We start from the raw sequence: 106,979 nt of genomic DNA, 5'->3' as shown, positions 1-106,979 counted from the left end.
AGGTGCGTCTTATGGTCAGGTGCGTCTTATAGAGCGAAAAATACGGTACATTAAATTTGTGAATGTGACAAAGCACATGCTCATGAACACATGCATTATATAAATGCACTTTTTTGGGGAAACATATTGGCTACAGTTTGTTATTAGTCAGTGTCAAAATTAGGTTTGCCTCTGTATCCCATGGAGGAATTGCTTGGAAGACTTCCCACATCTTTTTGCTGTTTGGTCTGTTAGTTGCTGTTCCGAGTTTTAGTTTGCTGCTTTGGCTTTTTTTTTTCTTTTTGGCTTAGTCCATGTGAAAACAATTCACATTTCTTGGCTCAGTTGCTACAAAGTGTATAGTTTCACAAAGACATTCTCTTAATAACTCTCCATTCCTTTCATTATGTGCTTTAGCAGTATCTTCCTATCAAATAATTTGTATAGGCTTCCCTTGGAATATACCTTTGTCTAAAATGGAATTTTTGGTCCCAAAAGCCAAATGTCAGTCAGTTACCATTGATACCACAGTGTTTTGTAGGGTATCAAACAGTAATAACTTTCATAATTAGCCCAACTTGTATGATTCTTGTTTCTACCTTAGTCCACTGAAAATATATGCCCAAACTAGTGGATGAAAGTAGGATAACGGGATGGATGTAAGATATTTTTTTTTAATTTGGAAATTATGGTTCCATTGGGCAAATGTGAGAATGTGATTCTTGTGAACAAATCATATAGCTAAATAGTTAGTTTAGAACATCTTGACCTTATTCATAGGGTAATGATAGGATTATGTTGTTCCAGTCATTGAATTCTTGTTAGTCCTGAATGCATTTTCTGTAAATTTGAGTAATACAATTCAGCTCTGGGGTCTGAAACAAAGACCCTCTTTCCCCCACATTTTATTTATTTACTTAAAGCATGTTTATACCCTTCCTTTAGTCAAATGACGCTCAGGATGGTTTATATCACATTAAAATAGTTTAAAATATAGCATACAACACAAAAATAAACTAAACAGAAGTTTGTATAAAAGAACATGTAGGAAGAGCTAAGTACGACTTACCATCGACCCATTCCAAGTCTTCTCTGGAATTACTTACCCCTCGCCCCCCCAAAAAGGGTCCTTGTCATATTGTTGAAATATCCTAGTATAAAGTACTAGTAAATGATTTGGTAGTGAGAGAGCATTGAAAAGACTAGATGATGAGACTAAACTTTTTAGTGTCAATCTTTTAAAAGATTGTGAGGCGCTACAAAAGGATCTCTCCAAGCTGGGAGAATGAACATCAAAATGGCAAATGCAGTTCAATATGAGTAAGTGTTCTTTTATTGTTTATATTTTGTTGTGAACTACCCAGGGTGGTACAGAAATGAAATAAATAGATAATGCACATTGGGGCAAAAAATTCCAGCTTCAGGTATACACTGATGGGATCTGATGGGATCTGAGTGGCTAAGCAAGAAAGAGATGGGGTAGTGGTGGACAGTTTGCTGAAAATGTTGGCTCAGTGCTCAGCTGCTGTGATGAAGACAGACTTCATGATAGGCATAATTAAGAACGGAATAGGAAATAGAACTGCCAAGATCTTACTTTCCTTATACAAATCTTTGGTGCAGCCACACTTGGAATATTGTGTTCAGTTCTGGTCACCTTACCTGGAGAAAGATTTGCCAACTGGGTGACTTTGAGCCAGTCACAGACTCTTAGCCCAACCTACCTCACAAGGTTTTTGTTGTGGGGATAAGATGGAGGAGGAGAATGATGTAAGCTGCCTTAAGCCCTTTGTAGGAAAAAGGCAGAATATAAATTGAAAAAAAATGTGTGAGGGAGACATGATAGAGATGTTTAAAATAATGCAGGGTGTAGAGAAGGTTAAAAGGCAGGCATTTTTATCCCCCTTCCATAATGCTTGAACCTGGGGTCATCCCATGAAGGTGAGAGTTTTAGGACAGATAAAAGGAAGTACTTCTTCACACAGCATGTAGTTAAACTGTGGAATTTGCTGCCTTGGGAAGTGGTAATGTCCACCAATCTGGATAGCTTTAAAAAGGGGTTGGACAGATTCATGAGAGAGAAGACTACCAGCAGCTATCTGCTGTCTCCTTTCCTAGAGGTGGCCTGCCTGCATACATCTCAGCAATGAAGAAGTTGCTGAGGAGTTTGGGCAGGAGGAGGTCCTGCACTCATCCTGCTTGAGAATTCCTGTGGGCACCTGGTTTTCCACTGTGTGTATGGAGTGCTGGACTAGATAGATCTTTGGTCTGATCCAGCATGGCTTTTCTTACATTCTTAAAATGAATGCATTTGATCTGCTGTACTTGAAGACTGTTTTTATTGTTTTGTTTCCACAACAACAGCAGAAGGGGAAAAGTAATTGCCTATCTTATCTATGTATTTAATTTCTATACTGCCTAATAGCTGAAGCTCTTACCTAAAATCATCTTGAAGATTTGCTGTTCCAAATGATCTATTTCCAGTGCTGACGGAGGAAAGGGATGCAGATAGTGAGAGTTTCAAAAGCGGAAGTGAGCCTAAGCTTTCATTTTTCTCACTATGAATTTGAATTAAGATTGCACAGCTTAAGGCAAACCTAACCAGTGGGGAAAATAAAACTGGCAAGGTAGCTTGTTTTGAGTAATGAAATCATAGAGAAGTTAAAGATATATTTGTGACTGAGATGAACAAGCAGTGCCCGCTAACGTACCATGGGGAGAGAGATGTTAGTGCAACATCTACCATATCCTACACACACTCTGTCTCCAACAGGAGGGGAGAGACACATTGCTCTGGGATATGCAAAATGTTGCAGCTGCAACAGCCCCACTTTACTTCTAACACACCCAGGGAGCCTTATGGCTAATGGGGAGGGTAAAAATCTAATAAATCTATGTCAAAATTACCAGTGCCCACCAATCACAGGCAGTGTGGTGATAATGCAGAGATGGCCCTTTGTCTACTCCTATTGACTGGGCAATAACACCTTCCCCCATTTATGTTAGGGTTACGGTTCTCCTTATACCACACATCATTCACTGGCGCTATTTTTGACCAGAACATGGTAGGGTAGGGTAGGGTAAGGGAAAGGGAAGGAGGGCTATTTAATACAGTACTCAGACAACTTAGTGAAGACCCTTAGGGGAAGCATGCACAGCCTCCCTCTGGTGAGGGGTCATGCAGCACTGAGGGAGGCAGTGTCTTTTTCCAAGCAGGGGAAGGGAAGGACTGGGATAAGCAACAGCTGCACGTGGGCATCTGCAGCATCCTCTGGTTGCTTACTGCATAGGGCACAGGTTTGAGAAGCTGGAGATAAGAGGTATGGCGGGAAGGACCCACTTGCCTTTTGCATGCCTGGGCAGCAAGGATCATGTCAAAGGCTAAAGAGAAGGGAGTACCTTGAGGACACCACAGAGTTCCCTATTCACTTGGCCACAGAGGCAGGTAAGAATGAGATGCATCATGAGGCATTTGTCTCTACTAGTCCTAATACTCTGGCATAGATACTGAGAGTACATGTCTGTGGGAGGTGTCCTAGCTTGGTGGAACAGCTTAGGTTTTACATGCAGGAGGTTTCAGTTTTGGATCCCTGCAAAAGGTGGGGATGCCCATGCTCAGGCATAGCACAGTCATTCAGGAGGAACCCTGCAGGGGATAATATTCTGGCTTAAGCCAACCAGCCTCTTTGGCCCGCTGCTTCTTTCCCTTTCATCTACTCCTGGCGCTCTGTCTCATACAGCATGGCAGCAGCATTCACCTTCTCAGCCTGACCTTCTCTAAATTCAGGGAGTTTGAAAGCACAGAGAGTGGAGGAGCTCATACCCCTTGGCCTTTTCCCATCCTATCTGAAGTCTGTTCCAGTTAGCATGCGGGGTAAGGGCCCCTCTGTGCAGTTTCCTTGCAACAAAGGAACAACACGTGTGTCCAGACTCTTAGCCTTTACTGAATAGCATCTAGGACAGAGGAAATTCTGAATGCACAAGGCACACATGGGTTTGTCATTCGGCCACCCTTGCAGGGCACCTTAGCCTTGGACAGTTTCTGGGCAGCTCAGCAAGCGCTGTGTCCCTCCTGGCTCCAGCTCCATGTTGGGGACACCATCACCTTTTGCAAAACTGGCATAGACCACCCTGATAGTATTAGGTGGGGGCGTGGCAGAAAACTATTTAAAATGCGTGAATAAACTACCCGTTCCATAATTAACTGTCACTGAGCTGGCAAGTGTGTGAGAGCTGCTTTGTGCAAAGTATTATTATTATTATTATTATTATTATTATTATTATTATTATTATTATTATAACATTTCTATGCCGCCCCTTGCCATGCTTCCCACTACCAGAGTCCTCCCTTCTGTGTGTATGGGGGGGAGGGGGCAAGGTTGTGCAGCCCCATGCCATGCACCTTAATATCTTGAGTTAAGGCCTCCTTGGAGTGGGGCTTACCTAGGTGAGGAGGTGCTGATTTGCAGCGTATACTTCACTCTGTCTTGGTGATATGGGCAGAATGTGAGGCAGGGCTGGGAGGAGTTGTTCTTTTGTTTTCCTCCTCTGAGTTGAATGAGAAGAATCTTCCTTACATGAAGTCTCTGAGTAGTGTAAAGTCTGGAAGATTATAAGATTTGCAGTGGGTCTGCTCTTCATGCCAGATCATCATGCCATGATCTGATATATCTCAGGTACCACCAGAAGTGGTAGTTTCCACATATCCTATAGCCTTTCAGTTGGTGGAAATGACGTACAGGATTGCACACTAAAGGAGGGATTCTTATAGGAAAATAAAAATGCAACAAGGCCTTCTTGGAGGTAGGTGGGAGTATATTTTCGTCTGAGTCCTTCATGTTAAGAAAGAAAATGATGCTAGGCTATATAATGGACAAACTGAGTACTCAACATTCCTTAATACAGGGTGGTGAAATAAACCCCTCACATGATTGACTCATCTGTTTTGGCTCTCTTTTTAAGGTTTTTAAAAAAGGAATGAGGAAGGGATTCCTGTTGACTTTTGGAGGTAACAGTTCAGAAAAACCACAATTATAAGTACTCTCCTGTGGACATCCCAAAGTGTGAGTGAAAATGTAGGAGCTTTTGCTTCTCTCTAATTCAAAATAATTCCTTTTTTAATGATACTTCGCAGTCAAAAATCTGGCATATTGAGCACTACCTCTCTTTACAATGTGGTATTTTTCTCCCGTTTTAAAAATGCTTTTGATGTTTTTAAACTGTAGAATATGTTGGGTGGCAGGGAGGGGAAGTTCACAAAAGAGTTTATTGGAATTCTTGACAAAATCTCAGTTAAATGTACAATCTTCTAAAAAAAATACTACGTCCAAGATGATATTCTTATATATCCAAGTCTTGGTGTTCTCAGCACTATTCTGTTACCTCTCACACAGTATTTCCCTTCCTGATCTGGTGAACCAACAGTGCTGGAAAAAAGGCAATGTGGCCCTGTTGATCGTCTTGGACCTCTCTGGTCCTTTAAGATCTGTGAGTTACCTTGACCACTCCCTCTTCTAATGTTTCCTAGCAGTGCATGTTCTTACAGTGCAGAATGTGCCGTTCTTGTTCACTAATGGTTTTGTTTTCCATGTAAGCTGTAATTACTGGGAAATTATCTGCATTCTTTAGCATCTCTAGCACTCTAATATTTAATTAGCTCAAGCAGCAGGGAGCCAGCATGCCATTTTGATTTATCAGACATTCATTTGTTGCCACCCATGTCAATCCCTTAGAGCCTGTTTTGCCATCAAGATTATTGTTTGAAGTTTATTGATCCTAGGTATCCTGAGACGATGATCCCTGTCTACTAGAACTAGGTATTCCACTGTGTTCTGGTCAGACAATTTTCCTTCACTCTACATAATTAATAATAGCACTATGAAACTCTGAAATTCATCCAGAAGAGATTAAAGAATCCTGCTATTGTATTAGTAGCTGAAGTCTCGGATTTGAAATCATGAGCAGAATGGTTTCCTATATCTTTTTCTGGAATGGAAAAGATACCCGTATCCATAGGAAACACATGGAACAGTTCCTTGCCATTGGTAACTATGAAATGTAATGTGAAAATCAGCTAAATATTGGATTTTGTAGTCCTTTTGATCTGAGGAATAACTACCATTGTCATAGGAATTGCTGTCAAACATTACATTTACTTTTTATGTAAAATGAGAGCCTCTGGAAACAACATATTGAACACTACATAGAATCATTACATCTATAAATAAGCATTATTTCTGCATGTTCTTTTTGTTCAAGAACTGTCAGGACTACTTGCACACAAAAAGTACAGTATGTCACTGCAGTTTGGTTGCTACTGTAGTACCTTACACATGCTGGCATGGAAGGTATTGGTCTAATGAAGAACATGGGTATTTCCTGAAAAACCACCAGTATTTGAAATATTGGGTGGATGTTTCTGATCTACTGGAATTTTTAAAGGTTTTGTTAATGTCTTTATTATAGCTATATATCCTTTTGGATACATCTGGAGTAGTGATCGTCTGCCCATAATAAACAGGGAAAAATCTGTAGTAATCTTAAGTCTCTAGCTGAAAAGAGATGATTGTTTGTCCATTGTAGAAATAACCTTGGTCTCTACCAGGACCTGCTTCTCCTGTCTCTGCTATCTTTAATTCCTGTTTGTCATACACCCTATTCATTATCTTCATTCTTGGTAGCCTGACTGCTCTTAAGAATAGTAAGGCAGTTGGACCAAGTTACTTGGAGACCAAGCTAGGAAGAGGAGATAAACTTTCCTGTGCAGTAGAAGGTTGTAAGAAGATGATGGGACTTGTAATAACAACAACTTGTATCACCCTATTTCAGTTGTATTGCATGTTCCTGCTGGTCAGATGCCTGCAGTACAAAGTGAAAAATTATAGTTGTTTATATTGCAGTATTCCAAGGCAGCATGACATGAATAATGTTCGAAATCCACAGCTGGGCAATATATTAAGACCAGAATTTCATAAAGATGTTCAAGCTTTTGAATTTCCCAGAACTCTTTCTCACCTAGCCTGATGAAGAATTTTGGAGAACCTGGTAACTTGCACAATTTTGAGAAATGTTGGTTGGTCCTAATTAAGATATTGTGCATCTGTGGATCTGGAAGATTTTTTTCTCCCGTGGACCAGTTAGCCTATCTTTTTTATATATTTATTATGATTCATGTGGCCACCCATGTGCTGATAGAACCTTTGTTCCCATCCATCTAGTACTTTTCAGGCTATTGAGCAACCAGCATCTGCTTTTTTTTCTGGGGAGAGTTCTAAAAATTGTTCTTGCTTCACATAACCTTTATGTGAAGCACATCTGTCTTTTTAATAAGTGAATAATATTGTCAGTTTTTTAGCGGGCTACTTACACATCTGCATGTGATGCTCCCAAATACAGTCATGTTTATGCAAGCTTAGTGCTGTGAAAATAGTTTTAAGACTTTACCTCGTAAGCCACCTTGTGAATAACCAGAAGACTCAAAGGAATGGTGTACAACTGAAAAACAGTGAAGTTGTTTCAGGTGTATTTGCTCTAAGCATTTTGCTTGTGAGTGGAATGTAACAAAGTATCTGTTGTTATCCTTTTTCATATTGTATTTATCACAAATTAGTTGACCAAATTTCAGGAGCAAAGCAATCATGAAATTATGTTTCAGGAGAAAGAATTTGATGGTATTTCTTAAATTAGACATCATGGAAGTGGAATTTTGTATCCATCAGCCTTAGAAGTGATATAAAGCTCTACCACCATGTTAAGCATGTTTGGCTATAAAATAACCAATCTCTTGAACCAGATGTTGTCTAGGGATTGTGAGAGTTGTAGAATAACTTATCTGGAAAGTGCTAGGTTGAGGGAAGACTAATGTAGAAGGTTGTCTCTAATAAGCGTGTCTTCTTCTGTGAATTATTTCTTGATTAATTCAGGTATTCTGCTATGCTGATTATTCCTGTTCCTCCTCATCAGACTAGAATTTTGGTGAGAAAAATTGGGACACTCTGCCAGGAACTTCTGTGTATGGAGACAAGGGAACATCCTTTTTTGTTTTGGTTTGTCATTGATTCTTGTCTCTTAAAAAGTCTCTTCTACTAAGGTTTCATCAGGAGCCAACCTATATTTGGGTATAACTCTGGGAAAGGCTTCTCTGTCATTCTGAAATATTTGAAGAAATTAGATGGTGGAAATGGCAGCAGCTTTTCTTACATTTCTATTCATACGTTGGAAACCACAATAGATAGAGATCAAGTGTGGTATTTCTTGGACTGCATTAATACAGATAAGATGCCCCATCCCCAGCTTATATAAAATGATAGGCATTAAATTTCAAAAAGTTCTATTTCTAAGAGAGCAATCCTATGCCAGGGTAGACTGAAAGAAGTCCTCAAATTCCCAGCATTTTCTAGCCAATCATCATACTCTATTCTGTCTAGACTTGCATAGGTTTTCACTGCAATAGTTTTTTTCCTAAGTGTATTTTGGAAAAAATACAGTATGGTAGTATTTTAACTTTTGGAAAAGAAAATATTTTTTGAAAGGACAACTTCTAATACTTGTATATATATATTTTTTAACTTTCCCACAGATATGCACTTATTTGGCCATTATCCTGCTCATGATGATTTCTATCTAGTAGTGTGCAATATCTGCAATCAGGTAGTCAAGCCACAGGTTTTCCAGTCACACTGCGGTAAGTGAAAACTTTTGTTCCTGGATTACGGCTTGGTGTACGTGTCCCATAAGAAATGGTGCGTCAGCAGTGATTTATTCTTTTTCAGTTGAATGTCTCATCATCTTAAATCCATTCAGATTACTTTAGCTGCTATGATTAGCCTCCTGAACACATGTGAAGCACCTCCAGGTGATTTTAAAGAAAGGGTGGTAGAGGGTTGTCTGTCTGTATGTAAGTTCCCTTCTTGAGCTATCCCAAAGACTGAAAATCTAAACGGCACCTTCCTTCTTATTAGTGAGGGTTGGATAATTTCACTTACCCTGCTTATCAGGGTGAAAGGCGAGCCAAGCTGTGGGAAGGGAGAACAGCCCAATCCAGCATCCTAAGGCAGAGGCCAGCTGTCAGCATCTGGGCAGCTTCAGGGCTCCTCTGATGGTCAAGTGCCAGAATAACAGTCCTGGTAGTTTCTGTACTAGTCCCAGACTCTACTGCAGCTGCTAGGGCCTTGGTGAGCACCACCTGGGAGCCCTGAGGGAAGAGCTGTTTAATAACTGGCTCCTCTCTCCAGAAGCTCCCTCAGCAATACCAGTATGTGGAGCCCATCCTTGTGCTTGCATCTTATTGTTCCTTCTCCTGGTGCTTGCTCCTGTTCCTGGTTCCTGCACCTGGTCCAAGGTACTCACTCCTGCTCACATTGACTTACCAGTTCCTGACCTCTGGCCTGGTCTGACTACATTCTTGCTTACTGGACTACACCTTGTATTGGTTCTCTGTTCACTCCTGGCTTTGACCTTGGCTTGCTTTGGACTACAACTTGGACTTGGTTCGGACTGGAGAATGAACTCTGGCCTTGTGTCATCTTGACTGAGTTGCCTGGGTCCTGGTGCTTCTGTCTAGCTTTCTGCCACCCACACCAGGGACTGTTACATGTGTCTCCATCTCCTTCCTTCAGCTCAGAGCTGGTAATGGTATTAAGAAGCACATGGGTGTCCTCCTGTTCTGAACTTGGAGTACTGATGAAGTGCAAAGCAACTTAACATGCCTCTACTTGCCCCCCGAATCTTCAAGTTGAAATGGGTGGCAGAGAATTGGCTCTGTGCCTCTTAGGTGCTTGGAGCACCCTTCAGTCACAGAAGACAGAGTGAATCTTGGCCATCTTCCCCATTTTGGATCTGTTAGGGAATGTGGACTTGTTTTTTGCTCTCCCTCCCCAGCTCCCAAGTTAAGAGATGGAAAGAGGAGCAGAGAGTCAGTGTGGTGTAGAGGCTGGAATGTAGGACTGGGTTCTAGGGACACCTGGATTCTAGTCTCCACTCAGCCATGAATTTCATTGGGTGTCATTGGGCCATTCACTAACTCTGAGCTTAACTTACCTTGCATGGTTGCTGTGAAGATCAAATGGAAAGGAGGAAGAGGGTCATGTAAGCCACCTTGGATTTCTTGCAAGAGGAAAAAAGGAGAATAATAACAACAACAACAACAACAACAATAATAATATTTAATATTATTTAATTATTTTTATCATTGTTGTTTTCCCCCAACATCATTCTGGATCAAGGATACCACTGTGCCCCTGGAGGAAGTGGAGGCCATGGTGACCACAAATGTTTGCTTGGCCAATAAGCCAAGCCAAAATTTGTCAGACCCTGCTGCCATTAGGAGACATGTATATAGTTCACTGGGATGTTAAGCATGGTGCAACCCCCCAGGTAAATTAATCTTGCACCCCGTTTTTCTGCTGTTCTGTCCTGAATGGCAGCCATGCTTGTATTACTTTTTCAGTGGGGAGAAGTTACAGTTGGTTACATGTTCATGTCATGGTTCTGGTATATCAGATGTCCATATGTGGAGGTAATGCTTTCATAGGGACTATCTGCATTTCATTAAATGCACATAGGCCCAAGCCATGTGATTTTATGCTACATACAAACTATGAATCTTATCAGGTGCAATGGGTATGAAAAATAATTTTCCTCCAGCTGGTCACCTGGAATGAAGCCCATGTGAAATGAGCTACAATCTACCTTGAATCCACCTTGAGTAGCATCACTGTAGGGCTGCCTCTATCCTATGCTTTCTGCAAGGGTCAGTGACTACTTCCTGTGCTGGCCAGCCCCCACTTCTTCATAAGAGGGAATGAATGCAGGAACGTAATGAGACAGCCAGTCCACACAGTAAGGTTTGAATTCAGCTGTCTTCCCAAAGAAAGCTGTTAGCTGTTTACAGCAATTGCTTAGACAACATATTTCTGCAATTTTGTACAAAGATCCAAACCAAGTTTATGGCAAGCTGTTATCTGGCTACACTCTTACTTATCAGTCAGTTCCCTTTCAAATCAGTGGGGTTTATGGCTACATCAATTACTTTGATGTGTCCTTGGTGACAAGTGTACTTATTTAAAAATAAACTTTTGCTATTTGTCAATTGGTAAAACTTTGCTGAGTCCTTTCTTGCTTGCTTTCTCTTGCTTTCATTTAAGCAGCATGAAAGGGTAGCCTGATGTAAGTTGCCCCAGCAAAGCAAAGTAGTCTAAATACTGGAGTTTATATGTCTGTAATAATATGTAGGTGAGCTACTTAACAATACATCTCATCTTAAAGTACTGGCTGTAAACACCAAGCTTGGGTGGATTGGATCTGTAGGTACACCCTGTTATTTTTCCTGCAGCAAGTCTCATCTGCTAAATTGAGGCATTGCCTATATGTTTGAAGGCGAAGCTTTGCTGTAGGATCCATTTAAGTGTGTGAATGCCATCTGTACTTTTTGGGCTGGGCTTGTCTGTCCTTCAGTTACAGATTATCAGATTTCTCCTTCCATAGTCCCTTCATTCCCATTATGGCAATTTCTAATTTTACTAATGAATATTTTTCATTTTTCTACTGTTTCTTCTAGTTTGTTATGAGTCCTTAGAGGTGGACAATCTGACGCCTTGCAAATGTTTTGGACTACTTCTATAATCTCTGTCCATTGGCCATGCTGGGGGGGCTGATGAGAGTTATAATAGAAAACATCTGGAGGGCACCAAATTGACTATCCCTGGATCTGGCAAGGAATTTTAATGTATACATCTTGTGAGCTTCTCCTTGTATTCCTTGAGTCCTTCAATGTAACAGAGTGAGCTGCTGTTGTTTTTAGGAGTTGACAAGACAGTAAAGGTAGTTACCTCTGAAGTACAGGTGTTCGTTTTTGCTGTATGCTTGGAAAAGGATCACTCTGATGCAGCATTTCTCTCAGTCCTGTGTACAACAAGAAATTTAAGAAAAATTTAGAGCAAAATATACCTCCACAACAAGAAGTAGTTGCCCATGTTGTGGGTGAACCGTGAAAAGTGATCTTTTAAAAGCAATTTGTCTGTGAGGCGAATAAGAGATCTCATTAGACTGCTACATGTCCCAGAGAAAAGCATGTCTGGCTTTTGTTTGAAAGGATTGTGAAAGTGTGCATAGTTCAGGACTCTAGTTCTTGTGTTGCCAAGAGGAAAGAGTTCAATAATGCAAATAGTCCAGAGTCAATGAATAAAGTGGCAATCCTTTTTTAGGGGCCATGAAGAGATGATCAGGCTCAGGCAAGATCTATTTGGGCAACTGCATTTCATTTTAAAAGTAGTTTGTCTCTTTTGGAACTTCTGCACTTGAAACGGTCAGTGAAACTCTTGTGGTATGCATAGGGCTGACTCTAGATTAATGCATGCTTAAGGGGACTGGGAGAAGCTGACTTTCCCACCCACTCCTTTCAGCAGTCCTCTGAAAAGTCTCCAAGTTTTACAGGACCTGCTAAATGAGCTTGGCTATGGTGCAGGGGTGAAACTTGCATCTCAAGAAAGCAAACTTGGGGTTGGTGTGCTGGCTAAATTGAAATAAATTTAAGATGAGTTGTCTGAATATGGTGATATGAAATGCTACTTTGAATACAGAAATGTGAGTTTCCTTTTCCAAGATTTAGTCCTAGTATCAAAACCATGGACCATAAAGTAAGGCATATTATAAATAAATAAAACTATTACAGTGTATATAGGAAACTGGTTTCTTTAGGGAATATCTTAGTTGGGTACATTTAGACAGTCTGTTTGGGCCAAAGAGGTACACCATCATATCTAGTCAAGTGGAAGTTATCCCTATTTAGGTGACCTCCTTCAGCTAGTCAGTTATAATGCACGTTTATTTGGAAACAAGTTCCATTGCAGTTTACTCCCAGTAAATGTGCTTAATTTCAGCCGAAGTAAATGGGAGTAGATCTTTAGTTTAGGAAGTTCATGTTCAGTGTTGATTATATTTTTGTACCATTACTCTGGACAAACCTTTTGCACAGCTCCCCACTGCTTTGGCCTACTTCTTCTATGGCAAATTAAGCTTAGTAGTTCTCCCCTTCAAGATTTTTTTGATGCAACTCTGCTCCTAACCTTCCACTGATGTTCTTGGTAAGAACAAGCCATGTATCTGTGCAAGTTCTCATCCAGAGAGCAGCTTTCATGGCTGGTTTTCCAAATACTTGTGATTCACTTTGTGGCCTCACTGTGGGATTAAACATCGTATGTGCATATTGCTTTTAACATGTGATCCCAGCAAGTATGCAATTGCTGCATTTAAACATGCAGGGAAGCCTTGGCCAGTAACAACTTTCTAGAATGTGATGTATAATATTCTGTATAAAGATGAAGACACACTCAGAGTTTTTCTACACATGTATAGTATAGTTAATTACTACATGCATGCGCCTTCTGTTTGAGAATTTTGCAATGTCTAAAGCATCCCATGCTTCTTTCTGGGGTGGCCCTCTGTTGCCCTGACAACCACGAAAGGCTTATGCTTCTGTCCTGGAAATATTCTCTCCTTTTAATAAAGTACAGAGGACTAAACCAATATGTGCTATCTGGGAGGGATTCTTCTTTTTCTGGTTTCTTTGGCACCATCTTCCTAATAGCAGATTGCTCAGTGAGGCTAACTCTTAGTTGTGTTACAAAAAATATCTTCTGCTTTTGTGTAAAGGAATAATACATAGCTATCATCTTAGGTATGTTGCTGCTGCTGTTTCATATGATGGTTAAAAGCTACTACATTGGGAGCCTCTTTATTTAGCAGAAGCAATACCATTAAAAATTGTTATCTCTAAAAAGAGTAACTCTGAAACATTGCATTGTTCATTTCTTGGTAATGGTCTTGTATATTTGCCTTGCATGTAATGTTTGTAGAATAAGGAGAGGATCCACTCCCTTGGTGCATCTAGTTCTTCCGGTGCATGCTGGTTTGCATTTGGAGTTCCTTACAGCATTTCTGTTTGATTTCCTGCTTCCAATAGAAACCAACTCCAATAGCAGCAGCTTGCTGCCCGAAGAAGTCAGGCGAGCTCTAGGTAACCTTTGTGGTATAGCATTTAAGGCTGCCCTTTCTTCGAAACTCTGAGTTAACTAATGCACAGTGAATTGACTGTCTTGTTTTATTTTCTGAAAGCTTTGTATACATTTATACACTTGCTAGGCTTGCATCCTTGGCTGCTTTAAATAGCAACCACCTCTTGCCTGAAAGCTACCATAGATGCGTATGCAGTGATGCTTGCTGGATGTGAGGTTAATCTGGCTGTGCCATCTGTCACCCCAATTCTTGCCAGGGTTGATTCATCCGATCTGTCTGTCTGGCTAGACGAGGGTCCCCTTCTTCTCTCTCATCTCCATGTGCATCCCTCCTGAAGCTGTGCAGCTTGGTGGAAGAGAATGACCATCCCAGGTAGAAGAAGTGCACCTTTCTTCACTCAGAGGTGCATGGTAGCCCACTTCTTACTACTCCTTGGCAAAGCACTGGGCCTTTTTTCCAACTGTGTAATACAGTTGGTCTGGTGTATGACTTCGTGGCCCTTCTGAGAAGAATGTCAATTATCATTTAAAACTGTATCAATCTCTGCTTCATTATTCAGTATATGGGCTGCAAAGTCAAAAGTGGCTCATCAAAGCTGGTTGTGTATCAGCAGGAAAATCTTTACAACTATTAATATACAACAGAGCAAGCTAACTGCTTGGAAAATATTTTGAAGAGTCGCTCTACTTTATGACTTGCTGTCAAGTAAACAGATTTGCGGGGGTATAGACAGTAGAACTAGAATATGTTAGGGCAGTCAGGTAGTGAGGTGCTTCTTCAAACCATAGGCACAGATACAGGCATCTGTTAGGGGCTGAATGTGTGCATTTGTATATTTTAGTATATACAGTCTAGTATATATACTAGAATATTTTATTCTAGTGGTCCATAAATTTTATTTTTGTGTTTTTCAAATGACTATAAGCTCCTGCAGGAGGCTTTGGATTGGGAAGTGTTACACAAATCTTAAAGATTATTTTTATAGGAGAAAAACATAATATATAAAACTCATTCTCCCCCTGTGGTCAGGAGAACATTCACATGTGGATGGGAAGGCAGGGCTGGGAGCTAGTCACCTATCTGTAGCCTTTGCTATCTAAGGCAGGGGGCTCTGTAGGGAATGTGGCCTAGGTCCCATCAGTCACATATCTGTCAACTGTGGACTTCCTCCCCATTCACCTGTCTTCTTTCTGAAGTGAATCAGGTACCAAGACTAGTTATGGCACAGAGGTACTCTTCTGCATGAGACATGTTGTCTCATGTTAGCGGCTATGGGGTTCAAGAAGCTCCTCACAGTTACCTTGGCTCCTGGCGGCATTTGTACTGCTTCTGAGAGGTTTGACAAGTTGATAAGCTGCTGTAGTTCTAGGTAAGCCCCATCTTGGAAGTGGAAACAATGCCTTCAGACGTTTAAGGTGGTATAAGGATACGTTGCCTTTTAAAAACACGTAATGCTGATTCCTGTAGCTGCTTCTGTAGCTGTGTGTAGCTGTATGTACATTCAGGGCATGCAGACACTATACTGCACAGTCTAGTTTTTGCAGCACAATGGAGAGGTATCACAGTAGTTGTAAATGCCCCCATTATTTTTCCCGGTCTAGGAAATATTGGTGGAACAGAGGCAGCTCTCTCCCCTTGACATGCTAGCAACAGACCCCATTCTAGGATAGATGTAGGAATTGCTCTATTTCCCATTCTTTCATGGAAACATTGAAGCAGAGCGAGTCAGACGGTACCTTCCGGGCTATCAAGTCTGACCTCCCACCCCCAGCTCCAGCTGGCTCCGTTCATGATATGCCAGTGAGGTGTAGTGGTTAAGAGCATGAGACTGGGACTCAAACGATCTGGGTTCTAGTCCCTGCTCAGCCATGGAGCCAACTGGGCGACTTTGGGCCAGTCACAGGCTCTCAGCCCAACCTACTTCACAGGGTTGTTGCTGTGGGGATAAGATGGAGGAGGAGATGTAAGCTGCCTTGAGCCCTTTGTAGGAAAAAGGCAGGATATAAATCAAAAACTAAATAAATTAAAAAAGTAAATATGCCTACCATGAACCATGTTTTTCCAAGGGCAATGTTAAGGACTATGGTCCTTCATTACCCAACATCACTGCAATCCTTTTTATTGCGCAGGGCATCTGGCTCCTTCAGATATACAGATCCATCCATCATAAAAGATCAACTCCTTCCCACTCCCCCAAGTTTTCCTTCCATTCCCTGAGGCACCCTTTTTAAGTCTCCCTATATTGCCTCTATGGGCTCAAACGTTTAATTGAAGGAAGAACAGGAATGGTATAAAGGGGATCTTTCTTGATTCACCAGGACAGATCTGCCTCTCCTGAAATTTGTCAGTTGTTTGTTTGTTTTGACTATAGCCTTGTATTGCTTTTGAGCCTTTTGAAGCTCTTGCGGGATCCACCAAATACTCAGAGCCAAAGGGCTAGAACTACCCTTCTCTATTGCTCCTTTTATGGGACCCCTTGTTCCATTCCTATGTACTTCAAATTTGTGATAAAAATGAATGTGGAACCTTCAGAGGAAAAAGTCTGGTTATACTCTATATGAGGGCATTTTGTCTAACCTTAAGGTCCCTAAAGCAAATTCTCTTAGGCTCTCTTGTCCATTTGTTCCAAGCAGTTGGAACAATCAGAGAGCAGAAAGTGCCTTGCATTGAGATGTTGAGCCTTCTGGATTAAACCTTTGGGCTTCTTCACTTCCTGGGCTGTTGCAGTTCCCAAATCAGGCAACAGTAGATTCAAGAAAATCTCCTCTATCAGCCTATCTTAGCAGATACCTCCTTAGATGCCAAGCAATAGATAGTTGTTTTGTGACCTCCAGTGCTGTAGCAAGATGTAGCATGTAGCCTTGTCGTTGACATGGTGACCTTCCTTTCCAACATTAGTGTTTCTGTTCTGTTAAAGAGGCCTTGGAGTTTCACTGAAGGCTGTTGTAGTTGAGATAAAGGATAAAAAAGGTTCTTTGTCTGCCCCCCACAAGAAGGTTGATGACAAGCTTTCTACTTCCATTTTGTTCTGCTTGTCTCCATCCTATTCTTCCCAGAATAGATGTGATGCTAAACCTAAGCAGCAGTCCTGTAAGCCAAAGGGTGTTCCAGCTAACATCAGTATCCAAGCAAACAGTTCTTCTTTTCTCTTATATCTTGACTAATTGCTGGGAACAAAGGCATTATCTTCTTCCAGTGGGTGGTAGGCTTCAGGCCATTCTGGATACCTTGAAGGTCATTATCTGAGACAAGTGGGTGATTCAGACTGTTTAAGATGCTCTTCTGTGGAATACTCTCCTACCTCCCCTGATCTTTACAGGCTTTCTCCTGTCTTCAGCAACCAAGAGAAATGCAACAGAGTTTCCGGAGTATTCTTCATCTCCTGGGGATGCAGGTAGTAGAACCGTTTCCAGGCAAGAGAATGTTACTGTGCATCTTCGTTGTTCCAAGAATGATTCTGGACCCGAAAAGACTAAACAGGTTCATCATAAAGAAGCTTTCCTGGGTAGAGATCATTTGTTGCAAATGATTTGTTGCATTCTTGTAGGTCTGATCAAAATAACTTGAAGAGTATCTAGGAATTGCATTTGGTGCAAATTGTGGCACATAGGCTAACTGGTGCATGGACCATATAACACCTGCCTTGCAGGCCCTGTTGTTCTTGTTATGTTCCGTCAAATCATCTCCAACATGGCAACTCTCCAAAATGTCCTGTCTTTAACAGCCCTGCTCAACTCTTACAGACTTAAGGCTATTCCTTCCTTTATTGGAGTTGATTCATTTCATAGTTGGTCTTCCTCTTCATCTTCCTCTCTGACTTTCCCTAGTACGATTATCTTCTCCAGTGAGTCCTGCCTTCTTATGCTGTGTCCAAAGTATTACAGCCTCAGTTTTGCCATTTTTGCTTTTAGGGAAAGGTCTGGTTTGATTTGATCTAGGACCCACTTGTTTGTCTTACTGTTGGTCCAGAGTATTTGCAAAACTCTCTTCCAGCACCATGTTTCCTGAAAATGTTGGTTTTAACTTTAAAACCCTAAGTAGCTTGGGACCAGACAATCTAGAGGAGCACCTGTCTCATTAGGAGCCAGTCTGAGTGTTAAGGTTTGTAGGAAAAGCCCTTTTGAGGGCACTGTTACCCATAGAGGCCTGTTTGTCAGGCACATGTGAAAGGACTGTCTCCTGTGTCACTCTCAAGTTATGGAATGTGCTTCCTCAGGAGATATGATTGATCCCTACTTTCTTGACTTTCAGAAACAGTATGAGGGTATCTGTTTTTCATCTAACATTTAAATAATGTAGTCATGTTAATGTTCGCTTGTTTTACTGCTTGTACTGTTCTTTTAAAAATTGTTTTAAAACAAGTGTATGCAAGAGTAAAGCAAAATAGATTCAATTAAACAAGGCTATCAATAATTATATGGTATCTCCAGAATTAGGGACAGTATGCCTGGGTCCAGCAGTTGCTGGGGAACATGGGGAAGAAGTACTGTTGTACCAGCTGCTTGTGGGAGCCTTGTGGCCAGCTGTTTGGCTACAGCAGCGGTCCTCAAACTTTTTGATCAGGGGGCCAGTTGAAAGCTGCCGGTGCTGGCCGCGGGCCGGAAAGATGGTGCCTGGTCGTGTGCGCAGGCCAGCGAGGGGACAGGTGCAGTGTGTGTGGGTGCGTGCACTGAGGTGGGGGTGGGCCGCACAGTGAAGCATGGGCAGGAGCGCATGGCGAGGGGAGGCAAGGCGTGGGCGCGCAAGGCAGCGGCTTGCTTTCTTGGAGATCGTTTTCTCTGAGCGAGCAAACTGCTGCCTCCCGTGCGTGGGGTGAGGTGGGCGGTGGTGGGCGCACTCGTGGGTGTGTGTGCGGCGGGTCCAAATGGGCATGGCAGGCCAGATTCAGTCCCTGGGCCATAATTTGAGGACCCATGGGCTACAGTATGAATAGAATGCTAGACTAGTGGACCCTTAGTCTGGCCCAGTGTGGCTTATTATGATCATTAGAGCATGCAGCTCAGCCCCGAGTAGCATACTCTGGATGCCGGTGATCTTAGCCATATTATTTCAGTTCCTCTCTTAGTTGCAAGTTTTCCTTTTTCTGAGTGACAGCTTAACCATCTTGAGTTAGGTGACTAGGTAGTTTCCACCTTACAAGTAGTGATTATTCAGCATTGCCTGCTCAGAATATTTCCCTTCCCTTTAGAAATAATTGTCAAATTAGAACAGATTAGATTCCAGAACTAGTTTCCAAGTTTGCAGGCCTGGTCTTGGAGACTGATAGCATGTACCTTTTTTATGTTGCTTCTGTGCGTATCTTCTGATGGATATGCATCCATATGACCAAGAACCCTTGTAAAGAAGTGTTGTTTGCTTAAACATGAATGCTTTTTAATCCTATGCATGCTTAGACAAAATCCTGCAACGTACCAGCATGCCCAGAAAAGTCTAAACAGAAGTACAGTTGTGTCCTTAATTTCCTAAAGCTGACCCTTGTGGTATAGCCTGGTAAGTACTAGAAAGTGTGGATAAGAAGTCTGTTACTATGGTGTAGAGTCTTCCAAAACTTTTATATTGAATGGTCCTCTAAAACAATTTTGGGCAACTTCCAGAGGCCATTTCCCCCCTGAAACCCACCGGAGGTCATACCCTCCCCTGCTAAAGATGGGCATATGCAGCCCACAAGCTGTGTGCTGCCCACCCATTTAAAAAAGTACATGATCCCAGATAGAAGGACCCAGTTCTTCTGTCAGACTTTTTCTGTCCATAGTAATTCAAGGTCCCATAGCCACAACAATTGCCAGTGTGAACATGTAATGTGTTAACAAGACATTATTCTGTCGGCTTTATTCTGCTGAATTTTTGATGGACAAAGGACAAAATTTGGGTTTGGGGAGCAAAACTGGGTTTTCTTCAACAGCACTGACACATCCTTTCTCACCAGGTGGAGGTTATCAGGAACCCTGGGATTGTTCATATGCTAATATGTGAAGATTAGATCCAGTTCTGATCTCCACTTCTGCAGTCTGATTTCTGAGTCTCTGAAGAAGTCAATAGGAGATTTCTTCAGGGCTCCGTTTCATGTCTCTCTCCTTACTTTTAGATGATAATGATGATATCTTTGTTATGGTCAAGAGACTAGACCAAAGTAAAACATTAAAAGACAATGCAGAAATATTGGGAGAATATCAGTAAATATTAGCCATTGGTTAGACAGTATGCATATTTATTCTTGAAAATGAGAGAATGTTGTAACTGTGATTAAAGTGTTCTGGATCCATAAGCACTGAAAATTGGTTTTGGAGGTTTGAAGACTGTTACCATGCAGCTTTTTCATGTAGTCAGAGAAACACCAAAGGTTGGGGCTGCTCATTGGCCAGCACCCGTGATGTCACCCATGATGTCACCAGATGTGACAGCCCTTTACACTTGTTGTGTGTGCTTTTCAATTGTTTATGACTTTTTTGGGGGGAGTGTATGATGAAATATTTAAAAAGTATATGTGCAGCTCTAATTTTAGTGTATACTTTTAGAAAGAAAGAAACATTGCACAGCACTTCAAAGCTCAAAGGTAGTCACAAGGATGTGGGGTACCTTGCAAGTTGTGTTTGCCTGCAAGACAATTTGCAAAACTGGTTTTATACCACAGGCCCCTTGTTGAGCTTTGTGTAAAAATCCATTCTTAGATTCATTTGGTAATTTCAGCCTTGAAACAAGAAGAATGCTATTTTCTCTCTCTATGCTTGAATTATGGGGAGGCAGGTTACTGCATTATTGGCAAGATTAGATGGATATTTTGAATAATTTGAAAAAGATTTATTTGTTTTGAATCACTCTCATTTTTGTCATTGTTAATAGCATTTAAAGTCAAGCATTTGCCATATGTCACCAGTAGGGGGAGTCAGTATCATGTTTGTCCTTCAGCAACCGGCCTTTTCTGGACCTCAAAGGTTACTTCTGCAATAGCACACTGAGATCAAATGTTTTCTTTCTTTCTGGCATGATTCTTGCCATCTCACTTTGACTGTCCATCCCACAGATTAATTAGGTATCTTAGGAAACAATTTTCAGTCCACACTGAATTGCCTTTCTTACTTTACAGTTGCAACTTTTAAGGAATATTGAGTGAAATTGTGAGCAGAACAAATGAGTGCTTCACAGAGCTGTGTTGCTGAGCCTTATTCAGTCTATATTGTGACTCGTTAAAAATAATCAAACTATATCTGCTGGTGAATCTATCTTCATTTTCCAAGAAAACCACATTTCTAATTTGTCATTGTCATCTTCTTTTTCTTCTTCAGTTTAAGGACTTGACTGTTCTAGGAAATCAAAGGATGGCTACAGCTTAGCATTTTGATCTTGTCTGGCAATAAGTGACTGTTGAGTGCTCTTTAATTTGTTTCCCTAGATTAGAGTTTTGTAAAAGTTCTTCTCTTTAAAGTTATTGAGCAGTAGACATTGGCAAGGTGCAGCCAGAGTTGTGTTTGGGATGAACCATGAGAGCTTTTCAGGCTGATGTGATGCTTGTATTTTTGTGGGATGGTATTATTAATTGAAAGAAGCCAAGGAAAGGGCGGTTCCATTGCCTTGGCAAACTCACTGGGGTGGGTGTGATGGTGACATGCGCAGAAGAGGACCTGTGGAAGGAGCTGATACATAATACCTGCCTGCCACTTCCTTCCATATCCTCCTTTTTTCCCCAGCTGTGCTCATTCCAGACTTTTTGAGCCTGGCTGTGAGGAAAAATAATTGGGAGAGGGGGTTGTTGTTGTAGTTAATTCAATTTCTATGCTGCCCCATAGCCAAAGCTCTTTGGGCAGTTTACAACAATCAGGTTAAGGGAGAAAAGGTATAAGGACTGCAATTAAAAATACTCTCCACCATCTATTAATTCTTTCTCATCACCAATTCTCACTCATCCCCGTTGTTACTACTTAGTAAATGCATGCTTTCTCCCCAGATTAGCATATAGTTCTGTCACAGTACTGGTCCCATATCAAATTGATTATGTCCTCTTTCTTTTCATCAAAGAGTTTTAACCACATTTGTATGGCCTCAGGGCAGGTTTGGTTATTCTAGGAATAGCGGGAAAGTAAATTTGGTCAGGAGTTCTTTTGATCTGGAAGAGTATATGGGGCCAATTTCCAACTGCACCCTCTATGAAATAAGCAGATACATACACTGGTTGTATTCCTGTTCTGAATACTTCCCTCTGAATACTCAGATGGCTACGTATAAAAATAATTTCTTTTATCAGTTGTGATTGATTTACTAGTTGTAGCTGCCATTTCTTCAGTTCACATTTTAATGTAATTAATTTCACATTTTCAAATCAATATGTGAACCAAAATACAGTTATGCTTTGAAATTCACAATTAACTGAATTTGCCTAGAGATTCCTCCATTCAAAACAAGCGTGCAACTATTCATGTACTGAGGAACTGTGTGCACAGAAATGGAAATATCCAAAACCACATTATAATAGGAAAATTGATGGCAAAATATGCATATTAGGCAATACTTCACACAAAGTAAGGCAGCCCTGGCATGAATTTTGCACACTTTAATTAGTGTCTGGATTGTCATTCTCTCTATACAGGGCTGCCTTTTAAAATAGCTTGGAAACTAACCAACCCAAAATGCACCAGCCTGACTTTTGTTGGTTATCCAGTGATTGGAACAGAGAATTTGGACTATTGAATGGTATAGACATGCAATAAATACTCTTGTTGATTGTTCATTTTAGATCTCAATTTAAAATGCTGTCCTTAACCCTTAAAACAGGCATGGAAAACTTTTTTTCAGTTGAAGGGCCAAATTCCAATCTAAGAAATGTTTGGAGGGCCACGTTTCGTTTGTTTAGTGTGGTCTAAGGCAAAGTGGGTATGGTTAAAGACAAAATGGGCAGGGCCAAAGTGTAATTTTGCCCATTTAAAGACTGCCCACAAGTAAACATGTCTACTCAGAAGTAAGCAGGAGTGAATCACTGAACAGAACTTTCAAAGAACACCCCAAATATCAATTTTCAGCCGGCCTTTTCAGAAGTAAGAAGCACATCATTTCAGTGGCTTTCTCCCCAACCCCTGTCCTTTCTCTCCAACAGAAAATCTTCCTTATTTCTTTGCTGAGAACTGAGAAAGGGAGGATCTTCCAGTGCTCATTAGGGAATTAGCAAGAAGACACATGCACATGGTAGGCATGTCACAAGCAGAGCCGGCTGGAGCCGGGGGTCAGACTAGATGGCCTGGGAGGTCCCTTCTGATTTACTTTGTTTCTGTATAACCCAGAGCTTTAGAACTATGGAGCATAATTTTATTGCAAAACTAAAAGTAAACCATGAATGTGTACTTGAGCAATTTTCATACAGAGTAAGTGCACAGCCAATACTTGAAGAGCACATTTTGTACCCATTTTTGCAGCTTTTTTAAAAGAGGTTTTTAAAGAGATTTTAAATTTTGAAGACCAGGCAAACTGGATTAAATGCTTGTGTAATTCAGTAATTGTATTACACCACAGTGCCACTTAGTGGTCTTTTAATACAACATATAGAAAGGCTGAGAAGCAGAACCCACAGAAAAAAAGAAAGAAGGAAAGAAAGAAGAGTACACTACTCTATCTTGCAAAGATCTTTGGGATCTTAATGAGGCCTTTTGATGCAGAACTTCAAGGGAGAACTTGCGGCCATGCATTCCTTTGGAGTTCAACTGGAGCAGCAAAGTAGCATACCAGGTGTGGGGGTAGGAGAACTAGAAAGGAAAGTTGGGAAGGTGGGGAGGATGAGTTCAAGCTGAGCTGGAGACTGATCTGTAACTCTTGTTTGAGGATGCTTTCTGAAAAGGGTTCGGTGCAGGTGGGAATGAGGTAGAATGGGATTGTGGTGGGTGGTGGGTGGGTACCAAGGCACATGGTGTGCAAACAGTGCATGGAGGTCTCCATCCTGAGTGCTAATGGGTTTACTACCAGCAGTGGTACTGCTTTTGATGCTTCCTTTGATAGGGCTTCGGACTGAACAATTCAAAGTCCAATTGTTCAGTCCAAAGCCCTATCAAAGGAAGCATCAAAAGAGAGCCAGTGTGGTGTCGTGGTTAAGAGCATGGGACTAGGACTCAGTCTGGGTTTTAGTCCCTGCTCAGCCATGGAGCCAACTGGGTGACTTTGGGCTAGTCACAGACTCTCAGCCCAACCGACCTCACAAGGTGAGGGATAAGATGGAGGAGGAGAAGGATGTAAGCTACCTTGAGCCCTTTGTAGGAAAAAGGCAGGATATAAAATCAGGGGGGGGGGAAAGGGGGGGGGAAGCAGCCGCAATGGCTTTACTGCAGTAGAGGCTAGGTAAAGAGAAGGCTTCTCCAGCATGGTGGCCTCTAGATCTGCTCTACTAAAGTCCCCACCATCCCTGACAATTGGCCATACTGGCTGGGGCTGCTGGGAGTTGTAGTATAAAACATCTTGATGGCCCCAGTTTGGGGAATGCTGGTGTAGAGTAAGGTGTCTCATACATCTTTATAAAATGAAGGCCTCTTTTCAGACAAGGTGTTTGTGGAATACTTCAAACAGCAGTAAGGCTGAGATAAATGTAACAACTCCCAGAGAGCTTTAATTCTTTTGCCCTGCTATTTGCTGTGCAATTCTTCAGTTGCAGGTGCACACACAGAATTCATATGCGGAAAATGCACACACACATACACACACATTCAAGGCAAAATGATGAAAATGGAGGGTGTGCTGTTTTGAACTGTGATATGTGAAATATAAATATCACAGTGTAAACTTTTTTTAAAAACCCAAACATCTTGCTGGGGCAAAGTCTCAAAGCCTCTGTGGTCCTTCTGTCGCAAGTCAGTCTGTAAAGTCCCTGCTGTTCAGTAATTTCAAAGTCAACTGCAAGGGTATTTCAGAAAGCAATGACTATCATACCACATGTTCAGAACTTTTTTTTCTAAAGTGGTGTTATATAGACCCATGGCATTCATCTGAAATGCAAATGGCACGTTTCTTGTGACATACTTAGGTTTTTGTTAAAATGGTTAATCTTGCATAAGAACATTCATCAGTTGTTCTCAACTGACAAAATACTTTATGTAGGAGTCAGGAATTCATAAATGGTAGTAAAGAGCAAATACAGCTGTTTTTTCAGATTGCATTACTAGTTGCTGCTACAGATTATTGCTAAGCTACAAAAGATGGCTTAGAGCATGGGTCCTCAAACTACGGCCTGGGGCCTGGATCCAGCCCGCCACGCTCATTTATCCGGCCCACCATGCCCTTTTGGACTCACTGCATGCATGCCTGTGCGCATGTCTGCTGCTGCCCACATCGCCCTGCACGCAGGAGGCAGCGGTTTGCTCACTCGGAGAAAGCGATCTCCAAGCGAGCAAACCACTGCCTCGTGCGCCCGCGGCTCTTCTCTCCTCTCCTCTCCTCTTCTCTCCTCTCCTCTCCTCTCCTTGATGCATGCATCCGCTTGCGCTTCACCACGCGCCCTGCCCCACTTCAGCCCCTGCACCTGCATGCACCACCCCCACCCCGCCCCCTTGCCAGCCCGCGCGCACCGCTGGTACCACCTTTCCGGCCCCCAGCACCAGCACCTTTCAACTGGCCCCCTGGTCAAAAAGTTTGAGGACCCCTGGGTTAGGGTCTCCTTGCATGCCACAAGGGAGAAGCTTCAGGAGGATCCCCCAGTGCAGTGAGAGGAGCGAAGCCTAAAAAGGAGAAGCTATGGAGGCACAGAACGCCTGTGGAAATATGAGGGTATGTAACCAGCCCTGTTTTCCTTCTTTGAAGCAGCCTTCCCGTCTTCATCCACAAACATAATAATTATGGTCTCATGCAGCTTTCTAACCTAATAGCAACTGTATGTTTTGGAGTAAAGCTGCCAGCATTTCTGACCTTTGATACCTGGCACCTAGTTTCTGGAAGGCACCAGGTTCAAAAAGGCTTATCTAATGTGTAGTGGGTTGGAGCTAGATTTGATAGTCAAGGCTCTAAATTCTGTCTCACCTACAACTTTCAATCTGTCTTACAGATTTGTAGAATGACAATGATCAAGCTGATAACACTGTTTTGAAGCACACTGCGGAAAACACATGCACATGCTAATAACCCTTATGCTTGTAAATGGCAGTGGTGGAAACAGTGATGATATAGATCTAACAGAACCAAGTTGTATCTGTACAGTCTCCTTGGGGTTTAATATGCTTTTCCAAATCTGTGACATTCTTGCTCCCTCCTTGTTTACACGGAATGGATGGACTTCTCTGGATTGTGCCCATATTATAAATGATCTGATGCTTTGGTGGTCAGTGAGCAGAGCACACATTTTACATGCAGAAAGATACAGGCTCCGTTCTGAGGCGCCCAAGTTTAGATACTGGGTGGTGGAGCCAGGAAAGATTTCTCCTTAAGATCTTTAGAACGCACTCCTCACTGGCACATGGTACTACTAAAGCTAAGAAGGTTTGCATTTGGTCAGTGCCTAGGACTGCTGAGGAACCCCATGTAGTTGCCCTGAGCTGCATGAGGCAAGAAAGACAAGATATAAATGTATGAAATAATAAAGAATAAAATAGAGCTGTCTTCCCCAGTTGAGGGCCATCCAGATATTTTAGATTGTAACTCACAGTACTCACTATTGTCTATGCTGGCTGGGACCGATGAGAATCGCACCCAAAATGTATGGAGGGCACCATGCTGGAGGTGGCTGCAGTAGAGGACTATCACTGGGCCAGTGACTTTATTCCATGTAAGAGAATTTGGTGTGGACAATGTAGGTCCTTACCTGTTAGCTGTATGCTGTGCAAGGTATATAAAGTGAAATAAGTCTTGGCATTGCTAGAGAGGAAACAACAGTCAATAGTTGAACAGCAGCCAAGAGAAATGACTTTTTTTAGTTGTATCCATGTAAACAGAGTTGCTGGCTAAGGCATTAAACGGTGTAGTTCACAGACGTCATTTAATTGTGTGCAACTCCAGAGCTGTGTTTTAAAGGATATATTGCTAGAAATGTTAGCAGTCAGATAACTGCTATCTCCAGTTAGTCATCTCCAGTCTGTCATTTTTCTTTAACTGTGTGATATTAATGTGCAAGCTATCTCTCTTGTAAAGAGCCACCTTTTTACATTAAGTTCTGCATTGTTCTTGCTAAAGCAATAGTTCTATGGTGTAACTGGTAGGGTGTGAAACCTGGCACTGGTGTTTCTGTTTGCAGACAGCACAGTAAGTGGCTGCAAGTGCGGATCTGTTTGCTGGAGCAGCCAATCTGCCGGCTCTTGTAGAATACCTAATCATTTTGCTGTCACTCTCTGACAGTGTCTGTAATGTGAATGATTTTGTGTTGTAGTAGTTCAAGTTGTTTACAGTCATCCTAGGCAGACTGAGCCTTGGTACAAGTCCTTTTAGTGTATGTTTCTTCTAGCAAGATGTGTTGTTTATTTTCTGGCTGATTTCTTCCTCTCTACCCTAGAGAGAAATGAAGGATTTTTAGCCATTTTATTTCAGAAGATGAGTGTTGTGAATACAGGGAAGTACAACATGATGGTGATTTCAGCACATCGCTGGAGTTAGTAAGTTTCTTACGAAGTCTTTTATCAGAAATGTTAAACGTTGTTCCATTTCCTTTTCAGCAGTGCAAATACAATCGGGGTGGGTATACTTTGAAGATTGTTTCCATCCAGACTTGAAACTGTTGTTTGTCCAATGCTGTTAATTCTTTTCCCTTTGGTTATTTTCTGCCATTCTTGTAGTATCCTCTACAGGAACTGGTTAGCACTTTTTTGTTTTGTTTTAATTTCATGGACAAGAGTGAGTGCTAGATTTTGTCACAGAGAAAGTGAAAGTGCCTAACAAGGTGTTTACAGCCATTCGTTAGGGAATAACGGCCTGTTGTTCATATTACTTCCAGTGACTTGAGTTCTCTGGCACTTTACAAAGGTTTTTTTTTCCTCTCTCAAAATATGCTTGGCATTTGATTTAACTTCTAAGTATTTTAAACTGGAAGTATGAGTCATATCGATTACTGAGATAGTAACCTACAAAATTGCTGACTCGTAATGAGAATGTCTGTATGATTAAGCCTTCACAATCTATAGAGAATTAATTCTTTGCATGTTAATGAAGTTCAATGAGCAACAAATGTGTCATTCTGTGAGCCTGGTTTTAACTGTAAGTGGATATGCTAACTCCACTGTAAATTAGCATCTATGTTGTTTTGAGCCTCTGTATTTGTTTTAAACTCAAATGCATAACTACCCTTCTGGCTGGGCCTGCTTTTTCTGTTTCGACTGGGGAGCTTGAGCTCTGTCTCCATGAAACTGCCCCAGACAAGGATAAAATACTGGTCTCCATTTGCATCTCCACCGATTCTTTCTACGACCTTCTTTCTGACCGCAGGATTATGTTCCGTTGTCCTGGCCCTGTTGGAAATTTCAGAATCTGGGAAATCCTTGCTGACCTGCATGCTGTTATGTCATACGGCTCCATTTGTGAGAATCTCCCAAGAAAAGGCACTATCGCTCTTGCTTCAGGCCTTTTTGCACTCATTCATGACCATTATTTTACAAAGTTGCTGTTGCTTCCATGCCAGTTGTTTAACTTTTGCATGGCTTCTTCTCTGTGTGATCCCAGGCTATCAGGGACCATGTAGCGAACAGAATGATATCATAACACTAACAGCTAAATATATTTGATGATATGATGAAAATTGGAGGAAGATTAAATCCTTCCATTGCCTTCTCTCTGAATTGGGAAAGAGGATGTGACTTCATTTCTTAGGCAACCAGGCTGTCATTCTGTTTTGTCATGCAGTACTGGTGTTTTGTTGCCCATCTTGGCGCAGGACTCTAGACCTGGTACAACCCCAGTTAATCATTGTTGTGCAAAGTTAATTGTGGCAAAATGTAGTTGGGTATGACAACACATCCTCATTCTCTTAAAGAATTCGTTAATAGGCATGGGCAAGGGTCTACTGGCCTAAGCATTTGGCAAAGGGGGCATAGTCCCTCCTTCCTTAGTCCAGTATTCCCTTTCTTGCAAAAAACAACAACAAACAAACTTGTATAGCCGTTCCCAGAGAAATGTAACCACTGGAAAAATGCATTTTACAGGAATGAAAATGTTCCCCAGACGTTCCAGCCCCCATTTCAGATCAGTATTGATTGGTCCCAGATCTCCTGAAATAGTAATTCCTTTATCCAATACCTGATGGATACCTCCAGTGAGTGATTGAATTCTTGAATGGTGACAAAATAACCTTCAGTGGTCCAGAAAGTTTTTTTAGCAGTACATTTGCTATGCTTGTAACAGTGCCGCAGGGTTACTTCACTTCATGCAGCTACACTGTATTTGTCATCGCTAGGGCTTTAATATCATTTATTAATCTGCGGTAGCAACCTTTTGCTTTGCTGCAGTTTTTGATTTTGTTTATGTAAATAAGTGATTCAGTCAGTGGCTAAAACTCTGGAAAAAAACAGTATTACTACTGTTGACACACCTTTTTATTTTCAGAGTAATAGGGACTTGTCTGATGTTGGCAAAATCAAAACTTTAGTACAGTAAGCTATGAACAACTTTGTATAGTAAATGGGGCATTTTTGTGTATTTAAACAGAAGTTATGGGATATCCAGATTATGCTGGTGAAGTATATGCTTGGCTGAATAAAAAGAAAAATATTCATTCAAGTAATTGTTCTTCTCCCTCCTACCCTTTTGAAAACAATATAAAACTGGCAGGGTCTGATTTTTAAAAACACTGTTTTACTTAATCCTTCTCTAATTTATGTTTCCAATATTTTGTGGTCGGTCGGTCGGTCGGTCGGTCGGTCTGTCTGTCTGTCTGTCTGTCTGTCTGTCTGTCTGTCTGTCTTTCTTTCTTTCTTTCTTTCTTTCTTTCTTTCTTTCTTTCTTTCTTTCTGGATAAGCACTGAGTATTTCTGAGAAGTTGAAATTGTGTTGCTTTTTCCTAGAGTTCAGTCAGATAATGATATTATCTAATTTTCTACTTTATTGACAGAAAGCTAGTCCACACAGCTTTATTAGTGAGCTCTATAATAATGACGGGGAATTATATGTACAAGAGTTTTACATGTTTTACCCCAGTCAGTGAGCTCATCTTAGACATTTGATATGTGCATGTCCTGGGAAGTTACAGAGAACACATTCTTAAAAGGAGAGTCTTGATGCTGGTGCTGCAAGTACCTTTTCCCTTCTTCCTCTTGCATTAGCTGGATAGAGATTGACCTTTAAGTTCCATTCCACAGACTTCTTCCTTTAATTTGGCTGAATGAGTAGAGAAGAATTAATTTGGTTCCTTTTCTTCTCTTTGTTGTTAATGGCTATGACGGTATTAAATATTTATGTATGGACCTGCATGCTCTCAAAGATTCAGTTATTTAAACTGAAGTCTATTTCCTTCTCTTTGTAAATGCAGAATGTAGCAGTTCCCCTAATGTGGTAATTAATGGTCTCTGATGAGAATTAGTGTGTGTAAACAGTATCTTGCCGATCAAATCAAGAGCAAATGATATATTGAGGGTTTCATTTGTAGTGCTGACATTTGAGGGTTTTGATCGTAGTGCATTATCCTATGAACTGGGAGAGTCATAGGAAATAGGGACAAAAAATTAGGCATGTTTCAAAGATTGTAATTGAGCTGTGAAACAGCTGCTTGTTTTCAACTTGAGAACCTTCTCAAGTATGGGATCACAGGATGAAACTCAGCATAAATGGCTGTGTACTTCTACATTGCCCACAGCAACAATTTCCACTACAGTCATCTCCATAACAGTTCTCTTTTCTTTTGGTGGTAGGGAAAACCCCTGCCATTATTCTCATGTGAATTGCTGCTGTATCTTCATGGGCTGGATTTCTCTGTTCTTAATTTTAAGTCTGCCAGTGAGACTTGGAGGGAAAAAATAATGTGGATAATGATTATGTTTTGGTGATGGAAATGTAGTTTTGTAAGTATGTTTTAAAAGCCCAACCATTCTGTAAAGCAGCTGACCAACATGGGGCAAAGAAGCATTGCATATTACATGTAAAGAGAACTTGTTTCTGCAGTCCATATTTTGGCCAAACATACTAATGGCTTGCTCCTGTAAGCTACCATTCTCTAGGATCAGGCTGAGGGGTTCCAACCTAGCTTCTCCATGTACCTGTGCCAGGTCCATATTCCAGGGCTGGCTCAACAGCAAGCATTGACACAGCTTCACCAGTCTCAGTGGTGTCACAGCTTCACTGCATCTACCTGTATCATTATTTGGCCATCTGTATAACATCTGTATTATATTTGCAGCAAATTAATGTGATATAGAACAAATACTTTGTGCTCATGAGTTCTACATTTCTTGGGTTTCTTTTCTGTTTCCTAGCCTTTAATTTCCCTATTTAGTGTCTTTGGTATTTTTTCCTATTATAGAACGAAGACACGGTTCAATATGTAAACCTTCCCCATCTCCAGCTTCTCCACCCTGCAATTCCAGGGCATCACTAATACAGATGAAACCGAAATCCTGTATCAGCGGCCATAACCCTGTCAACAACAACTCAAAGCCATTCAAAACGCCCAAAGACAATCTAATTACCTCCACTAGCAAACAGCACATGGTCTTTTCTTCAAAAGTATCAAGGGATAAACCCTGGTAAGTTGCTATTCTTGCCAATCATTGATTTTTCCTTGTTTCTCAATATTTCTTGTATTAAATTTCCCCATCTTTTGAATAATGGATCTCTTTGGAGCTTCGAGTAATGGGTAAATATGCTTTTAAAAATAACCTGTCTTACAAAGGAAATTACAAGATGGATATATTGTTTTTATGGTGTACCACAAAATGGTACCTCCTCTGGGGATAGTGGTTTTTACTGTGAAATTTGAAGATTATGGCTAAAGGCTAAGTAATGAATGATCCTGTCTTCAAATGTAATAAAAAGAAGCAAAACTTCTCTTTAACTTTGTACTAGCTTTCAAGTGAGCCTGGCTAGGTTCATTGGATTTGGGGTGATTTACTTCTGAATAGATAGTAAAGATTGCACTGGTAAGCTCTGAACACTTCTGCTGCTTGTCGTAGGAGTAAATTTCCTACAATTCAGGGAAACATTCTTCCAAGAAAGTAAGTGTCTGTGTCTGGACCTGCCCATGCTATTACTCATTGCTGCCTTGAATTTAGTTCAAAAAAAGTGTGTGGTGGGGGGATTACCCAGCCTCCCTATCTCGTTTTGTGCCATTTTATCTTCTCACCTCTTCCTAATTTTAGGAAGAAATAAGGTTGACAGGCTTACTAAAAGGTTGCAGGCTATCTCGAGCAGTTTTCAAATGGAAAGGTCTGATAAAAATATTTTTTAATAAAGACAGAATAAAAATTAATTATTCTTTTGCTTCAAATGATGAAACTGAAGCAGGACTGAAAAACAGTTTTTCCCCCTTATATGCAAACAAATCTGGAGTTCTGCATAATTGAACTCTCACTTATTAAAAATATTTATATCAGCTTTTCTGTGTAGTACAGTCATAGGAGCATCTGTGTCGCTCCTGTGATGGTAGAGACCAAGTTCTCCATTGACAATGGTTCTGTCTGCTCAGCAAAAAGAAGCAGGAATGCTACGATGCAGACTGTAAGGGTTTGATGTACGTTGGTGTATCTGCCCTGCTCACTTCCTGCAGTGTGGGCATATCCTCAAAGAAACAAAATTCATAGGAACGATAGCTATCAAGCAGTGTTAAAGTACAGCTGCATCAGTTTATGGATTAGAACAGTTTCCTTTTAAACCAAGAGTTTATTTATTCCCTTGTGCTGCTCTGTTGATATATCACAGTCCAATATGTGTTTACTTGGAAGTCTGTCCCACTGTATTAAATGGGGTTTTTACTCCCATGTCCATAGATTTGTAACCTAGTGTTCAAGGAAGGACACAGAAAGTGGGATAGGGATAGCCACAGGCATGGACCATGTTACTTATATTTGAAAAAGATGTCGGGGAAGGGCTACTTGTTTATGTCAACTTATTTTTTTTTATTTATACTTTTATTTATATGCCACCTACTACTATAGGCATTGTTCTACATGCATTCAGGCTATAAGATATATGAACTGATTAAAACAATGTTGTAATATTACGCTGTTGAATGGTCTTCAAGCTGATCACAAAGGAATTTTGATGATATAGCATCCTAAGTGTTTTCAAGATGGATATATGTATTCCCATCGTGCAGAATGGAGACAGAAGCTTCATTACTTAGAAGAAAGATAGCCTGTCTATCTTAGGAACTAAGATTGACAGAAATGTTTGTTTATAACTTTTTGATGCAAGCACTTATTTCCATGCAATAATTTACACAAACAACTTGCTTATGAAAAGCATACATCTACTTGAACAGACAGTAGCTCCACAAGGTCTCTCGTGGCTCTTACTGTGGAAAAACCCAGGTTGGCCGGTAGTTTTTACTATTTCATGTTTTCTATATTCAGATGGTTCTTTCTTTATTAATCATATTTATAACCTGGCTTTTTTTCTTCAAGGAATCCAAATTAGCTTACATAATCCTCCACTTCCTCTCTATTTTATTCACTTGGAAAAAATTAATCAGAAATAGTCAAGAAATGGAAAATATTGTTTCCATGCCAGATTGACTTTCTTTTCATTGTAGGCATTTGGAGATGTATCAGTCTTAGTTAATCTTATCCAATGCATAAGAAGCTAGTAATAATGATTACTAGGCATTCAGACAGAGAATAAAAGATGTTGCCAAATCTGTCTCAAAAACCAACTCCCCTTATTCCTGGGATACTTTAAAGAGATGAATCACATACATAGGTGACTATAGGAGTTTTAAAAGTCCATTTTCCAGAGCTAGGTTCTAACATACTGTGGTAAAGCAATCCATGTTAGGTCTGAACAGTTCTTAGCTAAGGATTGAAGACATTCTGTTACACTGCAGTGCAGTTCAAAAGAGTGCTCAAAACTGTATTTGAATCTGAAATCCTAAGCCTGGATCCTTTAAGAGAGGAAAGCTGCCTGTATATTTTAATTGGCTAGTTTCCTGTGATCTTGCATATAGGCAGTTTATTCATGATATAAAAACAGGAGCCTCCATTAACAGGCAGTCCCTGGGTTATGAACAAGTTCCATTTCTGAGAAAATGGGAATTTTCTTTTCAGCCAAATTTGTATGCATGTCGAATCATGTATAGTCAGTCCTCCACAGGGATGAGGGGCACAGGACCCCAGTAAAAATGGAAAAATCACAATTATCTCTAGCCTCCCCCCACCCATCCAAACTCACCAGTGCCTCCTCTTTGCAGCAAGGAAATGCTGGAGAGATTTCCCTCTCCAGATGGGTGCAGCAGGAAGGCATGTTTTGGAGGCCTTCCCTCTCTCCCCTTTCTCTTCCTCTGCCTCCATAGTGGCAACAGTTTTCCATAGTAATTTTTAAAATCCGTAAGCTTTAGGGCAGTTCGTTCATAAATACAGGTTGTTCATAACTCAGACTTTCGTAACTCAGGGACTGCTTGTATATCCTATATTTGTACCGTGTGGACTTGCACACATGCATGCAGAACTTGCCCCACTCCCTTTGCCCTAGCACAAAAGAAAGGCCACTACTTTTAGGCAATGTGGCATTGATACAAGCTACTTAGAGTTCCATAGCAGTGGAGAACACATGCTTACGGGCTGGTCCAGTCAACACAGCATGAGATGGCCCTCCCCATGTGATGACTTTCATGGCACCATTAAAAAGCAATGCATTGACTATAATTTGGTGTGCTCATTTGTTCATTAATTCATTCATACATTTCTATATTTCCCAATAGCCAAAGTGCTCTAGATAGTTTGTAAATTTTAAATTCATTTTAAATTAATTAAAATGCATTATAAATAGTATAAAAACAGTTTATATACAAACATCTGTACAGATAGCACATACATATCCAAACAATTTTATATTTTCAACAATAAGAAAAATCTAGGACCTGATTAAGACTTTATCATATGCCAAGGTTTAATCGTGAACTACCCAGGGAGCTTCAGCTATTGGAAAAGCATAGAACTCATCATCATCATCATCATCAGCTGCTGCTGCTGCTGACAATTGCTTGAGAGATGAGAGATCTTACCTTGGTGGCAAAAAGATAACAATGTTGGTGCCTGGCAGGCCTTGTTGGGGAAATAATTCCTAATCGGGGGCCACCACTGAAAAGGCGAGATACCTAGAGGAGGGCCTTAGATGATGAATGTAGTTTATGATAGGATAATTTTTTGTTTTCTTTTTATATTCATAGCGCCATATTCTGTCTCAGATATCAAAACATTTTGGGTCATCTCTGTTTAATAAGCTAAATTCATTTTAAACATTTATTCAGAGATAATATTTAGGAAAGGTTCTACAAGTTCATACATTCCCCTGATTTTATTATGTAACTTGGCAGGATTCAGGGTTTCTCCAGATGCATAAGATTTTATCCTTTGCTATTTCACATAATATTCTGAAACAAAATGCCTAAAAGTAAATGCAATATATATTGCCTTTATTTCATACTCATGCCAGCTAAAATTGCCCCATCAATCAATCAGCTAAATCGTCAACTTATACATCTACTGATCTAGACCTGTTACAGTTTATAGTCTGACTCAAAAGGTGTCATTTTAATCAAGCTTGCTTCACATTTTGCAGAAGGTTTGACTAAGGAATTGCAAAATCATCAAAGGAATGTAAGTTAAGCCAGCAATGTATTAGCCAAGGCTCTTGGGCCACATTTTCACATACCTTATTTAGTGGGTTGAATGTTCGTATCCTGTAGATTATTAATCTATTGACAGTATTGGCAGGACCAGTGGACATGAGGCCATTTTTATGCTGGTACTTTGAATGCCTACAGAAGGGGGAGGGGTTTTTTACACATGCAAAATAACCTCCCTAGGCCTAGGACATGAATATGGGCATACTAATATATAGCCATGCATATAGGAAACTACTTATATGAAGAATGGACTGCTTATTGGAGCCTGAAGATTAAGTAGATAAGCTGAGGACTGCTTGATCAGAACAAAGTTCTGCATCTTGAAGGGTCTAATGCAGCATCATCTGCCTTGAGTACTATTTTTGGTGAAAATGCAGAATATAAAATGTATTAATTGCTCCTTTTCTGGTACAAAAGTACATACCTGGCCATTGTGGGAAATGGGATGTTAGATTATACCGATTGTTCTGATCAAGTAGGGATCCCTGTTAAATTCTGAACATTTAATATCCTTTTATAGTGTCTCTCTGAATTTAGAAGTTCCATAGAGGTAGATAGACCGCTCTTCTGTGATTATGTTGAATTCCCTTTTAAATCCACCTTAGTCATTGACTATTGTAGATGCAGGCAACCTAGTCCTTTCCAGTTGTTTGTACAGCAACTCCCATAATTCTTGACCACTGTCCATGTTGGCTGGAGCTGATGGGAGGTGTCGTGCAATGCATGGGGGGGGGGCTATTGTCATACCTTGTGGCTGTGAGTGTCACAGGTTAATCAAAGAAGTATGTCCATCTTCTGTTCTGAATTTAATGCCAAGCATTTGTGCTGATAGAGTTCTAATGTTAAGAGGACAGCAATTTCCCCCTTTTCTCACTATCTGTAATATAATAAAACTTTCACATCCCTGCTTATATGTCCTTTTCCTAAATATGTGCCAAGCCACATTCATTTTCCTTACCCTTTTCTCTGTTTTTTTTTTCCAGTTCTATAATGTGGCCTTTTCAGATGGGTCTTTTATCAAAAGTACTCCTCCTCACCTTTCTCCTTCCCATTTCCACAACTGTTGTGTTGTAGAAGTGGTTAGAACAGGTAAAAAAGGAAAAATAGCTGCAACTTGTCTTCATATTCATTTATAATATTTTGGTCAGATAGTGCACTCATCAGATTTTGAAACAATAGAAACTCAGACATAAAATAAAATCATACTACTCAGTATTATTATTGTTTATTAAACTTGTATTCCTCGCTAATAGTCCTGTGGGATTCCTCAGTAAGAGTGTTAAAAAAGTAAATGTTTATCTAAAGCAGCCCAAGGGTTATGTCAGGGTTATTTAACCCTGACATAAGCCATTCTTGCCAGATTCACATGAGATAGAACCTGCCCATTTGAGCTTTAACATTTGAAAGGGCAGCTGGCACACACTCAAAGCCCATCATGGCTTAAGCAAGCTATGGTGGGCTGCAGCAGTTGTGAAAACCAGCCCAGACAGTTTTCACAACTCTCTCCTCCCACCTCCCCCCACTTCTGTTAGATAGTTGCTAATAAGAGTAGCTTCATCTTCTGTGTATATTCATTCCTTTACAATCTAGATGTTCCCTAAGAAGTTGGAGGTGTCTGTCAGTTCAGGCAAACCTGTTACATATAGACTTGTTGGTTTCTTTGAATTTCAAGGAAAAAAATAAGGCCACTGTGTGCACAGCCTTGTGTATATACTTGGGGCTAAACCCATTGAACAAAATGGCTCTCATGGATGATGTGGCTAGTTATATAATGACTGCTAGGTTAGGAGGAAAGGGGAAATGGAAAGATTTGCTTTCTGCCCTGCCCAGCCTTCTTTCACCATTCTTTACCCTTTGTGCTCTTACTCTTCCTATCCCCTAGCCTTGCTGTTTGTCTCCAACTCATCCCTTTGCTTTCTGTTCCTGTATGTTGAATGTCCGATCATCAGGAGATTCAGGAACAGAAAGGAGAGCCTGATGGCCTTAATGCTTTCTTTTAAATTATAAATTTGTTTTTGAAGGGTGAGGCAGTGAAAAACTTTGTGATGCCATGGGATGTGCCCACAGGTGCTGTGCTGGCCAGCTTGCTCAAGGGCATAAGAAGTGCTGTGCTGTCAAAGACCAAAGGCCTTCTTAGTCCAGCATTCTCTTCCCACAGTGGCCCAGCAGTTACCTCTGTTAGGTCCACATGTAGGACAAGGGCATTAGCACCCTTGCTGGATGTGATATACAGCCATCAAGACTAGTAGCCGTTCTTCATTAATTTCTCTAAGTTAGTGATCTCACTACACGGCATCTATGTTATTGTATTGTTGGCCTCCTCCAGCTTTACAGTGACACAGCTAATGGTTAATTCTTGCACTAACAAGGCAGCCCAGTCCTTTGTGTCATAGACGTTCTTGTACCCTATTGTAGTTTTAAATACAGTGTTTAAATATGACTTCTGTAAATGGACAACTTAGACTACCTCTTCTTAAGGGAAAAACTGAATGCATATTATAGTTACAACATGTAGGATAGATGAGGCAATTCCTTTAACTCTGGGTATCAGATTGTATATTCATGGCCCCATGACGGCCATGGGGCTGTCTCAACACGTCATAGGCCCGATCCATGAACGTGGACACACTCTGGACCTGGTTTTCTCAACGGGGCAGGAAGAGGGTGATCTGAGTTTGAGGAATTTAAGTTTGACACCCTTGTCATGGTCAGATCACTTCCTCATAAGGTTTGAGCTCGAGAGCAGCCTTTCCCTCTGCAAGGGTGTGGACCCGATTGTATTGGTCCGCCCCCGGAGCCGGATGGATCCTGATGGATTCCTGGAAGCTCTGGGGGATTTTCCGGTTGACAAGGCTGGTGATCCTGTTGATGCCCTGGTTGAACTGTGGAATGAGGAGATGACCAGGGCTATAGACACGATTGCTCCCAAGCGTCCTCTCCCACCTGGCAGAGCCCGTTCATCTCCTTGGTATATGCCTGAATTACGGGCGATGAAGCAGGTTGGGAGATATCTAGAGCGTAGGTGGAGGAGATCACAGGGTGATTGTGATCGAACACTCTTGAGAGCCCGTTTTCGGGCCTATGCTGTGGCGGGAGGATGGCGAAGAAGAAATTCTTCTCCGTTTCCATTGCCTCCTCACAATGCCGTCTGGCAGAGCTCTTTCAGGTGGTGCAGGGGCTGTTACATCCGGGCCCGAAGAGAGATCTGGTGCCACCCTCGAAGGCCCCCTGTGATGACTTTGCCAAGCATTTTAAGGAGAAAATCACTCAGATTTGCCACGAGCTTGACTCTGCTATTGAATCAGATTTCACTGGGGAGTTGCCTTCGATGCCGTCGAGTCCACAATTAATGGATGAATTTCAGTTGTTGCGGCCTGATGATGTGGACAAAGTGCTTGGACAAGAACGTCCTACCATTTGCTTACTAGACCCATGCCCATCTTGGCTACTTAAGAAAGCCAAGGACGGGATTGGGACCTGGATCCTGCAGGTGGTCAACGCCTCTTTAAGAGATGGCTGGGTACCTGCCCCTTTAAAGGAGGCGGTAGTCCGGCCAGTCCTAAAGAAGGCATCCCTGGATCCAGAGGTGCCCGCCAATTATAGACCTGTGGCCAACATCCCGTTCTTGGGCAAGGTGTTGGAACGGGTGGTGGCAGGACAACTCCAAGCACTCTTGGATGAAACTGATTATCTGGACCCATTTCAGTTCGGCTTCAGACCCAGGTATGGCACTGCCTTGGTCGCCCTGTATGATGACCTGTGCAGGGAGAGAGATGGGGAGTGCGTCCCTGTTAGTTCTCCTGGACCTCTCAGCGGCTTTCGATACTATTGACCATGGTATCCTTCTGAATAGGCTGGCGGGATTGGGAGTTGGAGGCACCGCATGGTGGTGGTTCTGCTCCTACCTCAGTGGCCGATTTCAGAAGGTGGTGCTGGGGGACTATGGCTCTGCGCCATGGCAGCTATGCCATGGAGATCCGCAGGGGTCCATTTTGTCCCCTTTGCTTTTTAACATCTACATGAAACCGCTGGGAGAGGTCATCAGGAGGTGTGGGCTGTGGAATCATCAGTATGCTGATGATACCCAGCTCTACCTCTCATTTTCTACCAATCCAGGTGAGGCAGTGGCTGTGCTGAACTGGTGCCTGGTCGAGGTAATGGACTGGATGAGGGCCAATAAACTGAAGCTCAATCCAGACAAGATGGAGGTCCTGTTGGTGGGCAGCTCGGATCATGGGATGGGGGACTTGGGGCTTGTCCTGAATGGGGTTGCACTCCCTCTGAGGGACAGGGTTCACAGCTTAGGAGTGCTTCTCGACCCGGAGCTGTCTCTAGAAGCCCAGGTGACGGCGGTGGCGAGGAGCACTTTCCTTCAGCTTCGGCTGATCCATCAGCTGCGTCCCTTCCTAGAGAATGACTGCCTGGCGACAGTGACACACACGCTGGTAACTTCCCGATTAGATTTCTGTAACATGCTCTACGTGGGACTTCCCTTGAAGACGGTCTGGATACTTCAATTGGTGCAGAATAGAGCTGCCAGGTTGCTGACGGGGACTGGGCGTTGTTCTCATATAACCCCAGTTCTCCGTCAGCTCCACTGGCTCCCAATTGAAGTCCAGGCCCGATTCAGGGTGTTGGTTATGACCTATAAAGCCCTAAACGGCTTGGGACCTGGATACTTAAAGGAACGCTTGCGTCCATATCTGCCCTCCCGCCCCTTGAGGTCAGCAGCAGATGCCCTTCTCCGGGAACCATCTGTGAATGACATCTGGAGGGTGAGTACCCGGAGGAGGGCTTTCTCGGCAGTGGTGCCCCATTTATGGAATGCGCTCCCCAGAGAGGCCCGCCTGGCGCCGTTGTTATTTGCTTTTCAGTGCCAGACTAAAGACCTTTTTATTTAAAACTTATTTTAATTGTTAATTTATTTATTTAGGGTTTTTTTTTTAAGCTGAGAATGCACTGAGGTTTTATTGAGGTTTTATGGTACTGGGGAGGTCTATTGTATGGGGGTTTTAATGTATGGTTGACTTTTTTTGATGTTGTGAGCCGCCCCGAGGCTTACTGCAATGGGGCGGCATAGAAATGTTTTAAATAAATAAATAAATAAATATTCAACTAATTTGTTTAAATTAAAAGTTATATTATCTTGGAGAGGCTTACTGTAGTTATTCTGGGTTGCAGACAAAGAGTCAGATTTAAGTGTGAAATACTACAGGAAGTGGAAGATACTGCTAACATTTTGTTAATTAGGATTGCTTCTTAAGTGTGTTTTGGGGGCATATGAGGAATCATCATTGAAACAGTGAAGTAGGATTGCAGAAGGCATTTTTGTTTTGTACACAGGAGGCATTCCATCAGAACCATTGAACCATTAAAGCCCCCAAAGAGACAACTGCTTTCAATACTTATTTCAGATAGCTGTGCAAATACCTGTTGCTTGTTGCTTTTGGATTTTAAAATCAGGAGAATGCATTCTGAATAGCTGAAATACAACTAGCCTGTCCAAAGTTGTATATAAGATAATGATAAGGCTGATAAACTAGCCAGTTTTGAAACTCGTAGAACAGGGAAGATTATTTCCATAGAGAGATGATATTCTTTAGGATCTGTTCTAAACCATAGAATTGTGCAGCTTGCTTTTGTAAAGAATAAAATAAGGATATTGTGTCTGGATGGTGATTTTTAACATGATTTTGCTTTGAAAATTTGTTGGAAGTATTAATGAAAACAAAATGAAACAAAACAGAATTGGTGTGCCATAAGGGATGAAGTGTTACATTTGAATCAGGAGAACAGAGTTCAGTTCCCTGCTCTGCCATGAAACACCTTATGTGAATTTTGGGACAGATTTCTCTTTGCTAGCCTATCTTCCTTCACAGGGTGGTGGCAAAGATAGACATGGGATACTCCATGTATGCCACCCTTAGTTCTGAAGGAAGAAGGGTGAAATGCAAAGGGGTGATTGTTATGTGACTAAAGTCTCTGTTGAGGTTTGTTCAAAAAAATATCTGTGCAGCAATTTTCAAATCTCTTTGGTTTTAATGAACGACATCAACTGAAATATTAACCAAACCTAAGCTTGGTACCTTTTCAGTTAGGCAAAGTATTAGCTAATCAGTTCAAATAATGTCTTAAATTCACATTTTCAGCTGTACTTTCTTAAAGTAGGATAGCTCTTACTGTCTAGATTCTGACTATTTTGATTAAATTTGCTGGAGTTTTTCATTTTTGTTTCAGGGTTTGTTTCGTTTCTTTGGTTTAAGGGAGCGAGAGAAGCTTCATGAATCATGCAGTAGCTTTACTTTGCAAGTCTTATGATTGCAGTCATATCTGGCCATTCATACAAAGCATTCTAAATCATGATTTAATCCATCGAGTACATACCAATGGGTACGGAATGGACTTGATTGATAAATATGTTACAGAATTGGACTACGAATGGAGAAATAAACTAAAAGCACTTCCATTAAGTTATCTAAACTGAGCTTCTTTAATTGTACACTGATTAGAATATGGTGAAAATTATTTGAAGCAACAACAGTCATATTTTCAACTGTAAAGTAATGTTCAAATGCCAATAATTGCTATTGTTGTTGTTGTTGCATTGTAGTTATAGTCTTTTTTTCCTCTTGTGAGGAGTACTTGATAATGCTGCATTTTCAAATTTGGAAAAGTTTAGGTGTGATAGTGATGTGGCATGGAAAAATAAATGTAAGCATAAGAAATGGAAACTGATTAATCTATGGGCCTCTATATATTATTTCTAGCTGTGACCACATCATTGTCTCATGTTAGAATTAGGCCAAAAAATGTCTGCCTATGGTTGAGGTGCTGAAATAAAGAAACCACTAATAGAGGAATAATTCAAACCATGAGTTGGTGAGGTATAGTGGTTTTTAAAATGTATAAAATTTTACATGCAACTTCAACCCATTGATGAAGCCATGCAACAGCCAGTCGAGTTGTACAGTGTCTTTAACCTTTAAAAAAGACAAAACTTAAAACTTTATGGAGAACATATAATTTTATATTATTCTGGCCAGTATTTTAGTTTTGAAATATTTAAGAACAGTTGAGACTTTTCTCATTAACCCAGTAATGTGAGGCCTTTTTTGCCTATAGACACATTTCACACATCACTAATGTGAATGTAAAACCTGTGTTGGCTAAATGTGCCTTTGGTTTTAAATCTATGTACATTTGCTTTTTATTTCTTTTAAAATATTTGTACTGTTCTTTTTACAGCCCTACTGACACCCTACAAGACAACTCACTCTGGAATATTTAAAGCACAATTTAATCAAAACAAAAGACATGAAATATCTAATAAGAGTTAAAAGCTCTTTTAAATAAATGGCTTTAATGTGGCACAGAACTCTAGCTCTGTGTCTGGTAGCTCTGTCCCTTTATGGCTGGCCCAGGGATGGTGAACTTCTTTCATCTAAGGACTGCATTCCATTTCAGAGAAGCAGTGTGAGGGAGGGGGCATGTTCTGGCAGTTGGGGCTTGAGATTAAAGGTGCAGGACCCCAAACTCCAGAAATACCAGAGTATTGTAGCTTAAAGCTCTTACAGGCAGCTGCTGAACTATGGGAAAGACATTTAACTTTAAAATATGGGGGGGGGGGAATGCATAAAAGCCAGGAAACTAACAAAACAGTGCTGGGGGGAATGGGGTGGAACTATCTAGGGAACACTGGGGAGCAGGTTGTTGTAGTGTTGCATATGAAAACTGAGTTTGTTTGAAGTGTGTGTGTGTGTGAGAGAGAGAGAGACAGAGAGAGACAGAAGAAAATAAATACAATAAAGCAGTAAGAATATGTAAAACCAAGATAATTTTAAGAAACAGGCTATGTTTCAAGAAACTTAAAAACAAAATAAAGCTATGCAAATTAAAACCAAATACCACAAGCACATGTGCTTATTTTGCATGCTTTTGCTCAACATGTTTAGTGATTAAATATGATGGAAAGTGCCTGGAACTCCCCAGCTCCCTTTAAGTGCTCATTTACACAAACTTCTGAATTTTCTTGTCATTACCTGCTACTTTTAAATCTCTTTAGCACTACAATATCTAGAAATTGAATCTATTTGTATCTGTCACAGCTACTGTATACATGGCACTCTACAGAGAAGAAGGGTTCAGTCAGTTAGGGATTTACATATATGAGATGCTGAATTCTGTGCCCAGTACTCACAGTTCTGTACTTGCATGGGACTGAAGTATACGCATCCCTGTTCTAAACCTTCTTGTATGTAAGTGTATCAAAAATGTTAAAGGGTTGTGAGAGTACTGTAGAACACCATGCCAAAAAGTAAATATTCCTCTCAAAAATCGTATATAACGATGAAAAGTTTTGGATAGGAGTCTTCCTGATTTGTTGACATTTGAAAGAGAAGTATTGCACATGCAAACTATACAATGTTATTACTTAGGTATTCACTTACTTAAGTAAATTTTATTCATTTTCCATGCAATAAACTGTGTTTTAGAGGTAAATGACTGTTGTTTTTTTGCTTTCAAAAAGTACATTAGAAAATTATGACTTAAAACCATATACTTCAGGAACAGCCAAGTTTATTAGATGCTGTAACAATAATGAAAGAGATGCTATCAGAATGTCTCTAGGACTTCTACCTGCAAAACTCTTTCATCTGGGTAATTCAGAAGATGTTGATGTCCTTCTATGATAGAAGCTTTCAGATGAGCAACCCTGATTTGGAGGAGAAAGGCTATAAAAGTTAAAATATTCCAACAAAAGGTATAATACATAAGCACCAAGAAGAAAACATCTCTGCAAAACAAAGTGAGGGATTTTTTTAAAGATCTATTTTCTTAATTCCTATACTTCCATACATTTTTATTTTCAAAATTGGCCAATTAAGGAAATAATTCATTGAAATGTGCATGCACAACATTACTTAGTCATTTTAGGTTAATTCTAGGGTCAGTGCTGAGTGTAATATGACACCAAACATAGAGAAAACATTAAAGAGACTGTATGAAGCATGGAATAGAATAGCATGGTACAGAAAACACAACTTGAAGACTTTTTCTTTGGTGTTTCAGTGTTCCTGTTCCTGTAGTCAGTCTAGAGAAAATTCCTAACCTAGTGAAGGCAGATGGTGCCAATGTTAAAATGAACTCTACAACCACTACCACCATCACCACCTCCTCAGCCTCTTCATCCACCATACCTGCTTCAATTAAATCTGCTTTGACATCTAAATCAGTGCCACCATCACCAGAAAAGATTCTGAACGGCAAAGGAGTTATAGCTCCATCCATAGACAAGAAGCACCAAAATGGCACTAAAAACAGTAACAAGTCTTACAAGAGAGTTTCAGGTAAGTAGCATTGTAGCATGACTTGATGAGATCCCATTGTTCTTCATTAGCAATGTTTGTTGCTGAGCGGTGAGCAGTTTATCATATGCCATAGCTGTTAAAATGCTGATTGTCTTCCTTCCTGCCCCTTGCTCATGTTTAGTCTATTTATGTATAAAATATGTAGTCAATAAAATGTAAGCTCAGCTTGCCTCAGTCTTCATGTTGGTGCATTGGCATTATTGCTTAATTTGGCAAAGAACTAAGGAAACAAATTATCTAAAACCAAAGGGAACAGTTCCCATTTTTTAAAATCTCTTAGCCATATTTTGAACCCTTTTGACTGCTCTCCCATTTATCAGTACTTAAACATATATGGATTAGATTCTGAGGTCTCTGCCTTCAGACAGAAGGGAGCAAGACCTAGGATTTAACTCAGTTTTGAATAAGTGATGTGGGGCACTCATGAATATAAAGCAAGAAGCACTTCTTCTTCTCGTGGCTAAGGTAGGTGCCCATTATGTGTTTCATCAATCAGCATTCCCTTCATGTGAACCCTCATGCCTTAATTGTAACTAAGGGCTCTCTTTATTTTTGTTTTAAATAAGCTGCTCTAAATTACATCACTATGCTCACTGCATTTCAGTTGGCCAACATGCAGTCTAGAAATTGTTAAGCCTTGAAATATTATTAAAGTGAGAACCCCCCACCTTGAAAAATAGACTTTTGGTATACCCTAAAGAAGGTTATTCAGCTGCTAATGAAAGAAGGAATGACTTGGTTCAGCATACTATGAAAAAATACCAGGAGACTTTCTTTTTAAGTATAATTGTTGTTATATTTTATTCATTTTCAAAATGCTTAATATCTGGGCATTGTACAATTTTTAAAATAACCATAATCCCACCTTTGGACATGTATTGTCTGAATAGATTGAAAATGTAAGGCAAGGATAGGAGAAACCAAAAGGATGGAGCATGGAGATGGAGAATTAATCACAGGAGGCTTAGGAAAGGAGATGGTTTTCAACAGGCTTTAAAAAACAAAAATAATAGATAATGTCGGTCAAATTTCCAAGGGGTAGAAGATGGGGCAAGTCTTTCAGAGGTAAGGGCATCCAGAGGAAGACATTGTGCAAGGGACAAAATAAAACAAGTAGGAGAATGGAAAACATGGGCTGGAAAAAGGGGAAAGAAAAGGAAAAATAAATACCGCCCCATAACCCACAGGGTTCTCTTACATTGAAACATATATACAAGCAATAAAATACCCAAGGTAACAATGATACAATAAAAGCAAGCACTAAAAATACTAAGCAGTGAATAACTCTAACAATGATAAAAGTTAAACCCTCCAATACAACAGCAACAATAAACAATATTAAAATATAAATATATAAAATTATCCATCTTATAGTTCTTAAAATACCTGGTCAATAAAAAGGTTTTCACCTGGTGCTGAAACGATAGCAAGGATGGCACCAGGCATACCTCTTTGGGGAGCATATTCCAAAGACAGGTGCTACTACCGAAAAGGCCCTTCTCCCATTTACCGCCCTCTTATTTCTTGTTGGGGGGGGGCATTCCCTGAGAAGAGCCTCTGTAGCTGATCATAATGACTGGGTAGGGACATTTGGGAGCAGATGATCTTTCAGATATCCTGGCCATAGGCTGTTTGGGCTTTAAATGCTAGAACAATCATTTTAAATTGGGCCTGGACTTCAGCTGGCAGCCAGTACAGCCAACAGAGGACTGGTGTGATATGACCTTGTGCTCATTAGTACACTGCCCTAGTCTGAATTAATTAAAAATTTTCAAGGCATCCCCATGTAGAGTGTATTACAGTAGTCCAAACAAGCATAGATAACTGTGACTAAGCTCTACCTGTTCAGATAACGCTGCAGCTGGTGAATCGGCCAAAGTTGATAAATGTGCTCCTGGCCACAGAGTCCATTTTTTACTTCAGTAATAATTCTGGGTCAAGAATCTCCCTCAAACTATGGACCTTGCCCATAGTGCGGTCCTCTCCGGGACAGGTTGATCCACTGGGCAGATGATGCACCCACCAACAGCACCTCTGTCTTGTCTGGATTGAGTCTCAGTTTGTTGGCCCTCATCTAGTCCATTACTGAGCTCAGTCACTGATTCAGAGTGGCCCCTGCCTCACCTTGGTTTGATGAGAAAGAGAGGTATAGCGGAGTTTCATCTGCTTATTGATGACATCTCAGCCCCTACTTCCAGATGACTTCTCCCAGTGGTGTCATGTAAAGTATGTGGGATAGAATTGAAAGCTGTGAAATTTCATGGCACGTCTGCCATGGCACAGAGCAAAAATTCCTCAGCACCACCTTCTGGAAACAGTGAAGCAGTGGAACCGTTGCAGAGCGGTGCCTCCTACTCCCAACCTAGCCAGCCTATCCAGAAGGACACATGGTTGATGGTATCAAAAGCCACTGAAAACTGTAGGAGAATCAACAACAAAATATAGAGTCAAGGGGATGAAGTCACTTGAAAGTAAGAATGAAAGGTTTCTTGTAAAGATGGAAAGGAAAGCAAGATACTGTAACGGGAGGGAGAATGCTTAGAGCAATTCAAGTGAGCAGAGGAATAGAGAGCAGAAGGGAGAGAATTAAGAACAGAAAAACAAAGACCAGGAAATAGGATGTTACTATTTTTTAAGTCTCTAGAGAAAAGAACATGAGTCTATACAGAATCAAGAAAATGAAATGATGAAATGAAGAAACATTCCCAGCAGGAAAAAGCAATGCTGAACAAGTCAATCTTCTTTTCTTTTCTCACATGTGGGGTAGAAATATGCAATATAGACTAGAGCATTATTGCTTCCTGTAATGTGAGAAACTGCAGTTTTGGGGAGGCTGCATGTGTGTGCATGTACATAAATTCTAGCTGATTTACCAAAGAAGGTGAAGAGCTGCTTAAGTGGATTCTTTGTACTCCATAGCTTTGCTCCTCTTCTGTCAGATCCAGTGTGGCTTTATGCATGTTCATAAGCCAAACTGATAGCAGCAAAGCAATAGCAGTTTAAATCTAGAAAATCTAAGATTCATTCTGGACCATATGATGCAAAATATTTTGGACCAAGTTTTTTCTACGAAGGGAATGAATGAAGATTGCCACAATATTAATTAATATCAATTAATTAATATTTGATTAATAGATATTAATCAGTTGGCAGTGTGGTTGAAACCTAAGCAGGAAACATTTTAAAATAGAACAGCGTAGCTTTCCATTGGCATTGATTCAGTACTGACTCTTCTTTCTGCATTTGGAAATATAATGTCACCTGATGAGAAATCAAACAGAAGATGTATAAATATGTATATGTTTTCATTAGCAAATGCAGATTTGTTTATATGTGACATTATCACATTTTAGTAGCTTAATTCAAGGGCAGTGACAAGTGTATTGGCCTAAGACTGCATGTGACAGAGTTGGCTGGCCTCCAGTACTAGGACTCTTCCATGAAAGGGCCTAAAAGCTGCTGCTTCAGAAAGGTTGTCATCTCAAGAAACAATCTGAGCAATGCTCTGCTATAAAATGATACTAAAAGTGTGTCTTGAGATATTTTAAGCATTTGGCACATCTTACTGATACCTAAGAAATATTAGGGAGTAATTGGTCTGGAGGAAAGTGTACAAAACTACTGGTAACTACATTTTAATAGGAGAAATGTTTAATGAGACTGTTTCCCTGTGTAGCATTAGTATAATAGTTACTTTCTGTCCTTCTTCTATAAGAGATTGACTGTATTATATATGTTACAAAATACAATTTTGCAGAGGTAGAATCTTTGTTTAGTCAAAACATGCATATTGGGACCCATGTATTTATGTTTCATAAGTATGATGGTGAGTTTAACAGTGCAACCCACTTTCTCTTACCTCATGATGCAGTTTTGGGCTTTGAGCCCTGGCTAGTTGAAGACCAACGATACACCATCTTCCAAAGTATAATAGTATGCTGGCTTGAACAGGAGTGTCTAAAGGTGCAACCCTATTAAAGTTTTGAGAGCAAAAAGGCCTACAACTCCCAAGTTGGAGCATGTTAGAGGTTGTGAGTCTTTTTGTGGTTTTCAGCCTTACCAGCTCAGATTTGGACAGACCTCTAGGAAGAATTTCACCATTGTGGGGCAGTTTTAACTGAGGACGTATCTTCGTTTGCCCTTTGTTGCTCTTTACATCCACCTCTACTTACAGGTGGTAGAGTGCAGAGGGACTTTGGATTTTTAAAGGTTGTGACTGAACAACCGAGAAGAGGTGATATTCTACATTAAGAGAGAGATGGGTGGTATCCTGTGTGAGGAAAATGAGTAGTATCCTCTTTCTCAGTTTGCAACTGGTTTGCAGTTGCGGCAGTGCTAAAAAGGTACTACAGTGCAAGTCATATATGGAAAGCTGAAGAAGGCCAAGGGAAGGCCCATATTTTGAAAGACAAAAGAAAAAGAACATATGCACTGACATATGTTATCTTATTTACTATGGTGATCTGGTTTATATGTAGTACCAAAAAATGTTTGGGCATTACACAAGAAAACCTTGGGCTTGTACAGTCTGTCCATCTGTCCGTCCATCTGTCTGTCTTGTATGCCACCCCATTAGCCATAGGCGCTCTGGGCAGCTCACAACGATTAAAATAATACAATTGGTGAATTACCCCCATGTGCTCCAGTATTTTTGTACTTGTGTCTGATGTAAAAATAACAAACCTGTCAGCAGAGAAACAGTGTGGCAAATAGAAGGAAATAAAAAATGGAAAAATCTTGTTAATTAGTGCATAACTATGTTCGGTCTAACAACGATGTTCTGCCTTAGCAAGAAGAGAATTCTAGATCTTCGACTCATATAGCAGAGCACACTCTGAATTTGGGTTTTTGTTTTTTTTTTCCAGTTGGGCAGGGCAATCATGATCTGAAGGTGAGGACTTTAAATTGGTCCCCTTGTCATGATCAGATCACTACCTGCTAAGATTTAGACTAATGGTGACTTTTTCCCTCTGCAGAGTGGGGCACCCATTAATATGGTCCACCCCAGAGGCTGATTGATCTGGGTAGCTTCCAGAGGGTTCTGGGGGATTTTCCAGCTGATATGGTGGAGGTCATGTCAAATCCCTGGTATATCTCTAGAATACAGAGATGACCTGGGCAGTTGACATGGTCACTCTTGAGCACCCTCTTTGCAGTAGAGTTGTATGGCTTTTGGTACACCATAGAGCTGAAACTGATGAAACAAATCAGGACACAGCTTAAGTGTAGGTGGAGGAAAACTCCTAGTGAATACAGTCAAGCCCTGGTATGTGCTTATAGTCAAATATATTTGGAGGCAGAGAGAATGTCAAAGAAAGAATATCTGACTACCTCCATAAAATTTTCCATTTGCTGCCCAGTGGAGCTCTCTAGGATTGTCCAGGCCCTATTACTTGTGAGCCCCAAGGACATTTTGGAGCCATCTGAGGGCCACTGCAATATGTTTGCTAGGCACTTCCAGGTCAAAATCTATTGTATCTTCCTGGACTTGGACTCCGGTGTTATAGCAGTGGAATCAGGTGAGATAATCAGAGCACAATCTGGTCTAGTTGTGTTAGATGAGTTCCAGTTAGTACAGCTTGAGGATGTTGACAAGGTGCTTGAAAAGGTTCATGTGACCATGTCTACTGGATTCTTGCCACTCTTAGCTAAGAAAAGCCAGTAGAGAGGGAACTGCTGCTGCCTGGACCAGGGACATGATTAAGGCTTCTCTATGAAAAGGTGTGGTCCTGGCCATCTGAAACAAGTGATGGTGAAACCATTGCTGAAGAAACCCTCCCTGCCACAATTTTAGGCTAGTGGCAAATGTCCTGGACAAGGGTGGTGACCAAACAGCTCCAGGCATTCTTGGATGAGACTGATTATCTGCTTCCACTTCTGATGGGGTTCAGGCATGGTTTTGGCATTGGTCACCCTGTACCATGACAGATAGGGGGAGTGTGACCCTGTTGGTTCTCCTGGATGTCTCAGCAGGTTTCAGTACCATTGACCATGGTATACTTCTGGCGTGATGGTCTGAGTAGGGTGTGAGAGGCACTGACTTGCAGTGGTTCCACTCCTGCTTGGATGGTAGGCGCCAGAAGATGGTGCTTGTGAGATATTGTTCTGCCACTTGGATTCTCCAGGGTTCCTCAATGGTCAATCTTGTCCTTCATGTTATTTAACATCTGCATGAAATTACTGAATGAGGTCATCCAGAGTTGAGGAATATGTTGTCATCAATATGCTGATGACAACACAACTCTACTTCTCCTTTTTATCTTGAGCAGGTAGGGCTGCAGATCTGCTGAACTGGTGCCTGGCCACTAACAAACTGAAGCTCAGTCAAGACAAGACTGATATGCTATTACTGATTGGTTCTTTGGACTGGATGGCAGGTGTTCTATAGGTTGCACTGCCCTTGAAGGAGCAGGTTCATAGCTTGGGGGTGCTTCTTGAGTCATCTTTGTTACCTGAGGCCAAGGTTGCTTCAATGGCTTGGACTTTGGACTGGTGGCCCAGCTGTGTTCTTATCTGAATGGAGAGTATGCATTCAGTGATCTATGCTCTTGTAATTTTTGAGCTATATTACTGTAATGCACTCTATGTAGGGCTGCCCTTGAAGACTGTTTGAAAGCTGAAGCTTGTGCAAAACGCAGCAGCCAGACTCATAACTGGGATCAGATGGTCTGATCACAAAACACCAATTCTGGTCCACTTGCACTGGCTGCCTATGTGCCCAATTCAGGGTGCTGATTTTAACCTATAAAACCCTATCTTGGGACCATGATATTGGACAGAATGCTTCTCCTGACCTTCATCTACCTGAACACTGCAATCAGGTTCTGAGGTCTACCTCAGACTTCTACCTCCAGTGAATGCTTGGATAGTGGCAATAAGAAGGGCCTTTTCAGGAGAGTCCCCCTGTTCTAGAAAAATCTCTGCCAACTTTACTCTCTTTTCAGGGCCAGGTAAAGACTGTTCTCTACTACAGGGCATTCAGGTAGACCACTGAGGCCTGTTAGCTTTAAACAGATATTATATTTTTCTTCAGGTTTTAAAGCTGATTTAAAATTTTGTATTGTAAACTTTTATGATGTATTAATATGTGTTTAACATGATGTATTTTACTGTATTTTAATATGCTGTTATGAACTGCCTAGAGAGCTCCAACTGTTAGTATAGAAATTCAATCAATCAATCAATCATATGCATATGCAATCTGACAAAAGTAGAAATAAATGTAATATGAAATTCTCATCTGAATCCATTCTGGAGTGTCCTGATCAGGTTCCTGGATCTACTATGTAGTTGTAATGATAGTGACACATTTTATTACTGGAATAAAGATGCCATGCTTTTCACCATTCATTCTTTGATCAGAGCTCCGAATTTTCCAACTTTTTGTATAATGAGTGTGTGTCCTGTTTGCTATGTTTCTGGGAAAGTGCATCTGGAGTGGAACATTCTTAAATTCCAAATTACGTTTTACTTGTAAGTTTCCTTGGCACAAATTAGTTGCTGTTTTGTACCAAAGAAACATTTTTCCTATATAATAAACTCTTTGTGAATGCAGTTTGTATCTAATGCTTTCACTGTAAAGCTTTTTCTTTGGGAAAGGGTTTTACCTGTCAGCTTTGCAGTGATTGCTCCTGATCTAATCCATACAATGTAAGTGTAAACAAACATAATGAGTGGTTATTGTCTTCATTCTATGAACATGCTCTTATCATCTCTAGTAGAGCAATTGGAACAGCAAATGTTCCTTTTCCAGACTGCAGGTCTTCTCCAGACTGCAGGAACTTAAGGGGACAAAAAGAGAAAATGCATGTGCCTTCTTTTAGATACACAAATACTTCTGTGCATCCACACCTATAAGAAGAAGCTTGGACTTGACCTCAGAAGCTAGTTTGTTCACTTTTGATAAATAACTTGCATAGATATATCTTCCTTTGGAAATCTCTCATTATATTTCTTATTCATCTTAGTAAACCCTGCACATAGATTCATCCTCATACAAGAATGGTACTGAAAACAGATTTGTATCAGTCATTCCTCTTGATACACTTATATTTTGCTAATATGGCGTAGGTCATTCTGACGGAGCCAGGTATAAAGAATAACTTAATAGCAGACCTTCAAACACCTTTGTTAGTTGAAGAAGTAGAATAGACTGGAAAAGTTGTACCCATGTCAATAGTCAAATAGGAATCCTTTCAGTTTCTCTGGAAGAATACACTCTTTGTACTTTCTTTTGTATCTGTTCCTGCTAATACATGTCTCAGTGTAATTCTGCTAATATGTAGAAGGAAATTGAACATTTTAAGGGAAAAGACAGTATTACTGGATATTTATTTTGACTTGTGATCTTACTTGGTTTTCGATTTCATTCATGTAACTTTAAAAATACTTATATTTTATACATTTTAAACAGAAAGAGAGTTTGACCCAAATAAACATTGTGGAGTTTTGGATCCTGAGACAAAGAAACCCTGCACAAGATCACTCACTTGCAAGGTAGGCTTTTTCCAATTGGAATACAGTGATGCTTTAGCAACTTGAACATTTTACTACTGGACGTTGAAGGTCATAATCATTATTTTTACATTAGCTAAGCATAGCTCCATATTAGATCAAACATGGGATTTTGGCTCAAAAGATATAACAAGGTTGAAATAACCACATGAAATTTACAACATTTTTGCACAAATGTCCAGTTTATTCTCACCTAGACATTTGGGACTTTAAGAAGACAGATGTATCCTTAATCACAATATTCTTTATAGCAGATTTAAAAAGTCCTTCCAAAGTACATTTAAGACAAGTATTACAATGGTTTTATTTAATGACACAAATACATCAGTGCAAGAACTCTGTAAAAAGAAAATATTTATACAGTGCTAAGTATTCAGTTAACCTTAATCCCATTAAGTCTAACACTTCCTGACCATATGACTGGAATCATTGTTATAATTTTTATCTACTATTTTAAAATCTGTTCTTATCAGTTTAATTTATTATTATGGTATATGGATAATTCAGGAGTTGGACATTAAATTGGTATTTGGAATAAGGAAGTGGTCTGCAAGTTTGTTCCATCTCTTTCATACATTATGCCAGTTTGGTATAGTTACTGATTTGGCATTCACTTCCAGGTGTGCATGAAAATTAATGAATACATAAAAACAACAGTGCTACAGAAATAGATAAAAGAGCTTAACTTAAAACTGGGAGTATGATATATCTAAGGCCACCCAATGACTTTATGATTGTGCTGAGACTTGTGCTGGATCCTTTTTCCTTGTAACTATTGTTTCAAGGATAAGCACAGCATGCTTTGAAGCCATAGGTGCTGGGTAGCTGAACTATAGCTAAAGTCAATTATGCTGACAAGGCAGGTGTAAAGGCATTGTAGTACAGATGGACAGCAAAAAGGTCCAAACAAAAATTCTGTTAAATGGAGGAAGCATTCCACTCTCTTTCTCTGAGAATGTAAGTTTTTCCATTGTAGGGGCTCCCAAACTCAGGAGCCTTCATGGCTCCCAAGCGCCCGCAAAATATGACTTACATATTTCTGGTCTGAAATATGACAGTGGACAAGAAATGCATCTTAGCACTCAACTGTCGCCTCTCTTCTTATTATTGTCACAAAGTTGGCTTTGATGTTGCTGTAGCATTTGGCTGATTGGTCTCCATTTCTGGAGAAGTCTGAAAGAGGCTTTATAGACAGTGAATATATTCCATGAAATACTGGGCACTCTCCAGTGTGAAATATATCCAGTTTCCAGTGGTTTCTAGTCAGAGGGCTGGGATGCACACCAACTGCCATGTAGGAGCCTAAATTAGGCAACTGAAATAATTGTCTTCCTTTAAAGGTGATGCTTTAGCTTAGCCAACCCTAAACTGGTGCCCCCTGCTGGCCTTGCTGATTGTGATGACAGGATTTGGTAGTCTAGCACATCTGTATGTCACCAGGTTGGAAAAGTTTGCTGTGGCTGATTACAGAGAAAGTGGTGGGCAGAATATGCTAATCTTTGCCTTCCCATTAAAGAGATACGGAAGAGCCAGGACACATCTAGCAACTACAACACCAAAGCTCCTTTTTTTTGTAAAGAAAACATCAGCAGTAGTTTCTGTTGTTATTTCTCCTCTCCAAAACTCAGCCTTCCCATTTTAAGGCAGGCTATGTTTTGTAATGATAAGAACAACTGTAGGGTTTTGGTCTTTTTTTAAAAAAGAAAAATCTTCCCTGCCAGTTACCAGTGAAATGTGATTAAACATTTATGTCGAAGGAACACAGAATGTTATTTCCATTTCTGGTTTGCAAGAAATTAATTTCATGGCATTTATTCTACTTGAATAAAACATTTCATTTGAAAAGGTCTCTCTTTATTTGAGATCTGGATGTTTGTTATAATAAAAACTGTCAATATCATGGTATTAAATACCTAAAACATATAAATCACTGAGACTTGTGAGCAAAACAATATCTTCCTTTGTATCAGTTACTGTAGATTACCAGTCCTCTCAAATTGTAAATTAAATGTTACAATTAGCATGTTCTAAATGGAATAGATGTAAATATATAGAATATTCTGTGTTTCCATAGAAAATACACTTGTCACTGAACTGCATGTTTTATAGGTCAGGTGAACTAATGTGTATGGAATAACTGTGTTCTTTCATAAGTAGAGATATATTTCAGTGGTTCTTCTGTGTTCCTTCTAGATTAATACTAGATTTTGCTAGACACTGTGTATCCTCTAGATTTTATATGCCCTCCCAAATGCCTTTAATCACCCTATTTTTAGACTCATTCACTTAATCACCGGCGAGCAGTTCCAGGACGTAAAAAACAGTTTGACATCCTTCTTGCTGAACACAAAGCTCGATCTCGGGAAAAAGAAGTGGCAAAAGACAAGGAACATCCACAATCTATAAGGGAAACACATCAGAGCCAACTTGTACCAGTACAAGATGCTTTGTTGGGAGCATCTGTGAACTCTGGGCAAGAACCTAAAGGGACATCACCTGCAAAATCTAGACCGTCCAATTCAGTATTTCCTAGGTGAGTGTCCTGCTTGGCTGTCAGATTCTAGAGTTCCAAGAGTTCTCCAGTATGTCTGCTTTGAGCAACACCAGACAAGGCTTTTACTGCGCAGTTGTCCTGAATTATTCATGGAATCTTACAAGAGGTCCAAACGTTGTTGCGTTCAATTTGTAACTCTCCTGTGTTTCCCCACTGCTGCTTCTGCAGTTTTTCTTAGCTGTAATTTTGAAAGAAAGTTTGGGGAAAATACTGAAGAATAAACAAATTATTACGTTAAAAGTCTGGTTAGAGAAAATGAATAATAAGGAAAAGATAAAGGCGGTATTAGAAGGGGAAAATAACTTGGTTTAATGTGACTCAATTAGAATTTTGGACTAAAGATTGGTTAAAGAAAAAAGGTAGGTGTAGAGATTACACTAAATTTGAAGAGATGATAGCAGAAAAGGAAAAACAAGCTAATATGTGGATGAAAGAGATAGTAAGCAATATTTATAAGCAATTATTAAAAGTATCCAGGGAAACAGACTTAAGAAGCAATATTAGTAATGAAGAGTGGGAAACTATGTGGGATAAAAGAATACTAAAATGTATGTCAGGAAACTGAAGGACATTTTTTATAAACTAGTATGAAACTGGTACCTAACCCCAGTAAATTTGAATAATAAATATTCTAATATATGTTGGAGATGTGGCTGGGGAGTAGGTACATATTTCCATATGTGGTGAAAATGTGATTAATGAAATTTTGTAAAAAATTTTTTTAAAGAAAGTAGTGAAATAATGAGTTTAAATATTGAAGTAAATCCTGGAATCTTCATTTTTTGCATTCTTGTCAATATTTGATCAGGAACAGCAGAGATGGAATATTAAAGATTCAATAACAAACTTACTAACTGCTGTGAAATTATAGCAAAGAATTGGAAAGTAAAATATGATTATTAATAAGTTAACGTGAGATATTACAGTGAAAAAGGGCTTCACAAATAGGAATGATTTTGGTGATACTTGGGGACCACTTATTGAGTATATATTAATACAAGGGAAAGGGTTTGAATCTTAGCAAGATTAATTGCACTTTTGGAAGGGAAACTCTCCCTAATGGTTCTAGTGGTGGTTACACCATTTTTGTTATGGCTTATTATAATTTAATTGTGCTTTTTATTTGTATTGTTTAATGAAAAAAGACTCTGTGTTGTATTGATCATATAATTTTTAAAACCCTTGTAGACCCTCCTCTACGAACAGCATAAATAATAGCACCAGTTCTTCAAACCACAGTGGGTATGCGCAGGAACTGCCTCTGCCTTCCATAGGAGATTTGCCTAGTAGGTTATCCAGTGATGAGGGAGAAGTAGATGGATCTGAAGAATCTGAGAAGTTAGACTGCCACTATTCTGGACACCATCCCCGGCCTCTTGGGGTACGTTTCCTTCTTTCCAGTAATCCTGTTTATTGTTGACATTTGTGACAGGCTATATTATGCAAGAAAACTTGTTAATAAAAGCGTGAACGTTCTGTAAAGGCACACCTCAATAAAAAGATGAAAATGGAAGGGGGAAGGAAACAGATAAATATGCTCACATGCCACCCTAAATAAGCTGTGCAGCATGGATAGTCTGTGGAACAACTATGATGTGGTTGACAGACAGTTGGGATCATTGAGGCTTGTTCGCCTCCTCTGTTCTTCTTTGCCCTCCAGCCAGATCACGGCATGCTTCATGACACAATCCATCTTGTCTTCCTGTCCCAGTTTGGAGCAGTACCCTTATTCATTTGCTATGCTTTTAATTTTGGGAACCTCAAAAAAAGGCAATTGAAGTTCTTTAAAAATGATCCAGAAACTTGCTCAATTGTGCTCATTGTTGTACGGGGGTGGGTTGTTCTTTTGCAACTGCATAGGAACATAATGACTGTCTGATCTAAGATATCTTGGCTGGTCAATTCTGTATTTGTTTGCTCAGGTTTTCTCTGAAAGTAATGGATGACCTTGGACATCCATAAGTGCATTACTTTGCACTTGAGAAAGACCAGCAAAGGCAAAGAATAAAAATAATGAACATGGCTGTGCAATTTTCTGGGGAAAAAAATAAGTAGGGGCAAACCATTGACTGTTGCTCCAAAGGACCGTTTAGGCATCACTAGGGTAGGCTGTCACTGGTGGCAGCACAGACAAGATCACAAAGAGTGGCAGAGTTTTTACTGTACTTGCCAAGTTTCAAACCCTGCAACCCATGAGAGAATTGGTCTCTTGGATCTGGATGAAATTAACTATCTATTGTGGGTCAGAGCATGCCTAGAACGGTAGTGGCGAATCTATGGCATGTGTGCTGCAGCAGCCGCACAGAGCCCTCTCTGTCGGCACGCGAGCCAAGTTGCCCCAGCAGCCAAGCATCAATAATAGTACACATACGGGCCATGCACATGCACGGAAAGGAGTAGTGGTACCAGGCGATGACGTCACAAACCGTGACTCATTAGCTGTGACTCGTCTTGAGCTTTTGCATGGCCACTCAATGCGCTGCCAAGGATATATATATGTTTGACTGGACTGTGAGTTTTAATACATCCGTTTTTATTAACACAAGATTTTAGCTTTGAGTTTTCTTATGAAAAATTGAAATGAAGTATGAGCCAAGGTTTGACAAATTATCAGCATACATACAGCAGCAAAGATCACATTGTGCAGAAGCATGCCAAATGCAAACTTTTACCTTTCAATAAAAAGCTGTTTGTATCATTGAAAGCTCAGTTTTTGTGTTTTTCGTTTAAGACAAAAGATGTTAATGTATGAGTTGTTTTTTCTAAACTAAAACTCAGTATTCAGGTTTGATTGCAGTGTTGGCACTTTGCAATAAATAAGTGGGTTTTGGGTTGCAGTTTGGGTACTTGGTCTCTAAAAGGTTCACCATCACTGGTCTAGAACAACCCATAGGTTGTCAGGTCAGTTTGTTCCTGAAATTAAACCACTCTGCAGAAAACCACTGCCTGGAGTCTCACTGTCAAGAGAGTCTCATTTGGGACTGTTGGTTGTGGTTTCATAAATCAGTCAATCAATCAGACAGTCAGTCAGTCAATCAATGATCTAAGTTTGGATGGTATGACAACCCACTGTAACTAGCTACTCATGATGAGTTGTCTTGTTGTGCAAACCAGGCCATGAAGTTTTGGGACATGTATGGCAATTTTAGATTTCTACTCTCTACCCTTCTTTACCATGGATTATGTTTTCCAATTAGAAATAAGTTATATTAGCATAATTTTAGCACACATCAGAGCTGATGTTGTAATAACTAATTCTGCATTTTCACAGGGTCGGATTTCAGAGATAGGCCTGGTCTACACATCCAGCAGGATGAGGTCGTGTCACTCCAGACTGCAGGTTGTGGGATGCCACTTTTGAATGCTCCACTACATAAAATATTGTGGGGAAGAGTCCAATCTACTCCATTTCCTTTGTACTAGTTTTCTATCTTTAGTGTTTTTTCAGATTTCTTCACTCCTAGACGCCTGCAGCCGTCAGTATATACACTCCATCCTCCACCTCAGAACACTATAACTTTATTGCCAACTTATTCTTCTGCATGTGTAGACCAAGACCTAAAAAAGAGAGCCCAGGGGTTGTGTCTAAATAGAGCAAGAGGTAGAACTTCGCAGATAAAAATGGATTTGTTGCCAGTAGCTGCCAGTATGCTTTATCAGGCAAGGTCCAAACGTTTTCTGTTGAAAGCTCTGAAACTAGTCAGCTGAACGGTAAAGATAATAAAATCCCCTAAAATTAAAGCTGTATAATACTGTAGAATATGCAAATACAAAAATAATTGTGAATTTTCTTTCCCATGCTGCTGTTTGAATAGTTAATAATGGGTGTGCAGTCACGGCAAGAAAAAAACCAGAACAATTTTTGCACCATCACAAAATTAGAAGAGTACAGAGAAAGCATTATATATCATATCATTTCAAAAATGAAACACAATTCTTGGATAAATGGAGAAGTCCAAAGTAATTTGTTACTTCAAATATTTTCACTTGGCTCAAAATAGACATTGAGTCACAGTAGTGATATTTTTTGTTCATTTGCAGTATTTTTATTCCATTCTTTAGTCAAAAAAGGCTTTCACTGCATTGATCGACATTTGCTTTAGATTATATGGACAAATTAACTTTATATTTACAAGGTGGCTGTATCTTGTTTTTCCCTTCAGTTTTGTACATTTGGAAGTCATTTGATGGGAAGAGGGTACTATGTATTTGACAGAAGATGGGATCGTTTTCGACTAGCACTAAATTCCATGGTAGAAAAACACTTAAATTCACAGATGTGGAAGTAAGTAAACAGTTTGTGCTGTATGGGTTTCTCTTCTGTTTTGAACTTTTAATATTTGTATTGCCAGGAGATGTTAATGGAATTATGTTCCATTAAACAAACAAATTAGTATGTATTGAAAATGATGTAAAGATCTTGGTACCAAAGTTTGGTTACTGATGTAAAGTGCTCAAAGCTAGGATTTTCCAGAAGTGAGATGCATATTAATCTGTTGCAGCCAAGCCAAGAAGGGCTTCCCAGCAAGGCTTTTAAGGCATCACTTCATGCTGTTCACAGAAGTTTACAGGGGGTGAGAATGCCATCATCTTTTGTTTCTAGTCTTCCCGTGTTTTCTCACCCCTTCTGCCATCTTCTTCCTTAACAAACAAAATGTTTTAAGAAGAAAAGGACAAGAGTTATTAAGGGGCTAATTCTATGCCCAGTAGATGCCATAGGAAGAAGGAAATATGCTCCAAGGTCAGAAATGGGGGCCATATTTGGAGTGCTTCCCCTGTCATTGCAGCTGGCACAGTTGCTTTCACACTGGCAATGGCTCCAACATCACAAGACCAACCCTGGAGCAAGCACTGGGGGTGGGCACGGTGGGAGGAGTGAAGCTTCACTGGGATATGGTGTATCCTAGCAGTGTCATTGCCAGCCCTCATGAGCAGGTATGAAAGACTTTAGATGGCTGAAAACCTCTTAATTGGAGGGCTGCGGACATCCCCACTGAATTGGATGCTAAATAATTCATTGACAAGAAATTGTTGATCTTATAAAAATATACAATATAAGCTAAAATCAGCCTGTTTACCAAAGGATTGGAAAGAGTATATCAGGTTTTTTTAAGGGAACCAGGAGGTTCTGGGACTATAAGTCTATTTCCATTACAGGTAAGTTAGTGAACAGTATTTATAAGCAAAAATAATCACAGGATGTCATGATGGTCGCTGACTTGGATGACTTTCAAAGGGAATTATTTATTTTTATTTATTTAGGAAGCTTCTATGCCGCCCCATTTGCCAAAGCCTCAGGTCGGCTCACAATAATAAATAAACTCAATATAAAAACAATACAATTTGAGTCGACCTGGCCAATAAATAAATAAATAATATTAACAATTAAAATAACGTTTGAATGAAAAGATCTTCGCCTGGTGCCAAAAAACAAATAACAACAGCGCCAGGCAGACCTCTCTTACAATTAGAAAAGTTTATGGAGAATAGGGCTACCAGTGCCATAGCATATGATGACTGTATCTTGCCTCCACTATCAAAGTATTATGCCTCTTTTTACCTGTTGCTGGGGAATATGAACAGTAGAGTACTCTAATGAAATTCATATCTCATTTGTGGGTTTCTGGTGGGGATTTGTTTGGCCACTTTGTGACCAGAACACTTGAATTGACAGGCCTTTGATCTAAGTCAGCGCAACTCTTCTTAGGTCCTTATATTAATTGTAATGATTTCTACAAAAGAAAGTCTTACCTTGCCAATTTTGTGAAAGTATTAACTAATAGATAAATGGAACTGACTTGGTAGACATGTTATAGATATCCAAACATCTTTTGACCAAATTTCTCACCAAAGTCTCCTGAGTAAACTTAGCAGTTTTCGTATAAAATGATGGGTCCTCTTATGGATTTGTACAGGCTAAAGAACACAAAATAAAGATAAGGAACAAACTACCTTAGGACTGGTGCTATTTAAGTTATTAATCAGCAGTTTGGAATCAAGGGTGGGCATTAAAATGCCCACGGTTGTAGATGACACCATAACTGCTCAGTGAAAACCTGAATGGATTGTGTGGAGCTCCAAACAGCCTAAGAAAGAAAAATACTGTGTGAGGAAAGTAACCCAACCTCATAGACTGATAGGAACTAATCAAGGAGACCTGGTGGACCACTCAGTGGAAACAAGGTCAGTGTGCAACAGTGAAAAGAGGAAATGGTATGTTGAGGATACTTAAGAAAGGGATTAATCTAAATTTTCATAATATAATATTAACTTTGCCATATTTATATTTGTTTCTGTAAAGTATATAGATTTCTCTTAAATGCTCAAAGGAAAGTAATTGCATTTAGTAATTGTACTTGCATAGACCCCTTCATGGATCACTGTCTTGCCGTGACGAAGGGGCTTGTGTAGTACAATGAAGCTATGCACTGTGCCTTGCAGGGACACCCAAGATGGCCAGGTCAGGTCATAGCAGAGAGCTCTGACAAAAGGTGATCCACTGGAAAGGGAAATGGCAACCCACTCCAGTATCCTTGCCATGAAAACCCCATGGGCAGAAGCATAGAGATAAAAGATATGACACCAGAAGATGAGCCCCTCAGGTCAGAAGGTGTCCAGTGTGCTACTGCGGAAGAGCAGAGAGCTAGTACTAGTAGTGCCAGAAAGAATTAAGCAACTGGGTCAAAGCCAAAAGGACACTCAGTTGTGGATGTATCTGGTGGTGAAAGGAAGGTCAGACGCTGTAAAGAACAATATTTCATAGGAACCTGGAATGTAAGATCTATGAATCAAGGTAAGCTGGACGTGGTCAAACATGAGATGACAAGACTGAACATTGACATCTTGGGAATCAGCAAACTAAAATGGACAGGAATGGTGAATTTATTTCAGATGACCATCAGGTATACTACTGCGGACAAGAATCCCTCAGAAGAGTAGCCTTCATAGTCAATAAAAGAATAGAAAAAGCAGTACAGTGGTACCTTGGTTCATGAATGGCTCAGTTCACGACCAAATCGGGTCGCAAACAGAAATTTTGGCAAAATTTTGCCCCAGGTCATGAACTCCGCACACCCATCTTCCCTGAATGATCATGCTTGGGCAGGCGGGCAGGGGGTGGAGATGGCCGTGATCGTGCTCGGGGGGAGATGGCCGCAATTGCACCCGACTGCCCTGCACGATTGTGCTTGCGGGGGTGTTGTTAATTTAGTGACTGCCTATGTTTACTCTTTATGTGACTGCTTTCCTTATTTGCTCTGGTAGCCAACAAATTGAAAGCTATCCTGAATGCTCCTTCTGTTTTTGTTAGGATTCATACATAGCTAAACAACACAATAACTACTACTACCACTACTACTGGGCAAGAGAATGAAAGGACCCAGAGAGGTCCGCCTGGTGCCGTCGTTATTTGTTTTTCGGCGCCAGGCAAAGACCTTTTTATTTAAGCAGTATTTTAAATGTTAATATTATTGAATTTTATCTGGCCAGGGCGACTTGTTTTATATTGTATGTTTTATATCGTATATTTGTATTTTATTTTAATGTATATATTTTAAAATGTTATTTTAATTTATTGTTGTAAGCTGCCCCGAGGCTTCGGTGAATGGGGCGGCATAAAAATGTTTTAATAAATAAATATATATATATATATATATATAAATATTGGTGGTAGAGTCACATTTGGAAAAATGTATATTGTTTAGCTTGCCCTGTCAAAAGAAAAAGAACGATGTAGAAACAACAAAATGTGAAGGAACAGGCAGCCCAAATGACTGAGGTCTTTTAACCCCACAAGGAAAAGCTAGAGTGTTCAGAGCTTTTTAAATTAGGAAAAAGAGTAAGGAGAGGCATGGTCTTTTTATCATATTAAGAACAGTGTGGAGAAAGTAGATAAAGAGAAATTTGATTCAGGATTCAATCCTATGCATAATTAGGCAGTGAAAAGTCCTGTGACTCACAGCATTCCCTAGCTAAAGAGTTCACTGGACTTGGCAGACAACAGTCATTCAGGACAGACAAAAAGTACTTCATGGTAAATTAATGTGCATCATTTATAATAAATTAATTTACAGGATTTATTGTCATAAAGTATGATGATGGCTAACGTGGATTTAAAGAGGATTAGATACATTCATGGGAACTAAGTCTATGAAAGGTTACTTAGTCATGATAGCTAGCTGGAACCTTCATGTTGCATATCTCTGAATGCCAGGTACCAGGGACCAAAACTGGGAGTTATCTGTTTCCTTGGTGCTCTGTGAGCTGTCCAGAAGCATCAGTGTAGTCATGGTTGGAAATAGGATGCTGGATGCTTGCTCTGATCAGGAATGTCTCTTACGATGTTACAGATGTTCTTAGGGCTGAGGAGCAGAAAGATTAACACACATTTGCTTAGGAAAGGAATCTGAGGAGGCAGAGTCCTACTAAAGCTATAGCCTGTAAAAATGCCTGCCCACCTTCACACTGATCATAAAATACAGAGCTGCCAGTGAGCCAGGTGGACTAGACTGCTTAAAAATGTAATAAATTCTGGGTAGTTCTGAAGACTGGAATTCTTATTGCCACCTGTAGTCTCCTGTGTGCTGTCCTCACTTTCGTTTAGCTGAGGATTATGTCACACACATTGTTTTCCCGAAGGAACATGACTCACTGGTTCATCAAATACCATAACTATGTATTTTTTTTGTTTATTACACTTGTACACCGCCAAATAGCTAAAATATTCTCTGGGCAGTTAAGAGAATTAAAAGAAAACCATAACAACAAAACACTGTCAGCAACAACAAAAGCAATAAACCAATGAACTGGTAAGTTCTTGCCGATAAGAACTTCATTTAGAACTTCAGAGGCCAGACTGCAAATGATCTACTGCTATGTTTTTACATTAGATACTGACTGACCATTAATACTTAATATTGATATAGTCTCATGATATTCTGGGGAATAAAGATATTTAAAATACAGTGGATTGTGTGATGAGCTTTAATAATTTGCATTATTGCATTGGAGGGATGGCTGAGGGTAGATATGGAGGCACACACAAACCTTATGGTGCCTGTATCTGCAACATACGAGGTAATGGAGAAACCATGAGCCCAGTGTATTTCCATCATATAGAGTTGCTTCATTCACAGTTCATTGATTCAGGTCCAATATATTTGGGGTTTACATAATACCAACACAAATTAGTCCTTTTTAATTACCTGTGTTGAATTTGGTTTCTCAACAGAAGTCTAGTTTCACCTTAATGCAAGACAGAGGGGTTTGGCTGGGGTGTATATGTGACTGGCTGCCTCAACTCAGGTTTCAGCGTTAGGTGTGAGCAGGTCCAGTATTATGGTTTGTAAAATCTGGAAAATTAAAACATCTTAAATGTCATGCATTGGAGCTGGGAGGTTCAAATATTATTTTGGTTTGTGATTTGTTGCTCAGGTTTTGTAATAAAGACCTTCCTTTATTTCTCTTTCCAAGACATACATTATATTTGAAATGAAAGGTCTGAGTGTCGTTTTTCTTTTCGCATTTTAGGAAAATCCCTCCTGCAGTTGATAGCCCTATGCCCTCTCCAGCAGCACATATCACCACACCCTTTCCAGCATCAGTTCTGCAGCCTTTCAGCAATCCCAGTGCTGTGTATATTCCTTCAGCGCCAGTCAGCTCAAGAATTCCTTCTTCCTACATAATGACTTCTGCCATGTTATCAAATGCGACTTTTGTCACTACGTCAGATACCAATTCCATTATGTCCCACACCACAGCTTTCCCCCATGTGGCTGCCAGTCTGAGCATCATAGACTCAACATTTAAGACACCTTCGGCCATGTCACCAGTGCCAGCAGTCATCCCTTCCCCATCCCACAAGCCATCCAAAACGAAAACCAGCAAATCCTCAAAAGTCAGAGATCTGTCGTGCCGCGGTGATGAGTCTTCAAGTAACAAAAAGAAAAAGCCACCATCATCTTCCTCGTTATCTTTGCAGACTTCTTCGTTTTCAGGGTCTCACAAAAAGAACTGTGTCTTGAACCCTAGTTCAACAGTGAACTCTTATCAGGCTACATCTTCCTATAATAGTATGTCTGTGCACAATGCAAACAATGGAACAACCCCACACAGTGCCAAATTGGAGCCCTCAGGACGGACTTCATTATCAAGTAGCTCAACGGACTCAGTGAAACATATGAGCATTGTAGTAAGCAGTATTGACTCCTCTAGTTTGCCTGTACCCTCCCTTGTCCACCATTCAGGGGACCACTCCTTTGCAGCACACAATGCAGTGTCTTCTCTACCCCTTTGTTTTGACAAATCAGAAGGGAAAAAACGTAAAAACTCTAGTTCTAGTAGCAAAGCCTGTAAAATCACTAAAATGCCTGGTATGAATAGTGTTCATAAAAAGAGCACTGCCAACCTTATTTCTACGGTGCCAGATACTCCAAACAGCTCCATCTCTCGGCAGGTAAGTGCTTCCTGTGTTCAGTTTTCTGAGTCAGTCAAATCTGCCTGCAAGATTGCCATAGCAAGCTGAAGTGTTAGGATGCATGGACCTTTAGTAGGCTGCAAGCATGGTAGAAGTGCACTCGCTGCATCCTGTTTCGATATAATGCCCTGCTCCAACCAGCCTTGGCTTGTTGGTACCGGCGTGAGGAATGAGCTTGCACATGCCTTCCTTTCCTCCACCTCTTCTCTCATCCTTCTGGTTACAGAGGAGACTTTGTGTTGGTGTTGCTTTAAAATGCAGTTTTACACAGTGTCTGGTCTTATTTGACTTATTTGTAATATACTCAACAGTGGGTCATGGACCTTTAGAAGGATTAATTGATACTAGCATAATCTATTGCTAAATGCAGAATAAGCATTTTCACAATGCTTCTAAATAGGAATAAACTTCTTATCCATATCTATTCTTATCAGTATATATTGATAAGAAGTTAAATGAAACAAATTCAGTTAGGAGATATTGAAAGTTAAATTATAAGGTGCATCATGACAGATTTTGGAATCATGCCTTGCTGAATACCGTTTTGTCTCTTGCAGATTGGAAAAAACAGTAGTGTAGCTTTGTCTCAATCCAGTCCTTCAAGTACATCAAATCCTGTGCACAACAAACAAGTGAGTTGTGACAGTTGAAATTGTTCTGAAATGATTACCTAATGAATTATTGACAATTGGTGGTTTAATATAGATGCAAAGCAGAGTCTGTCTATTTACATTTACTGTATTAGAGAATATAATAATATGGCTTTGGGGAAAAAACCCAGTTCACCTCTGGTGAGTAAAAATAATTGGGCAAAGCTCTTATTGCACATAAAAATGCCTCTTAACCAACAGGTTAATCAAATAATAATCCTTAAAACCTGGACACATAGATTTGCTAACTCCTGCCTAGTTCATGAAAAGGGCACTTAGACCATAAACCTGTATCCAATAGCATGGTAAAAAATCCCAGTTATCTTATTTAGAATTACTTCTGAGCAGATGTGTAGGATTCTGCTCTTGTCTGCAACCTACCTGGAAGTAAGTTCAGCAGGTAGAATTTACTTCCAAGAGAGCATGCATATTGTGGTATTAAACTTGATTTTTACTTTAAATTTGTGTGAAAAGGTAGCACACAGTTTTTTGCTATGGTAAAACAACCGCATTCCTTCTAACAAAAAGAACTAGAGACAACTATAACAAACAGTGCTCAGGCAAAAAACAGTGTTGTTAATGCTATATGTACTAATGTTGAGAGCACAAAGTATTGTGTTCAAATACATCCATGCTCTTTACAGATGCCCTTTCAGTGTACAGCATTACTGCTGTAGGAAGCTGCAAAAAGGGAAATCCAGGAGGGTGATGTACCCACCATGCTTGCTTCTCTGCAGTAACTTCATTTTCAGGGTCACACTCTTGATCCTGTATGTTATAAATGGAACCCAGATATTATGCTTTTCACATATCTTATTAATCTCTTTAAAATTTTTAAACACATATTGAGCCATACATCTTTAGAAGGAGTTTAAGACTGTGGGCAGTATTCTCTACTGCCACTGTGCTCCTACTACTTCTGTTGCTCCATTGCTGTTAGACCCACCCCTATTGAAACAGGAAGCTAACACATCCAAACTGAATTCTGGAAATGAGCTGAAACACTTGTATCCAGTACAAGATAGGTCAACAAAACTCCCACCAGTGAGTTCCACCAGTAAATTCCAAGTATTTTTGGAATATTCATCCTATTCCAAAAATGAGTGTTTTGGTGCCTTTCCATTTGCTTAAAGAATGTTTTTAGCATCCAGTTATGCTAGATGTGGGCCTGTTGCCACCTGAGTAATGTTGAATACTGTCTTCTAAGGCTCTTTAGCGAAGATGTTTGTTTTAACAATGAAAGTATTTCCTATGCAGTACTGATTCTTTACTTAACCTACCGTGAGGATCAAATGAGTATGTACAATCTATTATCTTTAATAGATGATTGAAAATCTATACCTGAGTATCTTTAGAATTCTCAATTTATCTCAGACATTTGTAGTTTAATTTGTCCAACCGTACATGCAGATATTTTTCCTTAACTTGATAAAATCTCCAGCAATTGGTATAACTGTGTAATTTCCACCCAGTTTATCTGGTGTCAGATGTCGGGGGAAGGCACTTCGTAAGGTTTAGCTTACCAATAACACATACAACACATGATGGGTCAGACCTACAGAGAGAAATCATATATTCAGAACGGCTCTTTTTTTGCTTAAACATTATTCATTATTTTAACATCACATTTTTAAACTGTATACATCAGACTATTTTTCCTATGCTTAGCTGTGGTGACCTGCTGCCTGTGTGAGGGTGTAAGGCCTGGTGTAGTGGGATCCAATGGTACTGGCTGTTTCTTCTTAGAATCAAACAAATCCAGTTTCTTCAGTCCCAAAGTGCTCTCAGGCCCATGGGGACCAATGGAAAAGCAACTCAAGCTTCTTTGCAGCCCACCTGTGTCCTTAGGGTAGCCCAGCTGGGTTGCAGGTTCTACTCAGAGCATTGTATGCAACTAAGGTATCGCCACAGCATAGTGTAACTCCAAAACATGGCACCTCTTGTAAGCTTCCTCCCTTTCATCCCCAAAGCAGACAATTAGGGTTTTGGTGAAAACTGGGTAGGTTAAGGATTTGTAAGGATTAAGGAAAAGTACAGAATGGGAGAAAGGTTGATTAGATTCTGAATACATGCCAAGAGGGAAATTAGTGTCAGTGCACAAGTAATAAGTTCAAAGCAGCAAAGTGGTGGCAAGAACAAACACTGCATAAAATACAAGCTAGCTGGCACAGCCCTGCCTTAAGCTTCCAGCCTGGTTCCTTGAAGGCTATGTCCTTCAAAGTTCTCCAAGTGTCTTCATCAGATCTTCCCTCTTTTATTTGGAGAAAAACCACACCCAGACACCTGTACTGGAGAAACATTGGGAAGTCTCTGTTGGGCCTGTCTCAAGTTCCCTTACTAGCACAGAGAGTTGTTCCTGGGACCTGTACTGGAAGAGAAAAGCTGCCGCCATGCCCCCCCCCCCCCCCCCCATGCTCTTCCTTGCTATTGGAGTATATTTGCTCTGGGCCCTACCTCTTGTCTAGATGAAGATTTCAAAGGAATCTCTTGTTTGTGTGACTGTAGGCACTCCATAGTGGCTCATCCCCACCAGTGCTAGGATTGTTCAGGCATCTGGACTTCTAAAGTAGTCCAGTAAACTTCTAAGTAGTTTACTTCTAAATTAAATTGGCTCAGTGGCTGTTCTTGGCCTACTGAGCTAGGCCACCTGCATTTGAAAAGGGAGACTTCTGTCTCCTGGACCTGGGTAAGATGAAATCAGTGCATTTTGGCTGAGAGGGTACTTCAGGCCAACCATAACTGTAGTACATCTTAAAATGATCTACTAGAAAGTTGTGTTACCCATCCATATATGTAGCATATAGTTTAAGTTTGTCAAAGACTTATTTCTTCCCTGCCCTGTCTTAATTATCAGTCCGTGGATGCATTTATAAGTAGTGAACTTGGTTGGATTTGTTTGGATTTGCTTTGAAACAAACAAGCTTAGGATTGGGCTACATACTGCCAAATCAAAAGTGTTAACACAGCCTGGATATTTTAATGTGGCCGGTGCTTTTATAAAGTCAGAATTTTAATGCAACTGTGTATGCTAGTTGGAACTATTGTACTTGACAGCAACTGTAGATACATTTCTTGGGTACTGCTAAATACAAATGAAACATGTGTGCACTCTTGTGTCTTTGACCTCCTCTAAGACTAACAGGCCCTATCTGATAAATAACCTATTTGGCGGGATCTGATGTTACTAGAATTTATTTAAAACATTTATTTCTCAAAGTAATTAATTCCTTTTTTTAAAAAAGTCTGAATTTGCAGCACTATATACATAGTAAGTTTGCAGTGCAAAAAAAGTGTATTCAGTGGGATTTTTCTCATTGCTTTGAGATGGGCTTTAACTTTATACATTTATTTTAATGTTAGATTTTATTTAGTTGTTATACATTAATTTAATTTTATACTTTCTCTTTCAGAAGACATTAAACCGGACTGGTAGGATAAGGACTCTTCCATAACAAGGCAAAGCAACCAGCCTGTAATCCCTAGGTCTTAGGAGCCCTACTCCAGAGTCTCTTGTTTTACTTGCTGTGTCTTGCAAATAGACTTAACTTAAATTTTTGGTGTTTTTAATTTATATAAAACTGTAATAGTGATTTATTTTCATTTCTAACGTACTTTGGCCTCCAATCTGTGCAATCTGGTTTGAGTTGGATTGATGCCTTTTAATGCTAATATTTGCATTTTCCTCTCTTTGTGTTTTGCAACTGTAACAGGAGTGGACATTCCAAAATAATGAGATTTGTGGTTGAAATATTAACATACCCTTTTTTTATTTCAAATTTACAGTAACTTCTGTATTGTTTATTGTCCTATGGATACAGAAAATTGCCTAGTGCATTTGTCAGCAGTATATGTGTTAACAACTGGGAGAGTACTGTGTGCCCAGAAGTTTCATTGACTTCTATAGGTTGTTTCAGTGTGCAACACCTGTTGTTTCTTATAGTGTTCCTAATCCTCCCAATGCATTGAATGGTTTATGCATCTTTCTCTTACTGAAATTAATAGGAGTGCTATATGAAAATGTCTTCATATGTAGATGGAGGGCCCCAAAGAATCCATACTATTGTTCTCCTTAATGAAACAAACTGTTCTTGAAAAGGCAGGGGTTGGGCATACTGAATTTGCATCAGTAGAATTGCACTGACAATGTTTTACAGGAATTACTGAATAATTCTTTTTATAAAAAATAAATTTTGTAATCAGGAAATCAATATTACTAGGGTACTTCAAAATTATTATGGAGGAGTTAAGTTTTATTTCTACAGTGTTAAAGTGCACTTATATGCTGGTTTATTTACATCCTGGGGAAAAGGAGAAAGAATGCAAATAGGGAGATGGTTATTTTCTTTTTTCTTTCTTTTTTTAAAGGCTTAAGGCAGATTTTAATACTTATGAAATGTTTAACATCTGTAAACAAGGCTAGGCCCTTTTGGGGAAAATAGAAGATATTCTTAAAGTAATTTTATAGTGTTAATTTTATAATAATTTATGTTTTGCTATATTTGGGAGGCAAGATTAGTTTCATAAACAGTATGAAACTCGGGGCACAATCCTATGCATGTTTAGACAGAAAAATGTCTTACAACTCCCAGCATTCCCCAGCCAACATGGCTGATTAGAGAATGCTGGGGATTGAACTTTTATCTAACTAAATGTGCACAGGGTTGCACCCTTAGGAAAGTTTAAGCAATGTTTATATTTGTCTTGTTCTTTATGTTTTATTGTACATTTCTTCAGACTGAAAAATGTGTACATATCTTTGTTATTTTTGCACAATTTTTGTCTTCAGTTGTAGGAACAGAACCTTGTTGGTTTTTTTAAACTAATTTATTTTGTGTTGTATAACACAATTTGTGTTTTCAAATCTCAGTAACAGAACACCCTCTGATTAGAAAACTGCCATTTTCTTCTTTTGGAGGGGAAAACAGTGATAGACAGATTCAGTGGCTGCTTCTGACACTTAAAGCCACTCAGTGACTGAAGGAGCAATTCAGTAGTGTTAAGAATTTCTTAGCTCTCAACTGCATCTTTTTTGTAGGAATCTGGACTGTAGAGAGTATTCTTTGAATGCTGCTTTACATATGTATCTTTTCACTTTCAGTGCTTTGGTTTGATTTGGAGCATTTTGAAAACCTAAGTAGAAAATCACCCCACATAACTTTTGTTGCCCACATTTTTTAAAAAATATACTATTTAATTTTATATGTACTAAAATGTTCTGCTTGAAAAATTAAATGCAGTTTTGAAAATGGATATGAACTGGACCAGCCTATAATGTATTATTATCGTAGCATTAATTCAGCAGTTATTTTTCCCCCCTCCCCCATTTGCCTGAAGACTTTGTGATTCGTTTTCCAGCAATAGAGGCTCAGAAGCTTTGGTTGTTACACATACGCAATGCATAGGCCCGTCAGCCATATTTAAAAAAAAAAAGCGACTTGGATAACTTGTATGCCTTCTTTTGTATCAATGTTAACAATTGTACATAGTGCTGATCAACCTTTGTAGAGAATAGTTTATACAGCATATTCTATTATTGCTGATTCTCAGTGAACTATTGTTTAAAAGAAAAAAAGAAATTTTTCTATTTACACCTTATATTTTGTTATGCTGTTGACCCATGGCACTTTAACAAAACTCTGTGGGTTTTGCATAGCTGGTCAGTCATGGGGAATATTAACTGTTGCACAGAAATAAATTTGCACCTCCTCTATTGTGCTTTCCTACTACAGATTTTAGAATCTTTTTCCAGAAGACTTTTGAAGAAAGCATGTCCAATCATTCTAAAAGAAAATGCCATACGTGTACAGTCTATTTCTTTTCTACAAACCCATATTTTATAACACTAAGTATTTTCATTCTTGGTTCTGCACCTTTTATGTATTAGCAGTATCAGAGAGAACCCATTCCATGCTTGTGATAATTGTAAGTGTCAAAAGTAGGTGTAAATAGTAAACTTTATGGCTTACAGTTTTGAAAAAAGGAACAAACGTGTATCTGACTGATACTGCCATGGTTTAACACCAGGCCTGGAGATATTCTCTAGTGAGCGATTGTATTTTTGTTTTGTTTTTTGGGTTTCTATTTTGGTTCTTGCTTTATTATTATTTTTTGTAACATGGCTTTGTAAATAAAATAATTTATATGTTTGTAAGAAAGACCTGTGCACCGTTTTATTAGCTTTTCAAAAAAGTAACAATTTTATCTACACAGCACTTCATGCAAAACCTTCACTAGTTATATTAGCCTGCTTAGTATTTATGCTAACTACATTTTTATGGGATTAAAATATCACTGATGTAGCAAAAAGCAGTACACATGGATAAATAGGTTTCTATACACATTTCCATTTTTTGCCCTCTACGCAAGAATCTGCTGATAGATGGGAAACATCCTCACTTTATAACTTGTTTTTTTCCAGAGGTTCTGACCTTGATTTAGAGAATCTAGGCCAGGGCTGGTCACAGTGTCCCCTTCCATGCACTGTCTCCAAAAACTTTAAAAAAGGAAAGACAAAAAGGAAAAAGCAGTTAAAAACAAGTAACTCCAACAGTTAAATCAAATGCTATCTCATGACTATAAAGCGCTGAAATAAAAGATGTTGCTTAAATTATCCCTTTTTGCCAATGAATTTCATCTGCAAATGAGGTTTTTATTTATTTATTTATTTATTTATTTTTGTTTGTTTGTTTGTTTGTTTGTTTCCAGTGCAACCTGTGAGGGGCAGTCCTGGGAGCAAAAGTGGCAGTTGCTCAAGTTTACCAGTAGGCTGTTTTCTCACAGCTTTTGAGAGGCCTCCCTAATTCATCTCTTAAGTGGGATGAGAGAAAACCGGTATCTTCCAATGTTGTTTGGTGTAGTGATGTCAAGCCCAAAGAGAATGTTCGCCATTAAATGAAAAAGGCAGTGTAAAATATGCGTTATAGTGGACTAGAATAATAGCCGCACAGTTTGGTGCCTCATGTGGTAAAGGGTGCATAAATGTTATTGCTGTGTTTAACGGCCACATTCCCATCAGTAGTTCAGTCATCAGTCAGAATTTGAACAACTCGGAAAAGGGTCGGGCAGAGCACAAGCCTGCGCGCTCTCACAGTCATCTCCCGCCCCCGAACTTTCACTGATACCTAGGGATTTTCCAGGTTTGCAATCCCGACACCTTTTTTCGGTTCACACGGAGCAGATGCAAGAGGGCCCGCACTGACGCGGGGACCAGCCGCCGCCCTCACAAGGCGCGAGCCCGGCACAGCGACGCTTCCTTTTCGCTTGGGGCAATAACAGGCCTTTGGAATAGGCCCCCACCGCAAAGGGTCTTGCCCGTCGCGACTAAGCCGTCCGCTGCTCTGACTGCAGAAAAAGGCAGGTTTGGCATGCAGGAATGCAGCAGGCAACGACGGCACCCTCTGGCAAGACAAGGGCTCCGAAAAGCACCGAAGCTCGAATACGGAGCGGAGAAGGAAAGGGACGAGGAGAGGCCGCCACTACTCTGCCAGGGAGAGACCGGAGCCCAAGCGAACGAGAACACGCACCGCTCCATTGGCTGCAGAGGTGAACTCAAGAGCTCGCGACTTAATTGGTCGGCCTCCTAATTGGTGAAATCCCTTTGTCACGTGACACTTCCTCGCGAGGCGTGGGTCTTAGAGCGTGTTCTCCTGTCTCCTAGCAACGGCGATGGACCGAGAAGTGGAAGGTCGCGAGTACCTGGCGCAGCACAAAATCCCTGAGCTTCTGTATCACCTGAGCGCGTTGCTGCTGTATCACCGACCAGGTAAGTCTTCCTAGCCGGGAGTATGCGGCCAGACGAACGACACCGCGGGGTGAGCTTTCTTGCCCTGGAGAAGCTCGCTCGGAGGCGGTAGCTCTCTGCCACCACCCTCTGGTGCGAACAGTGCGCGTTCAAAAGGAGCGGGGAGTCGTCCGTGGGAGTTTGCCAGCCCGCTCCTTGCCCAGGCAGCGCTCTCAGGTGGGGCAGCTTTTAAAAGTACAGTGCTGCGCGTAAGGAAATAACGGAGTGGGTGTGGTGGACGTATGGGTTCGCCTCCCATTCGTAGCTTATAGAGAAGGGCATTATCTGGAGATCTTTGTCCATATTGATTAGATACTCAATTTGTGTTCATATTTTTTATGAAGACACCTTGCACTCCTACTTTGTCTACTAAAAAGCAACTGCCACCAGTCTTAGTGAGGCTTACTTCCAGCTCAGAAGCTCCCCAGAGAAGTCCACCTGGCGCCGACGCTATACTCCTTCTGGCGCCAGGTAAGGACCTTTTTATTTAACCATCATTTTAACAATTAAGGGTTTTAGATATTTTAAGTTTTTCTGCATCTGTTTGTTTCACAGTCGCACTTTCTATTTTAGTTTCCTTTTTTTTTCTTAGTTCATATGTTCAATTTTAAATGTTTTAATATTTTAGTTTTATTATTGCATTTTAGAATTTTATATTATGTAAGCTGTCCTGAGTGCTTCCACGGAAGGACGGGATATAAATGCTTGTAATAAATAAATAAATATAGGATTTCAGCTTCCTTGCACTGTCGTCGCTACCTGCAGGCCTCCTGATGAATGCTCTCCAAAATGTCCTTGACAGCCCTGTTTAGCCCTTGTAAATGCAAGGCTGTGGTTTTCTTCAGTCTTCCTCTTCCTCTTCCTCTTCCTCTGCCTTTGACTTTCCCTAGCAACAGCAGCTTCTTCCCCAGCAAGTCTTGCCTTCTCATGATGTGCCTGAAGCAGAACAGCTTCAGTTTCATTGTTGTTGCTTCTAAGGCAAGTTCTGATTTCATTTGATATAAAACACACCTGTTCATTTTTCTACTGGGTCCAGGGTATTCCCATTGCTTTTCTCCAACACCATAGTTTGAGTGCATCAGATTTCTTCTTGTCATCTTTCACCGTCTTGGTTTCAAACCCATACATAGTGATCAGGAATACCATAGTAGGGATGATTTTGAATAATTTCAAAGTTAACATGCTTCCCCTTTCTGCTCCAGAGACAGAAAGTATGGTGTATGACAATATAGTGCCATTACTAATAATAATATAGTTAACTGGCATTTTCCAACTCTAACCCTAAATTATGTTATTAAATGGCTATGATTATACCTGGTCATAAAATGCCCCTTTATATTGTGTTGTAGTTTTATCCTGTTGATAATTATTGTAGCATGGCAAGAGGAGAGAACACTCCTGTCCCCCACTCTGTGTGTGTGTGTGTGTGTGTGTGTGTGTGTGTGTGTGTGTGTGTGTGGAGAGAGAGAGAGAGAGAGAGAGAGAGAGAGAGAGAGAGAGAGAGAGAGAATTCCTCATCTGCCTTCTTCAGTGCTTCTAGATTAGCCTTTTATTGTGCATTTGCCTGGCCGTATACAAAGCATTTTACAGGATATCCAGAAACGTAACCTATGTCATTTCAGTCATCTGCATTTTCCATTTTTCCCATTTCTTATCTCAAACAAAACAAAAACATCAAGAAAGACAGGATAGCTGCAGAATAACTTTTGACTGGTGGTGCTAGGATCCTCTGGTTCTGAAACACCTTCTCTCTCTCTCTCTCTCTGACATTTTAGTCCTTTTGCTATTGTACCAGTTCCTAAGTTGCAAACAAATTAGACTGCACAAATAAGGTAAAAATGGCAGACAAATGTTCTTTGGTGCACTATTTTTGTCATATATTAGTTTTAGAATATTTGTTATTTTACTGTGCACCTAGGACTATGAAAATAATAATTTAGTGCAAATGCTTAATTTTCCATAACAGTGTTATTTATTTATAAAATTTTTATGCCATCCAATCACTAATGTCTCTGGACGGCTAACAGCATAAATAAATTGACGATCCACTCTAATTACTAATTTAACTTTTTCCTCACAAGAGGAAAAAAAGCCGGATATAAATGCAGCAAAATGCTAAGTCCAGCTGCCCCTGAAGAATTAACAAGACCCCTATTTCATCAGTTGGAGGACAAGGTGCAATTTGTGTTCACCTCTGGCTATTCTATAATCTGCTTGATTTTCTGTGTAACTGAAAGGTTTGGGTACTAGTGTTTTCCTCTTCTCTATCCGAAGTTTTCACCTTTGTGTCATTTTTGTATCATTTCTATTGCAAGTCTGAGATTTTTGATGAAAAAAATGTTTAAACTATATAACAATATGGTCAATGTTCTTTTCTCTCAGATAGGCCAAGAGAGTTTTTGATAAAGACCTTGGAAAAAATAAAGTTTGCAAAACTGACCGGTATGGAATATCCCAATCTTATGGATGAATCAAACTTGGATGCTATGTTTGAAATGCTGGATGTTGCAGGCCAAGGCTACATAAGTTTAGCACAGTACAAAGGAGGTTGGTATTCCTTCATGAACTTTTCACTTTTAGACAGCAGTGTTTTAAAGGATGGAAACAACAAAAAACTAGAATGTTTCAAAAACAAAACTTCAAGAATATTCTTGGTTCAGTCTACAGAAAAATTTAATGAGTTAAGCCCCTTTATGTATTTACTATACAATTTCTAAAGCGTATCATTTTTGCCCTTTCTTACCAAGTCAGTACATCCCTGGGTAGCCTTATCAAGCAAGGTGCAACTCACAGTGCTCCAATTAAGCCTGCATTCTCATGAATAGCAGGGAAAAGCCACTGGGGAAAATGTGCACTTAGGGGTAACATCCCTATAATGGTGTGTTGTGGGACTTTCTTAGGATTTCCTGGCTTTTGGGGTAGAACAGCTAGAATTTAACAAAAGTATTTCTCCAATTGGGTAGAACAAGTACAACAGGAAGGAAGGTGAATAAGCCTGTCCATCTCACTGGAAACATTTCTGTCCCCCTCTGGCTGAAAGCACTTTGTTATGCTGAGAAAAGGATACAAGCAATATCTGTACCCAGTGCAGTTTCTACGAGTAGAAAAGCCAACGAGGGTAATTACATAGAGGGTGTTATACCTCAGTTCCTTTCCTTGCAGCTTTCCCTTCCTCACACAATACAAATTCCTCATGACAGGTGTTACAAATGTTGAAAAGGCCTTGTTTGTGAAATTTTGGATATGGGAAGAGCTCTGGTCAGATAATACATTCTATAGACAGCTAAGTTACAATCTCTTTAATATTTTCCACATGCCTCCTTATCTTTGCCACATGGAGAAATAACATGAAATGTGCTGTACTTTATATGTCTTTGAATGCAAGATTGGACTAATCTGATCAACTGTCCATTACTCTTTTAATCTACAGATGGATCACAAAGGAGGTCCCTATTAAATAAATACAATACAGCACAGTATAAATTGTTCCACCATCCATTTATGAGGGACAGATATGCATATACCCAAACTGAGATTTACTTCCAGTCAGTACTGTCTAAATCAGTGGTTCACAATTGCAAGCTCCCAGATGATGTTGGACTACAGTTCCCATTAGTCCCACCCACCATGGCCAATGATTAGGGTACTAGGTCTTGCAGTTCAATATCTTGCAACAGTTAGAATCAAGGAACTGGAAGAATCCACGGTAAGAGCCAAGAATATAAGGAGCTAAGCTGTCTGCGTTGCATCATTCACTTTATAAGTAGTTTTTATTTTATCTCTACTTTAGCACTTGAATCTTTGGGATTGAGTAGTCAAGATGAAATTTATAAAGAAACTGATCTAATTACACCAATTGTCTTCAAGCAAGATGTGTAAGTTGAACTGGAACATAACTGATTAATGTTACAAGGAGGTTTAGACATTCTGTTCTTCATGCCACATTGGGCTGGCTCAGACTATATATACCTTAATTGCTCCTTAAGTGTATCTGCCTACTCCATTGTACTCATGCCACTGGTCCTGTTCCCAGTGCACATATCTTGGCATAATGTTTGAAGGGGCACATTTGCCTAAAATCCAGTATTTGTAGGCTTTGAGGTTGAAGGCTAGTGGATCCCTGCACCATCCAGAATCATTTTTAACCAACTAGCAATGCTCTTTTTTCACTGTGTAGTAGGTCAGAGCTTGCATGATACCTCTTCCCAGTCTTTCCAACAAGCTTTTACACTAGTGTTATTATACAGCTTTGTACATTGAACAGCTACAGTTAGTTGCACTTATTTCATTGAGAGGTAAATAAGTGCTTTATTTCAATGGCAGATGTATAATGGGATTTGAAAGGGGTTAACTTTAGAGAACACCTACACTACTATGGGAAAAACTATGTTGTGGCTCAAATAAGCAACACCAATAAAAGTAGACAGAAGATTTGATTTTTTAATTATTTTTTATTTGTTGGGAGAACACTATCCAAAGAGAATATACAGTGACCAAAGTCCAGGGCAAATTTAAGCATTAGCACATGTTTTTTGTTCACTGTAACAATGAATTACTAATTGGTTTTCCACTTTATTTTGGATGTGTGGATTTATAAATATCAGTGTAACTATAAATTAGATGCAATAATTTATATATAATTACTGTGTCTTTTTTCTCCATAGGATGAAAAAATTTGCTGAACTGTGGGCAGCATTTTAACCTTGAGAGTTCTGATCTAAAATTTCATACTTTCCCTTATGAAAAAATAGGCCCTATTCAGAGATACTAACTGTACCACTATTACAGCAGATGTGTAATTTTATTATGTTTCATAAAGGCTGAAATACTTTTAAGTAATTTTTCCTTTATCTAATAAATGCTGAGCCTATTATAGTCAAAACTAACCAGTATAGTAGTCTATTTTACTTTAAATGAAGAGATATAATTTTTAAAAAAAATTGGTTCTAAGTTTTTTCCATCATAAACGTTTAATGACACATATCCAAATGTGGTATTACTGTGTCATCATTATGGCAAGAGAGATTTATTATGACTTCCACCTCTAGAGAAAACAAGGAGAGTATAATCTTCCCTTTCCATATTTACATTGCAACTTTAACAACCGGCCCTTTTAGTGTCAAATCATTATTCAAATTACGTGTATTATAAGTAAGTTAGAAATTAGCCTACTGCTTGGGTGAAATGTAGAATGGTTGTTCATACATTTTAATTATTATGGCCATTAAACAATGAAATAGGGTCCAGTTATTCTGTACCACTTCATCAGTACAGCATCTTTGAGGACCACAGTCTTGATAGGGGACCACTCAGCACAGTACTCATATGGTGTAATGGCTCAGGGCTCTCATACAGTATGGGAAAAATAATACTTGAGACACCTTAGGAATAGCTGTAGACCAGTCTGAGGTGCACAAAGTCAATATGGGGGAGCAACTCCGCTCTTGTTTACACAAATTATACAGTTCTCAAAAACTCTCGAAATATTCCCAATTTGTTCCTATAATAGGCTTGTCCCATATAGGGTATGGTTTAGAGTGTACTCTCTACAGAACAGAATTTCACTTAACACAGGGTAACAGATGAGAAATGGTATTTGCCACACTGGAACTTGACAGGAACACCTCCCAGTTGGTTATTATAAATGGACAATATGATCGATCAACTGTGCTTTATCAGTTGACAACTGTATCTTTAAAACTGATATATAAACAACTATTTCATCTTTGCTTAAAAAACCTCCCCTCTTTTTTCTTTTCTTTTTTTATGCAATTGTAACCTACAACACAGAGATGTTGGGTTTGCTTTTAAGAATGCAAGAGCGATTAGTCTTTCTATTCTATTACTTGCTTATTTTCCAGTAATAGGCCAGTTTGTTCTCAAGTTAAGAAGAATCTCCACATCCTGTTGAGCTAATTTGTAAATTCCAAGTTCATTTAATGCTGCAATTGCAGTGGGCTGGCTTGAATTCAAGATGGTTTCAGTTCTGTTTTCAGCAGCTGACTGGAGTACATCCTTCAAGAGTAGGGCTGAGCCAACATTTAAATTCAGTACATTGCAAGCTTCCTTTATGCTGCAAAAAATGCAATGAAGTTGTAGTTTGAAACTTAGAGAAGACGTTCAAGCTCATGAATCCATTCACCCACCCATTGCAAACACATACTCAGTTGTTTGCCAGACTCTGGGAAGAGAAGGAAGATGATTGTGATGGGCAAGTACACAGAAATGATACTTTTTGTGTATCTTCCTTCCCATCACATTTGTGCCCTCTCTACCCCAGCAGGGAAACACTGTCCTTCTCAGCCACACACACTGGAATGGAGAAGGGGTTTGCCTTTCTTCACCGCAACAGAGAATGCCTCTGAAAGTCAGGCTAGCACTCCCTGTCACTTACATGATGCTCACACCCAGGGGGATCCCAGTGCACTAAAAATCTGTGTGCATTTTAGGGTGGGGGAGGGGAATGGAACATGTACACACACACAATCCATTATCCAGCACCCATTAACACATGTTGTCCTCAGGTAAAAAGAGGTTCTCTTTTCCTTCTCTTAGGAAAGGGTTCAGAAAATAAAGGGTAAGGAAGTTATTCAATTTCTTTTTTCACAAAACAGTAATACTTTGTCCTGATGTTTAATTTCTAAAACAAATGAGAACTTAAGACATCCTTACTTACTGTTTGAAATAATTCTCTGGCCTCTTGCAGTAATGTGAAAATAAAGGGAAAAGATTCCTTGTCATGTCAAACTGGAGTTGTGCTGCTCCTCCTTCATTGAAGTGATTAGCCAGAATTATCTGTATATAACACAACAGGAACAAGTATATTATCTTGAAAATGACTTACATTTTTGTTATAGAAATATTAACACACTAACAGATACTTACTTCCTGATAGATGAACAAATCCACCTTCTCTGCAAGCATTTGCCAGAAAATTTTGAACAATGTATAGCAAAGCTGTTGCTCCAGCTGTAGCAGCCGGTCTCTCAAGGTCAGCAGCAGTGGGCAGGCAGTACTTGACAAGGACATTACTGCTTGCTCTGACTGGGATGGCAAAGAGAGCCACCTAAAAGAAACAAATTACCTCAGCTTCTACCACTGCATACTCAAAATATGCCTATGTGTTTTAGCATGGATGGTATTACCTTGGCATTATATCTGTTTCAACTGTTAACGTTCAGATGAATCTGTTATCCCATTCCCCCTTGGTCAACTATCAAATGAGATGCTTCCAGATAAAGACATATGACTATCATATTTACAATGGGAAAGAGTGGTAGACAGAAGAGAGTCTTAATGTACTAAAGTGGCTTGACTATAAGACCACAATGACTTGTTTAAAATAAAAGCATAAATGTCCATAAGGTTTTAATTAACTCACTTCTTGAACACTAAGTTTTCAAGAGGAGCATTACAATAATACTGGATCAATTCATACACATATACTGATATATTTCCCACATGACAGCTTTTCTACAAATATGGTCACTTTCACAATGGGTAGGTTTGCCACAGCATGAGAAACCACACCTTTTAAGCTACCCTCCCTGACTCTCAGGCACATTGTGAGAAATGGGTGTCCTCCCTTCCCCTGGGTGACATGCCACAGGTCATCAAGGGAAGAGAGGATTTCACCCACTCCCTGCAGTGACCACAGGGCCCTGTCAAGAGAAAACCAAGCCATGAGAGTTCCTTGAGAAGGTGGTCTTCAGAATTTGCACATCATTTTCAGCAAGATTTTTTTGCTTCTCCCCCACCCTTTAGCTTCCACAGAGCAGCAAATTTGGACTTGGCCCTGAGCCTGAAAAATACATCCTTCTCAGGCAAAGATCCCCCATGGTGTGGTATTCACTTGACACCTTGCATCCTGTGCACTGACAACAGAAACCAAGGAAGTGAGGGGAATGTAATTTGAGCTTCTTCTGGGAAATAGCTAGGATGGGGTACCTGCTGCCACTTGGCCATTGTCCCTGTGAGGGCTTGAGATCAGTGCAGTTATGGCTGAGCAAACAAGCACATTTATGCTAGTATGATTAAATTTAATAAATAATAAATTTAAATGATTATTTGATTATTTAGTAAAAAAATAATGCTGGACAGTTACGGACAGCCCTTCAATGTGCCACAGAGACACTTTGAAGGGGGTGCTTGTGGCTGTTCATGGGGGGATCACAAAAGCTGGCTAGACCATGTTTTGTCACCTTTGAAGGGAAAAAAATGTATAACAGGAAAAAAGCTGCAGACCTAATGATGGAACCTGTGACAGCCACCCCCAAGTGCTGTGTGGGCACCTTGGTGGTGGCTGGCAGCGGCACACACCCAGAAGTCCCATGGAAAGACCTGCAAGAGCATTTGCTGCTCTTGTCATGAGGCTCACTAGCCAATCCCTTCAGTTCTCTACACTGAGATGCTGTGCCAACCCAGCATGGCTAGAATTCCCGTAGAACAAATCATGGCTTGTCAGGATAGCTTATATACCAAGATTAAGCCACTCTGACAAAACCACAAGAAGTTTGGATCACACACTAATCCATCATGGCTTTTAAGCCACAGTGGGCTGTTAGGACCATATGAACCCAGTCAATATGTGAGTACTGGATTAGTCAATATCAATAATAGCCATTATCACCCCACTTTCAGGATAAAACTACTCTGAACAAAATTAACCATTTCATCAGATATATTCCACAAGTCTAGGCTTTATAAAACTGGTACTTTAACAAAATTATCTTTAGGTATGCAAAGATCTGTCCAGAATCTAGTTCTCTTGCACTTGCCAGACTTCTTCCCATGCTCAGTTCTAGCCAGGAAGGAAACTGAGCTGAGATCAAGTCCGCAAGATGAACTCAGGGTAGAGAAAAAGTGGGCCAGAATCCAGGGAACTAAGCTGAAGAAATCTCAAAGTTTTCCACCCCCAAGCCTGATTCCTTGCACATCACTAATCATCTTTTAATTCCCCCTTTCCCCCCGACTCTCCTTTTCTAACATGTAAATATGAATTAAAAATTGTAACTGGAAGAAACAAACATTACCTCTCTTTTTTGTACAACTTGGCAGCCTCTTTGACCTCCCTGAAGACATTTTCTACTTGACGAGTCAGCATATCATGTTTTAGTCGCTCTAGGAGGTTAATCATGTCATCAAAGACAGAGCTTTCCATAGAAGCCAGCTGTCCTAACTGTAGCTTACTTAGTGTGTTGCTATCAGCACAGACTTCCAAAGCAGCCTGCTGAAGCTGCAAGAAAAACTACACAGACACAAATCTCCAACTATAAGCACTGCCACCAAAGGTTTTTATACATTTAAGGGCTGTCTGAATAATAACATGAATCATTCCAGTTTGTGGTCCCAAGATTACAACAATTTAATTGGGTTTTGAAAATATGCAATTGAGGGTGCAATTCTCATGTATACTTATACTGGCAGAAAAAAAGCCCCACAACTCCCAGCATTCTTCAGCCAGCTGTTCTTCTAGAGTTTTTCTCTCTCTAGACAGACATAAGATTGTGTCCTAAATTTCTGCTTTTCCGACATAATAATAGTGCATAGAATAGTACAGCTGGAAGGGGCCAGAGGGCTATCGTGTCCTACCCCCTGCTCAGTGCAGGATTCCAAGTTAAACCATCCCTCGCAAATGGCTGTCCAGTTGCATCCTGAATGCCTCTAGTGTGGGAGATCCCACAATCTCTCTAGGTAATTGGTTCCATTGTCATACTGCTCTAACAGTCAGGAGATTTTTCTTCATATCTAGGCAAAATCTGGCTTCCTGTAACTTGAGCCCATTATTCCACATCTTGCAATTTGGGATGATTGAGAAGAAACCCTGTCTTTTCTCTTTGTAACAGCTTTTCAAGTACCTGGAGAGTGCTATCATATCTCCTCTAGACTAAACATGCTCAGTTCTTTCAATCTTTCCTCATAGGGCCTTGTTTCCAGTCCCTGGATCATCTTTGTTGCCCTCCCCTGAACCCCTTCTAGCTTGTCTGCATCTTTCCATCCAGACCTGGACATAGTACTCCATGTGAGGCCTAACCAGTGCTGAGTAAAGGGGAATTAATACTTGATATGATTTTGAAATTAAACTTCTATCAGTACAGCCTAAAATAGCATTTGCCCTTTCTGCAGCCATGTCACATTATTGACTCACATTCAGCTTGTGATTTACAATTCCAAGACTGTTCTCACTTGCAGAATTGTTGAGCCAGGTATTCCTTATTGTGCAACAATGCATTTGGTTTCTTTTTTGTAAGTACAGAATTTGGCATTTGTCCCTATTGAATTTCATTCTGCTGTTTTCAGCCCATGGCTCCAACCTATCAAGATCACCTTGTACCTTCTTTCTGTCTTCCAGAGTATTAGCTATCCCCACCCAGTTTTGCATCATCTTCAGATCTGATCATCATCCCCTGCACTTCCTCATCTAAGTCATTAATGAAAATGTTGAAGAGCACAGCACCCAGAACTACCCTGCGATACCCTACCTGTTACCTCTCCCCAGTTTGAGAAGGTGTTGTTGATGAGTGTCCTTTGAGTCCCATTCTGTAGCCAGCTCTGATCATTGTTCCTTCTAGCCCACTTTTAGCTAGTCTGCTAATCAGGATATCATGGGGCACTTTGTTAAAAGCTGTGCTACAGTCAGTTTATGTCCATAGCGTTCCCACATTCCACATTCCAGGGAGGTTACACAATCAAAACATGAAATCAGATTAGTCTGGCAGGATTTGTTCTTGAGAAATCCATGTTGGTTTCTAGTAATCACTGCATTGTTTGTTCTATACTGAGATGAAAAAGTGGTGGTTTTATTCTTAAAAATATCTCTATATATTAGAACTTCACAAATGGAAACCAAGATTTGAAAATACTTACAACATTGTCAGCCCAGTCTGCTAGTACAGTTGCGATGTAGTTGACAGCATTAAGGATTGCACAGTATCGGAAGGCTAATGGCACTCTGGTCTCCTCCTTCATAACCTGAGTTAGTCGTATCCTGAAGTCATCCACCAACTCCTTTTGCAGCTCTAGGAACTGAAGCTTTCTAGCAGCTGTAGGAAGATGTTTATACCTATCTGTGCATAAAATGGCAAGAAATTTGGTAATTAACTTGTTTATATTTTAAAGGCCCATGCAATACCTACTTTTTAACAAAATAACTTTCTCTTAAGCTGGATCTTCCTACAGGCCTACTTTTACTTTATTCTATTCAAGCAATGGGAATGGTCTACAAGAAACCTAATGCACAATGTCCTCATAAAAGTTTGTGCCAGGTGTGCAGAAGTCAACACATTTTACAGGTTCTCTGCAATGCCAGAGAAGGGTATTTTGAAAAAAAAAAACCCAAACAGCAACTGCAATACAGGCTGCAAACCTATTTAGCTGAGATACACAAGCCAGCTTTCATTTCTCCACTGCACTCTTATGGGGGTATCTTGTCAGGAATGGTAGAGTCATCCCCTTTTCTTGCTTTCTTTCTGTGATAAACATGTTCTGGAAAAAAAATTGAAGGGTGCAGGGGTTACGCAGTTAGTGTATAAGTTAAATGATGGGTAAAAGGAAGGGAATAAAAGCATTGATAAGTGCCAGAAGAAGTTACATGGCAGTTGAAGAGGAGTCTGGAACATCAGACAGATGAGATCTGATTCTGATTTAGTTAAAGGAAATATCATATTCTCATTTGCAGTGCGGGGAGGGGTGCTTGGCTTCCATGTCAGCAAATGGAGAGGTTTCCAAAGATTATAGGGCCAAGGAAGGAAGGTTGCTGCTGGATGGGTATGCACCATGGCTAAATTCATCTTTGAGAACACTGTAGCTCAGTATTCATCCTTAACAAAATGGGTATCAACCTAAGAATACATTAGTTGGATCCAGAGTAAGTTTGTCACTCTTTCAATTCAGTAAAATCAACTGGCTTCTGATATTTCCTGGCATTTTAATGTAAATTAGGGGAGCTAAGCCCAGGGAATCCAACAGATTCCCACCCCGAAACGGATACCTTGTACATCCCTAGTCTGATCGTTTCTTTTTGTGCTAATCTTAGAAGAACAAAATAAGCCCTACGCACAGGAACTACATTTCTTTTTTTTAATGAAAACCACATTCCATTTCCACTTATTACTCCTTTTATGATGCCACAGCCACTAACTTGTTGATTTCCTTATTCAAGGTATGTAATAGACTTTGAATTATTCAAGAACCAAAACTATATGCCAGAAAATGTTATAATTACCTGTGATAACTAGTAGCAGAGTCATAAAAGTTTCAGCACAGTCTGGGACTTTCATTTCATCTACATCAGTGATGTCTTTATACTGAGATATCCAAGCAGCTTCAGATGAAAGCATTGAATCCATCTTTTGAAGAGCAACTATTAGGCATACAAAAACAATAATGAATTTAAATATTTTAATTATAACTCTTCTTAGCTGTTTTGGTATTCAAAGATTCTTCTGAAAAGCAAATTGTACCTTTTAAAAATATATTTCAGAAGAAAAACATGCACTCCATATCAGATACAGCAATTTCAAGTCAAAGTATAGATGCTATTTCAACTCAAGGGAGAATTAACTGAAGGAACTTTGCTAATGACTACAAATAGCAAAATATCTATGTTTATGAACACCTCCTGAAATTAAGTGACTTTTCTTATACCCATAAAATCTCATATACCATTAAGAGAACTACTGTTTTCTTTATGCTTCTACACATGTATTAGCCAAAGTTAAAATGACTGATATTTCTGTGCCTCAATCTTTTTTGGAGAAAGTCTTTGATATTATTCTTACTATTTTAATTTCATTCTTTTCCAAAATTGCATATGTTATATTAACTAACATCTGCAAGTCTGAGAATCAGGGGTCTATGACTAAGAAGGGAGAAATGATACATGTTGGAGCAGCTCACTTTTTAATACTGCTTAGTGAAGTTCAAAAGCAGCAGCAAACAGAACAAAACACAGGCAGAAGTATGAACACAGATTTGTCAAGAAAACAAAGGCAGCCATTTCAGTCTGGTGGGAAACTATGGTCTTGTTCTGCTACTCCCCTCAGGGATTTGCTCTGCAGTAGCAAAGAAATTGCTAAGCGTCCTTTGCAGAAGTGTGTCCTTTAGCAAGTGCAGTACTACCCTAGAGTTAATTGCAGCAGCCCAAAATCCATCATACAGTTTTCATTAATGGATACTGTTAACTACTCTAGACCCATCACAGTGAGACTGAGCTCTTCTGTACTATAATTGATGAAAATTAATATTCCTCGACTATATTCTGCCCTCTAGTGGCCCAACCCCCCACTAGAAAACAGGCTGTACCCTCCCTATTATGGATTAAAAGCCTTCTCCAATCTGGTCCTCTAGATCTGCTGGATTATAATTCTTATACTTCCCAACTGGGGATGGGCAGGTAATAGAAATACTGCAGTAAGATTTTATGGCATGTACTTACACCCCTCTCCCCACCAAAAGAATGCGACATTCAAGCAGAAGTGACAAGAAGGATGGTGAGTGTCCAATACAGAAAAATGGCACACTATTTCCTACCCCAAATGCAAATATTTGGGAGCATAACTCTTATACTCACAAGTCCCATGCAATTATTCCCCAAGGTAAGAGAGTTGGGATTGTTTTTAATAAAGGATATCACTCCATAGCAGCTTACATTTTCTTTCTACTGTTAGCCATCTTTGAAAAAAGGTTTCTTCTGATAAAATGTGCATACAGCTGGGAAGGCTACTGAGATATCCATGTACACTGTGCAGCTCTCTCTCAAACAGGAGTACTTCATCCACCAGATGACAGAAGAGGCTGTCATCATACAACAGGCATGGGATATCAGCAGCCAACTTCTCTAAGATCAGCATCACCAAAGCTCGGGAAAACTCCAGCTTAAGAAGAGATAAACAGCTCATTTAAGATGAAAACTGCAGATACAGGGTACTGGGTTTATTAAGATAATGGCTACCAATATATTAAGAAGACTACAGGTGCTTACCCTTGCATTCACAGTTGAGCCAGCCTTGTTTAATATTGGTTGGATTTTTTCTTCAAGAAACTTTGCATGATTTCCAATCCACATAAGTACCTGTGTTAGGTACCATTCAGGCTTTTGAAGAAGGAATGAATAATAATACTTTTGAGAAAAACAAGCAGCATGTTGCTAGGTCAAAAGATAAAGTATTTTTCCCAGATTGCAGTACTATACTATGGGCACAACTGGATCTAGACTTCTGTAACCTTCCAAACTTAACAGAATTATTGTCACACAATACAGAGTGGAGGACAGGGACAAAGGTTGCTTCTGCCCTCTTCCCGCCACCTTGCCAAGCACTTAGATGGCCAATTTTGTCCATCTAAGTGTGATGCCTCAAAGTGCAAGAAGAAGAGGCTGAGGCACTGCCAGGATAATTTGTGTTATGGTGGCAACCTGTTTCTTCCCTCCCTGTCCACACACCTAACCCATCTCCAAAGTCACTCTTGTAACCAGCCCAGCTCTTTCTGCACTGGCCGGGAAGGAGGGACATGGCTCTGAGCTCAGAGAGGACCAACTACTGTCTTAAGAGTGATTTGTTGACCTCATAGCTGGGTTTCTGAAAAACCCTAAGGCTACCTGCCAGCACCTGACAGCTACAGGATTGTACTGCGCGTGAGCATACATTACATTATAACCTACTGGGCTCATCCAGAGCCCTCTAACACTGAGTCCCAAAAAATTTAACTGGTGTCCTATACAATTGAAGCAGTTAACACAATCATATAACATAATAAAATAAGCCATGCTCAACAATTAAACTATAACTAATTTGACCCTGCAGAAAGAGGAAGGTCTTAATCAGGTGAATAAAGACCAAACCAAAGCCACATGTGTAATGTCAGTGGAGAGTGCATATCAGAGGATGGCTACTACAATACTGAATGCTCTACTGCAAATATTACGGTGCAAACCCCACAAGGATTCAGCAGGGACATATGGGTGAGCTAAGTAGATCTGATTCACCACTGATCTATTTGCTCACTAGCCAATTCACTGTATGCAGGAGTCGGCTCACCTTTTACTGGACAATGCATAGGATACTGCTCATCCCCCCCGCTCAACCCGCAGCTCCATAAGCCAAAAATCCAAGAAAGGAGTCAGAAACATCTATGGAACAGGCCCCTACATGTCCCATTCCAATCATTCAAACAAGCAGCAACCCTCACTGAGATATGTCTTTAAACAGTTGCTCTGATTATTTTTAGAAAAGGTCTGCACAACTACCACCATACCTTGCTTAAAACATTGGTTTGTCTATTTCCTGTAAAGTGATACTTGAATCTTTTCTGAAGAGGAGCCAGCATGATCTGCATGGGTAATATAATAGGTGGGGTCGGAGGAAGAAAGTACTTTTCAGGAAGCTGCTTTGGCTTGGTTAATAGTTCATCTCTGCAGTTTAAGAGTCAAAGTAAAATATGTATAAGGGCAGAAGTTGATAGATATAAGATGGAATCCAGTACACTGTTCAAATGAGCAAAAGGCATTTCTCCTCACACAGAGGGGTGTTATCTCTCTGATTTGTGTCCATTGTCTCTCCAGCCCTCTGCCCCATAGTCCGCACAATTCTGGAGGATATTCAAAAACCTCAGAAGTACCTTTTCAGCAGGGACAAAAAAGTTCATTTGGTTAAGGCCTGCTACACAAATAGAACTCTTCTAACTTGTCTTTCTCTAAACCACAGATAGTTAAAAACAAATACATGGAGAGACAATAGCAGAAAGAAGGGAACTGGTAGTGCAGGTCAAAAGCACTAGAATGGGGTGGGGGAGCCAAAGGAGTAAATATAGCAATGGTTTCTTCCTTGGTGATACGATAATCTTGATTTTACTTGTTGAACTGACACTTCTTAGTTCTCCATTTTTTTCATTACTTGCATGACTTTCCAGGTGCTCAGGAAAGGAAACAGACTGATGACCCTCTTTCCATAATTCCTGTTCAGACCATCTGCTGCTGAGGTTTCCTGACATTAAAAATGTCACACGAATATGCACAAATTGAATAACTGCGAAGTGGTAAAGAAATGTGCACATATGCAATATCAGAACAGATGAAGAAATTTCCCTTTCATTTGCTTCGCAGCCAAACAATTTACATATATTTTGCCTCCATTTTTTAGGAGGCACAACAAGGCACAGTTTGGAACTCTATGTACATTGTGGTTTGGAAGAAAAACAGCCACTTCAAAATAAATACAGGGAGGAAAAGGAGATTATGGACACAGAAAGGGGGACCTGGCAGCGTAAGTCAAAGAGACTAAAAGCCTGGGAGTGCTTCGGCGAATGGGGCGGCATAAAATGTTTTAATTAATTAATAAATAAATAAATAAATAAATAAATAAATAAATAAAACTGGAGAGAAAAAGTCAAATGAGCAAGTGCACCAAAGAGTGGAGCAGTACCTTGGACTCAAGACATTATGTCAATTTTGGAAAGGAACACTTTTTTGAAAGGATACGATGTCTGCAGTTTCAATAGTTGAGAAAACAGAGTCTCAAAGTTATTGTCTATCTCTAGGGCATTGGCAGGTGCAGTAGCTGAACCAAAAGGCTGAGATTGTGCTGGTCCAACAAATGGCCAATGAAGGTTTTTTAAAGTATTCTCAAAATCACTGCAACAGAGGAGCATGGGAAATTATTATGACTCAGTCATCTAATGCAAAATTAAGACATCCACTAGTGTGTATACACTACCTTGACAGTTTATCCTTTAAGATCTTGTGCCAGAATTGGACAGTTGATCTTACAAAAACAAGAAGATGAGAACAAGATGACTCTTGAAGCTTGATGTCTAACTCAGCCATTGAAGTTAGAGTAGAAGCTGCCTCTGGCACATTGTTGGTCATAAGATATTGCTGAATGTTGTCACTAAAAATGAAAAATTAATATCTGCTGAGTGTGCAAAGACCATGCCTTGTCAAAAGCTTAACAATGAAGTAGGTGGTACAAACATAATTTGATGTAACCGCTCCCAAGACACATACAAAAGTAAAAAACATTTAAATGGCTAACCAACATATTTTCAGACAAGAGTCAAATATAAAGAATTGTTAAAATAACAAGCCCTATAACCTGCCATTCCATATCAAAAAGACACAAACTCAGACGTGACACCAAGGCACTTAGTACAAATCAAAGAAATTCAAGTGTGCCATAAAGTGACACACTATTTGTCATTCTACAGTACCCAACTCACAAACCTTCATATATTTTTATTTCTGTTGAGTAGAAAGATAATAATTGAAAAATGCATATAGTACTTCTAGTTATTCAAAATAAACAAACCTATTAATATGACAACCATTTATATGTGGCTTTTCCACAACTCTGAGTAGACACCCGAGAGACCACCTGCTCCCTTCCCAATCACAGAAATCATTGTATGGCATGCTCCTTTAAAAAAAAAATATATATATTTTTTTCCTGGCATGTTTCTGGTGGTTCCACATGGACTTATGGCTCAAGTGGAGTCCACTCAAAGAATTTGCTGAAACAGCTGCCTGACTCTGGAGGTCAGACAGACACCAACAATGTATTGTTTTCAGTGCCTCCTGAAAACACTTTCATTTCAGAAAAACTTCCAGATCTAACCAGCCATGGTTTTATTGATATGGTTTTCCTGGTCTTACTTTTAACATGCTGGCTGGGTTCATAGAACAAACTGCAAACCACGGTACCCATGCAGAAGTGCATGTTGTGGTGTGTAAACCCAGCCACTGCTTTATTCTTTTATCTTCCACCACTTCAGTCTACCTATACAATATGTGAGTGCTACATACATTTTGTAAATAAATAACACATGGGTTGGGGTGGGGGGGAACTGCACATACCTCAAGGTAAACCAATACAAAGAAGGAAATATTTGTGTAAATCTCCATGGAAAACAATAAATTCATCATATCTTAAGTAGATGGAGATACAATGCAAAAATGTAACTTTATTTGGTTACTACTTTTTCATTATGAGTAAAGCATATAGGATAATTAGGTATACTACTTACCTTAATTCCTCTATTTGTGAGATCAATTTTAAATAAGCAAGGTACCGTTCAACTTCTTTTATTCGATTTATTTGTACACCAAGGTCCTCCATCCATGGTTTTGATGTCAACAAATGATTATTAATGGACTCATATAAAAGGTTTTCATTTTCAAGAAGTTGATTCAGACACATCTTAGAATCTTCTGCATTCTGTAAGGCTTTTTTAATTCTTTTTGGATCTTCCGATGAAACTGTAAGTACCTATATGAAAGAGTAAAAGGCATCTATTCTTCCTGAGACACTTTCCTTATATAGCACAAAACAACCATTTAGCATTTTGACCCAGCTCAAACTCACAACCGGAACCACATTTGATTATACACACAAATTCTCTGTGACCTGGAATCTTAACCACATTTGTAACAGTCACAAGTAACCAAAAAAAGAAAAAGAAAAAAGAAAAAGTGAAGGACTGGAGAAGCATTTATGATGGAAAGGAAAAAAGGTAGAGGAAGAAGTACTGCAATTCCTAAATCGTAGTTTCAGTTTTATCTGAAGTAGGCCTTTGATCTTTGATACGAATACAAAAAAACAATAGGGAAAACCAAATTTAACAATTTATATTACATTAGCGAAACTCCAGTGGAGTAGGGGGTAGCATATAAATACAAAAATAAATAAAATAAAATAAAAATAAAAAGCTCAGTATTATTGTGCTTCACCATTCAGTTTACACTATTGCTGGAATTATCTGAAAAAAGAGAAGTAGTACTGCACGATCTATCTCAGATGATTAAATCTGTCTCATCTCAGATGCTTTCCTTTCAATATACATGAATTATATGCTTAAATTAATTAAATATCATTAAAATATATAAGGATCTGAAATATACAGCATAGGAGATATACCACAGCAAGTGTGAAAGTCTGAATTTTTAAAACATGGTGCAGGTGCAAACTGGAATGATCTAATCAAATAAGCCTTCAACCACACAGATGCTATGCACATGTCATAAAAATGGGACTGTCCCCTTCTTGCCTCCCATTCATAGATTGGCCATACTGTTTCAAATGTGCAGTGTATTAATGTTTCACATGAAGGTCAAATCTGTACAACTTAGAAACAAACAAACAAGAGCCCTTCCAGAAGCTGAGTTGTAAAAGCACCAAGACTGGGCCAACACACTTTGAATACTATGCAAGGAATATTTTATATTTAATATGTGAACATGAGGTAAACCTTGGAGACAAGAAGTGTTCTTCTCCATGTGGCAGGCAGGCAGCCTGTATCAGCAGGATATTGTCCGTATATATTTAAACCCCAGAGACTTGTACAACTCACCTGTTCTTCTAGCTTGATTTTGCCTTCTGACAACTGTTCAATAAGACTGCCAAGCTTGCTTAATGAATCAAGATCATTTCCAAATTCCCTTTCTACAAATTCAGACACATAGAAAGGGATGTCACAACACTCTGGGTCTCTGGAAAGACTCTTCTTTCCGTGGTCAAGAGCTTCCATCTTAGTACGATCTGCAGTACTGAGTTTTAAAAGTTTATTGTTTACTACGATGCAAAATCAATATGAAACTTTTGCAAACACAATCTCAGTTCAAAAACGTTATTAAATGCCAAAAGAAGTGTGAAAATTCCATTAAGCAGAGAGCTACAAGTTAGGAAATCCCTATATGCGTAAGGCATCCAAAATGTTTTCAGAAGAAACAGAAATCTTTGTGCCCGCCCGGGTATCTGGTTCAACACTGTTCACGCCCAGAAGGGAGGGGAGGGGGAGTCGCGTTGGTTTACAGAGCCTCCATCTCTCTCACGGGTCTTCCAGTCCCTTTGAGACCAGGGCTGGAGTGCCTCTACTTGGTGTTGGGCGAACGGGACAGATTGGGGATTCTATTGGTGTACCGTGCACCTTTCTGCCCAGCAGTCTCCCTATCTGAGCTGACAGAAACTGTCTCGGACCTGGTGTTGAGGACCCCCAGGATGTTGGTCCTGGGGGACTTCAATCTCCATGCCAAGTCTGGACTGACCGGGGCGGCTCAGGACTTCATGGCCTCTATGACGGCCATGGGCCTGTCTCAACACGTCATTGGCCCGACCCATGAACGTGGACACACTCTGGACCTGGTATTCACGACGGGGCAGGTAGAGGATGACCTGAGGGTGAAGAACTTATGTTTGACTCCCCTGTCATGGTCAGATCACCTCCTGGAGAGGTTTGTGCTCGAGAGCGGCCTCTCCCTCTATAAGAGTGTGGACCCGATTGTATGGGCCCGCCCCCGGAGCCGGATGGATCCGGATGGATTCCTGAAGGCCCTAGGGGAGTTTCCGGCTGACAAGACTGGTGCTCCTGTCGAGGCTCTGGTCGAACTGTGGAACGGAGAGATGACCAGGGCTGTGGACACGATCGCTCCTAAGCGTCCTCTCCCACCGGGCAGAGTCCGCTCTTCCCCTTGGTATACACCTGAATTACGGGTGATGAAGCGAGTTGGGAGACGGCTAGAGCGTAGGTGGAGGAAATCACGGGATGAATCTGACCGAACACACTTGAGAGCCCACTATCGGGCCTATGCTGTGGCGGTGAAGGCGGCAAAAAAGAAGTTTTTTTCCGCTTCCATTGCCTCCTCACAATGCCGTCCAGTGGAGCTTTTTCGAGTGGTGCAAGGCCTGGTTCGCCCGGGTCCTAAGGAAGATCCGATGCCACCCTCAAAGGCCCGCTGTGATGACTTTGCCAGGCATTTCAGGGAGAAAATCGCTCAGATTCGTCATGAGCTGGACTCCACTAATGAATCAGAGGTCTCTGAGGAGTCGCCAATGCCACCGTCTGGTCCAAAATTATTGGAGGAATTTCAATTATTGCGGTCCAATGATGTGGACAAGGTGCTTGGAAGAGTACGTCCCACCACTTGCCTATTGGATCCTTGCCCGTCTTGGTTAATAAATAACTCCAAGCACGGGATTGGGACCTGGATTTTGGAAGTGGTTAACGCTTCTCTGAGGGAGGGTCGAGTGCCTGCCCCTTTAAAGGAGGCGGTAATACGACCGGTCCTGAAGAAAGCGTCACTGGATCCAGAGATGGCCACTAACTATAGACCTGTGGCCAACATCCCATTTCTGGGCAAGGTGTTGGAGCGAGTGGTGGCGGGACAACTCCAAGCACTCTTGGATGAAACTGATTATCTGGATCCTTTTCAGTCCGGCTTCAGACCCGGGTACAGTACTGAATCTGCCTTGGTCGCCCTGTACGACGACCTGTGCAGGGAGAAGGACAGGGGGAGTACATCCCTGTTGGTTCTTCTGGACCTCTCAGCGGCTTTCGATACCATCGACCATGGTATCCTTCTGGATAGACTTGCGGGATTGGGGGTTGGAGGCACTGCTTTGCAGTGGTTCCGCTCCTATCTCGACGGTCGATTCCAGAAGGTAGTGCTGGGGGACCATGTCTCTACGTCATGACAGCTATGCCATGGGGTACCACAGGGCTCCATTCTATCCCCTCTGCTATTTAACATCTATATGCAACCGCTGGGAGAGGTCATCAGGAGGTGTGGTCTGCGGAATCATCAATACGCTGATGATACCCAGCTTTACCTCTCGTTCTCCACTAATCCAGGTGAGGCAGTGGCTGTGCTGAACCGGTGCTTGGCCGAGGTAAGGGAATGGATGAGGGCCAATAAACTGAAACTCAACCCAGACAAGACGGAGGTCCTGTTGGTTGGCGGATCGGGTTTTGGAGAGGGTGGATTTGACCTGGTCCTGAATGGTGCAACACTCCCTCTTAGGGATAAGGTCCGCAGCTTAGGAGTACTCCTCGACCCGGAGCTTTCTTTGGAAGCTCAGGTGACAGCGGTAGTGAGGAATGCCTTCCTTCAGCTTCGGCTGATTAATCAGCTGCGCCCCTACCTGGAGTACGACTGCCTGGCGACGGTGACACACGCGCTGGTGACTTCCCGCCTAGACTTCTGTAACACGCTTTACGTGGGGCTTCCCCTGAAGACAGTCCGAACACTTCAATTGGTGCAAAATAGAGCTGCCAGGTTGCTGACGGGGATGGGGCGTTATGCTCACATGACTCCAGTCCTCCGTCAGCTTCACTGGCTTCCCATTGAAGCCCGGGCCCAATTCAAGGTGTTGATTATGGCCTATAAAGCCCTAAACGGCTTGGGTCCTGGCTACCTGAACGAGCGCTTACGTCCGTATATGCCCAACCGCCCTTTGAGATCTGCGGGAGAGTCCCTTCTCCGGGAACCCTCCATGAAAGAAATTAGGAGAGTAAGTACCCGGAGGAGGGCTTTCTCTGCGGTGGCGCCCAACCTATGGAATTCACTCCCCAAAGAGGTCCGCCTGGCACCGTTGTTACTGGTTTTTCGGCGCCAGGTAAAGACCTTTTTATTTAAACATCATTTCAATTGTTAAAACATATGATCTGGCCAGGGCAACTTCTTCTTCCTTTTCTTTCTCCCCCTATATTTTTATTTTATACTGATAATTTTAATTTTATATTTGTAAATCAATGTTTTTTTGTATTTTTATATTTAATGGTAATTTATTATGTACTATTGTATTTCAATGTATTTTATCATGTTGTAAGCCGCCCCAAGGTTTCGGCAAGGGGCGGCATAGAAATGTTATAATAATAATAATAATAATAATAATAATAATAATAAATCTCAATAATTTGCTCAGCCTAATTATTCAACAGAGCCTCCTTTACTGAAGGGTATTATAACCTATTAGCCATTTCAATGAGGGGAAAGTCCCAATTAATTAAAAATCATGTAAAGATAATCCTACTACAGATCAGTTTAGAGTTAATAAAAAGATCACACTGAGTGTGTAAGGACAGGACATGTTTCTAAAGGAGGACTGTGTGGCATGCCAAGGAAACCCCTCCTTTAGGGCTAGGGAAAATATCAGACTTCTCCTTTTGCCAGCAAACAAACTTCTTAGCTTAATTTATACAGAGGTGCACAAGTGGGATTTCTCAGGCTACTGATTTTCTAAGCAGCTGGAACTGCTCTTTTGTTTGACCCATACCCCCCACCCCAAGTACTCTGGAATAGTTTTCTGAGGGGACTCACCATTCAATCTGAACTTTGTGAGGATCTTCTGCTTTTCCCCCTGGCTCTTCCTCTTTGTTAATCTCCTGAAGAGAGGGAGAAACAAAGTAGGAGTCAGCCTCCTTTGACCTGTATTCTGCACAAGCTTCCAAGGAGGCTGAAAGCACTGTTCTGTTGCTGTCTTCCACTCTACACATAATACCCGCCTTGACAGCAGAGGGGAAGTGATGACAGCAGCCAGCCAACCGATCTCTCATCGTGGCACCTATGTGAGACTATCAAAGATGCCATGCTTGCAGGGTGCATGGGAGAGAGCTCTGCAGCTGCCTCCTAGGATGCAGAATTCTGCAGCTCCCTGGGTAATTGGGAGTGAAAACTCCTTCATTATTTAAAGGAGAATATTTAAAATACAGACATTCAAAGAAACAAAAACAGTCAGCCTTCAAACAGACTCAACAGCGACAGTAACTAATGTTTTTGAAAAGTTTGCTGTATAGTGGATGCTAGAAAATTAAAGCTCAGTGGAGAGCTATTTATAAAAGTACAGCCATTAGATGAACATTCAGTGTTGAACCACAAAGTAGGTGAGTATAACCATCAGAATGAGTCTCTACATTCTCCGATACCACTGAGAAATGGACAGTGATTTTTCAAGTGCTTAGAAATCTCTAGCCCAGTGGCTAAAAGTCATTATGTGAATCTTCTCTGTTTTAACATGTTAAATTATTCAGTGCTGCTTGTTCTCCCTCTCTTCTGTCTGTAACATTTGTCTAATCACTTTGGGATAGCTCTCTCTGTAACCAATTCATCATATTTCTGAAGTTTCTGACTCAGAGCAGCCAATGAGAAGAACTTAAACCTAAGATGATTTTAAACCCAAGAAACACCATGCTGCCAATTGTGTTGCCAGGATGTAAGTTTCCAAAAGAAGAGGTATGATTATGGAATCAAGGAACAGAGACAGCAAGAACCATCATCGACCCATTAGTTTTTTATGATTTCTCCATCAGAGAACGCTTCACTGTATAACATTTTGGAACATCATCCTTATATTAACTTTCACAGTCACACTTTCTATTTTTTCTTCCTTTTCTTGTGATGTGTTTTATATTGTTTAATAATTAATGTTTTATATGGTAGTTTTATATTTATTGTATTTTTATACTTGTAAGCTGTCCTGAGCGCTTGAAGTGATAGGACAGGGTATAAATGTATGTAATAAATAAATAATAAATAAAAATTACATTAACTATATTTTACAATGGGGAGAGCAATCCTATGGCCCCTAGTCATCACCTGGGGGGCCATTGGATACTTAAGATTCCTAAATCTGAAGTCAGAGGTAGAGCTCCAACCCTGGAGCTAGGAATCCATGCTCTGATGTCCCTTGTAGGTGGTACAGAAGGAATCGTGCTGGCTGCCTCTCCAAGGCTGGGAACTTGGCCTGGGAGAGGAGTAAAGGGGGTTAAATTATTAGCTATATTTCTGCAACAAATAGTATTGTAAGCAAGAAAGCAAAATAGAAAAATCTTACCTCTCTAGGGATCAAAGACCTATCACTTTCAAACAGTGGTTGAGCCATCTACAATACAGCACACAACAAAGGGGGGATATTCTGCAATGAAAGATGATTTATATTTTGGAGAATTAAAAAATGAGCAAAATAGGGTGTGCTAAATGTAAAAATATATGCCAGAGAAACAGTTCTAGTATACATTTGCATACTTTTTGTAGTAAGAAATGCACGGAAGTGTCTATTTTCACCTGTTCACTATTTCAGTTCATTTGATGGGAATTTCTTTGTTCATCCATATTATTTACAGCCCTTGACAATAAAAGGAGAGCAAAATATGTGAATGGAGCTCATGGGAATGAACACACATGCCTCATCACTGCTAGCTTTAAAAAAAATCCCTTCAGGCACATTTATTCCATTTTGCACCTTAAAATCACTAGCTGCTGCTAAGTAGAATGGTATACTTGAGGTTTTGTAATACTACAGGACTTCACACATGACAGCTCCTAACCCTGCAAACAAACTATGAAGTGCGGGATGTTTATGGAATAATCCACTCTATGCCCAACATAGAACTGGGTTTACCATTGGTTATTCTTTCTTTGCCCCCAGTACTCCAGCCAATATCCCAGGGTCCTACATGGTAGAACCCATCTTGTCTCCCTCTCCCAGCTCTGATCACAAACTAACTTTTTTCCATTTGGGACAGCAAATATATGTAGATTCCATGGCTGCATATTTCTTTGTCCAAAAAGAATGCTCAAATTTGGTACGTAGCTTTTTAAAAAACTTATTTCTTTTGAAAGCTTTACTTTTCAATTGACAGTTAACCGGCAATAGTCAAGTGTGCACATGTCCATGGATGCTACCTGCTGTAAGCACTCCCTCTTCTTGCCTCCCTCGGAATTAGCACTTGGTAGAAGATCCTGGATGTTAGGTGTAGCATCTGAGCAGATTGTGGTTGAGAGAGGTGCTCTCAATCATTTATGATACTAAGTCATGTCATGCTTTATAGGTTAAAACCATCACCTTGATTCAGGCTTGGAAGCATAAAGACAGCCAATGCAAGCAGGCCAGAACTGGTCATGTATGTTCTGACCTATGGCTCCCAGTTATTAAAATCTGGCTGCCATATTCTGCATGAGCTACAACTTCTGAACAGCCTTTGAGGGCAGCCCAATATAGAGTACATTGCAGTAATCCAATTTAGAAACTACCAAAAAGCAGATTACAGAAACCAGGTATCCCTGTCCAGACAGGAGTGCAGCAGAGCCTCCAACCAAAGCTGATAGAAGGCCATTCCATGCCACTGAGGCCACCTGAGCCTCAAGTGAAAAGGACTGATCAAGAAAACCAGCCCTGAAGCTATGAGCATGCTCCTTCAGGAGTGCAAATCAATCTAGAACACACTGAACGTTTTCCATCCAGTCAGAACATTTAACTGCACCTCAGTATTGCCAGAACTGAGCAACAGTGTTTAAGCCCTTAATTCAGTCCATTATCACAGTCAGCCACCCATTTAACACATCCACAGCCTCACCTGATAAAAATGGTTAGGATGAAAAGGAGAAATAGAGCTATGTGTCATCAGCATACTTATGGCTATGCCCTCCAGAACTCTGGATGATCTCACTCAGTGGTTTCATGAAGATATTAAATAGCATGGGGGACAAGATCAACCATTGAGGAGTTCCATGCTGGAGAGTCCATGGGTTTGAACAGTATTCCCCAAGCACATTCTTCAAAAGATGGCCCTCTAAGTAGGAACGGAATTACTGAAATGCAGTACGCCCCACTCCCAATTCAGAGTTGCCCAAGAAGGATACCATGGTTGATGATATTCGTGGACTTCTCAGTAGCTTTTGATAACAACAGGGTCGCACTCCCCATCTCTCTCCCAGTGTAGGTCATCATAAAGGGCAAGTAAACTGTTTCTATTCCAAAACCCACCCTAAACCCCAACTGAAATGGATACAGGTAACCAGTGTTATCCAAGAGGGCATGGAGTTGGTTGGCAACTAGCTGCAACCTTGCCCAGAAAAGGGTTAGGATTCTTAGCCTAAAGTTATTAAGGTCTTCCAGGTTAAGGACGATTTCTTCAGGAATGGTCTCTGTTGCCTCTTTCAAGAAATGCAGAACCACTAGAGATATTCTCATAGAGATATTAATAACCTTCCTAGCCCAGCTGGTTGTTCCTTCCTTGCTGGCTTTTATTAGCCAGGAGGGGACAAGGATCAAGTGCATAGGTGGTTGCACAAACCTGTCCAAGCACCTTGTTGACATCCTTAAGTTCTAACAATTAAAACTCCACAAATAAAACTGGTCCAAGCTGTGTTCTGGGTAGCTCACCTGGTGCAAATGTTATATTTTTGGATTCTAAATCCAGACAAATGCAAAAGATTTTCTCCTGGAAGTGCCTGGGGATGCAAGTCCCCACGGTGGGCCTCAGAGAGGTCTAAGATGTCTTTAGTGCCATCATGTTACAGGCCCTGAATGACCCTGAAAAGCTCCACTGAACAGCAAGCAGACCACTGAAAAAAGACAGTGAGATGTTATTTCTTTACTGCCCTCACTGCCTCTAACTATACCTTGCTGTAATATGCACTACACAAAGGTACACTCGCATCTATGAGGAGCTTCCCTACAGCTGCACTTTAGTTATATCCTATGATGTTTCATTGCTGTCAGCTCTGGGGTATATCAATCATGCAAGTTGTACAACAGAGAGGCTGCTCAGGAATGATCATGTCAATCACCTGGGTTATTTCTGTGTTGCACAGCCCAACCAGGGCTTTGACAGGAGTGCCTGCCATATCTGTGGGACAGCTCTCCAGAGCCCTTTGGAAACTGTCCAGATCCCTTAGCTGCTGGGCTGGACCATCTTGATAGGTCCACCACCCTTGCAGAGAGGAAAAGCTGCCATCAGTCTGAATCTCAACAGACGGCGATCTGACCATGACAAAGTAACTAGATCAAAGGCCTCCACACTCAAGCGTACCATTCTCAAGTCCAGCTGAATCAAAGAAGTCTAAAGAGTGTCCTGCTACATGTGTTGGGTGATGACATATTGGTACACACCCAAGTGGTAGCAATGATGAGAACAAGAATCAGGAGCAATAGCAGCTGATGACAACAACATTGAAAAGGTCAACTCACCAACTACCAATGAATTTTCAAAAACCTGGATCACTGCAAAGCCAGTAAGTCTGCAGAGAACTGTTTGTAATGCAGACATTCACATCCCCACCACAACTCTCATCCCTCTTTCGTGAGATCCTTTCACAAATGTTCCTAGTTTGGGGATCTCTGTGTGTTTTAAGAGATGAGCCTTTCATTTATTTATGTCATTATTACAGGAGATCAGGACCCTTGACGAATATCAACAATCTTAACACAGCCTCCATCTTTGAGAGTACTAAATACGAAATGCCAGGAAGAAATAACGGAAAGGCCACCCCACCCTATCTAGGAGCGCCTATCAGCAGCTGGCTGGGCTATGTCGGGAATAAGATACTGGGTTCAGTGGGCTTTGGACTGGACCCACCAGGGCAGTCCTAACGATACAAGCAGCATTCCTTCAGACTGGCCGCCCCCTCCCCCCATTTATGCAGCCTACGCATCTCCCTCCCTGGAGCACTACGGAGGTAACACAAAGAAGCACCCGGTCAGCCCAAAGCTCGCGGACGTGGCTACCGCGCCCGACTCCGTGTCCCCGCGGTCACCCCAACCCGTTTGAAAGAAGCCTTCAGAGGTGCCGTTGAAACGCAGCAGCATAAAACGCCGGGCTAAGAGGGAGGGGGGAAGAGCGCGAAAGACCACCTACCCGCTCACCAGCCCGCAAGCGCAAGCCACGCCCCCTCTACCTCCTCCTCTTCGCCGCCTCTTCTAGTGGACGCGTCAGCAGCTAACTCGCGAATCATTCAATATCGTTACAAGTAAGGGCAGGAGTCAGCAGGGGGCGACAAGTAGAATTGCGCCTCCCATTCGCTTCCATGGTCACATGCCCTACCGGCGCAACTTTTATACGTAATTTCTCGCCTTGACTATGGGAGAGAGATAGGTGAATACGTTGAAGCCCGTTTCCGAGTTAACTTCGGAAGCTCTTTCTGAGGGAAGTGCGAATACAAGAGAAAAATCCAGTATTTTAGAGCATCATGTTTACTCCTAAATGGTAATATCGCTCCTCCGCACAAACAAACGAACAGACCTTTAACTCACCTGCTGTGTGGGGAGAAAATGGAATCGAGATGTTACTAGTTTTGTCGGTGTCGCTTCCAATGCAGTTAGTCCGCATTTGTGGTTGGAGAAGCTGTGGCCGCGGGATTGGCTTAAAACAGCTCTGCTCCGCCGACCACTCAGTTATTCCCCGCTGGGGTAAGGGTCGACTAGCGTAGAACACCACCATGTTGTCATGCCTACTTTGTAAGTTAGGGTCAAACAGAGAAGCCTTTTCATGTGTTTCGCTGTAAATATTGCAGGTCAGAGAAGGGGCTCATTTAAACGTCAAGACAAACGTACCATTTGAAACTCTTCTCAGCAGTGAACGCAAATTAATTAAAGAACTCTCTACTAAAGCTAGCCTTGTGCTCCATGGATTCTCATAAAGACGAATAGCATGTTCAAATGTTTTTTTTTTAAAGTTTTACACAAAATAAGATTGGAACACGAGTTCTTTTTGTGTGAGAAATACCCTTTGTACCGTGCTACCACTGTATCTTGGATTTCTCCTGATTGTTAAGGTAACTCTAATATGCACCCCGTGTAAGAAACACTTGCCCCCACCAGTTCTATTCAAACTCCCACAGAATTTATTTCAAAAGTGTCAGAAGAATGGCGACAAGTACATTATGCCCTCCAGCCCATTTCATGTTCTTTGTTGTGTTACTGTAGACTAGGGGTGGGGAATGTGTGGTGCACTGACTGCATATGGCCCCAGTCCTTTGTAGACCTTACCACATAGCTGTTAGGAGTCAAAAGGTCAAATTTCCTGTCTGGGGCATTAAAACAAGGCATATGCTCCTCAATCACCTTGTTTTAAATGGAAAAAAGACGTGTGCTTGCAGCTGTTACATGAGGAAAGTTCAGTGGCAATTCAGCATTTTCACAATTTTGGCAGTGTGGCCCTGCACAGCCACTACTGGAGCAGAAATGAGTGCTTGGCAGTTGCCCATACTCTGGACTAAGGAAACTGATAGAAATTGCTTAGAATAAGGATGACTTACCTGTATCGACCCCAGGCTTGTAGGGTCTACACCACATTTTACCCCCTGGGACCAGATAAGAGCCAGTGCAATGTGATGGTTGGGGAGGCTAGACTGGAGACCTGAGAGTTCTAGTCCTAACTCAGCCATGAAGCTCACTGTGGGTGACTTTGGCTCAGTCACTCACTCTCAGCCTAATTTGCCTTACAGGATTGTTGTTGTGAAAATAAAGCTAAATGTCTCCTTTGGTTCTTTGCACAAGGAAAACGGGATATAAATGCAATGTAATAATGAAAAGCACCAGGGAAGCATCCATTTAGGATTGGGCAACTTGTAGGCCAAAACATTTGGAGGGCTTCAACTCCCATCAGGTCTAGAATGATGGGGCTTATCAGCTAAAACATCTGGATAGTCACAAGTTGCCTGATTTAAGAGGAACAGGGTTCGTCTGAGCATATGCTTGGCTCTCCAATTTGTTTTCAGAACCTGAAATGAGCTCATTCTTCCCTATGTGCCCTCCTGTTCCCGGAGATCGGCAGCAGAAGCCCTCCTCCGGGAACCCTCTGTGAAAGATATTAGGAGACAGAGTACCCGGAGGAGGGGCTTCTCTGCAGTGGTGCCCCACCTATGGAATGCGCTCCCCAGAGAGGTCCACCTGGCGCCATCATTATACGTTTTTCGGTGCCAGGTTAAGACCTTTTTATTTAATCAATATTTTAACAAGTTTTAATATTGAATTTTATTACCATATTTTAATTGCAGCCAGAGTGGGTCGTTCATTTATTTATGTTATACTTTTATGTAAAAGTATTTTATTTGTGTAAGCCATCCTGAGGCTCTCACAAAGGAAGGACGGCATACGAATATCTTAAATAAATAAATAATTCTTTCTCTCTCTCTTACACACACACACACACACACACACACACACACACACACACCATTCTTGTTTTTCCATTCCTCAAGCTTTATGTCCCAGCCTAATTTTGAATATTTTTGTTGTTTTTGCTGCTGATAAACTGTCAGGTAGTAGTGCATGCTGGGGCGAAAAATCCCAACTTCAAGTATAGGCTGATGGGATCTCAGCAAGCAGTGACTGAGCAAGGATCTCAGGGCAGTGGTGAACAGCTGGATTAAAATGTTAACCCAGTGCACAGCTATTGTAAAAAGGGCAAGCTCCATGTTAAGCATAAGTAGAAAAGTAATTGAAAGTGAAATTGCCAAAATTACACTACCCTTATACAAATCTTCGGGGGGGGGGCACACTTAGAATATTGTATGCAGTTCTGTTCACTACACTTAAAAAGGGCATTATTGCTATTGGAAAAAGTGCAGAGAAGGACAATTAACATGATCAAGGGACTGGAATGACTCCCCTACGTGGAACGGTAAGATAACTGGGATTGTTAAGCTTAGAAAAAAGGCAAGTAAGGAAAGACACACTACAAATGTTTAAAATTATGCATGGTATGGCAAGGGAGACAGTTTCTTCTCTCTCCCATAATTCAAGAACCCAGGGTCACCCTATGAAACTGACTGGGGGGTGATTCAAGACAGATAAAAGGAAGTACTTCTTTACACAACACATATTAAACTACTGAATTCCGCACCATGGAAAGCAGTGATGACCAAAAATTTGGATATCTTTAAAAGGGAACTGGATAAATTCATGGGAGAGAAGGCTATCAATGGCTACTGGCCTTGTTTGGCTATGTGCTACCTCCAACATCAGAAGTGGGGTGCCTGTGGACGCCACTTGCGGAGGAGCTTGGGCACGTGGAACTCTCTTGCCCATTCTGCTCAGGGATTCTGTGGGCAGCTGTTTGACACTGTGTGAATGGACTGCTAGACTGGGTGGGCCATTGATCTGATTCAGCATTGCTGTTCACATGCATGTTAGTTCTTGCCAATCACAAATTGCTCAGGAATTGAGATGATTCTGTCCTGCTTTCTGCTTGCCACCGGGTTATCAATAGGCAAGAGAAGTGAAAATAATCTTGTTCATGGTTTGCCTTTACCCACTTATTTTAAAACAGAAATCTTGGGGGGTTTTTACCATCTATGGTAAATGGTTGAATAAAATTGATATATGGAGTAGTATGTGTAAATAGAGCTTTCCACAAAATAATGTGTGTCATATCTATGAGGGGTCTTCAAAA

The 106,979-nt window shown here is 40.4% G+C and overlaps 3 protein-coding genes across 9 annotated transcripts; 2 read left to right on the top strand and 1 right to left on the bottom strand.

Moving 5' to 3' along the window:
- The first annotated feature begins 7,976 nt into the window (after positions 1 to 7,976).
- On the top strand, positions 7,977 to 73,416 carry ATXN7L1 (ataxin 7 like 1). 3 transcript variants are annotated; one of them, XM_044423253.1, is made up of 10 exons: positions 7,977 to 8,662; positions 31,385 to 31,607; positions 44,771 to 45,048; positions 53,483 to 53,565; positions 55,860 to 56,116; positions 57,326 to 57,518; positions 60,301 to 60,422; positions 65,666 to 66,590; positions 67,169 to 67,243; positions 70,672 to 73,416. In XM_044423253.1, the coding sequence occupies exons 1-10, from the start codon at positions 8,560 to 8,562 to the stop codon at positions 70,711 to 70,713; spliced, it is 2,301 nt and encodes a 766-aa protein (XP_044279188.1). In that variant the 5' UTR covers positions 7,977 to 8,559; the 3' UTR covers positions 70,714 to 73,416. The 3 variants fall into 3 exon arrangements, with proteins under 3 accessions (XP_044279188.1, XP_044279189.1, XP_044279190.1); XM_044423254.1 differs by lacking the exon at positions 7,977 to 8,662 and adding an exon at positions 26,751 to 27,536; XM_044423255.1 differs by lacking the exons at positions 7,977 to 8,662; positions 31,385 to 31,607 and adding an exon at positions 36,757 to 36,790.
- Positions 73,417 to 74,909: 1,493 nt separating this feature from the next.
- On the top strand, positions 74,910 to 78,920 carry EFCAB10 (EF-hand calcium binding domain 10). Its single transcript, XM_044423270.1, has 3 exons — positions 74,910 to 75,023; positions 77,424 to 77,588; positions 78,832 to 78,920. The coding sequence occupies exons 1-3, from the start codon at positions 74,927 to 74,929 to the stop codon at positions 78,918 to 78,920; spliced, it is 351 nt and encodes a 116-aa protein (XP_044279205.1). The 5' UTR covers positions 74,910 to 74,926.
- Positions 78,921 to 79,472: 552 nt separating this feature from the next.
- On the bottom strand, positions 79,473 to 103,528 carry RINT1 (RAD50 interactor 1). 5 transcript variants are annotated; one of them, XM_044423246.1, is made up of 16 exons: positions 103,443 to 103,528; positions 99,638 to 99,718; positions 98,125 to 98,189; positions 94,380 to 94,575; positions 93,057 to 93,298; positions 91,751 to 91,924; positions 91,516 to 91,668; positions 90,294 to 90,450; positions 89,023 to 89,133; positions 88,690 to 88,915; positions 87,265 to 87,402; positions 85,908 to 86,107; positions 84,074 to 84,288; positions 81,927 to 82,107; positions 81,718 to 81,836; positions 79,473 to 81,114 (listed from the first exon to the last, which is right to left on the bottom strand). In XM_044423246.1, exons 2-16 carry the CDS (start codon positions 99,683 to 99,685, stop codon positions 80,892 to 80,894), a joined length of 2,448 nt encoding a protein of 815 aa, XP_044279181.1. In that variant the 5' UTR covers positions 99,686 to 99,718; positions 103,443 to 103,528; the 3' UTR covers positions 79,473 to 80,891. The 5 variants fall into 5 exon arrangements, with proteins under 5 accessions (XP_044279181.1, XP_044279183.1, XP_044279182.1 ...); XM_044423248.1 differs by lacking the exon at positions 103,443 to 103,528 and adding an exon at positions 101,969 to 103,395; XM_044423247.1 differs by lacking the exon at positions 103,443 to 103,528 and adding an exon at positions 99,829 to 100,448.
- Positions 103,529 to 106,979: the final 3,451 nt, after the last annotated feature.

This window comes from Varanus komodoensis, unplaced genomic scaffold, assembly GCF_004798865.1.
Source record: "Varanus komodoensis strain SLA01 unplaced genomic scaffold, ASM479886v1 scaffold13_3, whole genome shotgun sequence".
NCBI lineage: Eukaryota > Metazoa > Chordata > Lepidosauria > Squamata > Varanidae > Varanus > Varanus komodoensis.
The sequence above is the reverse complement of the archived record's forward strand: the minus strand, read 5'-3'. Positions and strand labels throughout refer to the sequence as shown.

Excerpts from the sequence above, each read along its gene's own strand:
- ATXN7L1 (XM_044423253.1), top strand. The coding sequence starts at position 8,560 with ATGCACTTATTTGGCCATTATCCTGCTCATGATGATTTCTATCTAGTA. Across the intron at positions 8,663-31,384 it reads GGTTTTCCAGTCACACTGCG|AACGAAGACACGGTTCAATA; the intron begins GTAAGTGAAAAC and ends TTCCTATTATAG. Across the intron at positions 67,244-70,671 it reads ATCCTGTGCACAACAAACAA|AAGACATTAAACCGGACTGG; the intron begins GTGAGTTGTGAC and ends TTTCTCTTTCAG.
- RINT1 (XM_044423246.1), bottom strand. The coding sequence starts at position 99,685 with ATGGCTCAACCACTGTTTGAAAGTGATAGGTCTTTGATCCCTAGAGAG. Across the intron at positions 94,576-98,124 it reads CACAAAGTTCAGATTGAATG|TACTGCAGATCGTACTAAGA; the intron begins GTGAGTCCCCTC and ends TTTAAAACTCAG. Across the intron at positions 91,925-93,056 it reads TCACAAATAGAGGAATTAAG|TGACAACATTCAGCAATATC; the intron begins GTAAGTAGTATA and ends TTTCATTTTTAG.
- EFCAB10 (XM_044423270.1), top strand. The coding sequence starts at position 74,927 with ATGGACCGAGAAGTGGAAGGTCGCGAGTACCTGGCGCAGCACAAAATC. Across the intron at positions 75,024-77,423 it reads GCTGCTGTATCACCGACCAG|ATAGGCCAAGAGAGTTTTTG; the intron begins GTAAGTCTTCCT and ends CTTTTCTCTCAG. Across the intron at positions 77,589-78,831 it reads TTTAGCACAGTACAAAGGAG|CACTTGAATCTTTGGGATTG; the intron begins GTTGGTATTCCT and ends TCTCTACTTTAG.